At 41.4% G+C, this 144,179-nt stretch overlaps 8 protein-coding genes and 1 pseudogene across 9 annotated transcripts; 5 read left to right on the top strand and 4 right to left on the bottom strand.

Annotated features, from left to right (window-relative positions):
• Window positions 1-730: 730 nt before the first annotated feature.
• On the top strand, window positions 731-21,894 carry LOC308637340 (vomeronasal type-1 receptor 4-like; the record flags this gene model as incomplete). Its single annotated transcript, XM_081273654.1, has 3 exons — window positions 731-944; window positions 20,050-20,588; window positions 21,715-21,894. 3 exons carry the CDS (start codon window positions 731-733, stop codon window positions 21,892-21,894), a joined length of 933 nt encoding a protein of 310 aa, XP_081129780.1.
• Window positions 9,854-10,806, top strand: LOC308637265 (vomeronasal type-1 receptor 4-like; annotated as a pseudogene). The gene is made up of 2 exons: window positions 9,854-9,970; window positions 10,062-10,806. The product of its transcript is annotated as a vomeronasal type-1 receptor 4-like (transcript).
• Window positions 21,895-37,353: 15,459 nt separating the features above from the next.
• LOC308637339 (vomeronasal type-1 receptor 4-like) lies at window positions 37,354-38,298 on the top strand (the record flags this gene model as incomplete). The annotated part of the gene is made up of 1 exon (XM_081273653.1): window positions 37,354-38,298. One exon carries the CDS (start codon window positions 37,354-37,356, stop codon window positions 38,296-38,298), a length of 945 nt encoding a protein of 314 aa, XP_081129779.1.
• A 17,816-nt stretch (window positions 38,299-56,114) lies between these two features.
• LOC308637338 (vomeronasal type-1 receptor 2-like) lies at window positions 56,115-93,488 on the bottom strand (the record flags this gene model as incomplete). The annotated part of the gene is made up of 3 exons (XM_081273652.1): window positions 56,115-56,265; window positions 61,896-62,059; window positions 92,958-93,488. The coding sequence occupies 3 exons, from the start codon at window positions 93,486-93,488 to the stop codon at window positions 56,115-56,117; spliced, it is 846 nt and encodes a 281-aa protein (XP_081129778.1).
• Window positions 62,066-62,638, bottom strand: LOC308637264 (vomeronasal type-1 receptor 4-like; the record flags this gene model as incomplete). Its single annotated transcript, XM_081273589.1, has 1 exon — window positions 62,066-62,638. A coding segment is annotated over one exon (573 nt), but the record flags the coding sequence as incomplete, so codon positions are not given.
• Window positions 84,049-85,093, top strand: LOC308637263 (vomeronasal type-1 receptor 4-like; the record flags this gene model as incomplete). The annotated part of the gene is made up of 1 exon (XM_081273588.1): window positions 84,049-85,093. Exon 1 carries the CDS (start codon window positions 84,080-84,082, stop codon window positions 85,091-85,093), a length of 1,014 nt encoding a protein of 337 aa, XP_081129714.1. The 5' UTR covers window positions 84,049-84,079.
• A 24,970-nt stretch (window positions 93,489-118,458) lies between the features above and the next one.
• On the bottom strand, window positions 118,459-119,340 carry LOC308637337 (vomeronasal type-1 receptor 4-like; the record flags this gene model as incomplete). Its single annotated transcript, XM_081273651.1, has 1 exon — window positions 118,459-119,340. The coding sequence occupies one exon, from the start codon at window positions 119,338-119,340 to the stop codon at window positions 118,459-118,461; it is 882 nt and encodes a 293-aa protein (XP_081129777.1).
• An 8,305-nt stretch (window positions 119,341-127,645) lies between these two features.
• LOC308638118 (vomeronasal type-1 receptor 4-like) lies at window positions 127,646-131,398 on the bottom strand. Its single transcript, XM_081275198.1, has 2 exons — window positions 131,188-131,398; window positions 127,646-128,859 (listed from the first exon to the last, which is right to left on the bottom strand). Exons 1-2 carry the CDS (start codon window positions 131,226-131,228, stop codon window positions 127,917-127,919), a joined length of 984 nt encoding a protein of 327 aa, XP_081131324.1. The 5' UTR covers window positions 131,229-131,398; the 3' UTR covers window positions 127,646-127,916.
• Window positions 131,399-140,093: 8,695 nt separating this feature from the next.
• On the top strand, window positions 140,094-141,222 carry LOC308638122 (vomeronasal type-1 receptor 4-like; the record flags this gene model as incomplete). The annotated part of the gene is made up of 1 exon (XM_081275202.1): window positions 140,094-141,222. One exon carries the CDS (start codon window positions 140,094-140,096, stop codon window positions 141,018-141,020), a length of 927 nt encoding a protein of 308 aa, XP_081131328.1. The 3' UTR covers window positions 141,021-141,222.
• Window positions 141,223-144,179: the final 2,957 nt, after the last annotated feature.

Below are 144,179 nucleotides of genomic sequence, written 5' to 3'. Positions count from 1 at the left end.
AGTCTGGTGGCCCATTTTCAGAATGCAGTGTTAAGCTTTAAAAGTACAGTGACTTGAGATGTGAGAAAGGAGCCTGGCAGGAAAGCAGAGTGAAAAGTCACAAACAGAAAACACAGGAGTTAAAACTCCATGTAAAAATTGACATTTGTCTGTTTATTGTGCATTTTGTTTTATAATACTACAGAAATGTTTTTTTGTATTCTAAAAATGCCATTGCTTATCTTTAAAATTTGGGTCAGAAATCCACTGAGATCTGATTTGTGGTATGGTATGGATGGTGATTGAAGTTCTTTTTCCTATGTGATCAGCATATATCAGTTCATTCTGAAACATTAAATGCTAAATTCTTTCTATGCATTTGCTCTCACTTTTCATTGCTCCTCCCAACTTGGCATAATGTGATCATCTAGGCTCGTTTTCCTACAAAGCATATTTCTCCCCATCAACGTGTGCATCTTGAGGTCTTTACAATCCCACGGGTGCATGCAATCAATGAAAGTTTCTGTTGGTGTCAAAAATTACTTTAAGATGGGGAGCTCACTACGTTGCTCAGACTGGATTCCAGGTTCCAGTGAATCTCCTGCCTCAGCCCCACAGGTAACAAGTGGATACAGATTCTCACCACTGTGCTTGGATACAGCTACTGTTAATGAGTAATTTTGCTCATGTGCGGAACTGTTGCTATCATTCAAAGGAAAATATGATGAATGAAAGAATAGACTCCAGAGATATGGTTATGGGACTGATGTTCTTATCAGAGACTGCAGTGGGAATCCTGGGAAATTTCTCTCTGCTTTATTATAATTTAGTTCTTTTCTGCAATGAGTACACCCTGAGGTCCAGAGATTTGATTCTCAGGCACCTGATCATAGCCAACTCCTTGGTGCTTCTCAGTAGAGGAATTCCCCAGACAATGACAGCTTTTGGGTTGAAATATTTCCTCAGTGATTTTGGACGCAAACTAATTTTGTATATATATCGAGTGGGCAGAATTATGTCCATTTTCATCACCTGCCTCTTGAGCGTCTTCCAGAACATCACCATCAGGCCCATGAACTCCTGTTGGAAGGATCTCAACGGAAGAGCTCCCAGGTACATTGGCTTCTCCATTTCCCTCTGCTGGGTCCTGTACATGGTGGTGAATTCCATTTTTCCTCTCTATATGCTCAGCAAATGGAACAGTGTAAACACAACAGACAAGAGAGATTATGGTTACTACTCTTACACAGATCGTGACAGAATCACAGTTTTATTATATGCAGCCTTATTTGTATTTCCTGAGGTTGTCTTTTCCTTGCTCATGATCTGGTCCAGTGGCTCCATGGTTCTCCTTCTGTACAGGCACAAGCAGAGGGTTCAGCACATTCACAGCATCAAAGTTCCACCCAGATCCTGCCCTGAGTCCAGAGCCACCCAGAGAATCCTTGTCCTGGTGGGCACCTTTGTGACTTTCCACACCCTCTCCTCCCTGTTACATTTATACAATGCTATTTTTTCCAACCTCATTTGGTGGGTGGTGGACACCAGTGACCTGATTTCACTGTGTTTTCCCACTGTCAGCCCCTTTCTTCTCATGAGCCATAAATCCATTGTATCCAAACTATCCAGGCTCTGCTTTGTCTGCATAAAAAATTTAAAATCTATGTTTTTGCTGTGGAAAACGCCTATAATCACAACAAATTGGGAGACCAAGAGTGGAGGATCACAAGTGGAAAGAGCCTCAACAATGTAGACCCTGCCTCAAAAATAAGAAATTAAAAAGGCTGCAGATGACGCTCAGGGACAAGGCTGGGCTCAATCACCAGTTTCAAAACATAATTTAAAGTATCGTAACTACATAATTGTATCATGACTACATAAGTTACCCATTTTTTCAGAAATGTTTAAGTGTTTCATTGTTCTTCACACTCAAAACATCAACAGAGAAATGGATGGAAGAGTCATTGTCTTTCTGTTGCAAACCCTAAAGAGCACTGGGGTCCTCAGCTGGCTGACTGTGAGATCCACATGGCCGTGGAGGGGAACAGAGCTGGTGGTCCTCACCCTACGCACAGCATCCTGAAGTCGGCCATCCTAGTTCCTATTGCTGGAGGCACATGGAAAGAATTAGTTCCCAGGCTTCCAGGTCAGTTGAATTACAACTTTTGACCAAGTGCTGCACTCCTGGAGAGACTGCCTGAAACAAATGCAATGTAGAAATGAGAGGTGGGTTTTTTGGAGGATAATTCTCCTTAGCATTTCAGTAAGTTTATAATTACCCGAAAAATTTTGTTCCAGAATGTTATTTGTTAGATAGTTTTGAAAAGAGACCTTGGGAGGACAGATTTAGCATCAACTGCCAGAATTAAGGAGAGAATTGTTTTTCTGCACAGTTTCTTCAAGGAACAAGGTAGGTTTGTCAGCAGTTCTCCTTAAAAGGTTTGTGTTCCTGTGTGTGGGTATCCTCAGTTGTGATGCAAACTCCTTTCCTGTGCAATGTCCACTTGGGCCACTCCATGTCACCCAGATTGCAGTTTGCAGGAATAAGAGAAGCTGGTGGGCACAGAGTGCTCCTGCTGCCTGCTGTGCCACAAGGAAGGAAGGACCTGGTTTCTCATCTAAGAGTGGCACCTGTTCTTCTGGGAGCTGTACAACTGTAGCAGTGTAATCTCACACTCTGACATGTTGTTAAAATATCCACAGATGCGTTTCAGTGCACATAGATAAATGGTCACGTCCTCACCTACACTCTTTTTTTATCACTGTACTGGGCCTTGAACAGAGAGTCATTTAACCACTGAGCCACATGCCTAGCGCTTGTTTATATTTTTATTTATTTATTTGTTTTATTGAGGCATGGTCTCACTCAGTTGTATAAAGCCCTTCTAAGTTTCTTAGGCTGGCTTTGAATTTGTGATTCTCCTGCTTCAGCTTCCTAAACCACTGGGATTAGAGGTATGTCCCACCACTCCAGCCTCACCGGCAATCTTAAAAAGTAGCACTTACCACTCTCTATGTCAGAATACATTTATATATTGAGGCTAGATTGTATTCTCAGGAGAACCCATTTATCTATAAACAGTGAGGTTGCTGGTTCAGGCAGGGACATGGGAAATATCAGAGCAGGACCCACAGGTGGGGAACTGGGCTCAGAGTAAAACTGTTTGGATGAGAGTTCAGTGGGGACCATTTACTGTCATCTCTAGGTAAACTGCCACATTCTCCCAGGGCCAAATATTCCCAAGGACCAGTATGAGGACCAGGCTGCCCACTCAGCACAGGTCATGCAGTGCCAAGTGATTAAAGATGAGCTGCACAGTGGACACCACCTTTCCTGGGTGACCTTCAGGCTGTCCCTAGAGAGCAGAACCACTGGTGTGAACTTGCTGTCCACCTGTCCAGTCATCTCAGTTAGGGTCGCTGGTGGACATTGGCCACTGCAGTACACAGGTGCAGTGCAGCTGGGAGGTGACATCGTCCTGGACAGCCATCACTTCTGTGACCAAAGTTCTGCAGGATTCTGGCCTGGGGGCCCTGGAGCACATTTATGGGTGTGGGGCTATGTTTACTTTCTGGGTGGGGCCACAGAGGGAGAAGGTACCAGTTCTATGAGGAAAGTACCCATTTATAGCGGTTTGTGAGCACTGTTATCACAAATACAGGTAGGGTGCTGTCCAGTTGTCTTATTCATCTATTCCAGTGATAATGAGGTCTCTCGCCTTTGCTTTGTTAGCGTTCTGAATGATACCGCCTATCAAATAGTGAATGCACCCTACACTTCCAAGGTAATAGCTCTTTGGTTTTGATGGATCATTTATCTTTACAATAATATTTCAGTTTTTATAAGCAAGCTGTATTTATGAATGTTCAAGCATATAGTACAGAATTCTAATACAACCCTGCTCCCAGTACAGTCTCCATAACTGTAACATCTGGAATCTGTGTGATCTGTGCGACAGCATCAAACTGGATGTAGATCATTCTTAGCCAAAGTCCACTGTTTACTTTGTAGTTCACTCTTTGTTGTACCTGCGTATGGAACAGGAAAAATGCATAGTGTAAGAACCCATTTTGCTGTATTCTACTGTAGTGATCGCACCCTAATGATCCCCTGTGCTTTACCTAAACATTCCTTCCTTTATCTCATGGTTTTGGAAGATCACAATATGGCACCAACAGTAGCTCAGTTCCTGTGAGTCTCCTGGGCTATGTCACAAGATGCTGGATGATATTAGGGGAAGAATGTGTGTGAGAGGAAGGGGTGACATGGTGAGGTGTATTCTAAATGTCTATTAGGCCCATTGGGTTTATAGTACTATTTATGTTGGTAATATCTTTGTTGATTTTATCTTTGGATGACCTATCTATTGGTGATAAAAGTGTGTTAACATCACTAGGTAATATTTTATTGCAGTCTATCTGGAATTTAATATCAAGAATTTTGTCTTTTAATGTGTCCAGACATTTGGGGCCAGTATATTTATTACTATTATTTCTTCTGGTTGAATTGTTCCCTTTATCAGAATGTACTGTCCTTCTGTGGTTAATTTTTGCTTGAAATCTCCTTTGGTTTCATCTGAGAATAGCTAGCTCCTCCAGATTGTTTTCAGATTCCATTTGTGTGATATGTAAATGTCCTTTTACACACTTCAGCCTGTGGGCATCTTTGCTATGTGATCAGTCTCTTGCAAACAGCATCCAGTTGGATCTTGTATTTTGATTTATTCTGCTAATCTTTGCATTTTAATTGGGTAGTAGAGGCCATTTATTTGCAGAGTTAGTGTGAATATAAGTTTGCACTTTCCTGACATTTTTGTTTATTTGCCATATCTTATTTGGTTTTGATTTTCATTTAGTTGTTTACTCTTATAGTGGGCCTCACCACTTGAAACCTTTTTTGTTTGTTCTAGGATTTCTCTGTGTGCAGCATATCTTTGAATAGTCTTCATAGTTCTTGCTTTGTGGTCATGACTTCTTTTATTATAGCTCCATCATGCAATGTTTTAATTTCCCCCACTGATTTTGAAACACATTTTTTTATGTAGCAATTTAGCTGGAAATTCCTTTTTGAGCTTGGAATATGTCATTCTAGTCTTTCCTTGATATTGGTGTCTGAGTTGAGAAGTCAAAGGTGAATCTTATTGATTTGCCACTAAATGTGACCTGATGTGTTTTTTTTTTTGCAGATTTTAATATTGTGTCTTAATTTTCAGTGTAGATTATGATGTGTCTTGCAGTGTCTCTTTTGGCATTGTGTATTTGTGGTCATTTATGATTTCCTGCATGTTGATTCCTATCTAATTTCTTTTGAGAACTGTTTTATGTCTCTATGTCATTGTGTGAAGATTGTTGTTAATATTTTGGTAGGTATACATTAAGTTTTTAAAATAGTTTTTATTTTATGTTCATTTCTATTCCTATCCAAATCATGGGTGGTCTTTCCATCTTCTACATTCTACTTCAATTTTTTCTGCATTGTTTCTAGTTTTAATTTTAGAGGTCCTACGCATCCTGGGTTAGATTTATCCATAGGTATTCTAATTTTTATTTTATTGTGAATGGATTCACTTTCCTAATCTCATTTTCAGTAGATTCATTGTTTTTTAATCTTTTATTGATTTTATTTGTTTTAAATAAATGACAGCAGTGGAATGCATTACAATTCTTATTACACATATAGAGCACAATTTTTCATATCTCTGTATGTAAAGTATGTTCACACCAATTCATGCTTTTATACATGTACTTTGCTTTTCTGTTTTTTGCATTACAATTCTTAATACACATATATTCCACATTTTATATCTGTTTGTATATAAAGTATATTGACACCTAATTGATGTCCTCACACATGTTCTTTATATAATGATGTCCATCACATCCCACCATCCTCACTAATCCCCTGCCCCTGCCTTTCCCTCCCACCCCTCTTCCTTATCTAGAATTCATCTAATCCTCTCATGCTCTCCCTCCCTACCCCACTATGAGTCAGTCTCTTTATATCAGAGAAAACCTTCAGCATTTGTTTTTCTTTGTGATTGGCTAACTTCACTTAGAAATATCTTCTCCAATTGAATCCATTTACCTGCAAATGCCATGATTTGATTCCTTTTAATGCTGAATAAAATTCCATTTTTTAAATTCATTCATTCACTGAAGAACATTTAGGTTGGCTCCACAGTTTACCTACTGTGAATTGTGCTGCTATACACATTGATGTGGCTGTGTCCCTATAGTGTACTGTTTTTAGGTGCTTTGGGGATAGTCCAAGGAGAGGAATAGCTGGGTAAAATGCTGGTTCCATTCCCAGATTTCCACGGAATCTCCTATTTCTTTCCATATTGGCTGCACCAATTTGCAGTCCCACCACCAATGTATGAGTGTACCTTTTTTTTTTTGCCACATCCTTATCAACACTTATTGTCTTCATAATAGGTACCTGGAGTGAGATGAAGTCTTAAAGTAGTTTTGATTTGCATTTCTCAGATTGCTAGAGATGATGAGCATTTTTCCATATATTTGTTGATTGATTGTATATCATCTTCTGAGAAGAGGTCTGTTCTGTTAAGGTCCTTGGCCCACTTGTTGATTGGGTTATTTGGTTTTTTGGTGCTTAGCTTTTTGAGTTCTTTGTATACCCTATAGATTGGTGCTCTATCTGATGTGTAAGGGGTAAAGATTTGCTCCTAGGATATTGGCTCTCTGTTCACCTCACAGATTGTTTCTTTTGCTGAGGAGAAACTTTTTAGTTTGATTCCATCTCATTTATTGATTCTTGGTTTTAATTGTGCTATAGAAGTCTTATTAAGGAAGTTGGGGCCTAATTCCACATGATGAAGTTTAGGGCCTACTTTATCTTCTATTAGAACAGAGTCTCTGATTTAATTCCTAGGTGCTTGATCCATTTTGCGCTAAGTTTTGTGCATGAGATAGGGGTTTAATTTCATTTTGATGCATATGGATTTCCAGTTTTCCCAGCACCATTTGTTTAAGATGCTATCATTTCTCCAGTGCATGTTCTTGGCACCTTTGTCTAATAAAAGATAATTGTAATTTTGTGGGTTAGTCTCTGTGTCCTCTATTCTGTACCATTGGTCTATCAGTTTGTTTCAGTGCCAATACCATGTTACTTTTGTTACTATTGCTCTGTAGTATAGTTTAAAGTCTGGTATAGCAATACCATCTGCTTCATTCTTCCTGCTAAGGATTGCTTTACCTATTCTGGGTCTCTTATTTTTCCAGATGAATTTCATAATTGTTTTTTCTATTTGTATGAGGAATGCCATTGGGATTTTGGTCAGAAATGCATTAAATCTGTACAGTGCTTTTGGTAGTATGGTCATTTTGATAATATTAATTCTGCCTATCCAAAAGCAAAGTGGATCTTTTCATCTTCTATGGTCTTCTTTGATTTTTCTCTTTATTATTCTGTAGTTTTCATTGTATAGATCTTTCACCTTTTTCTTTACATTGATTCCCAAGTATCTTATACATTTCTGGGAAATTTCTCTGTATTTTATAATCATTTAGTGCTTTCCTGCAGTGGGTGCATATTAAGGTCCACAGATTTGTTTCTTGGGCAACTTATGGTGGCCAACTCTTTGGTCATTCTTACTAGAGGAATTCTCCACACAGTGACATGCATGAAGATCTTATCCATTATTTTTCATGAAATCTTGAAGGGGCCAGTGCTGCCTGGAGACATTCAAAGATGAGCTGCTTAACCACAACTGCATGGCTCTCTGGCATAGCAGCAGTTGACGTAAATGGTAGAGCTCTAGAAGACATCAGCTGATCATAAACAGCAGCTAGCAGGGCAGAAGCAAGATATCCAGCAAATGTGTGTAATCCGTAGGGTCAATGCCAAGTTTCAAACCTGCAGGAGAGAATAGAACACTTGGAATTCCTGGAGTGGGTGGAATCCCTGCAGCCAGCCACAGTGACCTGCTGGGCAGGATGATCTGGAACTCTGGGCTGCATTCCAGGATTTGGATCATCAGCCCATATCTCAGGAGCTGGCCGCCTCCCTACAGCACACATGTTGGTCAGAGAGGCCTCTGCACTGAGGTCACCAGCCTGGCAGAGAGGAAGAGCCTGGTGAGTGACTCAAGGTGAGTCTGAGAGTAGCATCTATGAGATGAGAAGAGACCCATCAAGAGTCTGGGTAAGTGATCACAGCTGAAAAGGGAACACTCGATTGAACCCTGCAGAAGCCAAAGCCCCACAAGTGTTAAAATTGTTGATGAAGAATGGCTCTAGGTAGCAAAGATAAATGGGTCCTAGCCTAAATGCCAAACCATCAGGAATCCTAATTTAACTATATGTGATTCTTACTGACAGAGATTGCTGTGGTTTAGTGAAAATGAAAATTAAATGTGATTTTCAAGGTGTACAAGGAGGTTGTTTTAAAGTCACTCAACTGCTCATTTTACCTTACTGGAATTCTACACTAAATCTTCATGATTTCTAGGTCCAGACTCATAGTATCTCCATGCCTGTTGTGTGGAGTAGGAGGAGCTCACAGGAATCTTCTTAGTCCTGTACAGAGAGAGAGCTGATGGTGACTGCTCGGGCATAACATTTTCTCTGACTCTCAGCATGGTGCAGACAAGGGGGATAGTAATTGTACCAATCTTGAAAGCATCACAATTGAAGGATAATGGGGCCTTTTATCTATACTGTGGAAAGGAACATGTATGGAAAAGTGGACAAGGGTATTACAGAATTCTATTACCACCTGTAAGAGCTTTATATTTTTTATGTCATATATCTTCTGATTATAGTGAATGCCCCATGTGGCATAGGAATCTGATAGTGGAGCAGGGTGTGAACGTGCAGGGGACATAGGAAAGATCTTCTCCATCTATTCAGTAACATGTGAACCTAATTTTTTAAAAAAATATATTCATTCAAATCAATGCAGAAATTCTAGTATTTTGACTTTTAAATGACCACATATACCAATTTTCATCAATCGCTCCTATTGTAATATCATTTACTAATCTTACCTCTTTGAAATATTTTTTAGATATTAAATAACTCACATTTGTGTCTTCTGAAGAAGTGGATATTTTGTTCCTATACTGATCTCTTTAATCACGTGTTACTTCTTGATATTCCAAGAAACAGTACATGGCCTGGGAATGTTGCAAAATTTCTGTGACGGTGGCCACTGAGCTGTGTTCCTAACATACAATCGTAGGAGTCATGGGCAGCTGTCCTGATGTGCAGCCATTCCTGCCTCCTGCAGGTCGATGACCGTGGGACAGGTGCTTGTAGGGCTAGAGTTCCCTCAGTGCATCTGCAGTTATTAAAATATCTAAATGTTCCTTCATAATTGACCTTGTACATAGAATAACTATTTACATCTAAATCAAAATATTTTATAATGAAAAGTTAAAAAATACCATTGGTTTTGAAGACAATAGGAATATAGACAAATGAAAGTAAATATGAGCTGGATTGATAGAAGAACCTACTCACGAACTTTAGGGAAGCTTGCTGTTTATGCTATGCTCTTAATTAATGCTCAGCCAGGTTCAAGACCCCTCTGTGCACCTGATCAGAGTATGAATCTGGACAGAGACATAACGTGTGTGTGCACAAGTTCTCCTGGTCATCTCAGCCCCTGTGTTGTATCATGAAGATTCAGGAATCACCATGGTCTGCCTTCACAACAGGGATTTATACACACTTCCTGCCTTAAGTAGTCATGAATTAAAACCTACTAGTGAAAATAAAATCTTAAGTAAGTTTTCACAGTGTTAACTCTGGAGTGTGGGCAATACTGGGTTTTGGTTGACAGGACACGTGTAGCCCAGGCCTCCTGTTTCCCTCCAGGACCCTCTGGCTGGGACAGCAGGGAACTGGCAGGATGGCAGCCAGTGATGTGGCTGTAGGTATCATCTTCTTGTCACATACTGTGGTTGGAGCTCTGGGTAATTCTTGTGTTCTCCTCCATTACCTGGTCCATCACCTCACGAGGTTCAAGGTAAGACACACAGACTTGATTCTTCAACACTTGATTGTGGCCAACTTGTTAGCCCTCCTGTGTAGAGGGCTAACAAGTTGGCCACAATCAGACAGTGGCAGCATTTGGAGTGAAAGATTTCCTCAGTGATTTTGGATGCAACCTGCTTTTCTATCTTCACAGGGTGGGCAGGGGTGTGTCCATTGGAAGCACCTGCCTCCTGAGTGTCTTCCAGGCCATGAAGATTAGTGCTGAGAACTCCAGCTGTTCAGATCTTAAAGTGAAAGCTCCCAAATACATTGGTTTCTCCATATTTCTGAGCTGGATTCTGTACCTGCTTGTAAATATTATGATTATTTCACATATGACTGGAAAAAGGAGCAACAATAATATCACAATCATGAAAGATTATGGATACGGGTTCTGCTGTTCATCCTGACAAATCCTCACAATCATTGCATTCAGCATTGCTAACATTCCCTGATGTCCTGTGTGTGGGGCTCATGCTCTGTGCCAGCAGCTCCATGGTGCTCATCCTGCACAGGCACAAGCAGAGAATGCAGCACATTCAAAAGACCAGCTCCCCCAGGTCCTCCCCTGAGTCTAGAGCCACCAAAAACATCCTCCTCCTGGTGAGCACCCTTGTATCTTTTTACACACTTTCCTGCATCTTCCAAATTTGTGTGATTGTTATTTATAATCCCCACTGGCTGCTGGTAAAGATGGCTGCAATAGTTGCTGGCAGTTTACCAGCTGTCAGCCCCTTTCTGCTCATGAGCAGGAACTCCAGTGCATCCAGGCTCAGTCTGTCTGGAATAAGGAATGGGAAAATCCCTGATGTCAGGAGGAACATCTAAATTGTAGGCTTTGCACAATTCTTACATGTTTCTTCATTTGTACTCCCAAATTAAAAGAATAGTGATACAGTTATATATCTAAGAATGACAATCAACACACATGTGCTTTTTTATTACAGTGTGTGCATGTGTGTGTGTGTGTGTGTGTGTACCTGAGTATGTGCACATGTATACCACTTAGATTTGCTTTATTATCCACCCAATAATATTCTTGGAAAAGTGGATGTAACAAATATAAATTTCAGACTCAAAATACTAGTTACAACAACAACCAAATTCTTCAGCATAAAATCTGCTTTCTTTATTTTACTTTCTTTATTTACAAGTGACACGTATTTCTCATTTACCTACATATTATGTTTATGACTCAGCTGTGTCTTTTGAAGGAAATATCAAAGTGAACACTATCAAGAGTTTGTCTTTTGCAATGAAATGAGACATGTTTCATGTAATCTTGGACATGATGGGAAGCAAAGGTCTACTGATGTCCTCTTTATTAAACAGCTTATATTGGATTTATTCATTTCTGTGCTGGATTTTCACGATGCAGTATTTCTTCTTTCATAAGCTAATTAGGTTTTAATCTTTATTTAATGTCTACCTTGTTTGTTTACAACACTGGGTACTAATAATTTTAGTTCACTAGTTAATATTGAATTTGTGATATGTATCTTTGAAATATTGTATGTATGTGTTGGCATGTGTTTCTAATCAAATTTCACAAATTGAAACCACCTGTGCAAGCAGCTGCTACATGGTAAAACAATATCCTAGTTGGTATGAATCCTCTTTCCAGTATGTGACTTCTAACAGTAGAGATCACTTTTAACATTTTACACTTTATATAAATAAAATCATTCAACATCAGCTGGTTTTGTATTTGACTTTGAAAATTCCATATGCTTCTGGCATTTGCAGGTAAACAGATGGAATTGGAGAAGATAATGGTAAGTGGAGTTAGCTAATCCCAAACAAACAAATGCTGAATATTTTCTCTGATATAAGGAGACTGACTCATAGTGGGGTAGGGAGGGGGAGCATGGGAGGAATAGATGAATTCTAGATAGGGAAGAGGGGTGGGAGGGAAAGGGAGAGGGCAGGGGATTAGTGAGGATGGTGGAATGTGATGGACATCATTATCCAAAGTACATGTGTGAAGACTCGAATTGGGTGTCAACATACTTTATATACAAACAGAGATATGAAATATTGTGGTATGTATGTCTAATAAGAATTGAAATGCAAAAAAAACACAAGGTACACGTATAAAGGCATGGATTGGTGTGAACATACTTTATATACAAAGATATAAAAATTATGCTCTATATGTGTAACAAGAATTGTAATGCATTCTGCTGTCATGTATTTAAAAAGATAAAATCAATTAAAAAAAAGAAACTTCCATATGCCTCAAATTTGTATTTTCCCATGTTGTTAATGATAGAATCAAACTGCAGGAATTTCAAACAATTCTAGCATTTCTCCTTTGATGCACACATGCTCTGGTATGGATGTGATTTATGTTTCCAACCTAAATACCACATGTTCTAAATTTTTACCCCAGTGTTATGTGTTGGGTGGTGAAACCTTTGAGAAGTGGATGCCATACAAGGTGGTTGGTCATGGGGAGGTCACCTTGGAGGGGATTAATGATGGGTTATATTAGTTTCCATGAGAACATGAGTTGTCCTACAGCAAGTGCAGCTGTCTCCACTGTCTCTTGCTCCTGTTCTTCTCTGTGGTCTCTTCTGTACGGGATTCTACCTTTGTGATTCCATCTGCTGTGAGGCCCTCACCAGGACTGAGCAGATGCTGGCACCAGGCTCCTAAGTCTCCAGAAATGTAGTTCAATAAATTTCCTTTCTTTATAAGGTGTTTGTGTAGGCATTTCGATAGGCAGCAGAAACTGATCAGTACAACACATTGGAGCATCATGATCAGCACTGACATGTGGGATGTGTGACATGTTTTCATGATACTTTCATGTGTGTCTTCACACACATGTATATATGGAACATACGTTTATGTATAAATATCTACAAACTTCACACAATTTTCTGATCATAGGTTTATATAGGCTTGCCTTTAGCATGTAAGATCAGAGTTTATCAAATATTTCTAGGAATTTCAACCCATCAGGTACTCCTACTTTTATTTTTATATTCTTGAAGAAGAAAATGCTTTTATTACCCTAACATGAAGAATAGCAAAATCTTATTAGAATTAAAATTGGACAAATAATGCTGTTATGAAATTTACATTTCTCACATTCAATTGAGAGGAAAATGTTACATGTGAGGACTCTTCTTGGTGTAATGAACTAATTTCTACAGAATTTTCAAAATAGTAAATAGCAATTGGTATATGCTCTTACATTGTGCTACAACAGAGTTAGAATCTCTGCTGATCAGAGGCAGCAGGATATGGTCTGATTTGTTAAACATCAAGAACTACATTTCTAATGAGACTGCTTCCTCAGTGCGCCATTTTCATAGATGTGGCCAGTGTTGGCTGTGGGTGCCACATAAATCAGCACATTTCTCCTGAAGTAACAGATAGTCATTGATCAAGTGAGTTTTCTTCCAAAGTTTTCATGCTTTCCAAGAACAAATATACTGGTCTTCTCTCCCCAGGAAGGAAAATGTAAAATGCAGCTGTTAAATCTAACTCACAATTAAATGTAGGCAATAGATTATTATTAGGAACATCTCTAAAGTCATTCTGGAATTTTAAAAAAATAGGCTTCTACATAACTGTCAAAAGTAGCTTTCCATTTTCATATACAGCCTGATAAATAAAGCTTTTGATATGTGTTTTAGCAATTCTCTTTATAAGGCACTTATCCTCAATAAGTGTTAGATCTCTGTTCTTAAAAAATTTCTGCATATCAAGCATCTTTGAAGAAGTTTTATTTTTACACAACTGAAGATTAATTTGACATATACATACATACATGGCATACATACATATGTATGAGTGAGGTAGTTACTCCTAGAATAAAATCATACCTGCGGGGACAAATGTGAGTGCAGATAGGTCTTCCGAGAACCATCCTCTGTGTGGAGGAGGCAGGTAGAGTGTGCTAGAGAAGCCACAAGGCTGTGGAAGGTCCCCATCTGTTAACTCCCTTCACTGGTCTCCCCAACACATCTGCACCCACATCTGCTTCCCCTGCAGCACTGGCCTCTAGTATCTGTCAGAAATGAGATGTGCTTGTTGGCACATCCAAGGCTTTTTGCAATGCTCTGGATAACTCCTCCTCTGCACTGATGTTCAGTCTTTTCTGTTCAATCAAGTACCATCCAGAATATTAAAAATACCTCCTTTTTCATCTTCTGTGCCTTGCATACTCCTTGAAAAACACATGTACACATTTACTCCAGCTTCTCTCCACTTCCTGAGTGCTGTGACTTCATCTTCATGCACAGCTGTAAAAGGAACCCTCTACATGTGGTCCTATGGTTGTTTTAGCATTGCAATCTTTTGCTCCAGTGATATGTGCGGGCACAGATTCTCTATCAGGTCAGTGGATCATATATTATTGGTTACCTACCCCATTTTCACATGGTGTAGAGATTGTAATAGCCTCATCCAATGGGAAATTTTTCAGCCTGCTTCCTGAAAATAATAACATCCTGCTGTTAACCTTTCTTAATTTGTCTGCACACATCTTTAACTTTTTCATTGTTTAAGAAAATAAAATGTCTGGAAGGCCCTGGGAATCCCTGCTGTGTGGAGGGTGGAGCATGGTGCTGGCTGTGCCCCAGAACCACCTTGGGCTTCATGAGCTCTGCAACAAGCCCTTTTAGATCTCATTTCCTGCTTTGTATAATCCAAAGTGTGGTTGGTGAAGATTTCTCTGCTATTTTCTGTGGTATTTTGGATGATCACATCATGTCTTTACATTACGTAGATTCCTTTCTATCCAGGCTCTAGAGCTTAACCCTCCCAAATCTTATCACAAGTGTGTTGATTGTATGTATGAACAATTGTCAACTATTTAATTGCTCACTTCACACAGCTTTATAGGGTGACACAAGGGTATTTCAGCTGGTTGCATGTGGAATTGTCTTGGGAATGGTGCAGGAAAGTAGAATGGATTGACTTCGTTCTTGTGCACAGAATCCTTTAGTGTCACTTTGATTTTGGCTTTTTTATTTCTTTATTTGTTTTTGCTGTGCTGGAGATTGAGCTGAGGCATTCTGCATGTGAAGCAAGTTTTATACCACTTAGTTACATCCCAGCCTCCTTTATAAAACACTATGTTTGTAGCATGGTCTCACTAAGTTTCTCTGGCTGGCTTCAAACTTGCAATCTTCTTGCCTCAGCTCCTGAGTAGCTGGGCTTACAGGTATTAACTTCCTTGTCTGAATGCCTAGTCACATCAATCTTTATTAAATGTTGCTTGAAGCAAGTAAAACCAACTTGGTCCTAATGACTACATTTGTTGAATCACTGTTTTACTAAAGTATTCACTCATGGAAACAGTTTCTAGCATGAACACAGTGAAGAAATGGGTCTTGACATTGTTTCACGTTGATTTAGTTTCCTGTGTGTGCTCATGTCTCAAGGGTGGGTGTATGTGCTATTTTTGCTACATCCTGTTTTTTAGGGATGTTGAAGCTAATTGAGAGCCTTCAGTGATAGAGATTGTTTAAAGTTTTGGGGCAGAATCTAGGTTTGGTTACTGTAGAGAGAAACAAGACTGAAACCAAAGAACAGGAAGAATTTTTGAGATCCATAGAAAATAATATGTCCTAGTGTCCAGATCCCCAAGCTACATCAACAGCCTATCCAAGAGCAAGGTGGATCTTTTCATCTTCTATGGTCTTCTTTGATTTTTCTCTTTATTATTCTGTAGTTTTCATTGTATAGATCTTTCACCTTTTTCTTTACATTGATTCCCAAATATCTTATACATTTCTGGGAAATTTCTCTGTACTTTATTATCATTTGGTGCTTTCCTGCAGTGGGTGCACATTAAGGTCCACAGATTTGATTCTTGGGCAACTTATGGTGGCCAACTCTTTGGTCATTCTTGCTAGAGGAATTCCCCACACAGTGACATACATGAAGATCTCATCCATTATTTTTCATGAAGTCTTGAGTGGGCCAGTGCCTCCTGGAGACATTCAAAAACGAGCTGCTTAACCACAACTGCATGAAGCACTTGGCTCTGTGGTATAGCAGCAGTTGACATAAATGACAGAGCTCTAGAAGACATCAACTGATCATAAACAGCAGTTCGCAGAGCAGAAGCAAGATATCCAGCAAACGTGTAATCCATGAGGTCAACTCCTAACTTTCAATCCTGCAGAAGAGAATAGAACACTTGGAGTTCCTGGAGTGGGTGGAATCCCTGCAGCCAGCCACAGAGACCTGCTGGGCAGGATGATCTGGACCTCTGGGCTGCATGCCAGGATTTGGATCAATCAGCCCTTGGTGGAGTGTGTCTGTCTGGCCTCCATTGTCAATGGGCTAAAAATATCCAGGAACATGCTGGTCCCAGGGTCTGGCCAAACTAGAGACGAGCCAGATGAACTGGCCCTACTGTGAGGACTACATGGCCACATGCATCCCTGGTAATCAGGCTGTGTTCCTGATGGCCTAAGAGAACGAGCCTGTGGGTGATTACATTTTCTAGGATCCAGGGCTTGTGATGACATTTTGCATGGTGTAGAGGAGATACAGAAGAGTGGGACCAGCTACCAGGAAGGGAGGAACATTGGAAAAGCCTCATCCCTCAGACAGCTGGGCCTTAAGTTCCCCCATTATCCTTAATGTCTTGGCTGAGCCTGGGCCACACTTTTCCCTGCTGTTCTAGCCCTGAAGGACCCCGAAACACTTCACTCAGCTTTTCAAGGAAGAAACCCAGATTCTTGCTTTTTGCAATATTTCTTCCCCTAGAATGTCTGTAATTCTCATCTGTGTGGGACAGTTACCACTTTTATGGTTTCCTGCAAAGGGTCCCTGATTCCAGGTGTTTTCATAGGACACAAATAGATTATTTTCCCCTAGAGGATCAGCATAAAATGAGGACTCTCTTATCTTCCCTCTCCTCCTAAATCATGGAACCAGAGCAGGAGCTCTACCATCTTGTTTCCCAGTCCTCCCTTTCCTCATGTCCTTATTATTTTAACCACTTCAGTCTCACTCCCATTGAGTGTCGCTGCACAAAACCCACCTGTGTTCATGCCACAGGTTTTCACCTGGATGGTCAATCTCACAGCATTTGTTAAGGTGTCTAAGTATATGTATTGTCCTTACAGGTTTGGAGGGATTATAATAATTGAAAGAACTCCTGTGCTGTGGTCATCCCTTGGGGCTACTGAATTAATATTAGTAATTATTTATGCCAATATAAGTAATTAATAATTATTTAGCAATTAATGTTACTAATATTAATTAGTAATAATAATATTAGATTTGATATTTACAGAAATCTTGACTCAGACTGATGTCATTGTTGAAGGAGAGTTTTATTTCATTCTGTTTGATGTATATTGCTCTGTTCCTCCCCACTTTCAGTAGTGGAGGTCAATATTGGCAGGGCATGTTTATTCACAAAGCAGAATATAAATTAACATTCGATACATAAATGTATCCAATGAATTCATCCATCTTCTTGCAGGTGAATTCAGTGACTTCCAATGTGATACTAGCATCCATTCTTTCTTTTCCTTGTACCTGTGTTAATATCCTTCCTATGTGGTTTTCCTCTTTTCATTTCTCTGCTCATACCTTCAATCTGGTGCTGTTCATTGAAATGAAGAACAAGAAGCAACTAGATTTGGGGTAGAAATCTTCCCAGGGAAGGAAGAAATACTATGAGACATGCAAAGCTCACTGCCAGCCCTTCATATGACAGACCACAGTATTTCCCAACCTTTCCAAGTGACACCCTGTTGGTCTCCCAGGATCATGGATAAGTAAGTCTCTCCAAACACTAGAATATCCTCTGAAGACATGTTATGAGGAAAGTTTAAAATTGTTTTTCACAAGTGACACCTGGGGAGAGAGTTTCCAGCAGTGCCCTCAGCTCCCCCAGCCTGCACAGCCATTGCTGCTGCTGGCACAGGGGTAATTGCAGGTCCCAGGGGGGGTGAGGTCACAGAGCCACAGACCCATATCTCAGGAGCTGGCCGCCTCCCTGCAGCACACATGCTGGTCAGAGAGGCCTCTGTACTGAGGTCACCAGCCTGGCAGAGAGGAAGAACCTGGTGAGTGACTCAGGGTGAGTGTGAGAGCAGCATCTATGAGATGAGAAGAGACTCATCAAGAGTCTGGGTAAGTGATCACAGCTGAAAAGGGGACACTCTGTTGAACCCTCCAGAAGCCAGATCCACACAAATATTATAATGGTTGGCCCAGGCAGCAACGATAAATGGGTCTTAGCCTAAATGCCAAACCACCATAGATCCTAGTTTAACTAAATGTGATTCTTACTGATAGGGATTGCTGTGGTTTAGTGCAAATAAAAATTAAATGTGATTTTCAAGGTGCACAAGGAGGTTGTTTTAAAGTCACCCAGCTGTTCAGTTTCCCTAATAGGAAGTCTACACTAAATCTTCATGATTTCTAGGTCCAGACTCATAGTATCTCTCTGCCTGTGTGTGAAGTAGGAGGAGCTGACAGGAATCTTTTTAGTCCTGTGCAGAGAGAGAGAGAGAGCTGATGGTGACTGCTCAGGCAGAACATTTTCTCTGACTCTCAGGATGGTGCAGCCAACAGAGAGAGTAATTGTAGCAATCCTGAAAGCCTAAGAATTCAAAGATAATGAGGCCATTTGTCTATATTGTGAGAAGGAACATGTATAAAAATAGTGGACAAGGTTATTACAGAATTCTGTTACCATCTGTGAGAGCTTCGTGTTTCTTTTTATGTGGGATATCTTCTGATTGTAGTGAATGCACCATGTGGCATGGGGATAGTGGAGCAGGGTATGAGTGTGCAGGGGGCATAGGAAAGCTCTTCACTATCTGTTCAGTAACATGTGAACCTAAATTTTTATACCTAAAAATTTTGTTAAATATATTCATTCAAACCAATGCAGAAATTCTAGTATTTCAAGGGTTAAATACTCACACCAAGTTTCATAGATAGCTCCTGTTGTAATATCATTCAGTAATTTTAATTTATTTGAAATATTTTTTCTTAGGTATTAATTAACTCAATTCTGTACCTTCTGAAAAAGTGAATACTTTGTTTCTACACTATACTCTTTAATCACGTGTTATTTCTTGGTATTCCAAGACTTAGGAGAAGACCTGGGATTGTGGCAAAATTCCTGAGATAGGGCCCTTGAGCTTGTGTTCCTAACAATCAACCATATGAATCATGGGGTAGCTGTCCTGATGTGGAGTCAGTCCTGCCTCCCTGCATGGGACTAACCATGGCACAGGTGCCTGAAGGGCTGTGGTTCCCTCAGTGCATCTGGAGTCATTAAAGTCAATATCTAAATGTTCCTTCATAAGTGACCTTGCACATAGAATTAATATTTCAGAGTAAATGGGAACATTTTACAATGAATAGTTTAAGAATGCCACTAGTTTTGAAGACAATAGGAATACAGACAAATGGAAGAAAATATGAGCTGGATCGATAGAAAAACCAGCTCACAACCTTTAGGGAAGCTTGATGGTTCTTCCTATGTTCTCTGTAAACAGTCAGCCAGGTTCAAGACCCCTGTGTACACCTGATCATAGTGTGAATCTGCACAGAGTCTTAACATCTGTGCACAAGTTCTCCTGGTCATCAGCAAAGTCATCTCAGCACCTGGTTCACGTCATGAAGATGAATCACTATGTGCTGGCTGCACAACAGGGATTTATACACACTTCCTGCCTTGACTAGTCATAGGCACCTCATTAAGACCTGATAGTGGAATAAGACCTTTTGTAAGGTTTCAGAGTGGTAACTATGGAGTGAGGTCAATATTGGATTTTGGATGATAGGACATGTGCAGCCCAGGCCTCCTGTTTCCCTGCAGAATCCTCTGGCTTGGATACCAGGGAACTCGCAGGATGGCAGCCAGTGATATGGCTGTTGGAATAATCTTCTTGTCACAGACTGTGGTTGGAGCTCTGGGTAATTCTTGTGTTCTCCTCCATTACCTGGCCCATCACCTCACGAGGTTCAAGGTAAGACACACAGACTTGATTCTTCAGCACTTGGTTGTGGCCAACCTGTTAGCTCTCCTTTGTAGAGGAGTTCCCCAGACAGTGGCAGCTTTTGGAGTGAAAGATTTCCTCAATGATTTTGGATGCAAGCTGCTTTTCTATCTTCACAGGGTGGGCAGGGGTGTGTCCATTGGCAGCACCTGCCTCCTGAGTGTCTTCCAGGCCATGAAGATTAGTCCTGAGAATTCCAGCTGTTCAGAGCTTAAAGTGAAAGCTCCCAAATACATTGGTTTCTCCATATTTCTGAGCTGGATTTTGTACCTGCTTGTAAATATCATGATTATTTCACAAATGACTGGAAAAAGGAGCAACAATAATATCACAATCATGAAAGATTTTGAATACTGTTCTGCTGTTCAACCTGACAAAAGCTTACAGTCACTGTATGTAGCATTGGTAACATTTCCTGATGTCCTGTGTGTGGGGCTCATGCTCTGGGCCAGCAGCTCCATGGTGCTCATCCTGCACAGGCACAAACAGAGAATGCAGCATGTTCACAAGACCAGCTCCCCCAGGTCTTCCCCTGAGTCCAGAGCCACCAAAACCATCCTCCTCCTGGTGAGCACCTTTGTATCTTTTTACACACTTTCCTGCATCTTTCAGGTTTGTGTGACTATTATTTATAATCCCCACTGGCTCTTGGTAAAGGTTGGAGCAATAGTCGCTGGCTGTTTCCCAGCTCTCTGCCCCTTTCTGCTCATGAGCAGAGACTCCAGTGCATCCAGCCACTATCTCTATTGGGTAAGGAATAGAAAAACCCCTGACATCAGGAGGAACGTGTAAATTGTAGGCATTTGCACAATTCTTACATGTTTCTTTATTGTAACCCACAAGTTGAAAGAAGAGTGATACAGTCAAATCTCAGGAGAATGAGAATCAACACACATATATAGGCTTATTCTCCATACAACAATATTTCTGAAATATCAGATGTAACATACAAATTTCACATTTAATATAGTTCAGCAAGAGCAAATTTTTCAGCATAAAATCTGCTTTCATTATTTTCCTGCTATCATGGAATGTAGTTTTTCTTTGTCTACTCCTATGGTTTGTCCCAGTTGTGTTTTTTGAAGGAATTATCAAAGTGAACACTCTCAAACGTTTTTCTTTTTCGATGAAATGAGACATGTTTCATGTAACCTTGGAAACGAAGGAAAACAAAGTCTACTGATGCTCTTTTTATTAAACAGTGTATATCCTATTTATTGGTTTCTGCATTGTTAGTTTCATAATGCAATATGTCTTTTTCATAAGCTAATTAGAACTTAATCTTTATTTACCGTCTATCTTGATGATTTACAACACTGGGTACTAATAAATTTATTTTATAACTGATTATTGAATTTTCAATATGTATCTTTGAGATGTTTTCATGGATGTGTTCACATTCATTTCTAATGACTTTTCCTGAACTGAACACACCTGTGCAAGAAGCTGCTGCATGGTAAAACAATAACTCTTTTTTTTCTCTAAGTTTCCACAAGAGTGAGCAGTATGTGATTTCTAACAGCAGAGATTACTTTCCCCTATCTGCAATTTAAACAAATGAAATCATTCAACATCACCTGTTTTATATTGGACTTTGAAAATTCCATATGCTTTAAATTTGTATTTCCCATGTTGATGATGACAGAATTTCACTGAAGGTATTTCAAACAATTCTAGCATTTCTCTCTTGATGCACCTGTTCTCTGGTTTGGTTGTGAATTATGCTTCCACTTTCAAGTTCTATGAGTTAGAATTTTTGCCCCAGTGTGATGTGTTGGGTGGTGCAACCTTTGAGAAGTGGATGCAGCACAAGGTTGTGGGACATGGGGAGGTCACCTTGAAAAAGGTTAATGATGGATTATATTATTTCTTGTCACAAGCCATCTGTGGGATGTGTGTGGACTACGTTGCTCATTGAAGTCTCCTGAGGGGATAAGTCAGGCACTGGTAACTCCTTGGAGTACCCCTCACAGGGATAGACTGCCTGATGCAGGTGAAATTCCCCCTCAAGCTGTCCCTAAGATCCCCACAGCACCTGAGATGCATGTGACCTATCAATGTCAATCAACCTGCTGAGTGCAAGACATCAGAAAGCAAGAGTCGGCCCTTGAAACCTTACCCCTGCCTTTGATGGTCCCCCCTTAAATAAACCATCAGGGCCATTTTCTCTTTGTTCAGTTCAAGAACCACGTGGACTTGATCTATCAGGGGCTTTGATTTTGTAAATAAATTTTCTGAGCACTTATGTTTTATTATTTGCTAATCATTTGAGTTATTAAGATTCAGGGTGGCTATTTAGGGTGGCTTGCTTTCCTCTGGGCAGAAGATCCCCCAGTGAGAATTTTGCTGTCTTCCCCCTGAAAAGTTGAGAACATTGGTTGTCCTACATTGAGTGCTGGTGTCACCAGTGTCTCCTGCTCCCCTTCCTGCCCTGTGGTCTCTTCTGCACATGCTCCCCCCTTTGTGATTCCAACTGCTGTGGGGTCCTCACCAGAGATGAACAGATGCTGGCACCATGCTCCTGAATGTCCAGAACTGAAGTTCAATAAATTTCTTTTTTTAATAAAGTATCTGTGTAAGCCTTTGGATATGATCAATAAAATATAGTAGTGTCTTTCAGTTTGGAGCATCATGATCAGAACTGGCATGTGGAATGTGCAACATGTTTTCATGGTACTTTCATGTGTTTCTTCACAACATATATGTATGTGAACACATATTTATATATAAGTATCAATAAATCACACACATTTTTCTGATCATAGGTTCACATCCACTTGCATCTAGCATATGTTACCAGAGTTTACCAAATATTTCTAAGAATTTCAACCCTTTAGGTGCTCCTAGTTTTATTTTCATATTTTTGAAGAAAAATGCTTTTATTAGTCTCAATATGAAAAAAACCCAAAGTCTTTTTTTAATATGTATTTTTTAGCTTTAGGTGGACACAATATCTTCACCTTTATTTCTGTGTGGTGCTGAGAATTGAACCCAGTGCCTCATGCATGCTAGGTAAACACTATACCTCTGAGCTACAACCCCATGCCAAACCCAAAATCTTGTTATAATTAAACCTGGATAAATAATGCTGCTATGAAGTTTACATTTCTCACATTCAATTGAGAGGAAAATGTTACATGTGAGGACTCTTCCTGGTGCAATGAACTAATTTCTTCAGAACTTAAAAACTGTAAGTAGCAATTGGCATATTTCTTAAACTGTGCCACAACATAGTTAGAAACTATGCTGGTTTTAGGCAGTAGGATAAAGTCTTTGTTGTTAAACATCAAGAACTACATCTCTAATGGGACTGCTTCCTCAGTGCAACATTTTCATTGAGGAGGCCAGTGTTGGCTGTGGGCACCACATAATCAGCACATTTCTCCTGAAGTAACACATGCTCCTTGATCAAGCGAGTTTTCTTCCAAGTTCTTAACTCTTTCTGAGAAGAAACAAATATACTGGTCTTCTCTCCTCAGGAAGACAAATGTGAATTATGGTTGTTATAAACTTTTTAACTCACAATAAAATGTAGGCAATGAATTATTATGAACATCTCTGCAGCCATTCCAAGACTAAAATCAATAAGCTTCTACATAACTCTCAAAAGTAGCTTTCCATTTTCTTCTACAACACAATAACACCCAAATTAAAACAGTTGATATATATTTTAGAAATTCTTCTCTCTATATACCACACTTAGCACTCCATAAGGATTAGAGCTCTGTTCTGAAAAAATTCTGCATATCAGGCAACTTTGAAGAAGTTTATTTTAGTAGAACTGAAGATTTTCTTTTCTTATGTGTCCATGAAGATTAATTTGAGCATGTACATACATACATAGCATATATACATATGTATAAGTGAGCTAGTTGCCCCTAGAATAAGACTAGACTTGAGGGGACAAGTGTGAGGTGCAGTTAGGTCTTCCTAGAACCCTCCTCTGTGTCAAGGAGGCAGGTAGAGTGTGCTGCAGATGCCACAAGGCTGTGGAAGGGTCCTCATCTGTTAACTCCCATCACTGGTCTCCCCAACACAGCTGCACCCACATCTGCTTCCCCTGCAGCACTGGCCTCTACCATCTGACAGAAATGAGATGTGCTTGTGGCACATCCCAGGCTTTTTGCCATGCTCCAGAAAACTCCTCTTCTGCACTTGGTTGTTATATCCATTTGTTCAATCATGAGTCCATCTAGAATTCAAAAGTACTTCCTTTTGCAGCTTGTGTTCCTTGCATACTCCTTGAAGGACACATGAACACCTTCATTCCAGCTTCTCTCCACTTCCTGACTGCTGGGATTCCATCTTCATGGCCAGCCATAAAGGGCACCCTCCACGTGTGGCCCTGTGTTTTTTTTACCATTACAACCTTTGGGTCCAGTGATATGTGCAGGCATACATTATGTACCAGGCCACTGGATTAGGTATTTTTCATTACCTACCCCACTCTCTGGTGCTTAGAGATTGTAGTAGCCCCATCCAAGTGGGAAAATTTTCAGTCTGTCTCCTGAAAATATTAATATCCTGCTGGTAACCTCTCCTAATGTGTCTGCAGACACAATAACACCAAAATTAACACAATAACACCCAAATTAATATACATAGAAAAAAAAGTCCCACCACTTCTTTTTTTTTTTACTTCAAAATTTTTTTTTTACTTCAAAAAAATTTTTTTTAATTATTTTATTGTTGGTTGTTCAAAACATTACATAGTTCTTAATATACCATATTTCACAGATTGATTCAAGTGGGTTATGAACTCCCATTTTTACCCCGTATACAGATTGCTGTGTCACATCAGTTACATTTCCATTGATTTACAAATTGCCTTTCTAGTGACTGATGTATTCTGCTGTCTATCCCATTCTCCACTGTCCCCCCTCCCCTCCCCTCCCCTCCCCTTCTCTCTCTCCATCCCCTCTACTATAAATCGTTTCTTCCACTTATATAATTTTTCTCCTACTCCTCCTTTCCTCTTATATGTAATTGTGTATAACCCTGAGGCTCACCTTCCAATTCCATGCAATTTCCCTTAACTCTCACTTTCCCTCCCGCCTATCATCCCTGTTTAATGTTAATCTTCTTCTCAAGGTCTTCGTCTCTACCCTGTCCTTGGTTACTCCCCTTATATCAAAGAAGACATTTGACATTTGTTTTTTAAGGATTGGCTAGCTTCACTTAGCATAATCTGCTCTAATGCCATCCATTTCCCTCCAAATTCTATGATTTTGTCATTTCTTATTGCAGAGTAATACTCCATTGTGTATAAATGCCACATTTTTTAATCCATTCATCTATTGAAGGGCTTCTAGGTTGGTTCCACAATCTTGCTATTGTGAATTGTGCTGCTATGAACATCGATATAGCAGTGTCCCTGTAGCATGCTCTTGTTAGGTCTTTAGGGAATAGACCGAGAAGGGGAATAGCTGGGTCAAATGGTGGTTCCATTCCCAGCTTTCCAAGAAATCTCCATACTGCTTTCCAAATTGGCTGCACCATTTTGCAGTCCCACCAACAATGAACAAGTGTACCCATTTCCCCGCATCCTCGCCAGCACTTGTTATTGTTGGACTTCTTAATGGCTGCCAATCTTACTGGAGTGAGATGGTATCTTAGGGTGGTTTTGATTTGCATTTCTCTGACTGCTAGCGATGTTGAGCATTTTTTCATGTACTTGTTGATTGATTGTATGTCCTCCTCTGAGAAGTGTCTGTTCAGGTCCTTGGCCCATTTGTTGATTGGGTTATTTGTTATCTTATTATCTAATTTTTTGAGTTCTTTGTATACTCTGGATATTAGGGCTCTATCTGAAGTGTGTGGGGTAAAGATTTTTTCCCAGGATGTAGGCTCCCTGTTTATCTCTCTTATTGTTTCTTTTGTTGAGAGAAAACTTTTTAGTTTGAGTAAGTCCCATTTGTTGATTCTGGTTGTTAACTCTTGCGCTAAGGGTGTCCTATTGAGGAATTTGGAGCCTGACCCCACAGTATGTAGATCATAGCCGACTTTTTCTTCTATCAGATGCCGTGTCTCTGATTTAATATCGAGCTCCTTGATCCATTTTGAGTTAACTTTTGTGCATGGCGAGAGAAAGGGATTCAGTTTCATTTTGATGCAAATGGATTTCCAGTTTTCCCAGCACCATTTGTTGAAGATGCTATCCTTCCTCCATTGCATGCTTTTAGCCCCTTTATCAAATATAAGATAGTTGTAGTTTTGCGGATTGGTTACTGTGTCTTCTATTCTGTACCATTGGTCCAATCGCCTGTTTTGGTACCAGTACCATGCTGTTTTTGTTACTATTGCTCTGTAGTATAGTTTGAAGTCTGGTATCGCTATACCGCCTGATTCACACTTCCTGCTTAGCATTGTTTTTGCTATTCTGGGTCTTTTATTATTCCATATGAATTTCCTGATTGTTTTATCTATTTCTACAAGAAATGCTGTTGGGATTTTGATTGGGATAGCATTGAACTTATAGAGAACTTTTGGTAATATCGCCATTTTGATGATGTTAGTTCTGCCTATCCATGAACAGGGTATATTTTTCCATCTTCTGAGGTCTTCTTCTATGTCTCTTTTTAGGGTTCTGTAGTTTTCATTGTATAGGTCTTTCACCTCTTTTGTTAGGTTGATTCCCAGGTATTTTATTTTTTGGGGGGATATTGTGAATGGAGTAGTTGTCCTCATTTCCGTTTCAGAGGATTTGTCGCTGATATACAGGAATGCATTTGATTTATGCGTGTTGATTTTATATCCTGCCACTTTGCTGAATTCATTTATTAACTCTAATAGTTTCTTTGTAGACCCTTTTGGGTCTGTTAGGTATAGAATCATATCGTCTGCAAATAGTGATAATTTAAGTTCTTCTTTTCCTATTTTTATGCCTTTAATTTCTTTCGTCTGTCTAATTGCTCTGGCCAGTGTTTCGAGGACTATGTTGAACAGAAGTGGTGAGAGAGGGCATCCCTGTCTTGTACCAGATTTTAGAAGGAATGCCTTCAATTTTTCTCCATTCAGAATGATGCTGGCCTGTGGCTTATCATAGATTGCTTTAACAATGTTGAGGTATGATCCTGTTATCCCTAATTTTTCTAGAGTTTTGAACATAAAGGGATGCTGTACTTTGTCGAATGCCTTTTCTGCATCTATCGAGATGATCATATGGTTCTTATTTTTAAGTCTATTGATGTGGTGAATAACATTTATTGATTTCCGTATATTGAACCAGCCTTGCATCCCAGGGATGAATCCTACTTGATCATGGTGTATAATTTTTTTGATACGATTTTGAATCCGATTCGCCAGGATTTTATTGAGGATTTTTGCATCTAGGTTCATTAGAGATATTGGTCTGTAGTTTTCTTTCTTTGAAGTGTCTCTGTCTGGTTTAGGTATCAGGGTGATGTTGGCCTCGTAGAATGTCTTTGGAAGTTCTCCCTCTTTTTCTATTTCCTGAAATAGCTTGAAAAGTATTGGTGTTAGTTCCTCTTTAAAGGTTTTGTAAAACTCTGCTGTATACCCGTCCGGTCCTGGGCTTTTCTTAGTTGGTAGTCTTTTGATGGTTTCTTCTATTTCCTCTATTGTTATTGGTCTGTTTAGGTCGTCTCCTAATTCATTGCTCCAAGCAATGAATTTTCCTCTTAAAACTGCTTTCAATGTGTCCCATAGATTCCGATATGTTGTGTCAGTGTTTTCATTTATCTCTAAGAATTTTTTAATTTCCTCCTTGATGTCTTCTATGACCCATTGGTCATTCAGTAACCTATTGTTCATTCTCCACGTGATGCATGATTTTTCCTTCCTTCTTTTATCGTTGATTTTCAGTTTCATTCCATTATGATCAGATAAGATGCATGGTATTATTTCTACTCCTTTATATAGTCTAAGAGTTGTCCTGTGACATAATATATGATCTATTTTTGTGAAGGATCCATGTGCTGCTGAGAAAAAAGTGTAACTACTTGATGTTGGGTGGTATATTCTATATATGTCAATTAAGTCTAGGTTGTTAATTGTGTTGTTGAGTTCTATAGTTTCCTTATTTAACTTTTGTTTGGAAGATCTGTCCAGTGGTGAGAGAGGTGTGTTGAAGTCTCCCATGATTATTGTATGGTGGTCTATTAGACTCTTGTACTTGAGAAGAGTTTGCTTGATGAACGTAGCTGCACCATTGTTTGGGGCATATATATTTATGATTGTTATGTCTTGTTGGTGTATGGTTCCCTTGAGCAGTATGTAGTGTCCCTCTTTATCCTTTTTGATTAACTTTGGCTTGAAATCTATTTTGTTTGATATGAGTATGGACACTCCTGCTTGTTTCCGCAGTCCATATGAGTGGAATGATTTTTCCCAGCCTTTCACCTTCAGTCTATGTATATCTTTTCCTATCAAATGCGTCTCCTGTAGGCAACATATTGTTGGATCTTGTTTTGTGATCCATTCGACTAGCCTGTGTCTCTTAATTGGTGAGTTTAAGCCATTAACATTTAGGGTTATTATTGAGATTTGGTTTGTTCCTCCAGTCATATTTGTTTATTTATGTTACTAAACCTGATTAGTTTTCCTCTTTGATTACTTTCCCCCCTTTACTGTCCTACCTCCCACTGATGGTTTTCAATGTTATTTTCAGTTTCCTCTTCCTGTAATGTTTTGCCAAGGATTTTTTGAAGAGATGGTTTTCTAGCTGCGAATTCTTTTAACTTTTGTTTATCGTGAAAGGTTTTAATTTCATCTTCCATCCTGAAGCTTAATTTCGCCGGATACACGATTCTTGGTTGGAGCCCATTTTCTTTCAGTGTTTGAAATATGTTATTCCAGGATCTTCTAGCTTTCAGAGTCTGTGTTGAGAGATCAGCTGTTATCCTAATTGGTTTGCCCCTAAATGTAATCTGCTTTCTTTCTCTTGTAGCTTTTAAAATTCTCTCCTTATTCTGTATGTTGGGCATCTTCATTATAATGTGTCTAGGTGTGGATCTCTTATGATTTTGCACTTTTGGCGTCCTGTAGGCTTCTAGGATATGGGATTCTGTTTCATTCTTCAAGTCTGGGAAGTTTTCTTGTATTATTTCATTGAATAGATTGTTCATTCCTCTGGTTTGGAGCTCTGTGCCTTCCTGTATCCCAATGACTCTTAAGTTTGGTCTTTTAATGTTGTCCCATATTTCTTGGATGTTCTGCTCATGGTTTCTTAGCAGTCTTGCTGAGCTGTCTATGTTCTTTTCAAGTTGAAATACTTTGTCTTCATTGTCTGATGTTCTATCTTCTAAGTGTTCTACTCTGCTGGTAGTATTCTCAATTGAGTTTTTAAGTTGGTTTATTGCTTCCTGCATTTCTAGGATTTCTATTTGTTTGTTTTTTATTACCTCTATCTCCCTGTGAAATTGATCTTTTACTTCCTGGATTTGTTTCTGTAGTTCCTTGTCAATGTGATCTTTCATTGTCTGATTTTGCTGTCTCATGTCTTCCTTGAGAGTCCAGATCATCTGAAGCATGTATATCCTGAACTCTTTATCAGACATTCCATCTGTTGCAGCTATTACCTCTTCTAGAGTTGAGTTGACCTGCATTGCTTGTGGTCCTTTCTTTCCTTGTCTTTTCATGTTGCTTGTGTTTCTTTCTGCTTGGTGAAACTCTTGTGTTTTTGAAATTTTTCCCCCTGTTTATTTATGTTGCTCTTGTATATTTGGGATATCTCTCTTGTAGGGCGGGTAGTGGCTGTGATCCTCCTCTAATCAGGATGATCTATCCACTACGCTGGTTGGTCGTAGGTCTGCCCGCCCTGCGGGCACGGGTGGCTGCTCTACTCTGCCCCCACTCCAATTGCGGTGACGTTCCTACCACATCCTCGGATCGTTGGTCCTGATCCGGATGTGGGCAACAGCTCTTCTCCACCCCTACTCCAATTGATGTGACGTGTCTACCACGCTGGTCGGCCTCCAAGCCTGTTCCGCCGGTGGGTCTCAGATCTGCCCACCCTGCGGGCCTGGGCGGCAGTTCTGCTCAACCCCCACTCCCAGTGGGGGTACCTAACTGCCTCTCCAATGGGTCTCTGGGCTCCTTCCGGACGCTGGCGGCGGCTCTGTTCAACCCCCACTCCAACCAGTGTGACGTGACTGCCTCGATGCTACTCGTCCACCACACTGGCAGGCTGCCGAGCCTGTCCTGCCCGTGGGACGCAGGACTGCTTACCTTGCAGGGTCAGACGGCAGCTCTTCACGGCCTCCACTCCAAGTGGGTTGACTTGGCTACCCTGCCGTCGGGTCGCTGGTCCTGTTCCAGGCGTGGGCGGCTACTCTCCTCGGCCCCAGCTGCAGTTGGGGTGTTGCGATACCACACCGGCGGGACCCTTAGCCTGCTCTGGGCACAGGAGGCAGCTCCACTCTGCCCCCCAGGCCCCCGCAGCACCCAGCAGGACCCGGACCAAGAAGCAGTCCCTGTAGGATCCCCAACCCTGAGCCAGAGCCGCTTCGGGAGCCAGGAGCCGGTCTCTCCGATCCCCGCCACGTTCTGCTAGGGGCAGGCTCCTCAGGGCAACCGCCGCGGGTTCCCCAATCCCAGGCCAAAGCCGCCCCGGGAGCCCAAGCCTGGCCGCACCAGACTCTCCCTGCTCGGTGTACGCTCCGCTGGGAGCAGAGTCTAAGACGCACTTCCCGTGGGCTCCCCAGCTCTGGGCCAAAACTGTTCCAGGAGACAGAGTCCCGCTGCCCCTCGTCGCAAGTTTCACTTGTGGCTGGCCTCAGCTCGCGGTCCCCGCAGGCTCCGCGGCCCTGGGCTCAAGCAGCCACGAGAGCCAGAACCCAGCCTCTCCGATCCCTGCCACACTCTGCTGGGAGCAGGCTCCACAGAGGTACCCCAGCCTCAGGCCCAGGCGGCCCCGGGAGCCCGGGCCTGGCAGCTCCAACCTCTCCCAGCTCAGTGTACGCTCAGACAGGGGCAGGGTCAAAGACGCAGTCGCCGCGGGTTCCGTAGCCCCGGGCCAAGAAGGATCTCCCGCCCTGGGCCAAAGCAACCCGGGGAACTAGAATCTGGCCGCTCAAAGCCCGGCGCCCGCCTTGCCAGGGGTGAGGCCTGAAGAGTATTCTCCTCAGAGTTTCCAGTCCCGAGCCTGAGCGATCTATCTGCGCGACGCAGGCAAATACCAGCCTGGAATCACCTGATCTGTAGTTGAATGAGCTGAGATCAGTAGAAAACAGGGATGATTGCATCAGCTCTCCATGATGGCGGCTGCTGTCCTCCTCCGTGTTCCGACCGGTGTCGGGAATCGAACTGGACCGATTCTCTCCTCTATTTCAAAGCTGGAACTCAGCACTCAGCGCGGCCAGTGTGCCACTGGCAGGAGCCTGCAGAATCCGCTTCGCTGTAATCCCGCTCTGGTACCTCGCCCCCACCACTTCTTAACATTGCCACATTGGACAAATCCTTGTGAGCACACCACATCAAGTGGAAAAGTCATTCATTTTTACAAGGAAGGGAAAGCACTTCCAAAACTCCATGAAAGAGCAGAGTGAGGCATAGGCAGCAGTGAACTCCACCCAGGAAAGAAAGAATGAGAAATTCCTTTGCAGAAAAGCAAATTCAACACCAATCTTGGCAAAGACTAAATCCACTTTATACACATGGATTTGTTAAACATAGCACATTGTTCTTCATCTCAGAAGCACAAGGCAGTTCCTGGAAAAATCTAAGGGGGAGAAAACAGGTTGTAGGTATGGATGGCAAACACAGACATCATGATGAGGCAGATCCAGGAGGAACATTCTTGTGACCACCTGCAAAAATAGAGATCTGAGCTCTACTGCAAAAATTTTTTCTGTGAGAGAGGCTTTTGTCCCTGTTGCTTCTTTTTCCCTGTCCTCAGGTCACCTAGGAAGCCCTAGGCATCTAGAGCTGCAAGAAGAGTGTTCAGATCAAGATGTGGGAAAGAGGAACAGATGAAGTACCACAAGTGTTTTTCAAACTCTTCTGTGTGGTCTTGAGTTCAATTTTTGTCTTTATTTGTCTATATGACACCTTTTAATCACTGGACTCATTATATTTGTTAGATGTGCTTGTTATTTGCAGGTTGGGGATAGTCAAGGTGGCCCCTAACCTTGGGAAGACTAGCTCTGCCAGGGCTGGGAATCTCTTAAAGGAAGAAAGTGACTCCACAGAACATGGGATTCATATAAAAATCATGTACCCATGGCTGTGGGTAAAAACCTACCAGAGAGGAAACAGGGTGAGCAGTTAAGGAAATCTCAGATATAATATACTGACATGTTAGATGTTCTGTATTCTGAATAGGAGTTTTACCACATAATTCCATGACTAATGTTCTTCACGTGGGAGAATGCATGTGTATTTAAGAGAGACAATGGGTAAGTGAGTCGTTCTATTTTAGTCACCATTTTTCTATATGTTTTGGGGTTATGTTATCTACATTAATATGTACAGTAAAAATTATAATTTTCAAAACTTGGGCCATATATAGAGTACATATAGTTATTAAAGAGAAAGAGTGGCCAGAATGTATGTTAATTATGCTTTTAGTGACTAATCAGTAAAAATACATAAAATACAAAGAGATATTACCTCACAAGTGTTTGGATGGGTAATACAAAAAAAGACCAGAGAAAACAAGTATTGACAGGAATATGGGGCAAGTCAACCTTGGGCAGATTATGTGGGAGATCAGGAAACCTGACACCCCCATCATGGAAAAGTGCAGGAGGATGCCTCTGAAAATGGAGAGTAAAACTCACCTGTGGGGCAGCAATCCCATCTAAAGGAAAGTATTCATAGTCAACAAAACGTCTGCACCTCCAGGTTCACTGCAGCACTGTTCACGACAGGCAACACAGCAGAAAGGTGAGACGTGGTGTCCACCAGAGTGTGCAGGTGTGCAGGTGAGGTGGTGTGTCCATCAACACTCAGGGGAGTTGTACTGAGCCTTCTACCAGGAAAATCCTGCCACTGTGCTGACCAATCATCCTGGAGGGCAGCATGGAAATGACAAATAAGAATACTGTTGGAAGGGCTAGGGTATAGCTCAGTTGGTAAAGTGCTTGTCTCAGATGCACAATATCCAACACTGCCAAAACAAACAAACAAACAACAAAAAATGAATACCGTTTGATCTCACCAATGTGGCCTCTAAAAGAGTAAACTTCACAGAAACAGAGTGGAATGAATATTGTAAAGAGGTGGGTAGTGAGAGACATGGGGAGATGGTTGGAAGTGCAGAGTTCTATTGCCACATGAATGAACTCTGAGATCTACTGTACAACATAGAAATTGCAGTTAGCAAGACAAGGTTGTGTGCTTTTATTTGCTGAGATATCTTCAATGTCCCCCACACAAGTTAAGTATATCTCATGGTAGGTAGGTAAATTAACTGGCTTGTGGTAATCACTCCACAGTGTCTACCCATGTCAGCTCCTCATGTTGTACACCACAAATGTACACAAATTCAGTTGTCAGTCCCACCTCCATAAGCAGGGCTGAGTCTGAACGCATGTTCCCCTACTGTTCAGGGAGGCTTGGCTCCTCACCCTGAGCTGTAGTCACACACTGAAGCTCCCCCATCCCTGAAGCCATGAATCCATTCCATGCCCAATCCCCACACAGCTGTGTTGTGACATATTTAATGTTCATTTCTCAGTGATATCTCTCCTAGTGGCCTGAGGACTTCCCTTCTGCCTTCCATTAACCCAACAAGACTCATCATCCGAGCTCTGTCTTCTCTTGTATCCACCCTCAACTCCATTACCTCAGTCTTTCCCCAGGGCCCCTGGGCCCCACACAACCAAATGTCCAAGGTCAACTCTCAGCCTTCTCAACACCCAATTCAGGCTCCAAAGTGACTGCAGCCAGGGCCATCATCCTCTACCTTCCTCCTCGGGCACAGCTCTTCATATTATTCCTTCCATGTGTGCCTGGTCCTCAATCAAGACACTTTCCCTGTTTCACGGGTGTCACTCAGGAACACGACATGGTTGTGGGGATTCATATTAGTCCTGAAATCTAGAAGTGAACATTTTTACATTTGTGTTTCCTTCCACTTTTAGCCTCATGGCCCCCTTAGCTCTTTCCCCACCTCCTTCTCCTGCTTCTTCATTGTTCTCTGTCTAATTTGTCTCCTCCAGGGCTCATTCTCTCTGCATAGACTCACTTTTTTGTCACACTCTGGGCCTGTTTTGGACAACTAATTAATGCAGTCCCTGTTCCCCCATCCGTGTTCACAACTTCCCACCACGTGGAGCTATGAACACCTCAGAGGCTTTACATCCAGCAACCTGCAACATTATTTTGTATTCTGTCCCCATCTCCAGAAGCATCTTCATTCCTGTGTGACCTTGCACCCCATGTCTCTCTTACCTGGTTAACCCTATGTCCTTGTGTCCCTTGGCTCCCCACCCATGTGTGCCCACACCTAGGCATGTCCATGAGCTTTTTCTGGATAGGTAATGAGTTTTGCCTTTTTTGCATTTACCTTCTCTCTTTTGCACTCTCTCTCCTTCATATCACAGGAGCTCTACCATCTTGTTTGCCTGTCCACCCTTTCCTCATGTCCTTACTCTTTTAACCACTTCAGTCTCACTCCCATTGAGTGTCACTGCCCAAAACCCACCTGTTCACACCACAGGTTTTCACCTGGATGGTCAGTCTCACAGCATTAGTTAAGGTGCCTCAGTGTATACACTGTCCTTGCAGGGCTGGGGGGAGTGCAGTAATGAAAGGGCTCCTGTGCTGTGGTCACCCCACGGGGCTACTGAATTAATGTTTGTATCCCTGGAATACCTGGTATTTACAGAAATCTTGGCTCAGAAAAGGCAAACTGATTCTGCTGATGTCATTGTTGAAGGAGAATTTTATTACATTCTGTTTGTTTGAGGGATATTGCTCTGTTCCTCCCTCCAGTCAGCACTGGAGGTCAATAATGGCAGGGCGTATTTATTCACAAAATAATGATATGAATTAACATTCAATGTGTAAATGAGTCCATTGGATTTTCCCATGTTATTGCAGATAAATCTGGTGGCTTCCAAGGTGATAATAGCATCACATTCTCTGTTTTTCTTGTATCTGTGTTAATATCCTTTCTATGTGTTTTCCCTCTTTTCATTTCTCTGCTCATACCTTCAATCTGGTGCCATTCATTGAAATGAAGAACAGGAAGCAACTAGATTTGGGGTAGAAATCTTTCCAGGTAAAGAAGAAATACAATGAGACATGCAAAGCTCACTGCCAGCCCTTCATATGACAGACCACAGTATTTCCCAACCTTTCCAAGCGACACCCTGTTGGTCTCCCAGGGTCATGGATAAGTAAGTCTCTCCAAACACTAGAATATCCTCTGAAGACATGTTATGAGGAAAGTTTAAAATTGTTCTTCATAAGTGACACCTGGGGAGAGAGTTTCCAGCAGTGCCCTCAGCTCCCCCAGCCTGCACAGCCATTGCTGCTGCTGGCACAGGGGTAATTGCAGGTCCCAGGGGGGGTGAGGTCACAGAGCCCCAGACTCATATCTCAGGAGCTGGCCGCCTCCCTGCAGCACACATGTTGGTCAGAGAGGCCTCTGCACTGAGGTCACCAGCCTGGCAGAGAGGAAGAGCCTGGAGAGTGACTCAGGGTGACTCTGAGAGCAGCATCTGTGAGAAGAGACCCATCAAGTCTGGGTAAGTGATCACAGCCAAAAAGGGATGCTCAGTTGAGCCCTCCAGAAGCCAGAGCCACACAAGTATTATAACAGTTGATGAAGAATGGCTCTAGGTAGCAAAGATAAATGTGTCTTAGCCTAAATGCCAAACCATCAGTAATCCTAATTTATCTATATGTGATTCTTACCGACAGGGATTGCTGTGGTTTAGTGCAAATAAAAATTAACTGTGATTTTCAATGTATACAAGGAGGTTGTTTTAAAGTCACCCAGCTGCTCAGTTTCCCTCACAGGAAGTCTACACTAAATCTTCATGATTTCTAGGTCCAGACTCATAGTATCTCTCTCCTGTGTGTGGAGTAGGAGGAGCTCACAGGAATCTTCTTAGTTCTGTGCAGAGAGAGAGCTGATGGTGACTGCTCAGGTAGAACATTTTCACTGACTCTCAGCATGGTACAGTCAAGGGGGACAGTAATTGTAGCAATCCTGAAAGCCTAAGAATTCAATGATAGTGAGGCCATTTCTCTATATTATGGAAAGTAACATGTATGGAAATAGTGGACACAATTATTACAGGTTTCTAGTATTACTTGCAAGAGCTTTATATTTTTTTTTCATGTCAGATATGTAGTAATTGTAGTGAATGCACCATGTGGCATAGGAATCTGATTGTGTAGCAGGGTATGAATGTGCAGGAAAGCTCTTCACCATCTGTTCAGTAAAATGTGTACCTAAATTTTTCTACCTAATAAATTAAGTTAAATATATGCATTTATATGAATGCAGAAATTCTAGTATTTGACTTTTAAATGGCCACAAATACCAGTTTTCATAGATGGCTTCCATTGTAACATCATTCACTAATCTTACTTATTTGAAATGTTTTTTCTTAGGTATTACTTAGCTCATGTTTGTATCTTCTGAAAAAGTGAATATTTTGTTTCTACACATACTCTTTAATCACGTGTTACTTCTTGGTATTCCAAGAGTTAGGACATGGCCTGGGATTGAGGCAAAATTTCTATGACAGGGGCCACTGAGCTGTGTTCCTAACATACAACTACATGAGTCATGGGGTAGCTGTCCTTATGTGCAGCCAGTCCTGCCTCCTGCAGGTCGATGACCATGGGACAGGTGCCTGCAGGGCTAGAGTTCCCTCAGTGCACCTGCAGGTATTTAAATATCTAAATGTTCCTTCATAATTGACCTTGTACATAGAATAACTATTTACAAAAAATGAAAACATTTTACAATTAAAAGTTGAAAAATAGCACTAGTTTGAAGACAATAGGAATATAGACAAATGGAAGTAAATGTGAGCTGGATTGATAGAAGAACCTTCTCATTACCATTACAGAAGCTTGATGGTTCATGCTATGCTCTTTGTAAACACTCATCCAGGTTCAAGACCCCTCTGTGCACCTGATCAGAGTATGAATCTGGACAGAGACTTAACATGTGTGTGCACAAGTTCTCCTGGTCATCTCAGCCCCTTTGTCGTGTCATGAAGATTCAAGAATCACCATGTGCTGCCTTCACCAGAAGGATTTATACACATCCTGCCTGAACTAGTCATGAACCTCATTAACACCTGCTAGTGAAAATAAAACCTTAGGTAAGTTTTCACAGTGTTAACTCTGGAGTGTCTGCAGTATTGGATCTCGGTTGAAGGACACGTGCAGCCCAGGCCTCCTGTTTCTCTCCAGGACCCTCTGGCTGGGACAGCAGGGAACTGGCAGTATGGAAACCAGTGATGTGGCTGTAGGTATCATCTTCCTGGCACAGACTGTGGTTGGAACTCTGGGCAATTCCTCTCTTCTCCTCCATTACCTGGTCCTTTACTTCACTGGGTGCACAGTAAGACACACAGACTTGATTCTTCAGCACTTGATTGTGGCCAACTTGTTAACTCTCCTGTCAAGAGGAATTCCCCACACAATGGCAGCTTTTGGAGTGAAAGATTTCCTGAATGATTTTGGTTGCCAGCTGCTTTTCTATATTCACAGGGTGGGCAGGGGTGTGTCCATTGGCAGCACTTGCCTCCTGAGTGTCTTCCAGGCCATGAAGATTAGTCCTGAGAATTCCAGCTGTTCAGAGCTTAAAGTGAAAGCTCCCAAATACATTGGTTTCTCCATATTTCTGAGCTGGATTTTGTACCTGCTTGTAGGTACTATGACTTTTTCACAAATGACTGGAAAAAGGAGCAACAATAATATCACAAGCATGAAAGATTTTGAATACTGTTCTGGTGTTCATCCTAGCAAAACCTTACAATCACTGTATGCAGCATTGGTAACATTCCCTGATGTACTGTGTGTGGGGCTCATGCTCTGGGCCAGTAGCTCCATGGTGCTCATTCTGCACAGGCACAAGCAGAGAATGCAGCATGTTCACAAGACCAGCTCCCCCAGGTCTTCCCCTGAGTCCAGAGCCACCAAAACCATCCTCCTCCTGGTGAGTACTTTTGCATCTTTTTACACACTTTCCTGCATCTTTCAGATTTGTGTAATTTTTATTTATAATCCCCACTGGCTGCTGGTAAAGATGGCTGCAATAGTTGCTGGGAGTTTCCCAACTCTCAGCCCCTTTCTGCTGATGAGCAGGAACTGCAGTGCATGCAGGCTTGGTCTCCCTTGGATAAGGAATAGGAAAACCCACGATGTCAGGGGAATGTGTAAATTGTAGGCTTCACACAATTCTTATATTTCTTTATTTGTACTCCCCAATAGTGACAATAATAGTGACACAGTCATATCTCAAAGAGTGACAATCAAGACACATGTGCTTTTTTATTATAGTGTGTGCATATGTGTACCTGAGTATATGCACATGTATAGCACTTATATTTGGCTTTTCTGTACATCCAACAATATTTTGGGGGAAAGTAGATGTTACCAATAGAAATTTCAGACTCCATATACCAGTTGCAACAAGAGCAAAATTCTTTAGCATAAATCTGCTTTCTTTGTTTTCTTGCTATCCTGGTTTATTAACTTGAGAAAACAAGTGACATTCCTTTTTTATTTATCTACATATTATGTTTATGTCTCAGCTGTGTTTTTTGAAGGAAATATCAGTGAACAGTATCAAATATTTGTCTTTTGCAATGAAATGAGACATATGTTTCATGTAATCTTGGACATGATAGGAAGCAGAAATCTACTTATTAAACAACTTATATTGAATTTTTTGATTTCTGTGCTGTCATTATCACAATGCAATATTTTTTGTCATTAGATAATTAGAATTTACACTTTATTTACTGTTCGCCTTGGTCATTTAAAACATTGGGTACTAATAAATTTTATTTCACTACTTATTATTGAATTAGTTTTATGTACCTTTGGAATGTTTATATGTATGGGTTGGCATGCATTTCTAATAAAATCTCACAAACTGAATGCACCTGTGCAAGCTGCTGCTACATGGTAAAGAAAGCCATAGTCTGTATGACTCCTCTTTCCTGTATGTGTTCCCAAGAGTGATCAGTATGTGACTTTTAACTGGAGAGATCAGTTTCAACGATTTCCACTTAACAAAAATGAAATCATTCAACATCATCTGTTTCATATTTGACTTCAAAAATGCCATATACGTCAAATCTGTATTTTCCCATGTTGTTGATGATAGAATCAAAATAGAGGATTTCAAACAATTCTAGCATTTCTCCCTTGTGGATGTGATTTATGTTTCCAATCCTAGTTCCATGTGTTCGAATTTTTGCCTCAGTGTGATGTGCTGGGTGGTGAAACCTTTGAGAAGTGGGTGCAATACAAGGTGGGTGGTCATGGGGGGGTCACTAGGAGGGGATTAATGATGGATTATATTAGTTCCCATGAGAACAATGCAGCTGTCTCCACTGTCTCCTGCTCCCTCTTCTGCCCTGTGGTCTCTTCTGTACGGGATTCTACCTTTGTGATTCCATCTGCTGTGAGGCCCTCACCAGGACTGAGCAGATGCTGGCACCAGGCTCCTGAATCTCCAGAAATTTAGTTCAGTAAATTTCCTTTCTTTATAAGGTGTTTGTGTAGGCCTTTCGATAGGCAGCAGAAACTGATCAGTACAACACATTGGAGCATCATGATCAGCACTGACATGTGGGATGTGCGACATGTTTTCATGATACTTTCATGTGTGTCTTCACACACATGTATATATGGAACATATGTTTAAGTATCTATAAATCACTCACATTTGTCTGATCATAGAATTACATGTACTTGTCTTTAGCATGTATTGCCAGATTTCACCAAATATTTCTATGAATCTCAACCCATCAGATGCTCCTACATTTATGTTTATATTTTTGAAGAAGAAAATGCTTTTATTAACTTGAACATGAAAAAACCCAAAATCTTTTTAGTACTAAAGCTGAATAAATAATTCTGTTATAAAATTTACATTTCTCACATTTAATTGAGAGAAAAATTTTATATATGAGGATTCTTCTTTTCGTAATGGACTAATTTCTATGGAACTTTAAAAATAGTAAATAGCAATTGGCATATGTTCTTAAACTGTGCTACGACAGAGTTAGAATCTCTGCTGATCAGAAGCAGCAGGATGAGGTCTGATTTGTTAAACATCAAGAACTACATTTCTAAAGAGACTGCTACCTCAGCGCACCATTTTCATTGATGTGGCCAGTGTTGGCTGTGGGTGCCACATAATTAGTACATTTCTCCTGAAGTAACAGATACTCATGGATCAAGTGAGTTTTCTTCCAAATTCTTCACACTTTCCAAAAATGAAACAAATACACTGCTCTTCTCTCCCCAGGGAGGCAAATGTGAAATATAGTTGTTGTAATCCTTCTAACTCACAATTAAATCTAGGCAATAAATTATTATTAGAAATATCTCTAAAGTCATTTTGGCATGGAAAACAATAGACTTCTACGTAACTCTCCAAAGTAGCTTTCCATTTTTTAATACAACCTTATAAATGAAATATTTGGCATGTATTTTATCAATTCTTCTCTGTATGCTGCACTTATCCTCAGTAAGTGTTAGAGCTCTGATCACAAAGAATTTCTACATATCAAGCATTTTTGAAGAAGTTTTGTTTTCACAGAATTGAAGATTTGCTTTGCTTATGTGTCCTTGAAGATTAACTTGAGCTGGTACAGACGTACATGGCATACATACATATGTGTGGGTGAGCTAGTTACCCCTAGAATAAAACTAGACCTGAGGGGACAAGTGTGAGGTGCAGCTTGGTCTTCCTAGAACCCTCCTCTGTGTGGAGGAGGCAGGTAAAGTGTGCTGCAGATGCCACGAGTCTTGGAAGGTCCTCATCTGTTAACTCCCATCACTGGTCTCCCCAACACAGCTGCACCCACACCTGCTTCCCCTGAAGCACTGGCCTCTATCATCTGTCAGAAATGAGATGTGCTTATTGGCACATCCAAGGCTTTTTGCAATGCTCTGGATAATGCCTCCTCTGCACTGGTGTTCAATCCTTTGTGTTCAGTCAAGTGACCATCCAGAATTATAAAAATATCTCCTTTTGCAGCTTGTGTGCCTTACATATTCCTTGAAGGGCACATGCACACCTTCATCCCAGCTTCTCTCCACTTCCTGACTGCTAGGACTCCATCTTCATGGTGAATCGCAAAGGGCACCCTCCCCATGTGGCCCTGTGGTTCTTTTAGCATTACAACAATTTGGTCCAGTGATATGTGCGGGCACACATTACCTACCAGATAAGTGGGCATGTTTTATTGGTTACCTACCCCATTCCCAGACACTATAGGGATCGTAATAGCCTCATCCAAGTGGGAACATTTTCATCCTGTTTCCTGAAAATATTAACATCCTGCTGGTAACTTCTAATGTGTCTGTAGATATCTTTTAACTTCTTCATTGTTTAAGAAAATAAAATGTCTGGAAGGCACTGGGAATCCCTGCTGTGTGGAGGGTTGAGCATGGTGCTGGCTGTGCCCCCAAACCACCTTGGGCTTCATGAGCTCTGCAACAAGCCCTTTGCATCTCATTTCCTGCTTTGTATAATCCTGTGTGTGGTTGGTGACTATTCCTCTGCTAATTTCCATTGGATTTTTTTTTTGGGGGGGGAGTATGAGACCTTTCTTTATATTACCTGGATTTCTTTCTATCCAGGTTCTGGAATACAACCTGCCCAAAGCTCATTAGAAGTGTGTTGATTGTATGTTTATGCACAATTGCTAACTGTTTAATTGCTTGCTTCACACAGCTTTCTAGGGTGACACAAGGGTTTTTCAGCTGGTTGTATGTGGGATTGGCCTGGGAATAGTGGAGCTGAGTAGGGTGGATTGACCTCATCCTTGTGCACAGAATCCTTTAATGTCACTTTTGTGTTGGCTTTCTTATTTGTTTCTGTTTGTTTTTGCTGTGCTGGAAGTTTAGCATGAGGCATTGTGCATGGGAAGCAAGTTTTCTATCACTTAGTTTCATCCCACCTCCTTTATAAAACATTGTGTTTGCAGCATGGTCTCACTAAGTTGCTCTGGCTGGCTTCAAACTTGCAATCCTCCTGTTCCAGACTCCTGAGTAGCTGGGATTATAGCTATTAACTTCCTTGTCTGAATGCCTAGTCACATCAGTCTTTATTAAATGTTGCTTGAAGCAAATAAAATGAACTTGTTCCCAATGACTGCATTTGTTGAATCACTGTTCTACTAAACTGTTCGCTCATGGAAACAGTTTCCAGCATGAACACAGTGAAGAAATAGGCCTAGCCATTGTTTATCTTTGATTAGTTTCCTGTGTGTGCTCATGGCTTCAGGGTGGGGGCATGTGCTGTTTTTGCTACATCCTGTTCTCTCTTGGGTGTTTCCCATAATCAAGAGCCTTTAATGACACAGGCTGTATCAAATTTGGGGGGGAAATCCAGGTTTGGTTACTGGAGTTAGAAACAAGACTGCAATCAAAGAATAGTAAGACGTTTGAGATTCATGCTCCAAAGAAGATATGCCCCAAAGTATCCAGATCCTCAATCTACATCCAGAGACATCTAGAGGAGATATAAAGCCATCCCAAGTAAATAACTCCCATGGGAACAGGGCCATGCAGCCTCCACCATGAATGCTGGTTGCCCCCATTCTGGGTTAAACATGTGTTTAAGTGCACTTTGCCCATGAGCCCATGTTAGAGGGAACTGTAGACTTGTCCCACTACAACAAACAGGTCACAGACACAAGGCCTTGGAGAGCTCCCTGCCTCATCCTCAGGTTGTGCTTGTGGACCTGTGAACCCTCCTGGGTGCTGTGTGTCCATCTATAAGCCTCAAGGAGAGAAGGGGTTTGGGTGCCTGTGCCATAAAGCATCAGGCTTCAAAGATACAGAAGAATGTAGCCCACACCAGATGGAGAGATGACCCCAGGAGACTGAAGTCAGGAGAGCCTGAAGGCCGGATGTGGAACTGGGAATCTTCCAGAGGGAAGAGTCTCTGCCTCTCACACAGGGATAGGAGACAACATGCATAAGCCTGTTTCCCACGTCTATGACAAATCCCTAGAAGCTCAGTTCCCTGAAGAGAGAAGAGTTTGTCTCATGGTTTTGGAAGATCATGAGTATGGCACCAACAGCAGCTCAGTTCCTGTGAGTCTCCTGGGTTATGTCAAAAGATGCTGGATGATATTAGGGGAAGAATGTGTGTGAGAGGAAGAGGTGACATGGTGAGGTGTATTCTGAATGTATATTAGGTCCGTTGGGTTTGTAGTATTATTTACGTTGGTAATATCTTTGTTGATTTTATCTTTGGATGACCTATCTATTGGTGACAAAAGCGTGTTAACATCACTAGGTATTATTTTATTGCTGTCTATCTGGAATTTAATGTCAAGAATTATTTTATTTAATCTGTCCTGACTTTTGGAGCATGTGTATTTACTACTGTTATTTCTTCTGTTTGAATTGTTCCTTTTACTAGAATATACTGTCCTTCTCTGGTTAATGTTTGCTTTAAATCTCCTTTGGTTTCATCTGAGAATAGCTAGCTCCTCCTGATTGTTTTCAGATCCCATTTGTGTGATATGTAAATGTCCTTTTACAAACTTCAACCTGTGGGCATCTTTGCTATGTGATCAGTCTCTTGCAAACAGCATCCAGTTGGGTCTTGCCTTTTGATATTTTCTGCTAATCTATGTCTTTTAATTGTGGAGTAGAGACAATTTACCTTATTTTCAGAGTTAGTGTGAATGTAAGTTTGTAGTTTCTTGATATTTTTATTTATTTGCCATATTTAACTTGGTTTTGATTTTCATTTAGTTGGTTACTCTTATAGTGGGCCTCATCCACTTGGGACCTCTGGGTTTGTTCTGGATATCTCTGTGGGCTGGATAGCTCTGTGGGCAGTATATCTTGCATATTCTTCATAGTTCTACCTTGGTGGTCATAATTTCTTTCAGTTTAGCTTTGTCATGAAAAGTTTTTATTTCCACACTGACTTTGAACACATTTTTTGAGGAGGGGGGGATATAACAAGTTTGCTGTAAAAAATTTTTTGAGCTTGAAATATATTATTTTAGTGTTTCTTGATACTGGTGTTTAATTTAATATTTTAATGTTAATGTTTAATTTTAATATTGTTTTAATTTTCATTGTTGATTATGATGTGTCTTGGAATATATGTTTTGGCCTTGTCTATTGTGGTCATTTGTGGTTTTCTGTATGTGGATTTCTATTTCATTCCTTATGAGAAATGTTTTATGTCACTATGTCATTTGTTAAGATTGTCATTGATATTTTGATGGATATCCATTAAATTTTTAAAATGGTTTTGATTATATGTTTCATTCTATAATATTACTTCTTTTTATCCAAAACATGCACGGTCTTTCCATCTTCTACATTCTACTTCACCTTTTTCTCAATTGTTTTCTAGTTTTAATTTTAGAGGTATTACACATCCTTGGTTAGATTTATCCCTAGGTATTCTAATTTTGGTGTTATTGTGAATGGGATCACTTTCCTAATTTCATTTTCAGTAGATTCATTGTTTGCATAGAGAAAAGTGACTGATTTATGTGTGGATTTTATATCCTGCTACTTTACTGAATTTATAAGCTCTATAAATCTTTTGGCGTTATTTTCTGTGTACCTTCTCAACATAGGATTACATAATGTGCAAACAAGTAATTTCATTATTTTCCTATTTTTATCTGTTTAATTTTTTTCATAAGTACCATATTGAATAGCTGTCCTAAAAGTGGACATCCTGGACTCATTTCTCTTTTTATAAGAAATGACCTCAGCTTTCCTCCACTCAGTGTAATGTTTCCCTTTGTTCATCATATATAGCCTTTAAAATGTCCACATTAGTTCCTTTTCCCTCTCCCTACTTACTGTGTTTTAGTAATGAGTGGTTGCTGGCTATAGTCAAATGACTTTTCCAGATCTATTGAGATGATCATGTGGTTCTTATGTTCAAGTCTATTTATGTGATGGGTCACATTTATTGATTTTGTAGTTTGAACCAAACTTGCCTTCTTGCAGTGAAACCCAATTGAGCATGGCATGCTGTCTTAATGGGTCTTTGAATGTGTTTGCCAATATTGTATTTGAAATGTTTGCATCTACACTCTTCAACAGTATTGGTCTGAAGTTCTCTGTCTTTGATATGTTTTTGTCTGGTTGTGGCACAGCTTGATGCTGGCTTTATAGAATGAACTGAGCAGGTTTTTCTCACTTTCTGTTTAGTAGAATGGTTTCAGGAGGATTGGAATGAGTTCTTCTTTAAAGGTTGTAGATCTCAGGTAAGAATCCAAAGGGGTCTGGGGTTTTTGTTGTGGAAGTCTTTTAATGCTGCTTCAGTGTGATTGGTTGACATTAGTACATTTGTTTTCTATATACCCGTGGATCAATTTGGGTAGGTCATATCTTTAGAAATTTGTCAGTGTCTGAAAAAATACTAGCTTATTGGAGTATACATTTTTCAAATAATTTTAATGATCCCCAGGATTTCAGTCATGTGTATGGTGATATACCTTTTTAAGCTCTAATTTTGTGAACTCACATTTTTTTCTCTCTTTCTTTTTATTACTTTGGCTAAAAATTTTATTGCATTATTTACCTACCCAAAGAAACACTATCACAGTAATTCATTATGCTCCTTTTTTTTATTCTGAACTTCGTTAATTTTGGCTCTGGTTTTGACTATTTCTTGTCTTCTACTGATTTGGGTATTTGTTATTATTTTGTAGGGCCTTAAGGTTCAACATTCGATTGATTATTTGATTATATTTTATTTTTTTATTGTAGAAACTCACTGCTATAAGCATTTCTCTTAGAAATGCCTTCATACTGACTTACCAAGAGATTTTGATATATTGTATCTCTATTCTCATTTGTTTCAAGAATGTTTTCACTTTGTACCAAGTTTCTTTTTTTATTTCCTCATTTAAAAGCACATTATATAATCTCCTGGTCTCCTATTGATTTCTGTTTTTGGTCTCGATATTGCTTTCTGAAATCATTCCATTATAATTTGACAGGATGCCAGGAACTTTTGTATTTTTTTTGCAGTCATTAAGACTTGCTGTGTGTTCTAAAATATGATCTATTTTAGAGTATGTTCCATTCAACACTAAAAAGACTGTACATTTATTTTTGAAGGAAAGAAGTATTATCTAGATCTCTGATAGGTTCTTTTGATTAAGAGTGTTTTACAGTTGTGAAAAATCTTTACTTAGTTTACACTTTGATGATATATCTAGTCGTGAGATTGTGCGTTGAAATCATCACATATAGTTGTATTGTGGTTTATTTGGTTCCTAATTCCTAATTCCCTTTTTTATCTGTAGAGGTACCATTGTTTGGGTGTAAGTACTTACAATCATTATAACTTGTGGTTGGATTATTCCCGTAAGCAGAAGCAAGTCACATTTTATCTCTTCCTATTAATTTTGGCTTGGAATATATTTTGTTTGACATAATCAGAGCTTTCCCTGATTGCTTGGTGTAACTTTCTCATCCATTCAACATCACTCTGTGGATGATGTGATTCTAAGATTAGTCTTTTGGAAACAACATAGGGTTTGGAGTTTTTAAAATCCAAACCGACAATCTATGCCTTTTTTGTTATTTTTGTAATTGTAGATGGACAGAATGCCTTTATTTTATTTGCTTATTTTTTTATGTAGTGTTATGGATTGAACCTAGTGTCCCACACATATGAGGCAAGTGCTCTGCCACTGAGCTACAGACCCAGGCCCAATCTATGTCTTTGAATTAAAGATTTATGTCCTTTGCATTCCATTTTGATTTCTGATTTATTCTGTTACTCATTAAACATTCATGCATGCATTATTTAAGTGATTTGGTTTTTGCCCTTTTTTTATTTCTAATTTCAACGTTTGTGTGAAGTATTTTATTGCAGAAATATTGAGTGCACAGTTCAGTGGAATTCCTAAATGCAACACACTTCAGTGTACAGCACACAGATAAAAGAACAGAATGTTGTCAGCTTCCCAGAAGACCCTTGGGCCTCTCCTAAGTCATCAGCCCCCAAGCAGACGTCTCCTGTAAATTTACGTCTCCTGTAAATTTATCTGTGAATAACTTTTTTTCCTTTTTAAAATTGCTTTTATTTTTAAAATATATGACAGCAGAATACATCACAATTCTTATTACACATATAGAAAACAATTTTTCATATATCTGTTTATATATAAAGTATGTTCAGACCAATTCATGTCTTCATACATGTACTTTGGATAATGATGTCCGTCATAGTCCATCATGATTGATAACCCCCTTTGCCCTCCACTTCTCTTATACCCCTCTGTCCTATCTAAAGTTCGTCTATTCCTCCCATGCTCCCTCTCCCTAGCCCACTATGAGTCAGTCACCTTATATCAGAGAAAACATTCAGCATTTGTTTTTTGGGGGGATTGGCTAACTTTACTTAGCATTGTCTTCTCCAACTCCATCCATTTACATGCAAATGCCATGATTTTATTCTATTTTATTGCTGAGTAATATTCCATTGTATATATATGCCACATTGTTTTAATCCATTCATCTACTAAAGGGCACCTAGGTTGGTTCTACACTTTAGCTATTGTGAATTGTGCTGCTATAAACATTGATGTGGCTGTGGAGCACAATCCAAAAAAAAAAAAATTAACCCTATGAGAATAGACATTATTCAATGGGTGATAAGGGTAATACTCTAGTGTCTTGGTTAAGACCATTCCTGGTATCATCACACCAACAGAAGCAAAGTAGAAAAGGCAGGAACTACAGAGTTCTGAGGAGGATGCAGATAAACTAGGAATCTCGTGCAATGGCAGTGCATTCTGTAATTGGTACAGACATTTTGAAAAGTCATAGATTCTATTAAGAAGGTTCATACTACATACCAACAATCCCACTCTATAAATAGAACCCCCAAACAATTTTTATTTTTATCAAAAAACACGAATTCCAGAATTTTCATGGCACTCTTAATAACAAGAGGAAAGGCCACTCAGATATGTCCAGGACTAGCAAAATGACTCAATTGATTGAGGGTTACACTATGGAAGCCCATACTGCAATTCCAATGAGTGCCAACAATATACAAAAATCAGATGTAATAAAAAATATGAAATAATTTACTGTCTGAATCCATGTGTTATAGTATAAAACAGGTAAAAGTCACTTCAACTCACATATGTTAGAACAGACCAAAAGCTGTAGCTCAACAATGTCACTCCTACAAATAAACCAGGAGACGTCTGCGTGGGGGCTGTTGACTTAGCAGAGGCACAAGGGTCTTCTGGGAAGCCGACAACATTCTGCTTTTTGATCCGTGTGTTGTACACTGAAGTGTGTTGCATTTGAGGAATTCCACTGAACTGTGCACTCAAGATTTCTGCATGTTCCTTTAATTAAAGAGAACAAGTACAAATTACCAGAAAAGTGAGCTAGGGAAAGGTTGTGGGAAAACTGTCTGCACAGGTTGAAATATACAGAGTCAGATGCCCAGATGAAAACACAAACACAAGTCACTAAAGAATAACAAACATATAATACGTATACATTTTGCATATACTCTATGATACATATCGTGATGTTTGATCTCATCACACTGTTCTATCAGGGGTTGATGGCCAGTGTGTCATTGGTGGATCTTCTTCCTGCCCAGAGGATTCTAAAATTCTTAAAATATAAAGTCTCAAATAATTAATGAGTGGCAAAATAAAAATACTCAGAAATATATTCCCAATAGGCAAAGCCCCTGATGGATATAGTCCATGGGTTCTGGAACTAGATAAGGAAAAGAAGGCTCTGTTGGTTTATCTAAGGGGATACATCAAAGGCAGGGATAAGGATTCAAGGGCAGAGTCTTGTTTTGTGATGTCTTGCAGTCGGCATGTTGATTGACATCTTTTTAGCCCGCGACCCACATCAGCTTCATGAATGAGGTTCAAGACGTGAGAAAACACTAGGGAGTTTTTTTTTTTAATTTTTTATTGGTTGTTCACAACATTACAAAGCTCTTGACATATCATATTTCATACATTAGATTGAAGTGGGTTATGAACCCCCAATTTTACCCCAAATGCAGATTGCAGAATCACATCCGTTACACATCCACAATTTTACATAATGCCCTATTAGTAATTGTTGTATTCTGCTACCTTTCCTATCCCCTACTATCCCCCCTCCCCTCCCCTCCCAACTTCTCTCTCTACCCCATCTACTGTAGTTCATTTCTCTCCTTGTTTATTTTCCCATTCCCCTCACAACCTCTTATATGTAATTTTGTATAGCAATGAGGGTCTCCCTTCATTTCCATGCAATTTCCCTTTTCTCTCCCTTTCCCTCCCATCTCATGTCTCTGTTTAAAGTTAATCTTTTCTTCCTGCTCTCCCTCCCTACTCTGTTCATAGTTGCTCTCATTATATCAAAGAAGACATTTGGTATTTGTTTTTTAGGGATTGGCTAGCTTCACTAAGCATAATCTGCTCTAGTGCCATCCATTTCCCTGAAAATTCTATGATTTTGTCATTTTTTATTGCTGCATAGTACTCCATTGTGTATAGATGCCACATTTTTTTTATCCATTCATCTATTGAAGGGCATCTGGGTTGGTTCCACAGTCTAGCTATTGTGAATTGTGCTGCTATGAACATCGATGTGGCAGTATCCCTGTAGCATGCTTTTTTAAGGTCTTCAGGGAATAGTCCGAGAAGGGCAATAGCTGGGTCAAATGGTGGTTCCATTCCCAGCTTTCCCAGGAATCTGCAAACTGCTTTCCAAATTGGCCGCACCAATTTGCAGTCCCACCAGCAATGTACAAGTGAACCCTTTTCTCCACATCCTCGCCAGCACTTGTTGTTGTTTGACTTCATAGTGGCTGCCAATCTTACTGGGGTGAGATGGTATCTTAGTGTGGTTTTGATTTGCATTTCTCTGACTGCTAGAGATGGAGAGCATTTTTTCATGTACTTGTTGATTGATTGTATATCCTCCTCTGAGAAGTGTCTGTTCAGGTCCTTGGCCCATTTGTTGATTGGGTTATTTGTTATCTTATTGTCTAATTTTTTGAGTTCTTTGTATACTCTGGATATTAGGGCTCTATCTGAGGTGTGAGGAGTAAAAATTTGTTCCCAGGATGTAGGCTCCCTATTTACCTCTCTTATTGTTTCTTTTGCTGAGAAAAAACTTTTAAGTTTAATTAAGTCCCATTTGTTGATTCTAGTTGTTAACTCTTGTGCTATGGGTGTCATATTAAGGAATTTGGAGCCCGACCCCACAATCTGTAGGTCGGAGCCAACTTTTTCTTCTATCAGACGCAGAGTTTCTGATTTGATATCAAGCTCCTTGATCCATTTTGAGTTAACTTTTGTGCATGGCGAGAGAAAGGGATTCAGTTTCATTTTGTTGCATATGGATTTCCAGTTTTCCCAACACCATTTGTTAAAGATGCTATCCTTCCTCCATTGCATGCTTATAGCCCCTTTATCAAATATAAGATAGTTGTAGCTTGGTGGATTAGTCTCTGTGTCCTCTATTTTATACCATTGGTCCACCCGCCTGTTTTGGTACCAGTACCATGCTGTTTTTGTCACTATTGCTCTGTAATATAGTTTGAAATCTGGTATCGCTATACCGCCTGATTCACACTTTCTGCTTAGAATTGCTTTTGCTATTCTGGGTCTTTTATTTTTCCATATGAATTTCATGATTGCTTTATCTATTTCTACAAGAAATGCCTTTGGGATTTTGATTGGCATTGCATTAAATCTATAGAGAACTTTTGGTAATATCGCCATTTTGATGATGTTAGTTCTGCCTATCCATGAACAGGGTATATTTTTCCATCTTCTAAGATCTTCTTCTACTTCTCTCTTTAGGGTTCTGTAGTTTTCGTTGTATAAATCTTTCACCTCTTTTGTTAGGTTGATTCCCAAGTATTTTATTTTTTTTTGAGGATATTGTGAATGGAGTGTTTTTCCTCATTTCCATTTCAGAAGTTTTGTCGCTGATATACAGAAATGCCTTTGATTTATGCGTGTTGATTTTATATCCTGCCACTTTGCTGAATTCATTTATTAGTTCTAGTAGTTTCTTTGTAGACCCTTTTGGGTCTTCTAGGTATAGAATCATGTCATCTGCAAATAGTGATAATTTAAGTTCTTCTTTTCCAATTTTTATGCCTTTAATTTCTTTCGTCTGTCTAATTGCTCTGGCCTGTGTTTCGAGAACTATATTGAATAGAAGTGGAGATAAAGGGCATCCCTGTCTTGTTCCGGATTTTAGAGGGAATGCCTTCAACTTTTGTCCATTCAGAATAATGCTAGCCTGAGGCTTAGCATAGATAGCTTTTACAATGTCAAGGTAAGTTCCTGTTATCCCTAGTTTTTCTAATGTTTTGAACATAAAGGGATGCTGTACTTTGTTGAATGCTTTCTCTGTGTCTATCGAGATGATCATATGGTTCTTATCTTTAAATCTATTGATGTGGTGAATAACATTTATTGATTTCCGTATGTTGAACCATCCTTGCATCCCAGGGATGAATCCTACTTGATCATGGTGCACTATTTTTTTGATGTGTTTTTGTATTCGATTCGCCAGAATTTTATTGAGGATTTTTGCATCTAGGTTCATTAGAGATATTGGTCTGTAGTTTTCTTTCTTTGAGGTGTCTTTGTCTGGTTTCGGAATCAGGGTGATGTTGGCCTCATAGAATGAATTTGGAAAAGCTCCCTCTTTTTCTATTTCCTGAAATAACTTGAAAAGTATTGGTATTAATTCTTCTTTAAAGGTTTTGTAAAACTCCGCTGTATACCCATCCGGTCCTGGACTTTTCTTGGTTGGTAGTCTTTTGATGGTTTCTTCAATTTCATCCATTGATATTGGTCTGTTCAGATTGTGTGTATCCTCCTGACTCAGTCTGGGCAAATCATATGACTTAAGAAATTTATTGATGTCTTCACTATCCTCTATTTTATTGGAATATAGGTTTTCAAAATAATTTCTAATTGTCTTCTGTATTTCTGTAGCATCTGTTGTGATATTGCCTTTTTCATCCCGTATGTTAGTAATTTGAGTTCTCTCTCTTCTTCTCTTCGTTAGCATGGCTAAAGGTCTGTCGATCTTATTTATTTTTTCGAAGAACCAACTTTTAGTTTTGTTAATTTTTTCAATAGTTTCTTTTGTTTCAATTTCATTGATTTCTGCTCTGATTTTAATTATTTCTTGCCTTCTGCTACATTTGCTGTTGTTTTGCTCTTCCTTTTCTAGGGCTTTGAGTTGGAGTGTGAGCTCATTTATTTGTTGGTTTCTTCTTTTTTTGAGGAATGACCACCAGGCGATGAATTTTCCTCTTAAAACTGCTTTCATTGTGTCCCATAGATTCCGATATGTTGTGTCTGTATTTTCGTTTATCTCTAAGAATTTTTTGATTTTCTCCTTTATGTCTTCTGTAACCCATTGATCATTCAGTAATATATTGTTCATTTTCCATGTGATGTAGGATTTTTCCTTCCTTCTTTTATCATTGATTTCCAGTTTCATTCCATTATGATCAGATAAAATGCATGGTATTATCTCCACCCCTTTATATTTACTGAGGGTTGCCCTATGGCATAATATATGGTCTATTTTTGAGAAGGATCCATGTGCTGCTGAGAAAAAAGTATAGCCATTTGATGATGGTTGATATATTCTATATAAGTCAGTTAAGTCTAGGTTATTGATTGTGGTATTGAGATCTATAGTTTCTTTATTCAACTTTTGTTTGGAGGATCTGTCCAATGGTGAGAGTGGTGTGTTGAAGTCTCCCATAATTATTGTGTTGTGGTCTATTTGATTCTTGAATTTGAGAAGAATTTTTTTTATGAATGTCGCAGCACCATTATTTGGTGCGTAAATATTGATAATTGTTATGTCTTGTTGGTGAATGGTTCCTTTTAACAGTATATAATGACCTTCTTTATCCCTTTTGATTAACTTAGTCTTGAAGTCGATTTTATTCGATATGAGGATGGCCACCCCTGCTTGCTTGCGAGGACCGTGTGCGTGGTATATTTTTTCCCATCCTTTCACCTTTAGCCTGTGTATGTCTTTTCCAATCAGATGTGTCTCCTGGAGGCAGCATATTGTTGGATTTGTTTTTTTAATCCATGATACCAGCCTATGTCGCTTTATTGGAGAGTTTAAGCCATTAACATTCAGAGTTACTATTGATATATGGTTTGAACTTCCATCCATGATTGATTGTTTATCCTTTTTTTTTAAAAAAAAAATTTAGTTTGTTTCACCATGGTTGTCTTTCCCCTCGCCCTCTGTCTTTACCGAGGCACTTCCCACTGATGGTTTTGGTTATTGTTTTTCATTTCTTCTTCATGTAGTGTTTTGCTCAAAATGCTTTGCAATGCTGGTTTTCTGGCTGCAAATTCTTTTAACTTTTGTTTATCATGAAAGATTTTTATTTCGTTGTCATACCTGAAGCTTAATTTTGCTGGATACAGGATTCTTGGTTGGCATCCATTGTCTTTCAGTGTTTGAAATACATTGTTCCATGACCTTCTTGCTTTCAGTGTCTGTGATGAAAAATCCATTGTTAACCGTATTGGTTTACCCCTAAATGTAATCTGTCTCCTTTCTCTTGTAGCTTTTAATATTTTCTCTTTGTTCTGTATATTGGATATCTTCATAACAATGTGTCTTGGCGTTGGTCTACTGTGATTTTGTGTGCTCGGTGTCCTGTATGCATCTTCAATTTGTATATCTGTTTCCTTTTTTATTTCTGGGAAGTTTTCTGTAATTATTTCATCCAGCAGGTTACTCATTCCCTTGGTTTGAATCTCTGTACGTTCTTCTATCCCGATGACTCGTAAGTTTGGTTTCTTCATGTTATCCCATAACTCTTGGATGTTTGTCTCGTGATTTTTTACCAGCCTTTCTGAGTTGGCTAGACTCTTTTCAAGATGGTATATTTTGTCTTCATTATCTGACGTTCTGGTTTCTACTTGCTCCACTCTGTTAGTGATACTCTCAATTGAGTTTTTAATTTGGTTTATCGTTTCCTTCATTTCTAGAATTATTGTTTGATTATTTTTTATAATCTCTATCTCCTGATAGAGATGCTTAACTTCTTCTTTTATCTGTTTATGAAATTCATTCTGAATGTGTTCTTTCGCTGCTTGAATTTGCTGTCTTGTATCCTCCTTAAGGTTCCATTCCATCTGTCTAAGGTGTTCCTTGAGTTCTTTATATGACCATTTTTCTGATGACTCCACGTCCTCCTGAATATTTAGGCTGTCCTGCATTGTTTGTAGTCCTTTTCTTCCTTTTTTTTTGAAGCTGCTCATGATACTTCTTGTTCTGTTTGACTGCTGGGTTACTGTTTACTCCTATAAATTAATTTGATGTTTGGGAGGAAAGGTATTTGAAGGGAAGGGGTGAAGTCACTAAAGAGAATGAGAGTAGGCAGGTAGAATTCAAGGAAAGGGGGGATAAGAGAAATGAAAAGACTAAAGAAGAAAAAAATAGGAACTAAAAAAGAAAAAAAAATTTAAAAAAAATAATAATAATAATTAAAAAAATAATTAAAAAAATTTAAATTAAAATTAGTAGCAAAAAAAATTTTAAAAAAATATTTTGTAAAAAAAAATTAATTAAACAACAAGAAAGAAAAAAATGAAACTGAAAGAAAAACCCAAATCAAAAAAAAAAAAAAAGAAAAAGAAAAAAAAAAGGAGAAAAGGAAAGAAAAAAAAAGAAGAAAAAAACCTAATAAATGCCGTCTTCGAGTTTGATTAACTTCTCTTCCAGTAGGTGGCACTTTGTCCACCAGGCCAAGTTTCTCCTGTCAATACGCGGGAACCAATCACTGTGCAGCAGCTCCTCCCAGACTGGGCGAGTCTCCAATCCTGAGTGTCTAGGGCCTCCTCTTGTGTCTAGTCACTTCCCACTTTTTCTCTAGCCAGGCCCGTCTCACCACAATACTGGCTACAAGCCAGGTCTGCTGCTCCCGGGAGCCCTGTTTTCATGAACGACTGGGCACACTCTTCCAGTTTGCCATTCCCTCAGACCCTAAGTTTGTAGAGCTTGGGGCTGAGAATCCTCAGCGGATTTTACTTGCCCTCTGGTATCCACTTCCCCGTAGGTGGTGCAAGAGACCTCAGCAGTCAGCCCTGGTGGGAGCGGTAGATCCGCGCCGCGGGGACCCGCACCACCTCTGATTCCCTCGGGCTGGCTGTAGCACTCGTGGGAGAGCTGGGAGGGGCCCTTACGGGAGAGCTGGGAGTGGCCCTTAAGGTTTTCCCGATGTGTGGAGAGGGAAGGCTGTGGGATCACACACCTGTAGCTGTCGGTTTCAACGAAGTTATCTCCTCCACAGCAGTCTGATGACGTTGTTTCCCTTTGCTGGGCTACCAATGCAACGGGTGGGTCCTTACTGTCTCTCCCAAGCCCCGTTTCAAACCTGTGGCCACTACTTATGAAGGCTCGGTAGGCATTTACCTTCGTAGGATGAGAAGGGCTGACCAGTTGTTTCAGCCGGATGGATTAATGCCGAGTCATAGCTGTTTGTCTGCGGGAAGCAGGTGACCGGGAGTTTGAATTCAGCGGGTCAGAGCTCAGTGCGTGTTCTCGGATCACTTGGATTTTAAATTGTCTCTCATCTTATCAGCTGTTTCATTTAATTCGGCAGCTCATTCGCGCGGTGAAGAGTCTGCTCTATGATGCTCTGTGGGAGGCGGTGGCAGCAGCGGCGGCGGCAGCGGCCTTTGGGACCCCCGGAGAGGGGGTGCGGGTTGGGGGAGGGGAGGCGGCGCCTCGGGCCGCAGGGGCCGGGTACCGGACACGCGGGAGAGCGGGCGGGGTGGGGGAAAGAAATTGAAATCTAGATTTAGAGACTGAGCTTGGGAGGAGAGACAGCTGGGGAGAAGCAAGGCGGAGAGGCGGAGAGGAGAAGGAGATGGGGCCAATAGAGCCGTGCACCTGGGGCTGCAGCCTTACTGCTCGCGCTGAAGTCGTGATGGATTCCCTCCACCTTGGCTCATGACTTGATGTTTTCAATCACAGGCCTGGGCTCCGTCCCAAGTCACACTTTTCTACAGATGAAACTACTGCCAGTTTTGGTATCAGGCTGGTGGCTGGAGTGGCCTGGGACTGAGCCTGATTGAGATGACTCTCAGCTTCCCTGTTCGCCAGGACAAGGTAGAATCCACTAGGGAGTTTTAAATTAAAGAGATAAAACTCTAATTACCTTTAAACCAGCTCCAGGATGGCTCTTCCTAGCTCCAGCCTCCAGCCACCTATTGTGGTAGTGAGGTTTACTGAAGAGGCTAGTGAGCGAGAGAGAACACAACAGGGAGTGGACTTTTATTGGAGAACAAAAAATTCTGGGGATAATCCCATCCAATGAAGGTTAAGAGGGGCATCATCCCAAGGTCAGGGGTGACGATTGGGTCTTCAGGGCAGTGGCCAGACATGCCTCTGCTTGGACAAGCCCTTGGACCTGAGAAGGGTGGGGAAGGCTCTGACACTGCTGTACCTACGCACCTCTCACCAGCCAGGGAGGTAACTCTAATCACGTGCGAGGATGGCCTCCCACACATCTTGGAAGGTCACACCATCTCAGGTGCTGTGTGGGCCACAGCAGAGTGGAATAGAGAGTCACATTATCCCCTGAGTAGTTGACCAGAGGAAGTGTGTCAAGTGTTCATTGCCAGACACCAGATGTCTCTACCCACTAGGCTTCTATGCACGTGACGCATATGCAACTCATGAACAGCTACAGACACTGTTCTGCAGAAAAATATCATGATTATTTCCATATTATAAAAATTTGAGATTTTTCCTAGGAGCAGTCAGTGAACATATACTGTCAACTCTGTAAGGATATAAATAAAATTTCTTCCATAAATGTTTGAGTAATGCTTCAATGTAAAAGCTCAAATGGTCTCGAAGCTACTTTCAAGAGAACAACTATGAAGTGACTATAGTCAGGTGTTTCAGAATCAGTCCAGTGGGCCATAGGCCATAGGATTTTAGTCACCTTTGCATCACTGTAATAAAAAGACCCGAGGAGAACAACTTAGAGAAGGAAAGTTTATTTTGGCTCACAATTTTGGAGGGATAGACCATTGTCACCAGCTCCACAGTTCTGGGCCTCAGGTCAGCAGAGCATCATGGCAGGAGCAAAACAGATGATAGCAGCTCAAAATTTCACGAGGAGGTGGAGAGAGGTGGGGGGAGAGCATTCTGCTCACCAGGGAAAATACAAACCTCAAAGGCGTATGTTTAGGGACACACTTCATCCAGCCTCACTCTACCTGCCTAAAGTTACCACCCCAATAATACATTAAAGTGTATAAATCCACTGGCTTGGTTATAACTCATCATCTGATCCTTTCCCGTATGGACCTTCTGCATCGTCTCACACATGAGCCTTTGGAGGCATCACATATTCAAGCATAATATGCTTCACCCTGTGTTCAGTGCTGTCTAGGAGGAGAAGGAGCATGCCCAGGATTTAATTATAGTGGGAGCTGTGTGGACCATGCCTATTCCCACTCCCTGGAGCTCACTCTGACACTTTCTAGTAGCTGCACTTTGGATTTAGAGCAGGAGGATGTAGCATAGAACATGCAGTGACACCACACTTAACCTGATCAGCTGGAATCCGAATTCCCCGTGATAAATGCATACTTACGGTTGTGTTCTGAGGATTCTAGGAGGGAAGTGTAGAAATTACTTGAGAGGTTGAAGGGATGTGCATTGGATATGCAATACAGAACTGTAAAATGTAATGGTCAATAATCAATTCTTTGGCGCTTGCAAAATTGACCTATGTCCACTCTCCATTCTTTTCTGAGGTTTTAGGACATTAGAGAAGGGAGAAGTCAGGTCACCTGAGTATGCTTAGCATTTGGAGGATTCAATTCGGGGCAGAAATGCATGTAAGAACGAAGAACTCCATTCTATTAATTTGTCACATTCATTGCAAAATGTTTTAATTATCTAATGACTCATTTTCCTTTTTGATCTATCAACATCCTTTTGGGGTTGTCCAATTCTTTGCTGTGTAATCTATTTGCAAGTGAAGGACTAGAGCCATATTGTGACATCACACTCCTCCCACACAGACACATCCCCTGTATTCAAGCACTCATATATATATTTCACCACAGAGTATATCTGTGGGCTTTCTCTCACCCAGCGAGGAGGTCCACGGAACAGGGTAGGGAGAGTGTGGCTGTGGAGTCACTAATCAAGACCTCTGGAGACCAAGCTGGAAGCAGGTCTGATTTTATTGCACAGTTACTATGTATGTATACTCAGATTACAAGCTAAGCAGATTAAAAGCAGCCACCAATACAATTTCTGGCCCAGTGTCTCTGCAGTGACCAATCGAGGAGTGGTCCATGGAGCAAGCCCAGGGACTGCAACACATGGCCTCACGCCCAGGGCTGTGCCTACAGGGTAAGTAGTTTGCCACTTACACGCCTAGCACGGGGGGAGTGGTTTGCCACTCAGATGCCCTGAATGTATGCTACATATACAGTACTCCATGCACCTGTCCCCACAAATATACACGATCCTACTCAACCATACTACACATGTAGCTGCATACACTCTTTTCCACACTCTCGCCTTCACACAATCTCACAATGCAGTCACCAACACAACTGTCATGTTCCCCTCAGTCGCACAATCACTCACTCATTTCCTCTGAGTGTATCAGGAACTTGTATATATTTTAAAAAAAACTGTTCTTATTGTTATCAAAATTTGGTGCTTGTCACTGTAGTCATGTAAAAATTAGGACATCATTTTGAGAAAAAGGTAAAATATTATTGCTTTACTATCCAAGGAGAAGCCCTCCAGGACAGCATTTCACACATGTGGCATCTGAGTGTGCTCTGGTGTTTGCTGATGATGGGGGGTGGTGAGAGAGCTGACCTGAGTCAGGTTCAGCTGAGTTCCTCTGTGAGAGTGAATGGAGGTCCTGTGGGTTAGATGAGTTGTGGGGGCTCGTGGCTGGGCACTGTGGAGAGTACAGTAATAGGGACATGGCTGTGGAAGAAAGGGCACATGGGCTACAGAGGGTGGTGCATCTTGAGTGCAGGAGGGTTTAAGGAACCAAAGAGCAAAGTGTGCACAGAAATTAAGGGGATGAGACAGTTGGGGTCTCAGATCCTATGGGTGCAGCAGTCCTGGGGACAAAGGATACGGTGGGGAGGCGGAGACCATGAGCTCAAGTGTCTGAAGGACAGAGGTGGAAAACTTCCAGGGAAGTTAATGTCACCAGGGATAAAAGACCCAGGGGGAAAAGTTTTCCTTGATTTAAAGACTATTTGGATGGAAAGACAAACACACTGAACATGGACAGAAGAACTGAAGAAATCTTCTCCATGTACAGCTGCAAAGGAGAACAGAGGTCAGGTGGGCCCCACACGAGATGCTCTTGGAGACCAGGTAGCAGCCAGTGGGATGGCTTGAGTGAGGAGGTGGGATTGCCAGGGCTCCCAGGCACTGTTTACAGTGACTGGTTGGAATAATTTCATGGGATCAGGAATTGAGGGACCCTACCTAGTTGTCTGTACCTGACTCTTGGGAAATTTGGTCAGTTGACTAAAAGCCATGAGCGTGAGAGCCCAGTTAGAGATATTGCTTAAATGTGGACTTAATCAGTTGCTCAAGGAAAGGAAATGTTTATCGTCTAACCAGGGTCTCAAAAGGGTGTCAAGGGCTGGGATTGTGGCCCAGTGGTAGAACACTTGCCTGGCATGCATACAGCACTGGGATTGATCCCTGGCACCACATTGATAAATAAATAAATAAATAAATAAATAAATAAATAAATAAATAAATAAATAAAAAATATCGTGTCCACCTACAACTAAAATAATAATAATAATAATAATAATAATAATAATAATAATAATAATAATAAAATTGTGTCAATCTGGGAAGCGCTCCCAACTGCATTCAGGATGAAAGTAATTAGCAGGTGCTGTAAATGGGCACTTCCCTGATAACACTGTTAACCACTACCCTATGTGGCCCCACCCACAAAAAAAAAAAACATCATCACACATCCCTACATCCCTTAGCAGCTCCAGGACTGCCAGGATCGGCATCCTGCAGAGCTTTGGCCACAGAGCGGATGCCAGTCCAAGACGATGCCACCTCCCAGCCGCAGTGGACCTGTGCAGTACAGCAGTAGTCACCGACCAGCACAACCCTAACTTAGATGTCAGGACAGGTGGACAGTGAGTCCACACAACTGTATCTGCCCTCCAGGGACAGCCTGAGGTGACACAGGAAAGGTATTTTCCACTGTGTGGCTCATCTTTAATCAGTGCCACTAGTTGACCTGTGGGAATGGGTGGCCTGATCCTCATGCTGGTACTCAGGAATATTTGGCCCTGGGAAGATGTGGCAGTTTACCCTGAGATGACCGTAAATGGTCCCCACTGGACTGTCATTCAAACAGTACTGCTCTGAGCTCAGTTCTCCACCTAGGGGACCAGCTCTGACCTTTCCTGTGTCCCTACCTGCACCAGCAACTCCATTATTTGCAAATGAATTAGTTCTCATATGAACACAAACCCGCCCCAATACATAAAGGTATTGTGATTTAGAGAGGGGTTAGTGCTGCATTTTAAGATTGAAGGTGAGGCCAGGAGTGGTGGTGTATGCCTGCAAACCCAGTGGCAGCTGAGGCAGGAGAATCACAAGTTCAAAGCCAGCCTCAGCAACTTATCAAGGCCTTCAGCAACTCAGTGAGACACTGTGTAAAAAATTTTAAAAGTAACTAAGTGCTAAGGACGTGGCTCTGTGTTTAAGTGCCACTGAGTCCAATTCTTAGATTCTAAGGGGTGGGAAGAAGTGTAGGTGACGATGTGACCATCTGTATTTCAATGTACCTGTGTATATTTTTAGCAAAATGTGAAGGTGTGAGATTATACTGCTACTGTTGTATAAAGCCCATCAGAAGAAGTGTTATTCCTTGATGAGAAACCAGGCCCTTTCTTCCTTGAGGCACCTCATAGCAGTAGTATTTTGCTCCAGGCAGCTCAGGAGCCACTGGGCCAACTGCAGTCTGGGCAGTGTGGAATGGCCCAGGTGGATGCTGCAGAGGAAAGGAGTTTTCATCCCACCCAAGGATCCCTGCACACAGGAAAACAAACCCTTTCAGGAGAATTCTGAATAAGCCTGCCTGTTCCTTGCCCCTGAGAAATATTTTCTTCATTTCATTTGTCCACTGCATTTACTACTGACAATGTTTCCAGGAGTGCAGCACTTGGTCAACCATGTGATTCAACTGATCTGGAAGGGCTGGGGAACTCATCCATTCCATGTGCCTCCAGGAACAGGAACTAGGATGGCTGTCTACAGCATGCTGTGCATAAGGTGAGGACCACCAGCTCTGTTCCCCTCCACCACAACCATGTGGGTCCCACAGTCAGCGAGCTAAGGACCCCAGTGCTCTTTAGGGTTTGCAATAGAAAGGCAAGTGACACTTCCATCCACTTCTATATAGATGTTTTTAGTGTAAAGAACAATAAAACATTTAAACATTTGTGCAAAAACATGCAACTGATGTAATTTTGATACAATTAGGCAATTTTAATTGTATTTGGAACTGGCGATGGAGACCAGGAGTGCTTTGCCCCTGAGATTCATCTGCAGCCTTTATTATTTTTCATTTTTGAGACAGAGATTATGTTGTTGAGGCTAGCCTTTCATTTGTGATCCCCCTCTCTGGGTCTCCAAAGTTTGGGGGATAAAAGGTGTTTTCCACAGCACCCGGCAGGATTTTTAATTTTTATGTAGACCAAACAGAGCCTGAATAGTTTGGATACAGTGAATTTTCGGCTCATGAGAAGAAAGGGGCTGACAGTGGGAAAACACATGGAGATCAGGTCATTGGTGTTCAGCACCCACCAAACAGGTTTGGAAAACAGAGCGATATAAAGATGTAATAGGGAGGAGAGGGTGTGGAAAGTCACAAAGGTGCCCACCAGGACAAGGATTCTCTGGGTGGCTCTGGACTCAGGGCAGGATCTGAGGGAATCTTTGATGCTGCGAATGTGCTGAACCCTCTGCTTGTGCCTGTACAGAAGGAGAACCATGGAGCCACTGGACCAGATCATGAGCATGGAAAAGACAACCTCAGGAAATACAAACAATGCTGCATATAATAAATCTGTGATTCTGTCACGAACTACATAAGAACAGTACCCATAATCTCTTTTCTCTGTTGTGTTTACACTGTTCCATTTGCTATGTATATAGAGAGGAAAAATGGAATTCACTGTCATGTACAGGATCCAGCAGAGGAAAATGGAGAAGCCAATGTACTTTGAAACTTTTTCTTTGAGATCCTTCCAACAGGAGTTCACGGGGCTGATGGTGATGTTCTGGAAGATGCTCAAGAGGCAGGTGATGGCAATGGACAGACTCCTGCCCACTCGCTGCATGTACAAAATAACTTTGCATCCAAAATCACTGAAGAAATATTTCAACCCAAAAGCAGTCATTGTCTGGGGAATTCCTCTAGCCACAATGTCCAAGGTGTTGGCTATCATTAGGTGCCTGAGAATGACATCTGTGGACCTCAATGTGCACCCATTGCAGGAAAGCACCAAATGATAATAAAGCACAGAGAAATTTCCTAAAATTCCAACAACATTCTGTGATAAAAGCATCAGTCCTATTGCCACATTCATGGGGACCATTCTTTCATTCAGCCCAATGTTCTTTACATTATGGCATCAGTCATTTCTCTGAGAAAAATGACTCATTAATAATAGCTGTACTCAAAACACAGTGGTGAGCATCTGTATCCACTTGCTACCTGTAGGCCTGATGTAAGATAACCACTGGAACTCACAAATTTGAATCCAGCCTGAGTAACATAGTGAGATGCCCATGTTAAAATAATTTTGGGAAATGAAAATGAAAGTTTCATTTCCAAAAATCATTCATTGCATGCACCTGTGGGATTGAAAAGACCTCAATGTGCACATGTTGATGGGGAGAATTAACCGTACGCTTTGTGGGAAAATGAGCCTTGATGATCAGGACACGATAAACTGAGAGAAGCAAGAAAAAGTGGAGCAAATGCACAAAAAGAATTTAGCATTTAGTATTTCAGAATGAACTGATATATGGTAGTCATGTTGACTAAAGAACTTCAGTTACCATCCACATCATATACAACAAACCTGATCTCATTTGATTTCTGACTTAAACTTTGAAGATAAGCAATGGCCTTTGTGTAATAGTTTTTTATTATACAATATTTTTGCATAATAACAAAAAATGTTTCTTTGGTCTTAGAAAACAAATGCCTATTAAATAGCACAAACACACCAATTTTTGCACTCTTGTGTCTTTTGTTTGTGACTTTTCACTGTGTTCTCCTGCCAGCTTACTTTCTTATAAACCAAGTCACTTTACTTTTAAAGCCTAACAATGTATTCTGAAAATGGGCCACTGGACTTTTTATTTGTCATTCCAGGAATAAAGAACAGTGGAATCTATTAGAGAATTGTTCAAAAAATATTACTTTGTTCCTAAACAATGGCACATGATATACTAATAAAGACAAATAAGACAAAAATGAAGTTCACAATGATTTCAGGCTAAAAGTTCTGTGCATTGATAGTGACATTGGTGAAACTCTTATTAATAAAGGAGGATTTGTGGAGGACATCCATACAAGAGATATGTCAGTAGAAACTGGAGCATGGGAATTCTGCTGCACTGAAAGAATTGAAATAAAAAAGAAAGTGTCCTGAGATTGTAATTAATGTTGAAATATTATTGAACCAGAGAATTTACCAGTAGTTGTTTTGTTCTGACTAGCACTGTCCAGTTCTCATCGTTATAATGTTACCTTCCCTGTGGTGACCAGCAGGGGAGGTATTACCCCAGCCATCGCTGTGCAGGGATTCAGAGGAGATATTTCAGTTACTGGTAGATGGATTGCAATGTACGGTTGGGAAAAAAATCTTTTATTCTAGAAACACTCCCTGGTCTGGATTTCTGCACAGGATTAGGTGATCCTCACAGTTCATCTTTTCTCTCCTACTCTCCATATGCAGACTTTATACACACGGATATCATAGCAGTTCAAATTACATTCTATGATTTTCTAAAGTGAAGAGCATATTAGTTGCTAACTACTGTCCTCAAGCCCCTTCAACAACAGAATTCACTGTTGATGATATTACCCACCCATAAACCTCCTCTGTGATTATTTTATTAAATAATTTCAGAAACCCTGTGGAGTTGGCATCAGTTCAGGGACACTAGTGAAATCATAGTGGAGAAATCGTTCATCTCTCTTGTCTACCTTTCCACCAAATCTGTTGTTACCCCAGAAGGATGTTTCTGCAGACATCAGCACATCCTCAGATTAATTCTTTACTGTCTCCTCTGAAACAAAAGACTGAAATTGAATATACTCACTGTGTTTCTTGTGTGCAAGGTGCTGGGCTCATTGTGAGATCTTGACTGCCAGGATGGAGGGAGGAAAGCAGCTGGACCCTGAGATAAAGGTCTGTGTGACCCCTCTTCCCCTCAGGGCACAATCACCACTTCACCTGGAGAGGCATTGACAGTGCAGGCCTGGGGAGACCGGGAAATTGCTGAAAAACTCTTCACGCTTGCTAATTAATAAGGCAATTATGAGTTCCTTGTTAGTAACTTCAAAATAACTGTTGAAGAGTTTGGGTTGGGCTATTATTATTTTTTTCATGATCCCTGGACACTGGCAAGGTCTCCTAAGAAAGGATCAGAAAATAGTGAGATCTGATCCATGTGGGACTTACAGAGGGTTTTTGTGTCTCACTGGACTCCAGGTTTCCCTGATCTCTTAATCTTATTAATTCTGCCTTCCTTCTCCCCTCCTTCTCCATCACAGTCCTCTTTGGGGAGAGGGTCAGACCTGGATCCAGGTCTATTTGGTGCCCCTGTAGCCTCATCTCCGGGTAGGCTGGTGAGTGGGGATGCAGACCACAACCAGGGTGAGTGCTCCTGATTGTGACATCTGATGCTGTCATCACACCATTCCTTGGTGATGGGTGTTTTCACTAGGAAGGCTGGGTCTGAGAGTGGCCAACAGGATGGGTTACATGGAGCATCTGCTGAGGGGCATTAAGTGGGGGCAGAAGAGGGTGGAGACTTAGAAACAGGGAACCTGCCTCCAGCTCTGGGAAGGACCTGGATTTCAGTTCTGAGGCCTGGGGTATGCTGCAGCCTGCTCCCAGGGCATTGTGCACTAGTGTTCATGGAGTCTTGAAGGAGATGGTGCACCTGGAGAGGCTCAAAGATGAGATGCTTAACCAGAGCTGCCTGAAGCACCTGCCCTCCACAGTGCAGCAGCAGCAACATGTGTGGCCCACCTGGAGAAGACCCCTGTCCTCATAAACAGCAGCTGGCGGAGCAGAAGCCAGACGACCCACATACGTGTGTGCAATCCTCAGGGTCAACTCCAGCCTTCATACAGACCAGAGTGAACTACATACGTGGAGTTCCAGAAGTGGGTGGACTCTCTGCAGCTGGCCACAGTGACCCACTTGAGAGGATGATCTGAACCCCTTGGGCTGTAATCAATCACTCCTTGCTGGAGAGTGTCCGTCCTGCCTCTTTTGTTAATGGGTTCAAAATTTCCAGAGACATACTGAACCCGTGGAATATATCTTGTTCTAATTCAGTCCCCAGTACCTCTTTATCCCTTAAATCAGGCCCTACTGTGGGAATGTCACCACATGCATTCCTGGCATGCAAGCAGTTGTTCTGATGTCATGTAAGAACCAGCCTGTGGGTGATGATGTAGTGCAGGAGTCAGGGTTTGCAATGATACCTTGCATGTTGAGGAGGAGATACAGCAAAACTGGACCAGCTATCACAAAGAGTCATCAGAAAAGCCCATTCCTCAGGCAGCTGGGCCTTGAGTCCTCACTGACCTTAATAATTATGCTGAGCTTGAGCCGCTCTATTCTCTGCTCTTCCAGCAATGAAGGGCCCCGAAGCCCTTTGCTCAGCCTTTTTAAAAATGTTTAATTATTTTTTTAGCTGTAGGTGGACACAATACCTTTATTTTATTTATTTATATAAGTGGTGCTGAGGGTCAAACCCAGGACCTCACATGTGCTAGGTGAGCACTCTACCACTGAGCCATAACCCCAGCCCTGCTCAGCCTTTCAAAGGTACTAAAATATTTTTGCAGTATTTCTTCCCCTAATATATATATTTTCTCAGTCTTGGTGGGAAAGGCGCCATCTTTGTATTTTTTGGCCTAGGCTTCCTGGTTCCAGGTGTTTTGGGAAATCAGGAAGAGAGGTACATTCCTTAGAGGATCAGGATGGAATAAGGAATCTCTAATAACCCCTATTCTCCAAAACCCAGGCACCAGACCAGGTTGCCTGATGATTCTAAGCCTCACTAACAGGCAGCTCTGGGGTCAGACCTCCAGAGGAAATGGTAAGGATGGAACCAAATCCGTTGGTGCAGGCTGATAGCCCTTAGGGGAAGACTGGCCTCTGTGCCAAGCACACCCTTTTCCAACCCACCTTGAATGTGCAGCCTCCTGCTGGGTCCACAGATGCATAGGTTGAAGTGCTGCGATTTCTAGATGATCACTTTTTCCTTTCTCATAATGAGTGACAGGATTGTGGCAAGGAGTTTTATTTGGGGGTTCAAGTGCTCAGCCAAAAGTGTCTCTCTGGCTTTTGCTTAAAGCAGGTACATACTGCCCCTTATGGCATGTCCATCATGGTTCCATAAACCCCTCTCCAGCCCTGTTTTATATGCTAATTATCTGTTTTCATAAATTTCCTTGGAATTCTTCTCAATTGGTTCTTTTTAGTTATACATGACAAGGAATCCATTTTGACCTAATTATCAAGCCATGGCACACATCTTGTTCTAATTCAGTCCCCAGTACCTCTTTGTCCCTTGTCCTCTTTCTACCCCTGCTCCCTCTAACCTATCTTTCTGCCATTTCTATAGTTATTTTAAAATTTGCTTTAGTTAGTTATACATGATGGGAGAATTCTTTATGCACTTCGATATATCATACATGTAGAGAATCAGATGTGATTGTGAGCTTGAAAACGTAATGCTTAAAGTCCTGGATGGAGTCTTCCTGCAAACAGCATGTCCTGTCAAGGTCTAGATAAGGTGACGGCAAGCAGACTTGCACATGAGATGTTTGTTGTCTTTGTTGGGGCTTGCTCGCAAAGGAGAGGCTCCTTCAAGGTTTAGATAAGGTAACAGCGGACATGCTTGAAAACGAGGTGTCCGCTGTCCTTGGGAGGACTTGCTCACAAATGGGATGTTCTGCCAAGTGGGCTAGGAGGGCGCTGAGAAAATTTTTATCTGTTCATAACAAAGAGCAGAGCTCAACATGCTCCGGGCCAAGAGTAGATTAGCCATGAGAAGCGGGTCACTTCTGATTAGAAAGTAAGACTTCTGTATGCTATGTTTAACTAGCTGAAAGACCTGATGTATTGCTGTTGGAAGGCTGCCTTCTTTGTTCACAATACTATGAAAAGACTGCTGTATACAATTAAAGGGGCTTTTTTTTTTCCTTCTGCTGCTTCAGTTTCTTCTTTCTTTCTCATGCTGACCTGCAAGTGAGTTATTTGCAACAATACATAAACGGTATAATGTCTCATTTTTCTGATTGGACACAGTGTAGAATCCCATCAGTCGTGCAGTCATATACGACTTGATTAATTACATTTATTGATTTCCATATGATGAATCAACCTTGCAACCCTGGGATAAACCCCACCTTGATCATGGTACACTATCTTTTAAATATCTTTTTGTATGTGCTTTTCTAGTACTTTATTAAGAATTTTGGCTAGCTGGGCATTCACTTATAATCTCAGTGGCTCAGGATGCTGACGAAGGAGAATCCTGAGTTCAACATTGTAGGATCCCGAGACCCTACATTCCCATAGTAGGGCTAGTTTACCTATCTCATGTCTAGTGGGGCAGACCCCGGGTTCAGCATGTTCCTGGAAATGTTGAGCCCATTAACAGAAAAAGCAGGACAGACAGTCTCCACCACGGGGTGACTGATCACAGCTTGGAACACAGCCCAGCTGTCTGGATGCTGAGGAAGTAGGGTTGTAAGTTGAAATCCAGCCTCAGCAGCAGTGAGGCACTGAGCAACTCAGTGAGACCCTGTCTCTAAATAAAATACAAAATAGGGCTGGGGATGTGGCTCAGTGAGAGCCCCTATGTTCCTCAGGGATATTGGTCTGACGTTTTCTCTCTTTGAGGTGTCTTTGTCTGGTCTTGGTATCAGGTGAGACTAGCTTCAGAGAGTGAGTTTGGAAGTGTTCCTTCCTTTTCTCTTTCATCAACCATTTGAGGAAGAGTTGTGTTCATTAGCTCTGAAGGTCCAGTAGAACTCATCTGAGAATCCGTCTCTTTATCTTCATTAGTTTGGTTAAGCATTTATTGACTTTATTTTCTCCAAGAGCCAACTTTTGTTTTGTTCATTTTTTGGATTTTTATTTGTTTGTTTGTTTGTTTCAATGTCATTGATTTCAGCTTTGATTTTAATAATTTTCTGTGTTCTTTGTTTTTGGTGTTGATTTGACCTTCTTTTTCTAGGTCTTTGAGATGAATTATTGGGTTATTTGTTAACTTTGTGTTCTTTTAATGAATGACCTCAATGCAATTTACTTTACTCTTAGTATTACTTTCATAGTGCCACAGAGATTTTGATATGTCGTGTCATTTATTTTCATTAATGTTGAAGTATTTTCTTATTTCATCCCTGATTTCTTCTGTTATCTGTTGGTCAATGGCATATTATTTAGTTTCTTTTTGTTCCTAGAGTAGACTTCAAGGTGACTTTTTCTGCTGTATTTTGGCAGACTTCAGCTCCCTGCTGTGTTTAATCATGCCCAAGTTGTTCAGGGAAAGCCAGGCCTGAAAAAGGAATTTTCTAGTGAAGAAATCTACCCAAGGAAAAAGGAAAGCCACACAGAAAAAAAGTGAATAGTGCAGATAGAAGTTAGGTGAAGCCAGACATGGTGGCACAGGTCTGTAGTCCCAGCTATTCAGGAGGCTGAGGAAGGAGCATCCCAAGTTGGAGGCCAGCCTGCACAACTTAGTGATACTCCATCTAAAAAAAAAAAAAACCGTCCAGAGCTGTAGCTCAGTAGAAGAACACCTTGTGTTCCCTCCTCAGGACCACAAAATAAAAGAAAAAGAAAAAGAGACTAGAGGGTAACTTAGATAAGTGGACTGAGAGAGCACAAGAGGTCAGGCTGGGAGTTCTCTGGTGTCTGCTGGCCGTGGGACTGTGGGGACATTTTCACAGCAGTGTAACATTGATTCCCAGGCTGACTGTGGCAGACTGTACACTTCTGATAATGGTGGAGTTGTAGAACTCAGGCTTCTTGTTCTACATTTTTTCTAGCTTCCCTTTTCCTCTAAGAATCCTTCTGTCCTGTTCCCAGGCAAGTTGATGTAAAGATGCCATGACCAGGATTCAGGAGGAGGAGGTCCATTCAGACACTGATCCAAGCCAGCTGACATCCGTGAAGAATTTTGGGATAATGCAGTTAGTGGCAGTTTTAGGGCTCAGGGAGCTGAAGTGGGAAGACTCTCCCTGTCCAGGAGCAGCATGAAGAGGGGCAGCAGATCCTGTTAGTGCAGCTTGGTCCACCACCCTGTCATGATGTTCTCTGAGGGCCACCACTGCCATAGGAATAGATCAGGGTGATGCAGCTGGGCCAGTGGGCAGGGTGTCACCCAGAGGAAGTTTCCTGTGACTGTGAGGCAGCACTTTGAGAAAGCTGGTTGAAGGTGGTGTCAAGAGAGAGTTGAGTTTTAGGAACAGGGTCAGCACCCAGGAGCTGTCCAGGGATAGGGCGATTATAGAAGGGTCTGACATGTCCCTAGGCTGCTTCTTCCAGTCACCAGTGTCTCCTGTCTCCTGTTAGGATGAGCAATGTGGTTTCCTCCAGGGAACTTTTTCTAGTTTCCAAACTCTAAATGTAGAATGTCTACCTCCTGGCCCCGTGTCTTCAACTTCTTTGAGTCCATGTGTCGTTTATTTACTACAGTTTTCCAAATCTCTCTCTCCACTCAAGGCTTTTCCCAAGGTATGGATTCCTCAGATAACTCTACACTGTCCTCTATGTATTTCTTCAGGGAGAAATGTCCCTGGCCTCAGCGCTGCCTGCAGTCCTGCATCCCAGGGGCTGGAACCCTGGGGGCTGCAGGCCAGCACAGCGAGCATGGCATCAATACAGAACAATACGAACTGACGTGGCTCTGTGGCCCAAACATGAAACCTGCCCACTGCTCCCTGCTAAGACGTGGCAGCAGAGTGTTGGTGGTTGGAGGTGTTCAGGCGGGCTCGAGCACAGGTGGAAAGCTACCCCTGCCCTTGCCACCATTGCAAGCCATAGGGACCTGAACCATTGGACCACGACCTGGGAACCCAGGCCGCTGACCTTTTACAGGGCTCTGAGGCCTAGCACTAACACCTGCTCCAGACCTCGACCCTCATCAAGCATGCTCAATTGGTTGGCCTCAACCTCTAGCTTTCTGAGAGGCCCAGAGAAAATGGAAGAAGGCAAACCCTAGTGCCACTCAGCGCTTATACCATGAGCACTTTTCCAGACCCTAATTAGCATAAGCGTGGACCAATACCATTAGTCCATTTTCAAACTCTGATTAGCATAAATATGAACCAATAGCATTGACCCAAGTGCTATATGAAATCTTAGACTCCCACAGTGAAGTGGCAACGGTTGCAAGTTTCTCCTTTTTTGGAAGTTCTACTTGGTACAAGCACTGGAACGAGCCCTGCGTTTCTACTTATATCTGCGGGTCCTTGGTGAATTTGTGAGAGAAGAATCCAGGAAGAAGAAGTTGATGATCTTCTGGGGTCTGCTGAATACTGAGGGCCTACCCCACCATTAAAAGATGTAACACATCATATGGTTGCAGAGACCAGTACCATACCCTAGGACCCAGGGAAACAGAAACTCCTGTTTTACCTGCTAGTGAAAGCAGACAACTGAGTTTCATCTCAAAACTCCCATTTCAAAACATGCATTTTGGGTAAGTGAAATGGTCCAACAGTATTTTTTTTGCAGGATTTCTGTGATCCTTTTTTAAAAAGAAACCTTCTGATCAAAAATACCAGGATAGATTCCAACATGGCGGCGGACGCGGAGAGATCAAGTCTCTGACCTCTTCAGCTGTGCGGGCATAGGGAGTCTTAAACAACCTAAATCTGTGTGCTCAGGATCACTAGGCAATGCTGAGCTGACGTGGATCTGGGACGAACAGTCTGGGCCTCTCAGAACACACACTGAGCCCGGATCGGCTGAATTCAAGCTCCCGTTCACCTGCTTCCCGCAGACAAACAGCTGTGACTCAGCATTAATCCATCCGGCTGAAACAACTGGTCAGCCCTTCTCATCCTACGGAGGTAAATGCCTACCAAGCCTTCATAAGTAGTGGCCACAGGTTTGAAACGGGGCTTGGGAGAGACAGTAAGGACCCACCCGTTGCATTGGTCGCCCGGCAAAGGGAAACAAACTGTCGCCATTTGCAAGAGACACCACTATGGCAGAGAACTGACGTCATCAGACTGCAGTGGAGGAGATAACTTCATTGAAACCTGCGGCTACAGTGACTTCTTCCCTTCCCTTCTAATACCTTTCCTCCCAAGCATCAAATAAATTTATAGGAGTAAACAGTAACTCAGCAGTCAAACAGAACAAGAAGTAACATGAGCAGCTTCAAAAAGCAAGGAAGAAAAGGAGCACAAACAATGCAGGACAGCCTAAATATTCAGGAAGACCTAGAGTCAACAGAAAAATGGTCATATAAAGAACTCAAGGAACACCTTAGACAGATGGAATGGAACCTTAAAGAGGATACAAGACAGCAAATTCAAGCAGTGAAAGAACACATTGAGAATGAATTACATAAACAGATAAAAGAAGAAGTTAAGCATCTTTATCAGGAGATAGAGATTATAAAAAATAATCAAATAATAATTCTAGAAATGAAGGAAACGATAAACCAAATTAAAAACTCAATTGAGAGTATCACTAACAGAGTGGAGCAAGTAGAAGCCAGAACGTCAGATAATGAAGACAAAATATATCATCTTGAAAAGAGTCTAGCCAACTCAGAAAGGCTGGTAAAAAATCACAAGAAAAACATCCAAGAGTTATGGGATAACATAAAAAAAACAAACTTACGAGTCATCGGGATAGAAGAACGTACAGAGATTCAAACCAAGGGAATGAGTAACCTGCTGAATGAAATAATTACAGAAAACTTTCCAGAAATAAAAAAGGAAACAGATATACAAATTGAAGATGCATACAGGACACCGAGCACACAAAATCACAGTAGACCAACGCCAAGACACATTGTTATGAAGATATCCAATGTACAGAACAAAGAGAAAATATTAAAAGCTACAAGAGAAAGGAGACAGATTACATTCAGGGGTAAACCAATAAGGTTAACAACGGATTTTTCATCACAGACACTGAAAGCAAGAAGGTCATGGAACAATGTATTTCAAACACTGAAAGACAATGGATGCCAACCAAGAATTCTGTATCCAGCAAAATTAAGCTTCAGGTATGACAACGAAATAAAAATCTTTCATGATAAACAAAAGTTAAAAGAATTTGCAGCCAGAAAACCAGCATTGCAAAGCATTTTGAGCAAAACACTACACGAGGAAGAAATGAAAAACAATAACCAAAACCATCAGTGGGAAGTGCCTCAGTAAAGACAGAGGGCGAGGGGAAAGATAATCATGGAGAAACAAACTAAATTTTTTAAAAAAAGGATAAACAATCAAACATGGATGGAAGTACAAACCATATATCAATAGTAACTCTGAATGTTAATGGCTTAAACTCTCCAATAAAGCGACATAGGCTGGTATCATGGATTAAAAAAACGAATCCAACAATATGCTGCCTCCAGGAGACACATCTGATTGGAAAAGACATACACAGGCTGAAGGTGAAAGGATGGGAAAAAATATAACACGCACACGGTCCTCGTAAGCAAGCAGGGGTGGCCATCCTCATATCTAATAAAATCGACTTCAAGACTAAGTTAATCAAAAGGGATAAGGAAGGACATTATATACTGATAAAAGGAACCATTCACCAACAAGACATAACAATTATCAATATTTATGCACCAAATAATGGTGCTGCGACATTCATAAAACAAATTCTCCTCAAGTTCAAGAATCAAATAGACCACAACACAATAATTATGAGTGACTTCAACACACCTCTCTCACCATTGGACAGATCCTCCAAACAAAAGTTGAATAAAGAAACTATAGAACTCAATATCACAATGAATAACCTAGACTTAACTGACATATATAGAATATATCAACCATCATCAAATGGATATACTTTTTTCTCAGCAGCACATGGATCCTTCTCAAAAATAGACCATATATTATGCCATAGGGGAACCCTCAGTAAATATAAAGGGGTGGAGATAATACCTTGCATTTTATCTGATCATAATGGAATGAAACTGGAAATCAATGATAAAAGAAGGAAGGAAAAATCCTACATCACATGGAAAATGAACAATATGTTACTGAATGATCAATGGGTTACAGAAGACATAAAGGAGGAAATCAAAAAATTCTTAGAGATAAATGAAAATACAGACACAACATATCGGAATCTATGGGACACAATGAAAGCAGTTTTAAGAGGAAAATTCATCGCCTGGTGGTCATTCCTCAAAAAAAGAAAAAACCAACAAATAAATGAGCTCACACTTCATCTCAAAGCCCTAGAAAAGGAAGAGCAAAACAACAGCAAATGTAGCAGAAGGCAAGAAATAATTAAAATCAGAGCGGAAATCAATGAAATGGAAACAAAAGAAACTATTGAAAAAATTAACAAAACTAAAAGTTGGTTCTTCGAAAAAATAAATAAGATCGACAGACCTTTAGCCATGCTAACGAAGAGAAGAAGAGAGAGAACTCAAATTACTAACATACGGGATGAAAAAGGCAATATCACAACAGATGCTACAGAAATACAGAAGACAATTAGAAATTATTTTGAAAACCTATATTCCAATAAAATAGAAGATAGTGAAGACATTGATAAATTTCTTAAGTCATATGATTTGCCCAGACTGAGTCAGGAGGATACACACAATTTGAACAGACCAATATCAATGGATGAAATTGAAGAAGCCATCAAAAGACTACCAACCAAGAAAAGCCCAGGACCGGATGGGTATACAGCGGAGTTTTATAAAACCTTTAAAGAAGAATTAATACCAATACTTTTCAAGTTATTTCAGGAAATAGAAAAAGAGGGAGCTCTTCCAAATTCATTCTATGAGGCCAACATCACCCTGATTCCGAAACCAAAGACACCTCAAAGAAAGAAAACTACAGACCAATATCTCTAATGAACCTAGATGCAAAAATCCTCAATAAAATTCTGGCGAATCGAATATAAAAACACATCAAAAAAATTGTGCACCATGATCAAGTAGGATTCATCCCTGGGATTCAAGGATGGTTCAACATACGGAAATCAATAAATGTTATTCACCACATCAATAGACTTAAAGATAAGAACCATATGATCATCTCGATAGATGCAGAGAAAGCATTTGACAAAGTACAGCATCCCTTTATGTTCAAAACATTAGAAAAACTAGGGATAACGGGAACTTACCTTGACATTGTAAAAGCTATCTATGCTAAGCCTCAGGCTAGCATCATTCTGAATGGACAAAAGTTGAAGGCATTCCCTCTAAAATCCAGAACAAGACAGGGATGCCCTCTATCACCACTTCTATTCAATATAGTTCTCGAAACACTGGCCAGAGCAATTGGACAGATGAATGAAATTAAAGGCATAAAAATTGGAAAAGAAGAACTTAAATTATCACTATTTGCAGATGACATGATTCTATACCTAGAAGACCCAAAAGGGTCTACAAAGAAACTACTAGAACTAATAAATGAATTCAGCAAAGTGGCAGGATATAAAATCAACACGCATAAATCAAAGGCATTTCTGTATATCAGCGACAAAACTTCTGAAACAGAAATGAGGAAAAACACTCCATTCACAATATCCTCAAAAAAAATAAAATACTTGGGAATCAACCTAACAAAAGAGGTGAAAGATTTATGCAATGAAAACTACAGAACCCTAAAGATAGAAGTAGAAGAAGATCTTAGAAGATGGAAAAATATACCCTGTTCATGGATAGGCAGAACTAACATCATCAAAATGGTGATATTACCAAAAGTTCTCTATAGGTTTAATGCAATGCCAATCAAAATCCCAATGGCATTTCTTGTAGAAATAGATAAAGCAATCATGAAATTCATATGGAAAAATAAAAGACCCAGAATAGCAAAAGCAATTCTAAGCAGGAAGTGTGAATCAGGCGGTATAGCGATACCAGATTTCAAACTATATTGCAGAGCAATAGTGACAAAAACAGCATGGTACTGGTACCAAAACAGGCGGGTGGACCAATGGTATAGAATAGAGGACACAGAGACTAATCCACAAAGTTACAACTATCTTATATTTGATAAAGGGGCTAAAAGCATGCAATGGAGGAAGGATAGCATCTTCAACAAATGGTGTTGGGAAAACTGGAAATCCATATGCAACAAAATGAAACTGAATCCCTTTCTCTCGCCATGCACAAAAGTTAACTCAAAATGGATCAAGGAGCTTGATATCAAATCAGAGACTCTGCATCTGATAGAAGAAAAAGTTGGCTCCGTTCTACATATTGTGGGGTCGGGCTCCAAATTCCTTAATAGGACACCCATAGCATAAGAGTTAATAACAAGAATCAACAAATGGGACTTTCTTAAACTGAAAAGTTTTTTCTCAGCAAGAGAAACAATAAGAGAGGTAAATAGGGAGCCTACATCCTGGGAACAAATTTTTACTCCTCACACTTCAGATAGAGCCCTAATATCCAGAGTATACAAAGAACTCAAAAAATTAGACAATAAGATAACAAATAACCCAATCAACAAATGGGCCAAGGACCTGAACAGACACTTCTCAGAGGAGGATATACAATCAATCAACAAGTACATGAAAAAATGCTCACCATCTCTAGCAGTCAGAGAAATGCAAATCAAAACCACCCTAAGATACCATCTCACTCCAGTAAGATTGGCAGCCACTATGAAGTCAAACAACAACAAGTGCTGGCGAGGATGTGGAGAAAAGGGTACACTTGTACATTGCTGGTGGGACTGCAAAATGGTGCGGCCAATTTGGAAAGCAGTTTGGAGATTCCTGGGAAAGCTGGGAATGGAACCACCATTTGACCCTGCTATTGCCCTTCTAGGACTATTCCCTGAAGACCTTAAAAGAGCATGCTACAGGGATACTGCCACATCGATGTTCATAGCAGCACAATTCACAGTAGCTAGACTGTGGAACCAACCCAGATGCCCTTCAATAGATGAATGGATAAAAAATGTGGCATCTATACACAATGGAGTACTATGCAGCACTATGAAATGACAAAATCATAGAATTTGCAGGGAAATGGATGGCACTAGAGCAGATTATGCTTAGTGAAGCTAGCCAATCCCTAAAAAACAAATACCAAATGTCTTCTTTGATATAATGAGAGCAACTATGAACAGAGCAGGGAGGAAGAGTAGGAAGAAAAGAGTAACATTAAACAGAGACATGAGATGGGAGGGAAAGGGAGAGAAAAGGGAAATTGCATGGAAATGAAGGGAGACCCTCATTGCTATACAAAATTACATATAAGAGGTTGTGAGGGGAATGGGAAAATAAACAAGGAGAGAAATAAATTACAGTAGATGGGGTAGAGAGAGAAGATGGGAGGGGAGGGGAGGGGGGATAGTAGGGGATAGGAAAGGTAGCAGAATACAACAATTACTAATAGGGCACTATGTAAAATTGTGGATGTGTAACCGACGTGATTCTGCAATCTGCATTTGGGGTAAAATTGGGGGTTCATAACCCACTTCAATCTAATGTATGAAATATGATATGTCAAGAGCTTTGTAATGTTGTGAACAACCAATTAAAAAAAAACTAAAAAAAAAAAGAACTAAACCTGGTGTTTTGTACTATACTAAAACATTGTGCTTTATTATGCATTACAATATTTCAATAGTAGTGCAATATTAACCATATAATATATTGCCATAATATATCATCAAAATAGTTCCATAAGAAAATTAATAAAAATTATGGAATTTATTAAACTTTTGTAAAAAAATAAAATAAAATAAAAAAGCTTTGTGGACTATTTGTTAAAGAAAGAAAGAGATAGGAAGAAAGAACAATGCACATAATTTATGCAAACTGTATAACATAATAAATTATAAGGGAAAAGAGGTTTCAGAAATAAAAGAGAAAAAAGTAAAATATTTTGCTCATAATTTTTTCATGTTAATAAACTTCACCATAAATTTACGATTAACAAGAGAAAAAAATATATATTTATGTTTGAGTTTTTATTTTGAGATTTTATAGAGTGCATATTGTACCTATCCATCAGATGCATTGTTTCCAAACTTAACTACAATAAATTATGTTTACAATAAATATAAAAAAATACCAGGCACCTGTTCACTTTTTTAGAAATAGAAAATCCTTCTATCTTTAAAAATAAATAAATAAATAAATATAAGAACAAAAACTGGATTTGTTTATGTAATTCATTGTTGAAGAGATCTTTCATTGTCTGATTTTGCTGTCTCATGTCTTCCTTGAGACTCCAGATCATCTGAAGCATGTATCTCCTGAATTCTTTATCTGACATTCCATCTGCTGCAGATATTACCTCTTCTAACGTTGAGTTGACCTGCATTGCTTGTGGTCCTTTCTTTCCTTGTCTCTTCATACTGTTCGCGTTTCTTTCTGCTTACTGAGACTCTTGTGTTATTGAATTTCCCCCCTATATATTTGTATTACTCTTGTATAGTTGCAAAGTCTCCCGCGCAGGCGCGGGCAGGGGCTCTGCTCCTCCTCCAATTGGGGCAATGTGCCTACCACATCGGCAGGCCGCTGGGCCTGTTCTGCTGGTTGGTAGCAGGTGCGCCTACCTTGCAGGCGCGGGCGGCAGCTCTGCCCCTCTGCGGGCCGTTGGGCCTGTCCTGTCGGTGGTCGCAGTTCCGCCTCCTTTGCAGTCGCGGGCAGCGGCTCTGCCCCTCTGAAGGCCACTGGGCCTGTTCTGCCGGTGGGTCGCAGGTCCACCTACCTTGCAGGTGCGGGCGGCGGCTCTGCCCCTCTGCGGGTCGCTGGGCCTGTTCTGTCAGTGGTCACAGTTCCGCCTACCTTGCAGGCGTGGGGGGCGCAGCTCTGCCCCTCCGCATGCCGCTGGGCCTGTTCTGCTGGTGGGTCACAGGTCCGCCTACCTTGTAGGCGCGGGAGGCAGCTCTGCCCTTCTGCAGGCCACTGGGACTGTTCTGTTGGTGGGTCGCAGGTCCGCCTACCTTGCAGGCAAGTGGGGTGGCTCTGCCCCTCTGCGGGTCCCTGGGCCTATTCTGCCGGTGGGTCGCAGGTCCGCCTACTTTACAGGCGTGGTTGGCAGCTCTGCCCCTCCGCAGGCCACTGAGTCTGTTCTGTTGGTGGTCACAGTTCCGCCTACCTTGCTGGCGCGGGGGGAGGGGGCAGCTCTGCCCCTCCGCAGGCCACTGGGCCTGGTCTGCTGGTGGGTCCCAGGTCCGCCTACCTTGCAGGCACGTGGGGCGGCTCTGCCACTCCCAGGTTGCTGGGCCTGACCTGCTGGTGGGTTGCAGGTCCGCCTACCTTGCAGGCGCGGGGGGAGGGCACACACCTATTTGTATTTAGACAGTTACGAGAAATGGAGGACGTAATGCTTGGGATGAAAGTTGGGGGGAAGGAGAAGGTAGGTGCTCTTGAAAAGAAAGAAGGAGAGGGAGATAGATAGCATAGAGGAGAATGGAAAGAGCAGTAAAACTTGGAAGGGGAGAGAGAGAGGGAAAAGGGAGAGAAAAAAATAAAATGAAATAGGAAATAAAATTAGGTCTTAGAGATCCATTTTCTTCTCTTCCCGTAGGCAAAGCTGTGCCCTCCGGGCTGAGTTTTGCCCTCAATGTGTCAACAGCAATCCCTGTAAGGCGGTTCCTGGGAGTCTCTCAATCCTGTTGGTCCAGAGCCGTTTCACTTCTACGGCCCCTCCTCCCCTTCCTCCTGCCAGCCAGCCAGGTCCTGCTCACCGGAGGCAGTTCCCCAAGGATTTGGCTACACTTTCAGCCCCACTGAGTGCTCTATTTCCCTAACTACTGAGCACTCTCTCTGTCATTCATCTAAGCCCCAGTGCTGTGGAGCTGTGGTCTGGGAGTCAATTGTTTAATTTTTCCGGACCCCTTTGGTGGGCACACCTTCGGAATCTGGCAGCTAAGACCATTGGTGTCGCTGCTGGTGGTAATGGGAGTTGGGGGTCGAGGATCCCCTCTACTTCCCTCAGCCCCTACAGTCACAACCACTCTGATGGCGGTAGGAGGAGTTGGGGGTCTGGAGTGTCCTCTGTTTCCCTCCGCCCCTACCGTCACACCCTCTCAGTTCGCGGTTGGGGGATTTGGGGGTGGGGAGTCTTCTCTGCTTCCCTCTGCCCCTACAGTCACGCCCTCGTCACTGGCAGTAGGGGGAGTTGGGGGTCGAGAGCCCTTTGGCCCTTACGGTCACGCCCACGGAGAGATTTTGAAGTTTCCCGGTTGTTTGTATCTGATGTGGGTGGGAGTCACACACCTGCTAAAGTAGATTCCGCTGGGAAGGAATCTCTTGGGCCGAACCTTGGTGACTTCCCCTCTCTGCTATGGCGGGCCCCTGGCTCCTTGCCGGAATGTCCGAAGGGAGGGGTGGAACTGGCTTGTCTCTGGTCTGACACAATCTCTGGTTTTAGTTCCCAGTTCGCTATTTCGTAAAGGGTTGGTTAGATTCCCTTCACGCTGTCTCGGGGGGGAGCTGTTTGCCGGGTGGGCGGGGCTGTTAGTAGAGCCGGGAGGGCACGGGCTGTCTGCTGGGCCAGGCGGGGACACTTCTCGCTGCGCCGGGCCGCCGGGGGCTGCCTATAGAGCTGGGCAGCTGCGGCCGCGTGGCTAAGATCCGGGCGGGCGGGGTGGCCGTTCGCTGAGCGAGAGCAGGGCCTCCCGGGAGGGCCGGGATGGCAGGTGCCGTCTGGCGGTTCGGGCGGGCCTCGCCGCTCCGGGCTGCCGGCCGCTTGCAGAAGCGGCTGGTGGCCGCGGGATTGGACCTCTGCACCCGCCGGGGGGCCGCCTGTAGAGCCGGGCAGCTGCGGCCGCGTGGCTAAGAGCCTGGCAGGCGGGGTGGCCATTCGCAGAGCGAGAGCAGGGCCTCCCCGGGACGGCGGGATGGCTTGTGCCGTCTGCGGGTTCGGGTGGGCCGCGCTGCTCTGGGCCGCTGGCCGCTTGCAGAAGTGGCTGGTGGCTGCGGGACTGGACCTCTGCGCCCGCGTGGCTGGCCAAGATCCACTTGTCTGGGACAAACTGACACTTCTAATAAACACCAATTCCCGGCAGGTCCCCTCTTAACGGAATTTTGCTAGAAGTTCCTCAGTAGATAGACTGCAGCTGTTCCAATGGGTCTTTCTGATCCCGTTAATGTGGAGACATGGGAATCGCTGCTTCCTCGCCGGCGGCCATGTTGGATCTCCTTAGTGTAGTTTTAATTTGCATTTCCCTTATTGCTAAAGATGTTGGATTTTTTATATATATATATATATTTTTTATTGGTCATATCTTTTTTGGGAAGTGTCTGCATAGTTCTTTTGCCCATTTTTTAATTGTGTTATCTGTTTTATTTGTGTTAAGTTTTTTGAGTGTTTATATATTCTGGATATTAATGTCCTAACTGAGGAGTAGCTGGCAAAGATCTCCCATTGTGTGGGCTCTCTTCTTGCTCTTAATTGTTTTCCTTTGCTGCAGATAAACTTATTACTTTGATTATGTTCCACTTATTGGTTCTTGGTCTTATTTGTAGCATTTTAGAAGTATTTTAAATGTTTTAATATTTTCGTTTATTTATATTGGTTCATTTCAGTTATAAATGACAGTAAAATCCATTTTGATATAATTACACAACCTGTAATGTATTTTATTCTAACGAGGAATCTCATTCTTGTGTTTGCACGTGATGGTGAGATTCACTGTTTTGTATTTATATATGTACATAGAAAAATTATGTCAGATTCATTTTTAGGAATCTTTAGGGATGTTAGTGTCTGTGCTCAATTGTTGGAGTGTTGAATCTACATTTTCTTATAGCAGTTGCAGAATTTCTGGTCTAATTTCTGGATGTTTTAATCCACTTTGTGTGGACTTTTGTGCAGGGTGAGAGACAGCCATCAGGATTCTATATTCTATACAGGAATATCCAGACATTTACAGAAATGCTAGATCTGGCCTGACAGACCATCTCTATCTGTGGCTGTTGTTGGGGAGGAACCCATTTAGAACATGCTCCAGTCCTTCTGTGGATGTTGGTCTGTTTCTCCTCCTGTCAGGACTGGGGGTCCGTATTGGGAGAATACATGTATCCACACTAGAGGATATCAGTTACAATTGGATTGAGCAAGTGAGTCCAATTAACTGACTCTCATTTGTGCAGATGAATCCAGTGACTTCCAAGGTGAACACCTAGCACCACATTCTTCCTTTTCCTGGTACCTGTGTTAATATCCTTCCTATAGGTTTCTCTCTCTCCATTTCTCTGATGATACCTTCAATGATGTTGCCACTTGTTGAAATGAGGAACAGGAACCAACTAGACTTGTGGTAGAAACTTCTCAGGGAAGCAAGGAATGCAATGGGACATGCAAAGCTCACTGCCAGTCCTTCACATGACAGGCCTCAGTACTTCCTGTTCCCTCCAAGTGAGAGACTCTGCCTCCAGGGATCAAACACTCCAGGGTCCTCTTAAGACATGTTATAAATAAACCTATAATTGTTTTGCTACGTGTCACCTGGGGAGAGAGTTTCCAGCCGTGTCCTCAGCTCCCCAGCCTGCATGCCCATTGCTGCTACAGGCACAGTGGTAATTGCAGGTCTCAGGGGAGGTGAGGTCACAGAGTCACAGACCCATATCTCAGGATGTGGCCACCTCCGTGCAGCACATCTCCTGGTCACAGAGGCCTCTGCACTGAGATCACCATCCTGGTAAAGAGAAAAAGCCTGGGGAGTAAGGCAAGGTCAGTGTGAGAGCAGCATCTGGGCAGGAAATGCATCTCAGGAGTCTGGGTAAGTGATCCCATCAGGACAGGAGAGGCTGGATTGAATCCCAGAGAAGCCAGAGCCACACAGGAAGCCAAAACATTAAAGAATGGGCTCTGGGTAGTAAATAAATGGGGTTCTAGCCTCAATGCCAAACTGTAATGGACCTAATTTAACTTTGTGTGATTCTTGATAACAGCAATTGCTATGGTCTAATCCATGTGAAAATGAAATGTATTTTTCAAGGTGTATGGGGAGGTTGTCTGAAATTCACTCAGTTGCTCAGTTTCTATTACAGGAAATCTACATTAAATTGTCAGGACTTCTATAGCCAGACCTATATTTTTCCCTGCCTGTTATGTAGAATAGGAAGAGCTCACAGGAATCCTCTAGTCCTGTGCAGAGAGAGAGCTGATGGTTATGCTTGAGCCGAAGGTTTTCTCTGACTCTGAGCATGGTGCAGCCAATGGGGACAGTAATTGTACCAATCCTGAAAGCCTCAGAGATCAAGGAGAATGAGGCCACTTCTCTCTAATGTGGAAAAGTACGTGTATGAAAAAAATGGACATGATTATTACAGGTTCCCAATACCACCTATTGGATATGTATCATTTTTTCATGTCAAACATATTCTGATTGTAGCCAATGCACCATCTGTTCTAAATCTGATAGTGGAGCAGGGGATAAGTTTACAAGGGGTATAGAAAATCTCTACACTGTCTATCAAGTTTCTGTGAATCTAACATGTATCCAAATTTTATATTCTGTTAAATTTATACAGTCAAAGGACCTCAGAAATTCTGGCATTTAAATTTTAAATGGGCATGTTTTCAGGTCCCTATGTGCCAGTTAGGATGGGTGGCTCCTATTTTGATATCATTTATTAATCTTGTTTCCTTGAGAGATTTTTAGATAACTTGGTATTAATTAACTAATATATACTTATAACTTCTGAAACCATTAAAAATATCTACTCAATATTATTTTAACTTATATTGATGCTTTATGTCCCAAAACTTAGGACATGGCCCAGGAATGTGGCACAATACCTGTGATAATTGTTATTTTTCTTGTGTTTGTCACACACAACCAAGTGAGTCATGGGGTAGCTGTTCTGATGTGGAGTCAGTCCTGCCTCATTGAATGGGACTCACCAGGGGGCACACCATGGGACAGGTGCCTGAAGTGTTATAGTTCCCTCAGTGTATCTTGCCACTACTAAACTATCTAAATGTTTATTTGTAATTAATATTGCATGTTGAATATGTCTTTTCAAGCAAATGAAAACATTTTCCAAATAAGAAGTTATAAAATTCCACTTGTTTAGAAGATAACAGGAATACAGAAAAGCAGAAGTAAATATGAGCTGGATAGAAAAATTCCAATCATTAACTTTAGGAATGGTTGTGACTCATCCACCCTCTCTGTAACCAGTCAGGCAGTTTCAAGACACCTGTCAGCACTTGATCAGAGTACAAATTTGGACAGAGAATTAACCTTTATGCCCCAGTTCTCCTGGTCATCAGCAAAATCATCTTAGCACCTGCCTCATGTTGTGAAGATTCCAGAATCACCATGTTCTGCCTTCACAGCCGGGATTTATACACACTTCATGCCTTAGCTAGTCACACCAGGCTCATTAAACCTGATAGTGAAAATAAAACATTAAGTAAACTTTCACAGTGGAAACTCTGGGGAGTGGGCAAAGCTGGGTTTTGGTTGACAGGACATGTGCAGCCCAGGCCTCCTGTTCCCCTGCAGGACCCTCTGGCAGGGATACCAGGAAACTGGCAGGATGGCAGCCAATGATGTGGCTGTAGGCATCATCTTCCTGGCACAGACTGTGGTTGGAGCTCTGGGCAATTCCTGTCTTCTCCTCCATTACCTGGGCCTTTACTTCACTGGGTGCAGGGTAAGACACACAGACTGGATTCTTCAGCACTTGGTTGTGGCCAACTTGTTAACTCTCCTGTGTAGAGGAGTTCCCCAGACAGTAGCAGCTTTTGGAGTGAAAATTTTCCTCAGTGATGTTGGATGCAAGCTGCTTTTCTATCTTCACAGGGTGGGCAGGGGTGTGTCCATTGGCAGCACCTGCCTCCTGAGTGTCTTTCAGGCCATTAAGATTAGTCCTGCGGACTCCAGCTGTTCAGAGCTTAAAGTAAATATTTCCAAGTACATTGGCTTCTCCAGAAACCTGAACTGGATCCTGTACCTCCTTTTAAATGTCATTTTTCTTATGTACATAACTGGACAAAAGAGCAACAAAAACATCACAAGCCTGAAAGATTTTGGATACTGTTCTGCTGTTCGACATGATAGAACCTTAAATTCACTGCAGGCAGCATTTCTCACATTCCCTGATGCCCTGTGTGTGGGGCTCATGCTCTGGGCCAGCAGCTCCTTGGTGCTCATCCTGCACAGGCACAAGCAGAGAATGCAGCACCTTCATATGTCCAGCTCCCTCAGGTCGTCCCCTGAGTCCAGAGCCACCAAAACCATCCTCCTCCTGGTGAGCACCTTTGTCTCTTTGTACACACTTTCCTGCATGTTCCAAGTTAGTTTAGGTGTTATTTATAATCCCAGCTGGTTCCTGTTGAACATGGCTGCAATATTGACTGGGTGTTTCCCAGCTGTCAGCCCTTTTCTGTTCATGAGCAGAGACTCTACTGCATCCAGGATCCACTCTGCCTGGGAGCAGAATAGGAAGAATGCCAATCATGTGAGAAAAATATACATCATTTAGTTTTGTACAATCTCATCTCCACAGACTCTTAGTGATAAAGCAGTCACACTGTAAGAGTGCAACACATGCACACACGTTTGTGTAGTGTGTTATAATGTGTGTCTCTGCACCTGCCTGAGTGTGACTGATCATCATTATGTATTATGCATAAAGCAATATTAGAAAAATTTATGTAAGTTGTGCAAATTTGAGATTTTAAAATAATTCTCATTTACTAATAACAATATGCTTTTATATAATATTTATTTATTGCATGTTTGTTTGCCATTCTAGTTGATTAAGTGGTTAAAATGCCATGAATATATCTTTACTTACCTACTTAATTTCTTAGGTCTTAGCTATTTCTGGAGTCAGATGTGCTACTGCTGTGCATGGGGCATTTATATCTCAGTCTTTTCTCTTGGAAAAAAAATGTCCAAATGAATATATTCAATAGAAATTGACTGTAAAATTACAGTTAGTTTTCATGTGAATGCAATCATGGACATACTTGGTTTAGGGTTTACCAATAAACCATGTGTACTTCATGACACTTGTTCTGTGTTTTGAATGTCTGTATTGATTCCTTTTCTGCAATTTATTCTCATAATTCCATACTTTACCTTTTTTCTTTCATGATGTGTATTGAGTATATCTTAGATCAGCCTATAAATGAGAGTCCACATGTGGATAGTCACACAGTAAAGATATTTAGAATGTTTGGCCTCTTCCTTGACAATATAAGACTGTTGTATATTAATCTGTTTACCTTTTTCAATGTACTTTTAATTGCTCCTGTGTCTTTAAAATAATTATATGCACGGGTCATGATTGGTCTGCTCAGTGAGATTTCACTAGCTGACCACAGCTCCGCTGGCAGCTCCAGTGTCAAAAAGAAGCAAGGTTCCCCTCATTGGTGCCTCCCCATTCCTCTCCAGTCACTGTCCCTGGGTGACTGCATCGTGACAGCTAACTACATGGTCACTTTCTTCCCTTTGTAATCTGTATAAATGGATCCACACAGCACGACTTCTTTAGTGTTTGACTTTTAAAGTTCCATATACCTGTTACCTTCTCTTCATTTTCACAGTTAGTGACAGGATTCCACTGTGGGGGTCTCCAGCAATGAATCATCCCTCCCTTAATGCCCAGGTGGGGCTTCAGTTTGGGGTCTCGTGGATAGTCTTGCCATGAAAGTTCTACCTCATGTTGGAGACCCAGCAGGGCTTTTTGTTGGGTGTAAGTGTGGGAAGAGTTGGGTCTCTAACTTGCAGGTATACACAGGTTGATTTCTCCTCATTTCCGCCAAATGCTTCCAATCAGTTTTATAAAATCCATGTACATATTTCATAAGAAAAATCTCTTAATTTCAAACTATATCACTTGATATATTTACCTTGATTCTTTTGTCTTTGTTGTTGTTTTGTTTAACCATTATTTTTCCAGGGCAGGGACACAGGTGAGTAGTGGAGCACCTATTATTAACCACCTCTGTGATTCTAGTCCCTTCTTTTGTTTCCTTGGTGACTCCTGCCCACTGTCCCCCTAGAGTCTTCTCTAACCTCTGCCCTGTTGTCCCCTTGCCCAGGTCTCTTATCTCCCTGTCTCAATCTCCCCCTCCCACAGTTTTAACCTCCTTGGATCACTGTCTACTTCCACGATCTTCCTGCCCCAAACATGCTACTCACCCCTACAACACCTCATTCCCTAAACCCCTCATGGAACTTATGCTGTGACTTCTACAAACCACTGACTTTCACCATTTTGCCCAATGTCTCCCCATTCCCCACCTCCTCCTTCACTCTCACAAAGTCCTGCCCTCCCCTCCTTAGCATCTGATGTGCTCCATGCCCTTAAGTCCCCTCCCTGCACTTTGCCCCATGTCCTCAACCCCTGTAATGCACATTGACCCCTCAGCTTCATGTAACACCATCTCTTTTCCTTTCAGATCCTCTCCTGCTCTCTATGGTGCCATGCCACAGACTGTCAGACTCACCCTCTTACCCACCAACACCCCGTCCCTTTACCCTTCTGGATCCCTCTGTCCTCCACCCAAGCATATCTCTCCTGCAAACACTGCAGCCTTCTCACCAGATTTCTTGGTGTTAGGTGCTCACACTCATACCATTTTTTAACCTATGCCTGATGCTTGGATGTTGAATGTCCCCACAGATCAGTGTGTTAGAGGCCTGGTTCCCAGGGTAGAATCTTTAAGAGGTGGGGCCCAGCGAGAGGTCCTCAATCCCTGGCTGCTGCCCATGAGGAAGACTGTGGGATTCTGGAACTTCCTCTTCCTGTCTGCTTCCTGCCTACCGAGGTGAATGGTTTTGCTCTGCCACAAACTCTCATCATCATGTGCCACCTTGCCAGTGCCAAAGTAATGGCACCAATGGGACATGGAATGGACCCTCCAGAGCTATTGAAAATGACCATTTTCCCTTTATGAGTTGATTATCTCTGGTACTTCATCACAGTGAGGGAAAGTTGACAGAGCTGTATGCCACACTGGCTTGGTGGGCAATTATATGGGTAGGATTAAAAATGATGGAAGGTGGCCCTTTTTTCTGGCACCCAGAGGTGTAGATATATAACTGTTGTGTATGTGGACATGTTATCAAGATGCATGCATGGTGACTACCTAAGTTATAAAAGTGTGGCCGTGTGTATCATTAGGGGTGTTATGAATATGAGTCATATTATGAATGTAAATATGAATATACCAGGGATATAAAATATAAATACCAATTTTTCTATTCAAAAAGTGAGGAATTAGGGAGTATAAAAAGAAAAATGGGACCAAAACACAGCTGGCAAATAATTCCTGTGTATCTGGGGCATGTGAGAGAGAGAGATGATATCTCCAAAGGGCTTGGGTATCTCTGTATTTAGGGACTTTCCATTTGCAAACCATGGGCCTCTCGCTCTGCCTGGCTCTGTCCACAGCCAGCAGCTTTTCTCAGCAGACATTGCACATTACTGCTCTCTCTCTTAACCAGGGATCTTCATCCAGCTTCAGATTTACATTTACTGCTTCATTCATTGCCCTCTCAGGGGCTACCTCAAGGGATTTAAACCCTGATACATGTTGCCTATCCTCCCATGTTTTCCCTTTAAATCTCAATGGAAGCCTCTGTGTGGCCTTAATTCCATCATCCTGCATTCCTGCCATGCAATTTTCACAGGGATGACACCAAACTTTCCCAACAGGTTAAGCAGTATATCTGGGCCCCATTGGACAGTGGCTGCAACAGCCTCTGAATGCCTGGGCAGGTGACCATGGTGAGTACTTCCTGTGAAAACAGATTCCTGGTGATCCCTGTGTGGGAACCTTGTCCTGATGGTCTTTTCTCAAAAGAGTTTTCTTTTGAACAACCTTAAGGGATGGGTTGGTCCTGCTAATCCTTGTATTGCCCTCAAGGAATTTTCTCATTATCCCTCAGCAAAGAACTTACTTCTCTTGATTGGCAGTAATCTCTCAACAGCATTGCCTTCCTTGGTCCCAGTTTTACATGTTTTTTTTTCTTTACCAAACTGCAAGTTTTAAAAATTCTTCTACTCTGCTTTTTTCTGCTGCTTCTTGCAGTCATCCATACCCTTGCCAATGGCAATGTTGTGGTGCCTGGAAACTTCCTCCCTCAAATTAAATAAAACACCACCATAAAATTCCCCCCACACACCCAAAGTCTCAGGACATAAGCAAAATGTAAATTCTTCTTTGTCAAAACGTAACACTCATAACCTCTAGCCCAATTCCCGATTCATTACCTTTCCCCTCTGAGTCTTCATAAGCACAGTCTGTACTGTCTGCATTCCTAGCAGCAACTGGTCTTCTGAGTTTGCACCAGAATCTTCCATTAAACTCCACTTAAAACCATCTCAGTCAATCTCCATCCTGCATCTCCAAACTTTTCCAAGCTCTTCACACAAACCAGTTTCAATAGCTCAGAATTACATAGTTTTACTAGTCCAGCAAGGATCTGATTTCTCAGTACCAATTTCTCTCTTCACTTTTAATTTCTCTGACCAAAATCCTGAAGAAAAATAATCAGGATGAAGGAAATTTTATGTTGGCTCATGGTTTCAGAGATTCAGATTGTGGTTGGCCAACTCCATTGCTTTGTGTCTGAAATGAGGCAGAGGATCACTGTGGAAGGGCATGGAAAAGGGATACTTCTCACTTCACAGAAATGAGGAAGCAACAAGAGAGCAATCAAAGTTTCAGGAATAAATATAAACTCCTAGTGACTTTGTTCCTGAAGCCCATGCCCCAAGTGCCTAAAATTACCATCCACTCAGTTTGCTCAAATGTGTATAGACCTATTAGGTTACAGCACTCGTAATCCAATCATTTCACCTGTGCATACTCCTGCAGCAAAACACTGCGAACAGAATTGTAGGATGCCTCATATTCAAACCATAAAACCCTGACATGAATATTTGATGTTATTGGAACAAATAGTGAGGTGACCTGGAATGGATAGTGAATTTGTCTGTTAAGAATAACCAAAGAATTAATTTCATCTCCTAAATTACCTTATTCTTATCTCAGTGAGGTTCGAGGAGGAAACTCTTAGTGATATAAACTCCCTGCATTGAACATGAGGGGAAAATCAGTACTTTGCTTGAGGATCTGTACCTTCTAATTCCATTATTCTCACCATATAGATATGCTCTGTTGACAACTGAGAAGCTTCACTGATGTTTTAAGCAGTGATAAAAACTTGGATTAATGGCTTCATGCTGGACCCTACACTTGAGGCAAACACCATTCATTCAGAGATGTCATTAAAGATTTTGGCTTATGACCAGACAGATATAAAGAGGTACCTGTAACACAAGAAGTGAAAAACCTCTATAATGAAAACTACAGAACACTAAGAAAGAAGTTGAAGAAAACCTCAGAAGATGGAAAGATCTCCATTGCTCCTGGATATGCAGAATTAATATATTTTATCTTTAGGGAAAGGAAAATTTTCTCTTTTTGATCTCATATTGGTGATGCTTTAAATAAAAATTTTAACTTTGATTTATTGGATCTTTCGTTTGGTTCTTTTTCAGAATCTCTGTTTATTGAAATGATCTTTCATTTTTGGTGTTTTATTTCTTAATTCATTTCTTATTTTTTAAAGTATAAACTTTCTAAATTCTTTTTCTGATATTTACTCCAATATGATGTAAACAGAATCAGGTTTTTCAGTGTTGTGGGCTAATAAGGAAGCTTGTACCCTTGCTTTTTCATATTGTTTATATTTCTACACATGTGAAGGGATGATTACATCCTCTAAGTTTTGCAAGGCACTATTTAGTGAGCTTCTTTCTCTCATTTGCTTCCCGCTGGGCAATATCTAAGTATTGACACTCCCGTGAATAATCTACTAAGCCTGGTATCAACATCATGTGTACATTTCAGCTCATGTGTATATTACAACACACAGTGTGCACCCCCGTACTCAGGCATACTGAAACATATACATACATAGTCATTCCCAGACTCTCACTTTCACCTTAAACACACTCACGATGCAGACACCAACACAACTGGCATGTTCCACTCTCTGTCACATAATCACACATTCATCTTCATGTGTGCCTCAGTACGATGTGTGTGTGTGTGTGTGTGTGTGTGTGTGTGTGTAAATTTGTGCTCATCACATGCATGTGAAAGCCATGAAGAGGTGGCCTTACCTTCAGTTCCTCTTTACATTCCTTCCAACCTCCCACACACAACCAGGACAGCATGTCCATATGCAGCATTTAAGCAGGCTCTGCTGTTTGCTGGGAATGCACAGGTGTGATGTGAAAAGCCACAGAGATCAAATTTCAGGCATCCTCAGCTCCTCCATGAACTGCAGGCATGAGCTTGACCCACTGCTCATAAACTGAGACCCCTGCCCTTTGCTCCTGGGTGCTATTGCCCACTTATGCCAAGATCCCCTCCTCTGTCAGGCTCCCTACCTTTCCTGTGCAGGTCTGTTCTCCCTCCCCTTGTCTATCATGTCCCCCAAGCTCCACTTCCCTTATTTACACTCTGTATGGGCCTTAGTCCACTGCTCACCAAGACCTGCATCCTCCTCTCATGATCTTTACACACAGCAGTTTTTATCACTTTTCCCTGGAACCTTGATCCCCTTTTGCCTTTGAACCATGCATTGTCATTTTACCCTCTGTTAATGGGACACCTGTCATCCTCCTCCCCTCCAGAACCCAATATCCTTAACTTCCTCACACACAGGCTGTCTTTGTAACTTAGGCCCAGCACTGTCTTGAGCCCCTGAGCAACATGTGGTATCCTTCTGTCTTCTCACTCTCCACCTTCTGTTCTTCCCCAGCACTTTGTAAGCCCACCCTCCAGGTTCTCTGCTCCATTTTCTTAAGTCTGTCATCCCATTTCCCTGTGTCCTCTGTCACTCTCATCTGTCACACAGCCAGACAGTCTCCCTCTTCTAAATGCTTCACTATTAAACAATTGCTGCTGGTTATTGTTGACATGTGCCCCAAGAGTTGGAGTGTGTGTACAGTGATCAAATTCTGAGGCAGGTCAAATGGAGAAAAATTATGCGAAATTAGTTTATCAGGAAGGTATCAAACAAATTAATGAGTGAAAATTTGTGGAATTTTTTGTTGTTGTTTTTCAGAGTCATATCTGTTTTCACCAGCCTCTACAAAAGTGATGATTTTCAGCATACTGTAGTTTCACAGTGGTTGCTTTCAGGGCAGTGTTGGAGCTGAAGTGTTGGAAATAGGATTAAGCCTGGTTAAAAGGACAGGAGTCTCTCCTGTGCCTTCCCATATGGACTTATTTGGCTGTTCTAGGTAACTTTACTTTTGATTGGGGCCTCCAAATTATGGCAGGCCTCAGTAGTATGCATGGATTCAAAAAAGCATCAGAGATGTTGGACTGCATTACCATGCGTAAGGCAGGATGACCACATTATAATGCTCTACCTTCCGGTGAACCAAATTTCAATCTCAGGGCCATTAACATCTACCTACTTTTGTCTGGGTCTCTGTTTATTTCATCTTCATTCTCTAATCAAACTAATGGTACATTTTTGAAAAACTATGTATTAATCCCACTTACATCCCATGTACCCTTCAACAAAAGCTCTACAGATGATAAGGATATGTGAGATAAATATGGAGAGAATTGTTAGCTTACAATATCCACAACTCATTTCTCTACTGTATTTTCTTCTGGCAAATGTTTTCAGGAGTATAACACTTGTTCAGTTATTGTGATTTAAAGGACTTCCAAGGACATAGAACTCATTAATTTGATTTGTCTTCAGCTATAAAATTCCAATGACTATCAGGACACCACGCATCATCATGAGGACAATCAGCTGTATTCCCAGCACCATGGCCATGTTGACACCACATTCAGAGAGCTGAGAATCCCAATGTCCTTTGGGGTTTACAATACAAAGACAAGTCACTCTTCATAAGTTTTTATTTATTTATTTTTTATTATTAGTTGTTGAAAACATTACAAAGCTCTTGACGTATCATATTTCATACATTTGATTCAAGCAGATTATGAACTCCCATTTTTACCCCCTATACATATTGCAGATTCACATCAGTTCCACATCCACTTTTTTACATATTGCCATACTAGTGTCTGTTGTATTCTGCTGCCCTAAGACTAAACAACTGCATATTGCGCAAAAACAGACAATTCATATGCTTGAGATCAAATTTAAAATTGGTTTATGCCTCAGAAGCAGAGCCTGGATAGAATGGAGTCAGGGCTCATGAGAAGAAAGGGGCTGATGGTGGGAAAACACATGGAGATGAGTGAATTGGTGTTCACCAACAACAAACTGGGATTAAAATCAAGGGAAACACAAACATTTAATAGGGAGGAGAGGGTGTAGAAACTCACAAAGGTGCCCACCAGGACAAGTATTCTCTGGGTGGCTCTGGACTCAGGGCAGGATCTGGGGGAAACTTTGATGCTGTGAATGTGCTGAACCCTCTGCTTGTGCCTGTACAGAAGGAGAACCATGGAGCCACTGGACCAGATCATGAGCATAGAAAAGACAACTTCAGGAAATACAAATAAGGCTGCATATACTGATTCTGTGATTTTGTCACCAGCTTCAGAAAAACAGTACCCATAATTTGTTTTCCTTGTCAGATTTTCGCTACTCCATTTGCTAAACATATAGAGAGGGAAAATGGAATTCACCACCATGTATAGGATCCAGCAGAGGGAAATGGAGAAGCCAATGAACTTTGGAGCTTTTCCTTTGAGATCCTTCCAACAGGAGTTCATGGGGCTGATGGTGATGTTCTGAAACACGCTCAAGAGGCAGGTGATGGCAATGGACAAACTCCTGCCCACTCGCTCCATGTACAAAAGAAATTTGCACACATAGTCATTGAAGTAATGTTTCAGCCCAAGAGTTGTCATTGTCTGGGAAATTCCTTTAGAGAGAATGATCAAGGTGTTGGCTATAATCAGGTGCCTGAGAATCAAGTCAGTGGACCTTAATGTGCACTCACTGCAGAAAAGAACTAAATAATAATAAAGCAGAGAGAAATTTCCCAGAACTCCTACTGCAGTCTGCGATAAGAACATCAGTCCCATGGCCACGTCTCTGGAGTCCATTTTCTCATTCTCATATTTTCCTTTGAATTACAGCAATAGTCCTTCCTATGAGCAAAAAGACACATTAAAAATTTTGAAGGGAAGTCCATTCATGTACACCTGTAGTTCCCAGGTCCTCTGGAGGCTGAGACAAAAGTTAGGTTTTAGCCCAAGTATTAAAACTGAGCCTGGGAAGCATTGCAACACCTTCTCAAAATTTAATAATTTTCTACACCAAGTATAAGTTTTACTGTATGCACATATTGGATTAAAATATATCAAGGTGCACATGTGAATGAGGGGAGTTCCCAGATTTTTTTCATAGAAAAGCCAACTTGAAAAATCAGTTGATGATAACCTGGAGGAAGCATCAAAATGGAGTGGAGGGAAAAGAAAACAGAATTTGCCACTTTCAGATTAAATTGATATTTTATAGTCATTTTGAAGAAGAGGAGAATTCTGTCACCACTCACAACACACAAAATATCAGTTTTGAATAAATATCTGGCTTAAATTTTAAAGAAAATGAATGTAACTTTTATAGTACTCTGTTTCTTGATCTGTATGTGCACAGAGAAGTGTGTTTTATTTGTAAAATTCCACTGAGCTGTGCACTTATGACTTCTGCATGCTTCGTTAATTAAAAAATGTACATGTCATCAAAAAAGTGAGCTGGGGAAAGGTCATCTCTTGGATGTTTTGACCTGCTTCAGGTGTCTGCACAGGATGAAATATAACAGCGAGTGTCCTCACAAGGATCCTGAACATGCATCATTGAAGAACAACCATAGTAATATATATTCTGTTCATAACGTTCAAAAGGACAGTGTCTAAATATTTTCATTTAAAAATTTTGTTTTAGCCACTCAATTTGATGCCCATATATGGAAAGAAATGATATTTACTGGTATATGCAGGCATATATGGAGGAACAAAAATCCCAATATATTTTTGACCTTTATTATCTGTTCTATCCACATGGAGTCCTTGGGCTTATTAAGCTGGATAGACACTGAAGAGGAAGAGAGTAGAGATCCTGCTGCTGAGCTACACTCACAACTCAGTCAAATAACAGAACCACTGTTCACACATGCACTAGCCCCACTTGAGCACCAACAATACTTCAACACAAAGGATAGAGGAACCAAAAAACCGTAGACCAAGAACCAGGCATCAGGAAGGAACAACTAGAGGGGACCTCAGGTCATATTTCCTGGGCATCTCATATAGCAAAAACAGAAGTCCCAAGAACAAAAATGATTACTACTCACCAAGTAACACATGTAGGAATGAGGGAGAGTAATTCTTCACAACAGACGTGTGAGTTTGAGACCTCCAAAAACATGAGAAAATATGCAAACAAGATTCCCCGCGAATTCACAATCCCACAAGAAAGGAACCCTCAGGTAGGGACATGGATAAAATTCCAAAGAAAAACCATAAAAACCTGATTATTAAAATGTACTAAGTAAGTAAGATCTAAGGAATGAATTAAGAGAACAAATACAGGAGATGAAAGCCCACTTCAATTCAAAACACTAAAGATAGTGAGAAGAAACAAATCAGAGCTCCTGGAAATAAATTGCCTAATGAATCAAATTAAACACTCACTTCAAAGTATGGCCAAAGATTAGATTGCATAGCGAATGAACTTCAGTCCTTGAAGGCATAACTTTAGAATTGATCACAGGTATCATAGAACCTGAATATTCAGTATGCAATAAGGCAAAAATCAAACCAATAAAACAGGATGAGAATGCACAAGAATTCACAACGACATCAAAAGACAAAGCCAGAGAGTCACTGGGAGAGGAGAGAACATGCAGATATAGACTAAGCCATCAAGAACCTCTTCAGCAAAATAGCAGAGAAATTTTCCAACCTATGAAAGGAGATGGACATCCAAAGTGAGCAGCATATAGAGCCTCAGGTGGACAACACCTAAGAGGTCCAGTTTGGAAGGCTTTAGCAACCCTCAGCCCTCGTTCTCTTGCTCAGTACGTAGCTCAAGAAGAAAGACAATCCCAGGCATTGCCTGTCTAATCTCACTGACTATTCTGAACATCTCTGTGGAAATGATTCTTTAATTTCTCATTAAGAATGTTTTTTTCCTCACCTTGCTTTTTTTTTTTTTACTCTTCTGATGATTTCAAGGAAACATATACATGCACATAAGTGTTTTTTTTTCTCATTTTTAGCATTTTTGAAAATGTTTAGCATTTTAAAAAGTTTTTTCTTCTCCTTGTCTTCTGAGGTTTAGGGATTTTTATTAGTATATTTGGTTTTGTATTTTATTGTTTCTTTGTCTGTTTCTCTTCTTTTTCTTTCTTCTGAAAGCCAAATTCTATTGTTCTCTTCCACCCACCAGTTACTGTTTGACTTCTGTTTTATTCTGCTCCTTTATAACCATCACATGCTACATCTCTTCTGCATTCTCTCTGTTCAATTTTTTAAATTATGAACTCTTTTCTATCTTCCAATCACACATTTTTTCTTAATTAACTCTATTCTTATAATTTTTAGCACTAATTGGTTTATCTGATTCCCAACCCCACATTAATGCTGTTGCAGTTGTCACTGCTGTGGGTGTGATAGTTGACACCTGTTGTTTGCTTTTCTCCCAGATATAGTTCATGGTTACTTATGGGTTTTGCTGGTACCAATCAGTGACTCTACCATTTCTGGGTTTTTTTTGTTTGTTTCAAATTCACATTGTAGAAGACATAGTAGAAACCATTTCACTGAAAGTTGTGTATTGTTTGCAGAGTTGTTGCTAATTATTTGTGTTCCCTATTCTGGGAGGTGCTGGAACCTGTAGGAACACTACAATTCACAGGGTAAAAACTCTGCTGCTGAACTAAACTTAGCCAAAAGACAGCACACCTTGTTTCACACACTAAGTACTGAAACTCTTCAGCTATGCCTCACCATAAACACTTGTTTCATACACTAAGTACTGAAACTCTTTAGCTATACCTCAACATAAACATCAGAAGAGAAAAAAGGCCTGACTAATGACGAGGCCCCAAGTAGAAATGACTAAAGGTGGGCCCCAGGCCCCACCTACACACATCCATAGCTATAGCAAAAACAAAGAGAAGTAACCCAAAGTCTCTGGATACCAAACCTATGAGAGGGTCTCAACACAGATCACTCTAGGATGCTTTTCACTAAAATATATTCCAAGGTACAATTTAAGTCTTATAAAATACAAAAAAAAATTTGATGTTATCATGTAAATCCTATAAGATCAGAATGTAATGAAACTAGAAATCAACAGCATGGTGCATAGAAACCATACAAGTACGTGGATATTGAAAAAATATATTTTAAGTGAGAGATGGATCATAGAATATATTAGAGAAGAAATCAAGAAGTTTTTTAGAAATAAATGAGAGCAAAGATATAATGTGTTAAAATTCTTGGAACAGTATGAAGGGATTTCTAAAAGAAAATTCCAAAACATTGAATGCCTACTTTAAAAAATACCAGAAAGACCACAAATAAATATTGTAATGCTAAATATCAAGGACCTGCAAAAGGAAGAACTAATATAAGATCAGTAGAACACATGAAATGACTGAGATCAGAGCCAAGGTTAATGAAACTGAGAATTTTTTTAAAAGCAATACAAAGGATCAATAGAACAAACATGATTATTTGAAAAGATAAAATTTATAAACCTATGGCCATCTAAAAAAAAGATAGAGAAACCCCCAATCAACAAAATATCAAAGGAAATATCACCTCACCACAGACACTTCTGGACTCCAGAGGTTAGAAAATATTTGAACAATTTTGAACATTTACTCCCTCTCCTCCCTCCTGTCTCTCTCCCTCCCCTTCTCTCTCCCTCCCTCTATTCTTTTCTCCCACAGTCGGGATTTAACACAGAAGCACTTTACCACTTAAATACATCCCCAGCAATCCCCAGCCCTTTTCATTTTTCTATTTAGAGACAGAGTTTCACTAAGTGGCCTAGGGACTTGATAAATTCTGGGGCTGACCCTGAACTTGCCATTCTTATGACTCAATCTCTGAGTCACTGGGGTTACAGGCATGCACCACTGCACCCAGCTGTTAAATTCTATTAAACTGGAAAATCAACAACCTTGACAAATTTCTATACATATATGACTAGCTCAAATCGAGCCAGGAAGACAGAGAAAACATAAATATAGCAATATCAAGTAAGGAAATTAAATCAGCTATTAATGTCTTTTTTAATAATAAGAAGCCCTGCCGCAGTCTGGCTGGGCACAATTCAGGAGCCACTTGTCAAAAGAAACTAACTTTATTTTTAGAACTATGCACACCAAACAAAACAGCTCCTCAGGAAAAACCCTCAGAGCCCAACTGCCACCACCTGCTTCCCACAAGCCTCTCTCCCAACCACAAGCCTCTCCACCTCCCACAATCCTCCTGCTCTTGAGGCCGATTGGCTGGATCGTGTAGGCGGAGCCAAAAAAGTCCCCCAGTGAGCAGCTCTGAGGTCTGAAAGGGCAGGGAAACAGCCCGATGAGCATCACCACAGAGGAGCCAATCAGCTAGAAGTTGCTGGAGCCACTGTGAGCCAATCATCAGCCGGCAGCTGGAAGTTTGCTGGCAGCTGGAAGTTTGCTGGGGCCCCTTTGGCTGTGGCTCTCAACATCTCTCCCTCTCTGTTTAAACAACAAGCATGTGGCTTAGGGACCGTGCTTGCCTTAGGTTGTCCAATACTACATATGGTCCTTACCCGTCTTCGGATGAGCTCACCTCAGGGCGTCAGCCTCCTGTCTTAGGTTGGTACCATTGCAATTGGATCTTACCCGTCATTGACTACCAGTTCAGCATACAGCCACACCTGTAGATAGGTCTTTGTACCAGCGGCGGGGGGGGGGGTGAGGTTCTTTGCCTCACCTCTGTTGGCCCTCAAATTTTAGCTGAACGACCATGACAAGCAGAAGGGAGGAAGATACACCAAGCCAATTGACGGCTCCTTTTGGAAAAATTCTACCACCAACGACACCATCAGAAAAATACTCCAACACTACCACAAGTCGCTGAACCAACAGATAGTTCACAATGCATACAAGTGAGTTCACAATGCATACAAGTGATACATAGTCCAGGCAAGTTCTGCAAGCAGTTCAGTGATGGCTTTTGCAGAAGCTGTAGATTGGTTTTATCTTTGTCTTCACCGGCACTGGGATGAAGATACGAATTCTGGCAATAATGGCTAAAGAAAAAAATATATAACATTCCAGAAGGCACTAAAAGAAAACAATTTTTTTTCTTCTTTTTTTTTTTTTAGAAAACAATTTTCTTAACAATGTACCTTATCTTCAACAGAATTATTAAATATAATGAAAAGGAAAGGTGAAAGTAAACAAACAGATCTGTTAACCTCCTTTTTTGTTCATATATTAAAACAATCCTCAACAGCTGTTTACCCAAATTAAATTAAACCATTTAAATCACGTGAATAAAAAAATATTTGGATCCATTTTTTCATGAGCACTCATCATATATGATATATGGACATACATACATTCAAACATATAACACAAAACACAAGTGTGCATACATAATATAATACATACAACACATAACATAACAGTAAAGACCTTATAACTTTTTACAGGTGAAATCTCCATTGCAATGTTTAAAAACTCTAGTCGAGAGATGTGAGGGAAGGGGAAGGGGGATAGTAGGGGATAGGAAAGGTAGCAGAATACAACAGTTACTAATAGGGCATTATGTAAAATTGTGGATGTGTAACCGACGTGATTCTCCAATCTGCATTTGGGGTAAAATTGGGAGTTCATACCCCACTTCAATCTAATGTATGAAATATGATATGTCAAGAGCTTTGTAATGTTGTGAACAACCAATAAAAAAAAATAGACATTGAAAAAAAAAACCTCTATAGTCAAAAAATAGAACTGATCAGCAAAACATTAACCTAGGTCTGTATGAGCTCAAAAAACAAAATAGAACTTCATGATGCGGGAAAGGGCAATAATAAAATAGATATTGAAAAAAGAATTCTGGTTCTGTCGCAGATGTAAGGGAAGCCAAACTGGAGTTCTGTATATCAGCTGTTATGGATTTGAGCCAAATCATCTTCTTTTTGGTCTGTAGAAATCGCTTTAGTTAAACTCTCAGGAATCCAAATCGGCTGCTGTTCTCCCTGTGGAAACACACAAACAGACCCCGACTCCAGACAATCACTGGGTCAGGACCTTTCCATTGTCCTGTTAGAATATCCTTCAAAAGTACCTTGGGCTTATGCACATTTTTTGGACACATATGCCTTTCCGCAGCACTAAGTCCTGATGAATCCAAATTTAAAAAGTTTAGAGTAAAAAGGGTTATTTTAAGTCTATCTTTGGGGAATATATACCCCTTCCCAATTCCTTCTTTTTGCTTTAATAAGTACATTTTAATACTTTGATGAGCTCTTACAACTATGCCTTGTCCCTGTGGATTGTATGGGATTCCTGTTATATGAGTAATGCCAAATGATGAGCAAAATTGTTTAAAAGAGATAGAAGGATAGCCAGGACTATTATCTGTTTTTAATTGTTTTGGAATGCCTACAGTGGCAAAATTTTGTAAGCAATGAGCTATAATATCTTTAATTTTTTCTCTGATATGAAGGGAGCCTATCAAAAATGTGGAAGAAGTATCAACTGTAACATGCAAATATTTTAATTTTCCAAATTCTGGCAAGTGTGTGACATCCATCTGCCAAATAGGGTTAGGTATCAGTCCTCTAGGATTGACTCCAAGATTAACTTGTGGTAAAAAGGTCACACAATTTTGACATTGTTTTATTATTTGTCTAGCTTGCTCCTTAGTTATTTTAAAATGCTTTTGTAAAGCATTAGCATTGACATGGAGCTTTTTATGAAAATTTGTAGCTTCTTCTAGTTTAGAGAAAATATGTATGTCATGTGTTGTTTTATCTGCTAAATCATTGCCCAAACTAAGGGCTCCAGGCAATCCTGTATGTGCCCTGATATGTCCTATAAAGAATGGATATTTTCTGTCCCAGATTAGACTTTGTATAGTGGAAAGCAAAGAGAAAACATTAGAGGAAGGGGAAATCCTACCAGCATCTTCAAGGGATATTGTAGCATTAACTATATACTGACTATCGGAAAATAAATTAAATACAGAATCTTTAAACATCACAAAAGCTTGTAATACTGCATTAAGCTCTACCTTTTGAGCTGATTGTTTGGGTACTAAAAATGTAAAAGTTTGATCAGGTGTAACTATTGCTGCTGTACCATTATTTGACCCATCAGTGAATATATCTGGAGCATTCATGATAGGTGTTTTTCTTGTCATTTTTGGGAAAATTACAGGATGCGATGACCAAAAAGACAATAAAGGATTAGATGGTACGTGGTTATCAAATGAAACATTAGATTTGCACATGATTATTGCCCAAGTATTTAACTCATTAGCTAACTCATCAATTTGATTCATAGTATATGGAGTCATAATTTTATTGGGTGAAATTCCAAACACTCCCTTTGCTGCTTTTATTCATTTGAGTATTAATTGTCCTCCAGCCTCAGGATACCTAGTAAGAATAGTGTTAGGAGAATAAGATAAATGTATCCATAATAATGGACCTTCTTGCCAAAATACTCCTGTAGGAATATTTGTTGTTGGTAGTACAATAAATAATAAAGGCAAACTTATATCAATTCTATCTAAATGCATATTTTCTATATATGTTTCAATGATTTTTAATGCCTTTCTTGCTTCAGGTGTTAACATTCAGGGTGAATTTGGATCTGATGGACCTTTTAGGATATCAAATAAACGTCCTAACTCTCCTGTTGGTATACCTAGATAAGGCCTTATCCAATTTATGTCTCCTAATAACTTTTGAAAGTCATTAAGTGATTTGAGTTGATCTACTTGTATTTGAATTTTTGGTGGATGGACCATGGTTGAGGATAATAGAACTCCTAAATAATTAATTGGAAAATTTAATTGTACTTTATCTATTGCTATCTCTAGATTATAATTTTTTAATAAGTTTGTAAGTGTGGCATAACATTCTAGCAATGTGTTTTTAGCTTTGTGTGCTAATAATACATCATCCATATAGTGAAATATTTGTAGTTCAGGATTTTGATTTCTAAGTGGCTGGATTACTTTGTTAACATAAATTTGACACATAGTTGGGCTATTAGCCATCCCTTGAGGTAGTACTTTCCATTCATATCTCTGATCAGGACCTTCATGATTCAGTGCAGGGATAGTAAATGCAAAACGTGGACTATCCTCAGGATGAATTGGAATTGAAAAAAAACCAATCTTTAATATATATAACTAAAACATACCAGGTTTTTGGCAAAGCAGACAATTGAGGAATCCCCAATTGAGCAGGTCCCATAATAACCATTTCATTATTAATGGCTCTTAAATCTTGCACTAATCTTCATTTACCAGATTTCTTTTTGATGACAAAAAATGGGAGTATTATGGGGAGATACAGAAGGTTGTATATGTCCTTCCACTAATTGTTGTTTGACCAGGTCATGTGCTGCTTGTATCTTTTCTTTAGTCAGGGGCCACTGAAGAACCCATACTGGTCTTTCTGATTTCCAAGTAATTTTTATTGTCTCAGTGGCCCTTTTTGAAAATCCAACCCATGTCTGTCTGTTCCTTGATCTATTTGTATTGGTGCTGCTATACCTTGTTCTTGTTTTTCTAATCTTTTTCCTTTCCTAAAACCTTGTCTGGCCATAATAGTGGTTGCATTTTAGTTGATGTTATTTGTTAATGTCAAACCTAATTGATCTAAGACATCTCGTCCCCATAAATTTATGGGAAGATGATCCAATACATATGGCTGTATAGTTCCTTCACATCCTTCAGGATCCTTCCACCAATCTAATACCATTGCACTTCTATGGGGATTAGTCGCCACTCCTAGGCCTCTAAGCGTTTGAGTGGCTTGTTGTAATGGCCAATGTTTTGGCCATTCTTGATGAGAGATGATGCTAAGGTCTGCACCTGTATCCAGTAGGCCATTAAATTCATGTCCTTGAATTAGTTTTAGCATGGGGCGAGAATCTAAATTTAAAGAAAGCATAGCCCAATCTACACCTGTGGAGCCTAATCCCTTGGAACCTCTTTCTACAGCACGACTGGAAAATTTATCATGTAGGCTGGGTATTATTAGTAACTGTGCTATTCTATCTCCTGGTGAAATTACTGATATACCCTTTGGAGAACTGGCTATAATTTTTATAATTTTTTTCACCTTCATAATCGGGATCAATTACCCCAGGACTTATCATAAGTCCTTTTAGAGTAGAAGAGCTGTGTCCCAATAATAAGCCTACTGTTCCATTGGGAAGAGGTCCTTTTACCCCTGTGGGAATGATTTGAACTCCCATCTCTGGAGTTATTACTGCTCTGGCAGAGGCGCAGATGTCCAATCCTGTGCACCCTCTGGTTTGTCTGATGAGGGATCTAATGGACAATGTGTCCTGGGCACTACCCTGATGGGGTTGCTGGGTTCCTCCAGTGCTCCATATATTTGTGGTTTTGGGCCCCGGAGCATTGAGCCCCCGTTTATTTTTTGGCAACGGAGCCCAATGCCTTTCTCCACGATATCGTGGATAAACACCTGGTCCTTGTTCGTTTTTCGATAATGGAGTACCCTCTATGGTGGTTTGAGAATGGCATTCATTAGCCCAATGTCTCCCTCTATGGCATCGTGGGCAAATACCCAGTATTCTACTCCTTTGATACCTAGTTTTGTTAAACCCTCCTCCTATGGGGCATTTCCTTTTAAAATGTCCTGTTTGTTCACAATTGTAGCATGTTCTTGGCCTGGCATCTAAAGCCTATTTTACTGCAGCTGCCACGACTTGCTCTTGTTCATTACTGTCTCTACATAATTTAATATATGTGTTTAAATCTTAATGTTTCCATGGTCTAATGATTTCTCTGCACCAAAGATTCGCTTGGTCATAAGCCAGTTGTTTTATTAATGGCATTGCTTGTTCTGTATTCCCAAAAAACTCTGGTAGCTGTTTGAATAAGCCTATGTACAAATTCAGTGTAAGATTCATTAGCTCCTTGTATTACCTTAGATAATTGACCTTGTAAACCTCCATGTCCTTGTAAAGTCTTCCATGCCCTAACCGCCTCTGCAGCAATTTGTGCATATACGCCAGGATCATATGCAATTTGTTGCTGCTGATCCTCATAAGGTCCCTTTCCTAACAACATATCTAGATTTCTCTGAGGATAACCAACTGCTGCATTTCGCCTAGCCGTCTCCTTGCAAAATTCCTCATTGGCAACCTTTAATAACAGGTATTGACCTCCATTTATCACAGCTTTACAAATATTAGCCCAATCTGCTGGAGTCATGTTCAAGTTGGTAATGGATTCAACCATGCTTACAGTGAAGGGTGCTTGAGGACCATAGGTTGTTACAGCCTCTTTTAGCTTCTTCACTATTTTGAAATTTAAAGCATGGTGAATTCGCTGCCCTCCTGCCTCAAATACAGGGCATGTTAATACTTGAGATCCTGTCTCAGGATCCCAACTATCAACTGTGGGGGTTGGGGGCCTCCCAGCATATGGAGGTGGCCTTGTTAGTTGGACATTTACTCCCTCTGGTGATAGAAAATTGTTAATAGCAGTCTCCTTTTGTAACTTTCCCCCTGATGGCTTTTTCTGCTCTAAGCTTTCTTCCTCTATCTTTGTCTGAACTGAAGGCTTTGGACTAAGCAAACCAGATACCAATGCCCGCAATGTCAATGTGCCAATTGGCAGAGTCCCTGGGTTGTTCTTTTCTATTCTTTTTAAATCTTCACCATGATGGTCCCACTGTGATATATTTAACAACTCCTCCTTAAAAAGCCATGGGCTACATTTTTGTATTGTATCAATGTATGCCCTGACTGCTCTTGATTTTACTGGGAAGCCTCCTTCCTCTAACAATTTACTTAACGTTCTTTCGGTTTGTTTTTTACTAATTTCTGATCCCATATTTCTACTATAATAAAACCCAACAAGATAACACCAAACAAAACTGAGACAGAATGAAATAAAAATGGAACAACAAAAAATCATTATAGCCTTTCTATCCTCCTGAAATGTCCATCCGTCCTTTCTCCCTATCTGTTCCTCAGATGCACATAGTTTTTCCTCAGATGTGAGTGGTTTTTCTTCCGTCTCACTCATCTCCAGGGACAGGCAAGTTAAAACAAAAGTGAAGCAAAACAAAAGAAGAATCTTAAAATGGCTACCCATCCTCTCGCCCTGCCCTCAGGGGCGAGCAGTTTACTTACCCTCAGTCGCTCCCCGTACGGGCCACCAAATGCCGCAGTCTGGCTGGGCACAATTCAGGAGCCACTTGTCAAAGAAACTAACTTTATTTTTAGAACTACAAACACCAAACAAAACAGCTCCTCAGGAAAAAACCCTCAGAGCCCAACTGCCACCACCGGCTTCCCACAAGCCTCTCTCCCAACCACAAGCCTCTCCTCCTCCCACAATCCTCCTGCTCTTGAGGCTGATTGGCTGGGTCGCATGGGCGGAGACAAAAAAGTCCCCCAATGAGCAGCTCCGTGGTCTGAAAGGGCAGGAAAACAGCCCAATGAGCATCACCGCAGAGGAGCCAATCAGCTAGAAGTTGCTGGGGCCGCTGTGAGCCAATCATCAGACGGCAGCTGGAAGTTTGCTGGCAGCTGGAAGTTTGCTGGGGCCCCTTCGGCTGTGGCTCTCAACAAGCCCAAGGCCAGATAGATTCTCAGCTACATCCTACTGTACCTTTAAAAGGAACTAACACCAAACTTCCTCAAATTATTCCATGAAGTAGAAAGAAAGGGAACTTTACATTCTGTGGAGGATTTATAATGCTGATAGCAAAACCATACAAAGAAACAACATGGAAAAAAATCTATAAACCAAAAATCTTGATAAACATAGATGCAAAAAAATACTTAGTAAGATATTAGCAAATTCCTTTCAAAAATATTTCAAGAAGGTAATACCCCACGAACAAGTGGGTTTTATTCCAGGGAATGAAGGCTGGTTTACCATATGCAATTCAATAAATGTAATAATTCCCCACACGAAAGTAAATTAAGAACAACAATCACATGATCATCTCAGTAGGAGCAGAAACAGCCTTTAATAAAATCCTAAACCACTCAAGTTAAAAAGACTGGAGAAACTAGGGATAGAAGGAAGTTGACTCAACTTCATAAAGTCTGTGTATGACAAAGTGAAACCCAGCACCATCTTGAATGGAGGAAAAATGAAAGCATGTCCTCTAAAACCTGGAACAAGAAAAGGATGTCCCTATGACCATTCCCATTCAATATAATTCTATAAACTCTGTCTACAGCAATCAGGCAAAAAAAAAAAATTAATGGCCTCCAAATAGGAACAGAAAAACTCAAATTATCTGTTTGGCAATGACATGATCCTGTAATTGTTTTTAGAAAATCCCCCCAAATTTCAGCAAAGTAGCAGATACAATAGAAATGTTCAGAAATCAATAGCTTTTCTATATTCCAACAATGAATCTGCTGGGAAAGAAATCAGGAAAACAATCCCATTCACAATAACCTCAGGAAAAAATATTTGGGGATCAATCTAACCAAGGAGGTGAATGATCTTCATAATTAAAACTAGAGAACCCTGAAGAAAATAAATGAAAAAAAGATCTTAGAAGATGGAAATACTTCCCATATCCTTGGTAGGAAGAGATAATTTTGTCAAAATGGCTGTATTTCTAAAAGCATTACATGGATTCCTTTAAATCTCCATCAAAATACCAAATGGCTTTCTTCACGGAACTAGAAAAAGAGTTCTAAAAATGTGTGGAACAGTAAAAGTCCAAGAATTGCCAAAGCGATCCTGAGCAAGAAGAGTTATGGAGAGGGATCACAATTCTGTGCCTCAAATCAGACTACAGAGCTATAGTAACAAAAAGAGCAGGGCATTTTAATCAAAGAACATGAAGACCAATGAAGTAGAAGACACAGAGACAAACTCACACAGTTACAGCCATCTGATATGTGACAAAAGTGCCAACAATATAAGTTGGAGAAGATGGCCTTTGTAACATATGGCCATGGGAACACTGGATAACCATGCACAGAAGAATTAAATGAGATCCTTATCTCTCAACCTGAACAAAAGTCAATCAAATTGGACCAAAAATAGACTGAAAACTTTGCAACTGCTAGAAGAAGACACAGACTCAACACTGCAGCATATTGGTGCAGGCACCAACTTTCTTAAAATCCCTAACAATCAAGAAATAAAACCAAGAATGAGAAAGAGAGATGGCATCAAATTAAAAAGCTTTTTAACATCAGTGGATATCACTAAGATCTTAAAGAGAGATCATACAGAATGGGAGAGAATCTTAGCTAGCTACTCTTCTGACAGAGTTAATATTCAGAATATATAAAGAATTCAAGATGTGTACCATCAAAAAAGCAAAAACAACACACACATACACACATCACACACACACACACACACACACACACACACACACACACACACACCAAATAGCCCCTGGGTGCAGTGAAAGAAGTGTGTTACTCTAGCAGCTTAGGGAAATTCTCTAAGCAACTTAGAGAGACCCTGTTTCAAAATAATAAATAAATAAATAAATAAAAAGGCTGAGAGTGTGGCTAAGTTTAAGTGCCCCTGATTTTAATTCCTACTAAAACACCAAAAACAACAGCAACAACAAAGAAAGTCCCACCTAAGTAATCCAATCAATAAATGGGTCAATGAACCAAACAGGCATTTCCTAAAAGAAGAAATAAATGGCGCACAAGTATATGAAAAAATGTCCAACAACCTGGAAAAAATAGTTTCTCTCCCTTGTCTACAGTGGAAGTGAATCTGTTTCTACCCCAAATCCTTTTCCAGAAATGAGCACTTCCTCAAACTTCCCTCCTTACACACTCTGCCTCTGAGACAGAAGTAGAAAACACTCACCGTGTGCTTCCTGTGTGCAAGGTGCTGGGCTCAGTGTGAGGTCCTGACAGCCAGCATGGAGGGAGGGAGGCAGCTGGGCCCTGAGATAAAGGTCTGTGCTCCTGTGACCTCACTTCCCCTCAGGGCTGCAATTATCACTTCACCTGGAGAGGCAAGGACAGTGCAGGCCTGGGGAGCCCAGGACAAGGCTGAAAAACTTTCTCCACACTTGCTAATTAATAAGGCAATTATGAGTTCCTTGTTAGTAACTTCAGAATGAGTGTCAAGAACGTTGAGAGAAACTGTTGTTTTTGCATGAATCCTGGGGACTGACAGGGTCTCATATGGAAGGTTCTGGAATTACTGAGCTGTGACCTATGAGGGACTTACAGAGGGCTTGTGTGTCTCATTGGACTCCTGGCTTCCCTGAGTGCTTCACACCAAATCTTGCTAATTCTTAATATTTAGATACTGAAGCTTCATGATTCTAAGGTATTAAAAAGAACAGAAAGAAAGCATCTGAGAAAGAAGTCTAATGAGGTAAAAGTGAAAAAAAAAACTGTCACAATTTACATTAGAAACCCCTGGACTCATTTGTATAATTGTGAACTTTTTTGGAAATGATAGTAAATGTTTGTAGGAAAAATTACTCATGAATTTTGCCCCAGTAGTAGGAGGAAGTCTCAACAGAACACTGTCACTAGAAGAGAGATGTTTACAACAGTCTCTCACAAATAAAATCACCAGCATTAGAAGATCAGCCAGCAAATTCTCTATTTTTCATTAGTATTCAATAAGCAAATACACTCCTCTCAATCCAACAGAATTATTACAATTATTTTTGCACAGAAAATTAAAGAGTATGCATTGATAGTTTAATTAAGGAGGAAATATAAAATAAAATTGTCTCAAAATTTAGCTGTTTCAATGTGGACCTATATCTACTATTCATTCTTCTGTGAGGGTTTTAGGATAATTGGGAATTTTAAAGGACACAGATCACAAAAGACAACAATTACTTCTGACCCAGCTGTCAGTCTGGAGGTCCCCAAATCACATGTAGCTTCCCTACAGGAACTCGTGATATTCACAAAATACTTTTATGGACATGGTTACAGTTAAATTCAGGGAAGGGATATGGGTTACAGTCAGCCCAGGGCAGATGCTGACAGGCAGAGCCCAGGAGAGATACCCAGTGTGGAGCCTCCTGTCATCCTCCCTGTGGGTCACAGATGCTCTGCTTCCCCACCACACGAGACAACACTCCTGGATACTGTTCTCCAGGCAGCTCACCTGGGCCTTGGGGCCCAGAGGTTCTCCTGGAGACCCTCACACACTGTCCACATGGCTGAGTGTAGTCTCAGGTCTTCCTGAAGCTGAGAATTTACCATATGGTCCTCAATTCCCAGCACAAGTCACGTCATTAGGCTGTCTGGTGACCAAAGCACCCAGGCAAGCAAAGCACTGTTCAGGCATGGCATTTCAAGGACCTGAAGACCACCACTCAGCAACAACAGGGAGAGTTCTGACCTCACTTGTCTAAGGCTAAACTTTAGCCCCCTCCTGCTCTCGGCTGAAGCCTGCCCTATGTGAGCATGCTGCCTGGAAATCTGTGTCCTTCTGCAGCCCTGAAGGACCCAGGCAGAAGTGGGTTCATGTATGTTCAGTATCTGGAGAATTCAGGAATGGAGGACGTAGATTTAATGAGACAGTGCCTCCAATCTCTTTTTAAAATTTATTGTTTATTTTTAGGTGGACACAATATATATTTTTTATTCTTAAGTGGTGCTGAGGATAGAACCCAGAGCCTCATGCATGCTAGGAGAGCACTCTACCTCTGAGCCACAGCCCCAGCCCCACAGTGGCTCCACTCTATGCATCCATATGTACATTTGCAAATTTCCGTGATATCTTGATTATCCACTTATCTCCTTGATCTACTAAAATCACTTTGGGTTTCCTAGTTCTTCACCGCATATACTGTTAGAAAGTGATGGAAAAGAGCTATCTGTTAACAATTCACACTCTAACACACACACAGTGCATTAGACACTCATATGCACAATTCAACACACACTGTGCACACTCATACCATGTGGACTGAAATATGGATGTGATAGTCATTCCCATACTCCCATCTTCATACACTCACAATACAGACACCAAACTAAATGTCCTGTTCCATTCTCTGTCACATGGTCACTCACACAATTCTTCTCAATGTGTGGGAGTACTATATATATATATATATATATATATATATATATATATATATATATATATATATATATCTGTGCTTATATCCAGGCCAAAGAACCCTAGGAAGAGGGGGGTCAGGTCTGCCCTTTGCATTCCTTCCCAGCCTCCCACAGCCCACCAGGACAGAATTGCACACATGTGGCATTTAAGCAGGCTATTGTGTTTGCTGTTGGTGTGAGGGTGTGGTGTGACAGTTGACATGTGGGGGTAGACTGAGAGTGTGCAATAGATAATGAGTGAGCACAAGAAGGTACTGGGGGTTAGATGGGGTGCAGGGGTCTTGTGGCTGAGCACTGTAGAGTAGTAGAGAAATGGCAGTGGGGAAAGTGCACATGGGGTACAGGGTGTGGTACATCTCAAGTGCACTGGTGACTTTAAGGGCACAAAGGGGCAAACTGTGCACAGAAATTAAGGGGATGAGATAGTTTGAGTCTCAGATCCTGTGGGTACAGCAGCCCTTGGGATAAAGGACATAGTGGGGGGTGGAGAACATAAGCTCAAGTGCCTGAAAGACAGAGGTAGGAAAAATTCTAAGGCAGTTAATGTCCACAGGGATGACAGGACCTGGGGGTGGGGGATGCATAGGTTTTCCTTGATTTAGCTATTTGGATGGAAAGACAAACACTCTGACACATGGACAGAAGAACTGTAGAAATCTTCCCACATACAGCTGCAAAGAAGAGCAGAGGTCAGGTGGGCCACACAGGAGTTGCTGTTTGACACCAGGGAACAGCAAGTGGGGATGGCTTGAGCAGGGTAAGGAGGTGGGATTGCCGGGGCTCCCATGCACTGTGTGCAATGTCTGGTTGGAATAATTTCATGGGCTCTGGCATTGAGGGACCCTCCATAATTTTCTGGACCTTGCCTGTGTGCTCACGCACACAAAGAGTTAAGTTTTGCTGAGCTTAACAAAATAAAGGGGTTCTGTGAGAAACTATGAACTCTTTGAACTGTGTCCTTGTTGCTGTCTTAAGAAGATAAGAGAAAAGACTGTTTTGCCAAGTTTAAAATCTATCTATCTATCTATCTATCTATCTATCTATCTATATCTATCTATATCTATATATCTATGTCTATATATCTATATATAGATATATAGACATAGATATATGTGATTGCCAGGAAATTAACTAACTTCAACTCAAATAATAAGAATTATGGAGCACTGTGACCATGAACAAAGTTCTTCTGAGAATGTTTATCCATGCCTGATAAGATTAAGCTGCCAAGAAGATGTGTTTCTTCTTTGCTGTATAAAAGAAGTAGGGAAAAAATAAAGCTGCTGCTCATTCTCTACTGGATGTGTGTGTGTGCGTGCGTCTTTCTTTATGTATCCCTGCTGTGCCAGAAATTACAGATTGTCAGGGGGTTCTGACACTTGCCCTTGGGAAATTTGGTCAGGTGCCTAGTAGCCCTGGGAGGACATGCTAAGCCCTGGACAGTGGACATCAGTCGCAGTGTCCGCATGCAGCAGAGGCAGCATAGTGGACCTGGGGCAAGACTGGGTGGGTGCACTTAGCTGAGTGCCAGAGGGATAGGGTCAGAGGACCTTGGGAAGCAGTGGAATCATGTGCAGGCCAATGTCCGCCAGCACCTGTTGTTCTATTTTCTGTGAACCTCAGGGAAGCTGTTCTGTAGACAGGAGGGACAGCAATTGGGTTGTGGGGTCACTGCTCAGGAATCCATTGAAGGAATCAGTTCTGTGGGGCTTCCTTGAGCAGTGTGCTGACTGGTTTGCTGTATCCACTGGCTCCAGGACATTTGCTTCCCCTGTGAGCCTGAGTGCATGCATCTGAGGATGTGCAGATCTAGCCTGAGAAGACAGCAGATGGCTTACATCGGTCATCCAGACAGCCCTACACTGAGCCCAGGAAGGGAGCGGACACCCAGGTAGGGCACCATTTTTAAAACAGCCTTTGCAGCCAGGAGTCAGGCCTGGATTTTCATGAAATCATCTTCTGGTATCTGTCCAGATGCCTGAGCTATTGGAAGCTTCTCCTCTGCCCTGGATGTCTGCTGGGCCACAATGTATGCAACAGGTGCCAAGCTAAAGTGAACAGTGTGTGCTGCAGAGTCAGGCTCTGGGAGGAAAGGAGACCCTTGACGTTCACTCCCTTACACGTCTGGCTACATCCTCCATCCTTCCATTGCTGTGACCTTTAGAAATCCATAAGCCTTCATTGTCCTTCACTTCCTCCCACCCTTTCTAATATACATTCCTGGACCCACATTCTGTAACCTTTCTGAAAAACAAACACACAAAGAAACAACCCCATCAACAAAAACCAGGACAAAACACAAACCTTTTTTCCCTGTTCCAGGGACCAGTCTGACCACGATCCTCCTTGTCTTCAGTGGCTCCTGCAAACTCTGTCACCTGTCTTCCTTCCCCTTCTCTGTATCCACTCCCAAATCTAGTGTCAGCCTGTTCCTTGTGCCCTCTGCCTAATACCCTCAAATCCACAGTGCTCAACCTCCAGGCACCTCCCCTCTGTGAAGTGCATGCTGCCCCTGACCACCACCCACCACCCTGCAGCCCTGCCCCTTGCTCCTGGGTGCTTCAGTGCACTCACAACCAGGGTCCCCTCCCTCAGGCTCCCTCCCTTCCTGTGCACATCCTTCCTGCCTCCCCATGTCTGTCTTGTCCTCAGGCTCCACGTCCTTTGCTTACACTCTGGATCCACCTCAGTCACTGTCCGCCAAGGTGGGCTCCTCCTCTCCTGATCTTTGCCCACAGCAGGTCTCCACATGCTTCCCACTGACCATTGGCCCCCATTGCCAATGACTTGTGTTGCCATCACACCCTTGTTCCTGTCACCTTGCCATCCACCCACCTGGAACCCAATGGGTTTATGCCTGTGCCTTCCTGGCCCACTCTTCCCTTTGTAGTCATAGCCTGGCATTGGCCTTAACCTTGGAGCAACAGGTGATATGCTTCTGCCTTTCCCCCTCTCTCCCTTCCATCATCTTTAGACCTGGCCCTCCAGGCTCACTGCTCCATTAACTATTGGAATAAATGAGAGACTGTTTATTGCATGGTGAAATAACTGCTCCACCATCTCACATCTGTCGTCCATTTCCCTGTGCCCTGTGCTCACTCTTGTCCATCATACATCCATGCTCTATCCCTCCCTCAACACTTCACTGTTAACAGTGGCCCTGGGTGTTTTTAGTAAATGCCCTTGAGTGCCAGGGCTCACATGGTGAGGGAGTGCTGAGGCAGCCACTGGAGGAAGGTGAGGCCTGAGCCTCTCAACAAACCTCCAGGCAGGTTCCAGAGCGAGCATTCCCCAAGATGTGCAGGGCCAGCTCCACCTCTCTCCTCATCCTGGGGCCTCCCTTTATTTCATCTCTGTTCTCATGACATGAAAGTTCCTTGTTGGGAAGAGTCTGTTCATTCCACAGGCAAATCCACTGCTGTTGGGGCAAACATTTACCACCCCACTTCCCCACCCTCTATATATTGGCATTTCCCTAGGAACTTACCACAATACTGAGGGGTTTGCCATATCAGAATCCCCTCTGTACCCAACTCACCTTTTCCATAAAATTAGACTTTGCCTTAAATAAGTGCAGCCTTAAAACTCAAGCTCTTTCAAACATTCCCCAAAGAGTCCACTTTCAACAGAAAAACCTCAGTGACTCATGTGGCCTTCTCAGAAGATATCACATGGGTGACAGGCAGGGACAGAGTTACTAGGTCATGGAGTGCAAATCAATAAATGTTCCTATAATAATTGCTTTTTACCAAAGTACCTCCAGGATGCTGTCACCCAGGAAGACTCATGTATCTTCCCCTCCCCTTTGCAGGTCTCCACCTGTGGGACCTGCTGTGACACATCTCACAACCCTGCCTACACCAGCAACTGCACTGTTTATAGAGGAATCGGATCTCCTAAGACTACAACCTAGCACAAATAGATGAATGTATTCTGATTTACAGAGCTGTAAGTGCTATTTTTAAAAGCATAGGTAAGACATTCCCATCTATCCTCCTGTTTTGAAAGACAGCTGTGGGTGTTTTTACAAAATGTGAAAGTGTGAGATTACACTGCAACCCTTGAACAGATCCCAGCAGAAGACAGCAGAAGATGTGCGTTTCCTAGATAGAACCCAGGGCTTCCTTCCTTGTGGCACCACAGGCAGCAGGAGCACTGTGCTCCCACCAGCCTTCCTCTCTCCTGCCAAGTGCAGTCTGGGTGTGTGGAGTGGCCCAGGTGGACGCTGCCCAGGAAAGGAGTTTGCATCCCACCTGATGATCCCTGCATGTAGGGAGACAAATATTTTAAGGACAACTACTAACAAACCTGCCTTGCACCAGAGATATTATCTTTATTTCACCATGCAGTAAAGAGTTCTCTCCTTTATTCCAATAGCTAATGCTAAATCTGTCTTCTGAAGCTCTGTTTTCACAGGAATCCAACAAAAGACAATTTGGAAAATAACTTTTCTGGGAGTTATGCTAAGGAGAATTATCCTCCCACAAAGTCCACCCTCATTTCTCCACTGCATTTGCTCCAGGCCAAATTTCCAGGAGAACAGCACTTGATTCAAATGACCTGGAAGGACTGGGGACTCATCCATTCCATTTGCCCAACAGGAACTAGGATGGCTAGTGAACATGATGTGAAAACATGCAATCATGTACTTATGATACAATGGGGCAACGTTTGAGTTGTATTCTGATGCTGGGGACTGAACCCTGGGTGCTTTACCACTGAGTACCACTGAGCTTCATCTCCAGCCCTTTTTCTTTTTCATTTCTGAGACAACATCTTACTAACTTGCTGAGGCTGGCCTTTAAATTGGGTTGCTCCTGCCTCAGCTCCCTGAGTTGCTGGGGTTTCATGCACATGCCACAGCACCCAGCAGGACTTTGTATTCTTTATGCGGGTGAAACAGAGCCTGGATAAAGTGGATACAGTGGACTCATGGCTCATGAGAATAAAGGGGCTGACAACATCTTCCTGCTTCTTTCACCTTCCTATGCACATCCTTCCTCCCTGCCCATGTCTGTCTTCTCCCCAGGCCCCACCTCCTTCTCTTACATTGTGTATCTGCCTTGACCCATTGACATCCAAGGTCTCCTTCTCCCTCTGTGTCCTCCATTCTCCACAACATGCTTTTATCCCATGTTTTCCCAGAAGCTTCACCCACATTTGCCCTTTAACTGTGCACTGCCATGTTTCCCTTGGTTTCTCTGAACCCTGACATACTCCTCCTCCTAGAGTCCAGTATGTCCATACCCTTGGCTTCCTTCACGCCATCTCTCTTGGCAGCCTTAAGCCTGGCATTGACTTCACCCCCGACAACATGTGCCCTTGTTGACCTTCTGTGCCTCTCATGCTCTTCTCTTTTCATGTCCCTCCTTCAGGCACTGTTCCACCATTTTGTGCCTGTGGTCCCTCTTTCCCGGTGCCCTCTGAGTCATGTGGCATGCAGTCATACACTGTCACTCCGTACATGTTACACAGTAAAACAGCTGCTGCTGGTGGCTGTTGACAAGGGCTCTATGCATTACACTTGTCACATGGTGATCCAGTTCTGAGTCGGGAAAATAGAGGAAAACTATGAGAAATGAGTTTATCAGTGAGCTACCAGACAAGTTAGAGAATCCAAATTCTCCATGAATGTGTTTTTAGGGCTAAGCAGGATGGATTCTGATCCCCCCTGCCTCTGCTGGAGCGCTGATTTTCACTGCGCTCTAAGTTAACAGAGGTTGCCTTCACAGCAGTCTTGGAAATTAAGAGATGGGGTGGATTAGCTAAGTTAAAAGGACAGAAGCTTCTCTTGTGCCTGCTGGTGAGGGCATATGGGCTGTTCTAGATGGGGAAGCACGGTGCTTTTAGCTGGAGCCTGCAAACTAGGCTACGACAGCACAAAAAAGTATGCCTCATCCCAGGTTCAGGTACTGTGGTAGAGCTCAGATGAAATGGAGAATCCCAGAGACATGAGCACATTACCCTCACTTTCACTAGTACCTGCCATTGTCATTGTTCTACTTTATCTGTTAAGTTCCTGTCCATACTTCAGAGCCTGAACATTATCATAGGCATATGGACATGTATAGGAAGGCAGTGTGTAGGGTTTAGAGCGTATGTGGATTCAGCAATGCAGGGGGATCATGAACTGCTTCCCCTGAATACACAAGGACTAGGGCACGGCAGTCTCCACTGTCAGAGTCTGTAAACAAGTCAAGATGGCGCCTGGCATTTTGCCAGGGGGAGTGGTTTGTGAAGTCACGCCAGCGAGCCATTAAGTGCGGAGATTCCTTATAGGTTGACTGCTGTGTCTAGTTTATGTTAATTAAGAAAAGTTGTGTGTAATGTAGATATACCCCTCCTGTCCTACAATAAATGGCTTCCACTCCTGCTGTATCAATGTACACAAGTTGTTCATCACCCCCCAGTTATTTTGCTGCAGCCGGACTGCGGCAGATGGTGGCCCGTACCGGGAGCCCCGGGACACTCGGGGGAAGTGACGAAGAAAAGCTACCTGTCCCTAGATAGGACGGGAGCAAATCTGCTCGTCCCTGGGCAGATAGGGCGAGAGGAAAAATGGCCATTTTGAGAAAATGGAGAAGATTGATGCAGTATGTTTGTGTCTTGTTTTGTCTTGAAATGTTGTATTGTCTTTGTGACGAAAATATGGAAGGGGTGTTAAGTAAATTGTTAAAAAAAAGAGGCACCCCAGTGGGACCAAGAATAGTTAGGGCATGTGTTGATGGAAGCCCAGGAACTCTAGTCAGAAAGAAAAAGAAAGTTCAGAGGAGGAAGGATTATCAGGAAAAAAATTGCAGCAAAAGGCTATTACTGAATACTTTTCGTTACCGGAGGGTGCGTGAATCAGCGCCGCAGCTGCCACGTGCTTGAGCCGGTCATGGTGCAGCAAGGACTTTCCAAGCAGTGGCAGCCGGCTCTTCCCACCCCACTGCGAGAGCCCAAATCCAAACCTGACCTGGAGGCACAGTCTCACAGGCTCTTGCTCCCTGTGCCTGGAAGCAGTTTGAGTCTGGTACACTCCCCAGGGCCATCTGGGGCTGCCCAGGACGCTACAGATGCTACAGATGCTACCGGTGTCCCTGATGTTTGGTCATTTTCAATGCCAATAACTAAGCTACAATGGTTCTCCCACACCTGGAGGCTGATGAATAATGAGCACCATTAAGGCCTATTTCAAATGTAAAAAAAACCTTGAGATGATGTACTAAATTGTTCAGAAGGTTGTTTTCTTAGCACCTGCTGCAATACTACAGGATTTTCTTTAGCAGCATTGCTGGAGTTCCTGCCTTCGTCCCAGTGCCGGTGAGGATGAGGGTGGAAGAATTTCCAGTGTTGCTGAGAACTAGACAAGACTTTGTATCAAGCTAGCTGCCTGCAGAACTTACCTGGACTGCGATTTAAGCTAGCTGCCTGCAGAACTTACCTGGACTGTGATTTACCTGGACTATGAGTTAATCTATTGAGACACTGCTTTACCTGGACTGAGACAACAAACTGTAATCTACAACAAATTGTAACTTGGTATCTTTGCTAACGGTGTCATTGCTGGTATAATTTTTCCAAGGGTTTCTTGCATGGAGCCATCAATTGGCTTGGTATTGTGGCATTTTGTATCCTCCCCTTCTGCTTGTAGCAGATAATTTATGGTGTTTGTGTAAAAACCACTATGGTCGTTAATTAAATTAAACAAAAGGGGGAAATGTTAAGAGTCTGTAAACAAGTCAAGATGGCGCCTGGCATTTTGCCAGGGGCAGTGGTTTGTGAAGTAACGCCAGTGAGCCATTAAGTGTGGAGATTCCTTATTGGTTAACTGCTGTATCTAGTTTATGTTAACTAAGGTAAGCTGTGTGGAATGTATATATACCCCTCCTGCCCTACAATAAACGGCTCCCACTCCTGCTGTATCAATGTACACAAGTTGTTCGTCACCCCCCGGTTATTTTGCTGCAGCTGGACTGCGGCACTCCACTGCCCATGGCAGCAGACCCCAACCTGCATGGCAGCTCCTCAACCTACTCTTCTCTGGGCCTCCCTCTTATTCACCTCCACTCTCTAAACACACAAACAGTACATTTTTGAAAAATATCTATTAACTCCATGTGTATTTCAGCAAGTTTCTGGGCCTGGCTTCACACCTAAACAAAATATTTCTATAAGATAAAATCTTAGGAGGTAAACATGGGAATTGTTGGCCCACAATATCTACCACTCATTTCTATACTGCATTAGGTTCTGGCAAATGTTTTCAGGAATTATTGTAGTTAAATGACTTTGAAGGACTAGTAAATGATCCATTTGGTTGGCCTCCAGCAACATGGAGGATGCTCTGCACAGGATGAGGTTAACCGGCTTCATTCCTCTCCATCCCATGCAGGTCTCCTATTCAGCTGGCTGAGGACCCCAGTTCCCTTGAGGATTGACAACATAAATACAAGTAAATCTTCCATAAGTTTCTCTGTTACTGTTTTGATAGGGAATAATGAATAAACAATTGCACGTTGTGCAAAAATTCATAATTTATATGTTTATGGTCAGACTGGGTGATTTTGTATTCCTTAGGAGCACAGTCTGGATAGAATGGAGTTATGGTTCATGAGGAGAAAGGGGCTGAGAGTGGGGAAACACATGGAGATCAGGGAATTAGTGTTCACCAGCCACCAACTGGGATTAAAATAAAGGGTTACACAAACATTTAATAAGGAAGAGAGGGTATAGAATATCACAAAGGTACACACCAGGACAAGGATTCTCTGGGTGGCTCTGGACTCAGGGCAGGATCTGGGGGAAAGTTTGATGCTGCGAATGTGCTCAACCCTCTGTTTGTGCCTGTACAGAAGGAGAACCATGGAGCCACTGGTCCAGATCATGAGCAAGGAAAAGACAACCTCAGGAAATACAAAGAATGCTGCATATAATGAGTCTGTGGTTTTGTCATGACCTACAGAAGAACAGTACCCAAAATCTCTTTTCTCTGTCAGATTTTCACTACTCCATTGGCTAAGCACATAGAGAGGAAAAATGGAATTCAACACCATGTACAGGATCCAGCATAGGAAAATGGAGAAGCCAATATACTTGGGAGCTCTTCCTTTGAGAGCCTTCCAACAGGAGTTCATGGGGCTGATGGTGATGTTTTGGAAGATGCTCAAGAGGCAGGTGATGAAAATGGACACACTCCTGCCCACTCGCTGCATGTACAAAATAAGTTTGCATCCAAAATTACTGAAGAAGTATTTCAACCCAAAAGCTGTGATTGTACTGGGAACTCCATTAGAGAGAATGATGAGGCAGTTGGCTACACTCAGGTGCTTAAGGAGCAGATCAGTGGACCTTAATGTACACTCATTGCAGGAAAGGACCAGATAGTAATAAAGCTGAGAGAAATTTCCCAGAATTCCAACAATGATCTGTGATAAGAACAAGAGTCCCATGGCCATATTCCCTGAAGCCATTCTGTCATTCAGCACATTGTTCTTTACATTATGGTAACAGTCATTCCTCTGAGCAAAAGAGCCCAGTAAAAGTTTTTTCTAGCCAGAACCGTGGTGTGTACCTGTAGCCTCCTGCTCCTTGGGTGGCTGAGGCAGGACCATCTTTTCAGGCTGAGTTTGAGACTTGCCTAGAAAAAACAGTGACACCCATCACAGAATATTATGTATAATTTACACCAAGAGTAACTTTCCCTGTGTGCACCTGTGGGATTGCAAAGCTATCAAGATGTACATACGGATGGGGGGATTTCCCAGATTTTTCATGGAAAATTCAGCATGAGAAATAATGAGGTGATAACCTGGGAGAAGCAATGAGAAGTGACAGCAGTGGACAGAAAGCATGATTCAACATTTCCAGAATAAACCAATGTTTGCTAGTCACATTGAAGAACAGGCAAATTCAATCCCCATCCACATCATAGGAAGAATAAGTTCTCAAAATATTTTTGATATAAATTTTAAAGAAAATAGTACTTCATGATGCAAAACAATATTTCTGTGGTCTTAGGTATAATGATATTTATTGAAGAGAAAACAACAAATTAGGTCACATTAATTACAAGCTTATTCTCATCACTGCCATACTACACACCCCGTGAGAAGAGTCCAGTGGCAGTGACTTTACAGAATATACAATACAATAAAATAGGCAACATATTCCAGCAAAACCTACAAGAGAAAAGACACTATTCAATGGATAAAAATCCAGGAAGAGACTACTTTTATAGTACAGAATTATAAAATTGTTCTCAGGAATTGATGAGATGATTAGACACTGGACAGAAAGATGCGACCCATGAACATATTGTGCAGAACTGTTAGGACACAAACAAAATGTGTTCTCACAATTTTGGGGTCCGTGCTTCCACATAAAACCCCCATGTTCTTAGAGACAACTTTGGATAGAATGACTGAGAAGTGCCCATCCTCACGTGTTTCAGAATCACATGGGCTCAGCCACATTAAGCACAGCTCTAAAAGGTTCACGGTGACAAAGATGGAAAATGCCCAGGATTCTAATTGCAGCCTGAGATGTGTGGGACATTCTTATTTTTATTTCCCTGGAGGGGACTCTGCCATTTTCTCCTAATAACTGCTATTTTCATTCTGAGCAGCAGAGTCTTGCACAGGAACAAGCCACACCAGCACATTTAACTATCAGTTGAAATCCAAAGTCCCACTGAGAAATGAATACTTAAGGTTTTGTTTTGAGGCTTCTCAGAGGCAAATGTCTAAATAGTGCCTATAATTTGTTACCACCGTCACAATTCTGTACATATCATCCCATCCTGAACTTTTATAAGTCCATAATAGGGACTCTGACATTATTTTTATTGTCAAGACAAGGAGATCTCAAACAGGTTATGAGAGTGCCTAAAGTCACAGGTGCTTAGTGAATAAGTGGAGATGTGAGAAACTTGAACGTGGCTAGGCCAGGTGCAGAGTCACCTAAGCTCTGTGCTACACTAGCACAATGTCACAATTAGCTGTGTTCTCAGCTAATCTAGACGAGGGCTCAGTTTGTTTTCATAACTTACCATTTATCGTAAATTGCTAGTTTCTCTTGGTATATTTGATGTAACAACTTTATTGATCTAAAGTCTTAATTTGTAGGCCAATATGAATTACAAATGAAGCTTTACAGATCCTAATAAAATGTTTTGCATTAATGAAAGTTAAGCCTCAGGAAACTGCTCTGTTGGATTCAAAATGCAAGACCCACTCAATATTTAGGTTTGTAGTAGAAATATTAACTGGTTGTCATTCCAAGAGCAAAAGTATCGTGGAATGTATAAATAAATAATTGAATAACTTTACTTTGTCCTTAAACCGTGGCAATGAATTACTAGTATAATGTAGGATAGAGACTTATTTGCCTACTTAACAACACCTATGAAACCATTGATAATATACAAGGTTTTTGAAATACAATATAAGAAACTTTGAAATAGAATCTAGAGACTAGTGATACCTGTGTTTGGTATGAATTGAAACACAAATAAATACATGTCATGTGTTTGGGATTGAGGCAAGAATATTAAAAAACCAGAAGAAACAACACAAGACAGCTTTGGTCCTGACCCCTATTGTCCAATACTCATAAAGTTACTTACCCCACCTGCTGTGTTCTTGAGTTCATTAGGGGAAGAATTCTCGCCACAATCATCATACCAGAGGTGACTAAGTGGAGACCCACATTCTGTCTCCACTGAGTGAATCAGAAATAGATGCTGAACTAGGTTTCTGTTCAGGATGAGGATTTTCATTGTTTTATCCTCATCTTTATTGTAGCTACAATAATACTGATAATTATGTGTGTTATGTGTGTTTGTTATTCTAGGGGTTGAAGCCAGGGGCATGGAACCACCAGCATATATATATATATATATATATATATATATATATATATAAAATTGGTGACTGAGTCTCATGGAGTTGCTTAGGGATATACTAAGTTGCAGAGGTTGCCTTTGAACTCGAGATTCTCCTGTCTCAGACTCCCAAGCTTCTGGGAGTAGAGGCATGTGCCACTGCGCCCAGCCAATACTGATGGTTTACTCTATGAATCGTGTAAGGTAATGTGGACAGCAGGGAGCTTTAATTGTGATGATGCTTCAGCACCTACACAACCAAGTTTCAGTATCAACATCTGGAATTATTGACAATCGTTGCCCTCAGTGAGGATTTTATTACATACCACTTAAAGCCACCCTCGATTGACATCAAGTCAGGGACATGACTTCTTTACTATGGTCACACCAAAATAATTTTTCCTCTCCCTTGTCTAAAGAGGCACTGGATATGTTTCTATCCCAAATTCGTTTCCAGAAATGAGCACTTCCTCAAACCTCCCTCCTTACACTCTGAGACAGAAACAGAAACCACTCACTGTGCTTCTTGTGTGCAGGGTGCTGGGCTCAGTGTGAGGTCCTGACAGCCAGCAGGGAGGCAGGGAGGCAGCTGGGCCCTGAGATAAAGGTCTGTGCTCCTGTGACCTCACTTCCCCTCAGGGCTGCAATTATCACTTCACCTGGAGAGGCAAGGACAGTGCAGGCCTGGGGAGCCCAGGACAAGGCTGAAAAACTTTCTCCACACTTGCTAATTAATAAGGCAATTATGAGTTCCTTGTTAGTAACTTCAGAATGAGTCTTGAGGAGTTTGTTGCTTTTCCCTGATCCTTGCAGGCCGACAGGGTCTTACATGGAAGATTCAGAAATATTAAGGTGTGACCATGGGGCCAAGTGTTTGTACATCTTACTGGACTTCAGAATTCCCTGAGTTCTTCTACGTCCAATCTTGTTAATAAATATTCAGATATTTGAGAACTCTCTGTTTTTTAAGTGTGGGTACTCAATGCTATAAATTTTCCTCCTAGAATCCCTTTCATACTGGCCCAGAGATTGATATATGGTATCTCTGTTCTCACTTGTTTCTAAGAATTTCTTGATTTTATCCTATCATGTATTCTATGATCCATTCTTTATTTAAAGCAGTATGGTTCAATCTCATGTATCTTTTTTTCATTTTTTCTTGTGGTTGATTCCTAGGTTCCCTCTATTAGATCTGATAAGATGCATGAGATTGTATCTTTTTTTATTTGCTAAGACATCCATTGTGACCTAGAATGTTTTTTCTTATGGTGTTTAATATTCTTTCATTATTTTCTATCTTAATTATGATATGTCTTGGAGAGTTTCTCTTCGATCTTGTCTATTGGGCTCCTATGTGATTTCCCATATGGTAGAGAAATTTTTCTGTCACTCTCGTTGTGGAAGAATGTCATTGATATTTTGGTGGGTATTGCACTGGATCTGTAAAGTGGTTTTGGTTGTATGGGCAGTTTTATAATATTAATCCTGTCAACACAAGAACATGGGAACTCTTTCCATCTTCTAAGGATCCCAGAAATTATGTCTATTTTTAGTAATTGTTATGATTTGCTTTGTGCCCTAAAAATGTGATCTATTTTAGAGTATGTTCCCTGGAACACTGAGAAGAAAGGGAATTCAGTTGTTATTGGATGAAATATTTTCTAAATGATTGTTTGATTAATAGTGGTTTTTAGTTGTGAAGAATCTTCATTTAGTTTGTGTCTGGATGATCTATCTAGTGGTGAGGCTGGGTGTTGATATCACTCAATATTGTTGTCTTGGTTCTACTAGATTATTAATATTGAGAAGGGTTTATTTTATGTCCATAAAGGCACCATTGTTGAGGCATATTTACAATCATTATATGTTGTTTTTGGATTATTCCCCAGTATATCACTTTCTTTAACTCTTCTGATTAATTGTGGCTTGACATTTATTTTGTCTGATATGAGAATACCTACCCCTGCTTGTTTCCAGTTTCCATTTTCATGATCTATCCTTTCTCATGCATTCACCTTCATTCTGTGGGTGTTTTATTTAGAGTCTATGTACACATCATATGGTTGGGGGATTTTTGAATCCAAACTGCCAGTCTACATTATTGACTGAGTCATTTATACCACTTGCATTTCATGTTCTTATAGGAAAATGAATGATTTTTATTTCCTGCCATTTTGATTTCTGTTACCTTCTGTGACTCGTTACACATTCATATATGTATTATTTAATCTCCAGCTTAGATGGGCTCTTTTTTTGTCTTGTTAGTTATTTCTAATTTCATTTTTTCTGTGTATAATATTTCATTAAGTGTATCTTGTACTGCTTGCTTAGTGGCTATGAATTCTTTTAGTTTCTGTTCATCACCAATTCTGAACTATAGTTTTCTATTGACATAGAAATTATAACACCTATTATCTTTCAGGGATCCATATGTATTTTTCAGATCCTTTGGCTTTTACGTTTTGGGCTACTAAATCAGTAGAAATTTTAATTGTTTTACTTCTAAATGAGATGTGCCATTTTTATCTTCATGTTTTCAAAATTCCAACAAGTATGTTACGAATTTAAATTGATGTGTTATAAAGAGGACCTTATTTTGGATATTACCTATTTGGATTTTAAAATGCCTCTTGCATGTGGATTTTCATCTCATTCCTAAGATTTGAAAACTTCCCTCATACTATTTCTTTGAAGATGTTATGCAAACTTTGTAGTATTTTTCATTTTTTTCTTTTTAGATATACATAACAGTAGAGTGCATTTTTACATATTATACATACATGGAGTATAATTTGTTGTAGTTAGGATACTATTCTTGTGATTGTAGTGAAGTGGAGTTTCATTGGTAGTGTATTCATATATGGACATAGGAAAGTTGTCGGATCCATGCTACTGTCTTTTCTATTCCTATCCCCGCTCCCTTCCCTTCATTTTCCTGTGTCTAATCCACTGAAGCTCTACTCATCACCTCTCCACCATTGTTAGGTAATAGCATATGCATCTTGGGCTTCATCTATGCCAATGACTTTCAGATGGGTCTCTTAATGTTATGTTTCTTGAATATTCTAGTCATGATTTCTATGCATCTTTTCTTTATTGTCAAATTTATTTTCTAGATTATATAGTTTATATTTGGGAACAGAACATCTTTCTCCTTTTTGATCTCATATATTGGTGATGTTTTCTATGAAAATTTTATTTTGATTTTTTGAGTCTTTCATAGGTTTCTTTTCCCCAGAATACAACTCTTTATTGAAATGATCTTCCATTTTTGATATTTTATCTCTTAGTTCCTTCATTTTTTAAAATATAAACTTTCTAAATTCTTTATCTAATATTTTCTGCACTGTGTTGTAAATGGGGTCAGGTTTTGCAGTGTTGTGGACTAAGAGGGAGCGGGGGTTGTTCCCTGGGTTTTTTATATTGTTTGTATTTCACCTATGAAGGGATGATTACGTCTTCTACTTTTATGCAAGTACTATTGAGTGAGCTTGTTTCTGATAATTGCTCCAGGCTGGGAAAATTACTAAGTATTGACACTCCCCTGCATCTTCTGCTATGCCCACTATCAACACCACGTGTATATTTCAGCTTGTGTGTATATTTCAACAGAGTGTACACACCCATACTCAGGCATACTGGAACATGTACATACATACCATCATTCCCAGACTCTCGCTTTCACCCACACACACTCACAATGCAGACACCAACACAAAGGTCGTGTCCCACTCTGTCACATAATCACTCACACATTCATCTTCATTGTGTGTCTCAGTACCTTGTACAGATACGTAAGTTTGTGCTTATCTACACGCCTGTGAATTCCATAAAGAAGGTGGCCTTGTGTGTTCTTTACATTCCTTTCATCCTGCCACACACAGAAAGGACAGCATTGTCCACATGCAGCATTTAAACAGGCTCTGGTGTTTGCTGTGAATGCACAGGGGGTGATGTGAAAAGCCACAGTGATCTCTTGCCACCTGCCCATGTTGGTGAGATGAGCTGGTTTCAAAAGAGCAACATTGGGAAGAAATAATACCGCACATGGGCATGAGGTTTTCAGGTCGAGGGTAGGACGGGTCTGCAATGGGTCAGCTTCCATGCTGGACAGTGCTGGAAAGAGAGCATGCACCGGAATCTACTTTATAGAGGGGACATACAAAAGAGCTTTGCTGGAATGTTCTTAACCATATAAGGCAGAGGATAGGGTCTCAAAAGAAGGTTGCCCAAACCCATTGGGTAATGCCCAAGTCCAGGGTTAGAACAAACTTCTTTGCCAGGTGAAGGTGGAGGCCACTTGCTTCACACAGTGCATGTGAGGTGATGCCAGACCAAACACCCCCTTTACTCAAGGTTGAGAGAGGAAGCTCAGCCCATGGGCAGGCAGCCTCCCATGGTGGTCAAATTTCAGGCATCCTCAGCTCCTCCATATCCTGCATGCATGACCTTGACCCACGACCCATAACTCCATAGGACCTGCCCTTCGCTCCTGGGTGCTTTTGCCCACTCATGCCCCAGGTCCCATCCTCTGTCAGGCTCCCTACCTTTCCTGTGCAGGTCTTTTCTCCCTCCCCTTGTCTATCATGTCCCCCGGCTCCACTTTCTTTATTTACACCTGTATGTGCATTTGTCCATTGCCCACCAAGATCAACCTCCCCCTCTCCTGCTCCTTCGCCACAGCACACTTCATCACATTCCAATGAACCATAACCGCCTTTTGCCTTTGAACCATGCATTGTCATTTTACCCTCTGTTAATGGGACACCTTGTCATCCTCCTCCCCTCCAGAACCCAATATCCTTAACTTCCTTGTACACACAGGCTGTCTTTGTAACTTAGGCCCAGCACTGACTTGAGCCCCTGAGCAACATGTGGTATCCTTCTGCCTTCTCACTCTCCACCTTCTGCTCTTCCCCAGGACTTTGTAAACACACCCTACAGGCTCTCTGCTCCACCATCTTAACTCTGTCATCCCATTTCCCTGTGTCCTCTGTCACTCTCATCTGTCACACAGCCAGGCACTCTCCCTCTTCTAAATGCTTCACTATTAAACAATTGCTGCTGGTTATTTTTGACATGTGCCCCAAGAGTTGGAGTGTGTGTACAGTGATCAAATTCTGAGGCAGGTCAAATGGAGAAAAATTATGAGAAATGAGTTTCAGACAAATTAGTGAAAATTCTCTCTGGATATGTTTTTTGGTATTCTGCACCATATCTGACCCTTCAGCCTCTGCTAGGGTATTGATTTTCGGTTATGCTATAGTTGAACAGTGGTTGCTTTCAGGGCAGCCTGGGAGCTGAGGAGATGGAGATAGGATCAAGGTAAATAAAATGACGGGAGCCACTTGTTCCTTCTGGTGTGGACTTGATTGGCTGCTCTAGATTCCAAACCACATTGTTTTTAACTGGGGACTCCAAACTATTATAGGATTCACTAGTTTGCATGGGTTCCAAAATGCATTGGGGATCTTGGACTGCATTACCCTGCACAAGGCAGGATGCCTGCATGACACTGCTCCTCTGTGTGGTGCACTTGGTTCCAACCTGCAGGGCTACCAGCATCTACCTCCTTTTGTCTGAGCCTCTCTTTCATCTTCATCCTCTGATCACACTAATGACACAATTTTGGAAAACATATCTTTTAATTCCACATCTATCCCAGATAACTTCTGGATCTGGTTTCACTCTTCAACAAAAGCTCTCCACATGATAGGAAGATTTGAGATAAATACATGGATAATTGTTATACTCCTTTATGCATCTCTCATGTCTCCACTGTATTTTCTTCTGGCAAATATTTTCAGGAGTACACTGCTTGTTCAGTCATTGTGATTAAACCAACTTTCAAGGACTGGGACTCATTTATTTGATCTGCCTCCAGCTATATGAATTCCAATGACAATCTACAGGTTGCTGTGCAACAGCATGAACACAATCAGCTTTACTTCCTTCCACAATGAATATGTAGCCCCCACATTCAGGCAGCTGAGTACACCAATGTCTTTTGGAGTTTACAATAGAAAGGCAAGTGACTACTTCAGAGTTTTTGGATTGGTGTTTTGAGCATGAAGAATGACTAAACAATTGCACATTGTCTCCACACATACTATTCACATACTTATTTCAGAATTAAGAATTTTATATTCCTTAGGAGCAGAGCCTGGACAGAATGGAGTTATGGTTCATGAGAAGAAAGGGGCTGACAGTGGGAAAACACATGGAGATCAGGGCATTGGTGTTCACCAACCACCAACTGGGATTAAAATGAAGGGTAACACAAACATTTAATAAGGAAGAGAGCGTGTGGAAACTCACAAAGGAGCCAACCAAGACAAGGATTCTCTGGGTGGCTCTGGACTCAGGGCAGAATCTGGGGGAACCTTTGATGCTGCGAATGTGCTGAACCCTCTGCTTGTGCCTGTACAAAAGGAGAACCATGGAGCCACTGGACCAGATCATGAGCATGGAAAAGACAACCTCAGGAAATACAAGCAATGCTGTATATAATGAGTTTGTTATGTTGTCAGGACCAATGAAAAGACAGTACCTCAAATATCTTTTCTCTGTCAGGTTTTTGCTATTCCATTTGCCAAGCACATAGAGAGGAAAAATGGAATTCACCACCAAGTACAGGATCCAGCAGAGGGAAATGGAGAAGCCAATGTACTTGGGAGCTCTTTCTTTGAGAGCCTTCCAACAGGAGTTCATGGGGCTGATGGTGATGTTCTGGAAGATGCTCAAGAGACAGGTGATGAAAATGGACACACTCCTGCCCACTTGCTGCATGTACAAAATAAGTTTGCATCTAAAATCACTGAAGAAGTACTTCAACCCAAAAGCTGCAATTGTCTGGGGAATTCCTCTGCCAAGAATGACCAAAGAGTTGGCTATGACCAGGTGCCTGAGAATCAAATCAGTGGCCCTTAATGTACAGTCATTGCAGAAAAGGACTAAATGATAGTAAAGCAGAGAGAAATTTCCCAGGATTCCAACTGCAGACTGTGATAAGAACATCAGTCCCATAGCCACATCTCTGGAGTCCCTTCCCTCTCTCAGCACATATTCCTTTAAGTGATTGCAACCGTTCTTCCTGTGAACAAAATGACTCATTAAAAATTTTGTTGTGAGGCACAGAGGTTTAGACCTGTAGTCACCAGCTCCTCAGGAGGCTGGGGCAGAAGTGTGGTTTGAACTAGGCATTAAAACTCAGCCTGGAAAATATTGCAGTACCTGCCTCTGGGTGTGTATTTTCACCAAGTACAACTTTCATTGTTAAAATATCAAGATGTATGAATAGGGGGGTTCCCAGATTATCTTCTTAGAGGATTCAACTTCAAAAATCAGTGATGATAACCTGGAGGAAGCAATGGAAATTGAGAGCAGTGGAGAGAAAGCATAACTCAACATGTGCAGCATGAACTGCTATTTGATAGTCATTTTGAAAAAAGAGAACTATTTTGATCCCCTCAGTCTGGAAAAACTTTGCTACTGTTAGAACAAGAAATAGATTCAATATGGCAACATATTGGTGCAGACACCAACTTTCTTAACAAGACCCCATAACTCAAGAAATAAAACCAAGACAGATGACATCAAATGAAAAAGCTTCTTAATATCAGTGGAAATCATGAAGAGAGATTCTGCAGAATAGCAGAGAACTTTTGCTATATTCCCTTCTGACAGAGGGTTAACATTCAGAATACATAAAGAATTCAAAATGTATAACATCAAAAGTAAAAACGCCACAATACAAGAAAAACAAGTATCCCCTGGGTGCAGGGATGCAAGTCCATAATCCCAGCAGTTTGGAAGGTTAATCAATAGAATTGGGAGTTCAATTCCAGACTTTGCAATTTGGCAAGGTCCCAAGTCACTTAGAGAGACCCTGTTTCAAAATAAACAATAAAAATGTGCTGAGGGTGTAGCTTGAAAACTAAGTGCCCCTGGGTTCAATTCCTACTAAAACAACAAAAACTTACCCAAGTAGTCAAATCAATAAATGGGTTAATGAAGAGGCATTCCCCCCCCCCAAAAAAGAAATATAAATGGCACACAAATATATGAAAAAAAAGTGTTCAACTACCTGGAAATCAGGGAAATACAAATCAAAAGTACACTAACATTCCATCTCACTCCTGTTAGAATGACAATCATAAGAATACCATAATAAATGCTGGCAGGTAAGTGAGGATGAGGGTTCACTCACTTTTAGTGTGACTGTAAATCAGTACAACCACTTTGGAAACCAGTATGGAGATTTCTCAAGAGATCAGAGATGAAACCACCATATAACCCAGCTATCCCACTCCTTGGTATTTATCCAAAAGAACAAAACTGACCTACTCTAGTGCTGCAGGCACATCAATATTCAGTGTACAGCTATTCATCATAGCCAGGTAATGGACCAGACCAGGTGCCCATCAGGAGATGAAGGAATTAAGAAAATGGGGTGTATATTCACAATGGAGATTTATGCAGCCATTGAATAGAATGAAATTATGGCATTTCCAGTTGGTGGGTGGAACTGGAGAGCATCATGCTAAGTGAAATAAGAGATTCAGAAAATCAAGGGGTGAATGGTTTCTCTCATAGGTGGAAGCTGGTGTGAAGTAAGGGGATCAGGGGAAAGGGTCCTATGAGGGAAGACAGGTGGGCAGGAGAATCGGATTAAGGGGGAGGGAGAAGGGACAGAGAAGGGAGGAAATGGGGAATGAATTTGACAATATCACACTATGTCCATGAATACATAGGCCACAATGAATTCCACCTGTATGCATATCTATAAAGGGCCAATTTAAATTGATAAGTAAAAGGAAAACCAGTACAGTTGTGAAAGATTAATGGAAAGGAGGAGGGGAGAGAAAGAGGAAGCACTGGGGACTGAGATGGAGCTGATTAAATCCCATGAATGTATGGTTAAGTCAAAATGATGCAACTATACTGTGAAACTATAATGCACCAATAAAAGCAAAAGTTACAGTAGAACAAAAGTACAGTAGAATACTATAGAATACTATAGAATAATATATAAAATAATATAGAATAATAATATGTAGAATAATATAGAATAAATAAATAATTATTGAAAAATACTTTTTCCCTAAACCATGACACATGAAATACTAATAGCTGATAAAATAGGATAAAATTAAGTCCCTAGAAATTTCATGCTAAAAGCTTATATTTATTAATACCTATTAAACTTCTGATAAAAAATGCAAGTTTTAAAAGACAAAAGAATGATTTACATGGAATATGAAGACCAGGAACTCCTGGGCACTGTGTGGATTGAAACACAAATCAATACATGCCAGGGACTTGGGTTAAGGTGAGAACATTAACAAACAAGAGGAAACAACACAGAGTACCTTTGGTCCTGACAACCACTGTCCAACACTCAAAAAGATATGTCCCTTACCTGGTGCATTCCAAGTTCATCAGGGGAGGAATTCTCACCATGGCCTCACACCATAGGTGATTCTATGGAGACACAATTTCTATCTCCACTGAGTGGATCAGAAATGGATGCTGGTCTGGATTTCTGTTCAGGATTAGGACATTCTCATGGTTTTATCTTCATCTTCACTGTAGGCATGAAGACAAGGTAAACACAGCTACAATGATACCAATGATTTGGTCCATGATGTACTGTGGTCAGCAGGGTGCTTTAACTACCACCTACACAACCAGATTTCAGTATCAACATCTGGGATTATTAACAATAGTCAACCTCAGTGAGGACTTTATTACATTCCATCTGGAGCCATCCTGGGTTGACTCCAGGTTAGAAGACACGACCCCTGTTACTAACTCAGCTCATAACCCAAAAATTCTTCCTCTCCCTGTGTACACAGGCTCGGAATTTATTTCTACCCCAAACTCTCTTCCTCAAACTTCCTTCCTTAAACACTCTGCCTCAGAGACAGAAACAGAAAACATTCCCTGTGCTTCTTGTGTGCAAGGTGCTGGGCTCTGTGTGAGGTCCTGACAGCCAGCATGGAGGGAGGGAGGGAGCTGGGCCCTGAGATAAAGGTCTGTGCTCCTGTGACCTCACTTCCCCTCAGGGCTGCAATTATCACTTCACCTGGAGAGGCAAGGACAGTGCAGGCCTGGGGACACTGTTGAAAAACATTGTTGTCACATGCTAATTACTAAGGCAATCATGAGTTCCTTGCTAGTAACTTCAAAATAAGTGTTGAGGAGTTTGAGAGAGGATGCTGCTTTTCCATGATCCCTGGAGGCTCATAGGGTCTCATATGGAAGGTTCAGAAAATGTTGAGTGGTGACCTATGAGGGACTTGCCAAGAATTTGTGTGTCTCACTGGACTCCAGGCTTTTCTGAGTTCTTCTACCCTAATTGTTGTTAATAATATTCAGATATTTGAGTTTCTGATTCTCAAAAAAAAAAAAGAAAGAAAAGAAGACAAAGTAAATAAATACATATATACATAAATAAAATGGGAGAAATCTCAGAAGGATATCTAATGAGATAAAAGGAAAAGCAAAAATATAATGTAATGATTTAGAATGCCCTGGACTTATTTGTATAATTGAATATGACTTAATTTGAATATTATGATATAAAATATTGTAGGAAAATTACTTTATGAATATTACCCCAGCGGCGGTAGGAAGTCCAATCAGAAGAGTATCACTAGAAGAGAGATGTTTATGACACTCTGTCACAAACTCACCAGCATTAGAGGATCATATTTATTGAGTCTCATACAAGCACATGCTACCACCTCAATCCAACAGCAGTAAAAGTTTTTCAGAATCGTTACACATACTTTTGCAGGCAAATTAAAGAAATTGGCATTGACAGGTAACTAAGGAAGTGAGGAAGAAATGTGAATTTTCATGGTCAAAAACAATCCTTTGGTTTATGAAAAGTTGAACCATGTCCACCGTCCATTTGTCCATGGGGGTTTTATGCCGAAGGAGAGGTTGAGGGACACAGGAAACAAAAGACAACAATCACCTCTGACCCATCTGTCAGTCTGGGGGTCCCCTCAATCACTCTTGAACTCCAAATCTCCCCAGAAGCACTCATGACATCCACAGAACACTCTTGTGCCCATGATCACCATTCATTGCAGGTTAGGGAGGCAGGTTTCAGCCAGCCCAGGGCAGAGGCTGACAGGCAGAGTCCAGGAGAGGCTCCTGTGTGGAGCTTGCCATCCTCCTCCCTGTGGGTCACAGATGCCTTGCTTCCCAACACCTCTGGATTCTGTCAACAGGGCAGCTCACCCAAGCCTTGGTGCCCAGAGCAGCTCCTGGAGCCTGTCACACGCTGTCCAAGTGGCTGTGTTTAGCCTCAGCCACTCCTGAGGCTGGCATTTACCACATGGCTACAAACTCAGCCCAGAACACATCCTGAGAGTGTCTGGTGGCCAAGCACCAAGCAAACACAGCCCCTCCACTCAGGAATGAGAATTCAAGGGCCTGGAGACCGCTGCCTGGTAGCTTAAAGGCAAAGGCCTGACCTCACTGGGGTAAGACTGATTCTCCACTTCAGTCCACCTCCTTGACTCTCCTAAAGGCTCTATTACAGCAAAGTGAGCATGTGTGCCTGGAAATCTGCATTTTGTACATAACTGACAGGACCCAGGCAGCAGAAGGAACGTGTGAGTATGAACAGCACTTGGAGGAGCCAGAAAGGGGCAGAGGAAGTTTGAATGAAGCAGTGACTCTATCCTTGAGTTCATTACACACATTTGCAAATTTCCATTTCATCTGGATTGCACATTTATCTCCTTGGCCTGCCAACATCACCATGTTAGACTAATTCTTCAGTGCGCACTCCATTTATGTATCATGAAATAGAGTCATATGGTTGACAACACAAAAGCGAATCCATTTCCACACTCAGATCAATATGTAAGACCATAGTATGTTCTGACATTCTCTGGGGACTCAATTATATGCCTACACACCCTCATTCCCCAATCTCACTTTCATGCGCATCAGATACTAAGAGCTTGGTCCTATCCTCAGTCCTTATCACTGATTCCAATTCAATAATGAGGACAAGGTTTTGACAAGAGCAAGAAAAAATGTATGCCTTGCAGGTAAAAGAGAAATGCAGAAGGCTTCTGCCCCAGAGGCTGTGAGTCTCACTGCCAGGAAAACCTTGAGCTTTTAAAGAGGAGATACAAGGCAACAATCCAATTGTGCCATCAGGAGTCATGGTAATTTGTGGCCTTAAGGACAGCCATTGCTTAATTCTCCACTGTATCCCCAGAGTCTGGATTCCCTCATTCGTGTCCCCATGAGCTGAGGAACATAACTGTTCTTAGGATGTGCAGCAGGTTCACCTTGCTTCCCCCATGGTTACAGAGAAGAACAGGGAGAAGAGGAAGGGGAGGTGTCAGTAATAAAATGAGCCACAGTGGCAGAGTAGCAGGGTTCTACTCAAAGCATGAAGTGGAGCACTGTTAACCCACAAGCAAACAGCAGACAAGTGTCACAGACCCACCCATTTTCACATGTTGGTCCTTCCCCTGGCAGCTGGTGTGTGTGCAGCTCAGTAACTCTGCATATGTATGAAGCTATGCATATCAGCAAGTGAGTGCCAGGGAAAGCGCGGTCAGGTCCTTCCTTTATATTCCACCCAATCCCACAGCACCACAGCAGGGAAATATTTTACATACACAGCATTTGCCAGACTGATGACTGCTATCCATGTGGGTGGTGTGGTGAGCAATTTGAAGTGTGGGGCATTTCTGAGAGTGGTGTGCTAGAGAGTGACAGATGGGAGAGTGCAGGAAGTGGAAGTCATGGGCTCACCTGAGGTGCAGAGCGTGGAGTCAGCTGCTGTAGACAGTGGGAGGGGGAGAGATGGCAGTGGGTGGTGTACACAGGGTTAAGAGGTGATGTGTCTCCTAAGGGTTCCAGGTGTTTGAGGGCACAATAAAAATGGATGTGCAAAGAAATGGAGTGAGAGAAATCTGGGTCTGTGGTCAGGAGGTTAATGGTCACAGGAACAGAGAACAAAAGGGAAAGGTGACCATGGGCTGACGTCACCAATGGGCAGGGGTAGGAAAAGGTGCTGGAAACCCAATGTTCACCAGGGACTAAAGAACAGGGGAGGAGGTGCCTATCAACTCTTTGACTCAAAGATGAAGGAAAGATGCAGGCCCCTGATCTGGCTGAAAGAATAACCTATTCCTCTCTATTTACTGCAGCCGTGGAGAGGAGGTGGGGGGGACCACAGAGGAGCTGTTTCTAGAGACCTGGTAACAGTCAGAAGGGGATGGCTGGAGTAGGGTAACCAGGTGGGCGTCCCAGGGCTCCCAGGGCCATGGGCAGTGACTGATTTGAACAACTCCATGGGCTCTGGCATTCAGGGACTCGCCCTGTCTGGACCTGGCCCTCGGGGAATTGGGTCAGGTGCCCTGGAGGCAGTGTGTGAGGTCCCAGTTAGAGATGTGGTTTGAAAAAGTACATAATCATCTGATCAAGAATGGGAACTGACCTTCCTCCAGCCAGTTCCTCCCAATTGTGTCAACATGAAAAATGTATAACTCCAATGTATTAAATGGATGGTTAGAAATATCCTGAGTCATTAATACACAAGATAGAAATAGAGGCAAAGGTAGAAATAGAGACAAAGATAGAAATAGAGGCAAAGGAGGAAGATGAAAGGGCAGACCCAGAACCCACCACAGACCAGAAAGAGGGCAGAGAAGGAACAGCTGACCGGAGAGGTGGTGACAGGGAAAATGCTCTGTCATCATTGAACACTGAGATGTTGAGAGGCTTGAAGTTTGTTCACTGGAGCAGAAAATAAGGGCAGAGTTCCTTAATCCTGAACTCACCTCAGGAACCTCAACTCCCAATTCAACCACAAACCCACGTCTGCCAACCCCATCGTCCTCCATTTTTCTCCGGGGACAGAGTTCTGTGTTTAACATATGTGTGGGGTCAGTTAGGACATGACCCTTGGTTTCTCTGGTGTCTCTGCTTGTCCTCCAGCTATGCCACATGGGTGGAGCAACTTCTCCTCACACTTAGCCTGGAACTCTAGAAGACTCTGCCTTTGAAGGAGGTCTTTGCTATTTGTGGTTCTCCTAGCCTCCCTAGTTCTCCCAACGCATGCCCTTCCAGCTCCCTCAATGCCCTGTGTCTAACTTGTCTCTCCTCAGTCTCTGCCCCCTTTACAGCCCCTCTGTTTATAGCCTCTACTTAAGTCCGGGACAGCAAGCCCACCCTCAATCCTGTTTACTAACAGCTGAGAGACCTTACATCTTCTAACCTTGCCAACCACCTACCGTTGCTATTTTTCTCACTCACACCCCATCCCCAGGATCCCCTTTATTACAAAGAAAACCGTTATAGTCAAGGATTTTACTGCTATTTTATTCAGCTTTTTTTTTGCTATTGTGACTAAAAGACTTGACAAGAACAATATTAAGAAAAAAAATGATTTCAGGTCTCATTGTTTCAGAGGTCTCTGCCCTGGACAGCCAGCTCCATACTTTGGGGCTCGAGGTGAGTCAGAACAACATGGTGCAAGACTGTGGAAGAAGGAAGCTGCTCGTATGATGATTGGGAAGTAAAGAGAGACTCCATTTGTAAGATAAAAAAGGAATCCTCAATTCCCAATTCAACCTCAAACTGTCTCTGCCAACCCCATCCTCCTCCATTTTATACCCCAAAGGAAAGCCCCCAATGACCCACACCCTTCCCACCTTGAGTTACCTCTCAATTAACCCATCAGGAAATTAAGTCACTGATTGGACTAAGTCTTTCATAATCAATCTCTCTTCTAAATTTGAATTGTCTCACATCCAAACCCCATAACTGCTGTGATGAAAAGACCTGGCAAAGATTATTTTAGAGGAGAAAAATTTATTGCGCTCATGGTTTCACCAGTCTCAGTCCATAGATGGCCAACTTAGTTGCTCTGGACCCAATAGGAGGTAGCGTTTCATGATGTTAGTCTGCAGAGGAGGAAAGAAGGTCAGAAAAATCAAAAAGCAGAGAGAAAGAGAGAGAGAGAGAGAGAGAGAGAGAGAGAGAGAGAGAGAGAGAGAGAGAGACTGAAACTGTTCCTCACCAGAGAAAAATAAAAGCCCCAAGACATGCCCCAGAAACCACCCCTGCCTTCCTCACCCTGCCTGCCCACAGTTACCACCCAGGTAGTCCCTGTTAGTGGATCAATACACTGATTAGGTTAAGGGTCTCAAAACCCAACCATTCCACCTCTGAATATTCTTGTAATATCTCACACATGAGTTTCCGTGGGGCAACGCATATCTAAACCAAAATAAAAACATGCACCCCATGTCTGCAGTGTCAAATGGGCTCTGTGTCCTCATCCAGTAGCACTTTGCTCCTGTGTGCTTAAGCCCAGCCATGTGCTGATTCCTTCTGTATTTCACCACTTTTCCCTCCCATCCACCTCCCCTTCTCTTCCTCACCTTCCCAGGAACCACTGGATCATCTTCTCCCCATGTCCTGCCCCTGTGTCCTCTTTCTCACGCCTCCTCCTCACACTTGTGCACTCACTGCCCGACCCACTGCACTCTACTACCACAGGTCTCGACCTGAATGGGAAAGCTCACAGCAATTTTCAAATCTATTTATTTAAATAAATTCTTGCAGATGTAGAGAAAATAGAAACAATAGAAAGGGTGAACACTTGGTTGCTCTGGAATTAATGTTTATAGCAGGGGTGAATCTAGTAGTTACAGAGGTGGTAGATCTGGCCTCTCAAACCACCTGGTGCCACACAGGGAAGGGACCTTGTACAGCAGTCTCCATTTCTTGTATGAATTTTTTTTCTCCTTCCTTGCTGAGGGCCATTGCCAAGTAGGAATGACGCATCGAAATTTCCTTGCCAGCGTACCCCATGTTGCTTAGAGGACATTCGCTGGGACATTGCATGTATGCTTTAGTAAGGTGACCTTGCTCAAGGACCAGGGCAGATCTGGGTTTAGAGCTGATCAGGTTTTAGGGAGTACCCCCTCCTTGGGTTTAGGGAAGTTCCAGGTTTAAGGTGTACTCTGCGGGGGAATAGGGCTTATCCTGCTGCCTCAGGCACGCCCGATCCTTGAGTTCCCCTTGAGTTCTCGTGAGATTCAAAAAGTAATTGGAAAAGAAAGCCTCGTGGAGTAGGTGAATTGGGCGGCAGCAGAACTTGGATTTCCCCAGAACGTGTGTAGAGGCCGGTGTGAGTTCGGGAATAAAGAATTGCTGTTTGAATCTACAAGGTGTGTGGTGGCTCGTGATTCAGTGCCCAGCCAAGACTGCGGCACTTCCTGTCACTAATAGGATCAATGTAGATACAGTATATTTCCCTATAATTTTTTTATATTAATTACAATTGAATTTTACAAGCAAGTATAGATTGGTGGACTCATGTTTATGCAGATGAGTCCACTGAATTTCCAGTTGAATGGTTGGTATCACATTTTCCTTTTACTTGTGTCTGTTTTGAAATTCTCCCTGGTTATTTCATCTTTCCATTTCTCCACTAATAGCTTAAAGGAGGATTCCACATGGGCAAATGATCAATAGAAGGAAATTGGATTTGGGAAGCAAGGAATGCCATAGGATGGCATAGCGCACTGCCAGTCCTTCACATGTCAGACCACAGAACTTACTGATTCCTCTGTAGGTGAGGATCTTCTTCCAAAGACCATAAATAATTAGGATCCTCTCCAAACACTCCAGAATCCCCTTAAGAGGTTCTAGCAAGAAACTTATAATTGTTTTTTGGTAAGTGTCACCTGGGGAGAAAATTTTCTGTCCTCTGCACACCCATTGCTGCTACAGGCACAGTGATAATTACTGGTCCAAGGGGAGGTGAGGTCACAGCGTCACAGACCTATATATCAGGAGCTGTCCACATCTCTGCAGCACATGTCCTGGTCACAGAAGCCACTGCACTGAGATCACATCCTGGTGAAGAAAAAGAACCTGCTTAGTGAGGCAAGGTCAGTCTGAGTGGCGCCTCTGTGAGGAGGGAAGACCCATTTCAAGAGTCTGGGTAAGGGTTCACATCAGAAAAAGGGGTTGTGGATGGAACCTGGTTGAGTGTGAAACTCACACAGAGGAAGCTGAGAAATTCCTGAGGAGTGGGCTCAGGCAGTGAAGAGCAATGGGCTGGTCCTGCATCAATCCCTTATGGCTCCTAGTTGAACAAAAGTAGTCCTCACTGATGGTGGCTGCTGAACTAGACTCTACTGATTTGTTAAAGTGCATGTGGAGGTTGTTTTAAAGCCAGTCAGGTGCTTCAGGAGTTCTACACTGAATCTTCATGATTTCTAGAGGTGTTCCTGTAGTCTCTACATGTTTATTATATAGAGAAAGACAAATTTACAGATATCCTCTTGTCCTTTGAAGAAAGTGAACTTATGGTAACTTCTTGAGCAGAAAGTTTTCTCTAATTCTGGGCATGAGGAAACAGATGAAGACGGCCTTTGTACCAATCTTAAGCCACGTGATTTGAGATTTTGATGAGGTTATTTTCCTCTTGAAGTGCTAAGGAATTCATGAGTATAGGTCAACAAATTGATTATGGGTTTCCAACATCCACCTGTTATTCATATATCATCTTGTTTTCACCTGTTGGAAATTATTCTTCTCCTTGTATCAAGTACACAATCTGGTCTAGAAATTTTATTGTGAAGTGTGCAGAGATGTATGGTAAACCTTTTCACATTTTATTAATGCGGATGCACCAAAGAAATGTAATAGAGCAGGCACCTTTCCCCTGGTGCATCTGCATTAATAAAGTGTCTCAGTGTTCCTGCATAACTGATACTTGATTTATAGAATAATTCTTTCCAAGAAAATGGAAACATGTTACAATGAAAACTTAAAATGCCAGCAGTTTAGAAAATAATAGGAATTTCAAAAGACAAAAAATAAATATATAGTGGAATTATTTAAAGAATCTCACTCACTAGCGTAGGAATCCTTGGTGGTTCACTGTAGAGTCTCTGTTACTGCTCAGCCAGGTTCAAGAGCACTTTGTTCCTATTCAGACTGTACAATTCATCAGACACTGGACCTCTGCAATTCCTCTGCTCCTGGTTGTTATGCAAAGCGCTCAGTGCCTCCCTCATGTTGTGAAGATTCAACAAGTCACAATGTATGACCTTCATACCAGGAATTTATGCACAATTGATGCTTTTAACTGTTTGAACAAAATTCATTAAAACCTGATAGAATAAAGAACTCAAAGTAAATTTTCACATTTACTTTGGGTTCTGGAGAGTGGGCAATGCTGGATTTTTTTGAGAGGACACATGCAGCCCAGGCCTCCTCTTCCCCTGTAGGACCCTCTGGATGGGACAGCAGGGAACTGTCAGGATGGCAGCCAGTGATGTGGCTGTAGGCATAATCTTCCTGGCACAGACTGTGGTTGGAGCTCTGGGCAATTCCTCCCTTCTCCTCCATTACCTGGTCCTTTACTTCACTGGGTGCAGGGTAAGACACACAGACTTGATTCTTCAGCACTTGATTGTGGCCAACTTGTTAACTCTCCTGTGTAAAGGAATTCCCCACACAATGGCATCTTTCATTTTCAAATTTTCCCTTGGCAATATTAAATGCAAACTGCTTTTCTATGTTTTAAGGGTGGGCAGAGGTGTGTCCATTGTAACCATGTGTCTCCTGAGTGTCTTCCAGGTCATCACCATCAGCCCGAAGGACTCTAGATGGGCAGGACTTAAAGTGAAAGCTCCCAGGTACATTGGATCCTCCATACACCTGAGCTGGATTCTGTATATGCTTATAAATATCATTGTTCTCATATACATGACTGGAAAATGGAGCAACACAACAATAACAGACCTAAAAGATTTTGGATACTGTTCTGCCATTCGTCCTGACATAACCATAGACTCACTCTTTGCAGCATTGGTGACATTCCCTGAAGTCCTGTGTGTGGGGCTCATGCTCTGGGCCAGCAGCTCCATGGTGCTCATCCTGCACAGGCACAAGCAGAGAATGCAGCATGTTCATAAGGCCAGCTCCCCCAGGTCCTCCCCCGAGTCCAAGGCCACCAAAACCATTCTCCTCCTGGTAAGCACCTTTGTCTCTTTGTACACACTTTCCTGCATCTTTCAGGTTTGTGTGACTCTTTTGTCTAATCCCAGCAGGTTCTTGGTGAACACAGCTGCAATAGTTTCTGGGTGTTTTCCAGCTGTCAGCCCCTTCCTGCTCATGAGCAGATACTCCAGTGCATCCCAGCTCTGTTTTGCCTGTATAAAATTTTTTAAAATCCCAAATTTATGAACATGTAAAGTTTTGCACAGTTTATTCTTTTTTACTCATTCTTTTTTAAAAATTTGTTTTTAGTTGTAGATGGACACGATACCTTTATTTAATTCATTTATTTACGTCGTGCTGGGGATCGAACCTAGGGATTCACACATGCGAGGCAAGCGCTCTACCACTGAGCCACAACCCCAGCCCTTGTTTACTCATTCTTATCCACAAAAATATAAGCACTGGATTAGTCATATCACCTGAGTGGTGGTTTACACACCTATATTTATATGTTATAAATGTGTGCATGTGAGTTTGTATGTGCCTTTGTGAATATGAGCATGTGTGCATGCATTTCACTTTGTTATTTTCCATCAAGTGATAATTCCGTAAAATTTTGTGTGTCAAATGTGAATTTTATATTTAATAACTATGGAACTATTTCAAAGTGATTTCACATAAAATCAACTTTCACATTTTCTTGCTATTCTGCTGGCTTATTCTGTTAGAAGATGTTGAATGAATTTTTCATTTGTTTACTATGAATCTATATGTATGACATGAGGTACTGTTTTTTATCGTTATAAATGGTTTTTAAATTACTGTTATGTACCTTCAAAACGGTCTTATGTACAATTCAGGCATAAATTGCTCAATTATATTTTATAAAGAACACACACTATGCCTTGCATTCAGCCACACATCAAAGTACAGTCCTATCAATTTTTTTGTCAAATTTCTTTGTCTTCATGCCTGTACCATAATTATGTTCAAGAGGGACAAGCATGTGACATCTAGATAGATAGATCACTTTCATTTTTTTTTTACTTTCTATAAAGGGAACTGTTCAGCGTGAATGCTTTTATATTTGACTTTGAAAATTTGATATGCATTAAAGTTTGTATTTTCACATGTGGTCAGTGACAGAATTCTACTGCAGGAATATCAAATAATTTGTCCTTTCTCTCTTGACACATGAGTGCGATGGTATGGATATGATTGGAATTTTTCCCCCAAGTTCCATGTGTGGGAATCCTTGCCCCCAGTGTGATAGTGTTGGAGAGAGTGCAGTCTTTGAGAAGGGAAGGCAAGTAGAAGAAGGTTGGGAGGTCACCCTGGAGGGGATAAATGATGATCTCATGGAAATATCAGCTCCCACGAGAATGAGTTTTCTTACAGCAAGTGCAGCTGTCTCCACTGTCTGGCTCCCTGTCCTTCCTTGTGGTCTCTTCTGCAAGCGCTCCCACCATTGTGATTCCATCTGCTGCGAGGCCCTCATCAGGCCGAGTGGAGGCTGGCACAGTGTTCTCACTCTCCAGAACTTCAGTGAAACAAATATCTCTGTCAAGTTACCCAGACTTAGGTTTTGGTTATTGCAACAGAAAAACATAAATATAATGTATCATGATGACAACTCTCATGCAGGTTCACAATGTGATTTGATGATAATTATATGAATTTCTGTTGGTGTGTGTGTCATGCTGCCTTCAGGGGTCAAGTTTTATACCTACTTGGCATTAGGATATATTAATAAAAGAGTCTACCAAACGTTTGTATGAATTTCCACCATGTAGGTTCTCCTATTTTAGTAAATATCATTTGATATGTCCTTTCTTAGAGTTAATAATTTATATTCTGTTAAACATAGTATGATAATATAAAACCTATGAGAAGTTCTTCTTCATTTTCTTCAAAGACATCAATTCATACCTTGAGAATTTACATCAGTGAACTATCAGAATCAGCTTTTTATATGTGTTGATAGTGATTTAAGTCTTTTTAAAGAAGCAAACAATGAATTTCAACGTGTTCTGAAAATGTTGCATTAAATATTTTTTTTTCTGATTAGTCATAAGATATTCTATATTTTAAAATGTCTGAGAAAATATTTTGAGAGTTTTTGCCATGAGTTATTCTAGCTGTTTGATGAAATAAATATGCTTTCTCTGATTTGAAGATTGACAAATGTGCACACTGTATTCTAATATCCTGTGGTACCTTATAAATATGTACATTTTTAAAAGAATCAGATAAAAATAAATAAATTTAGTTGGGCAGAATGGTGTACACTTGTAATCTAAGTGGCCCGGGAGGCTGAGGTAGGAGGATCACAATTTCAAGGTCAGCCTCAACATAAGTAACTTTGCAACATCCTTACTCAAAATAAAAATAAGTGATGGGAAAGTAGCTCAGTGGTAAAGCACCACTGGAATCAATACCTGACACTGTTGCTGCTACTACTAATAATAATAATAAATTAATAAATTAATTTAAAATATTCATTTCTTTCTCACAGATTCATTGAGTGCTCACATACTTACCATTTTCAGTGTCAGTAATAATATGAAAAATCCCTCTCATACTTCTTATCTCTGACTGTCTCTTCAGCTGCCACTCTGTGCCTTCTGCATTAAGGGCCCATGTAAATACACTAGGTCAACCAGATTATTTGAGCATCCCCTTTCTTGAGATCAGGCAATCTGTTGTCTTAGTACCATCTTTAAACCCCATGTAACCAATCATAACCTCAGGAGTGACTACAGACCATTCTCCAAGTCTCCTTGGAACAACCTTTTCACAGTGCACGTTTTTCATTTGTAGTTCTCAGGATAACTGTAGAGTGTGCTGAGAAGGTAACACGATAAGACAGGAAGGGACGAGATGGAACAGCACAGCCTCTGTTCTAATTTTCCCTGGAATCAGGACACCCTTTAAGGGTTTAGTGAGTCATGTGATTCTAGGCCATAAAACCCAGGGAGTACCACTTTCTGGGGTCCTCCAGCTGTGGTGTAAGTGGAGCACGTTCAGATGAAACTAAGACCTCTGTGAGGAGCCTTCATGAGTGCTGTGGACAGGCTTGGAATGCATCCTAAGCTTCTGCTGTCCCTTGCTTTATCTATCTGTAAGTAGTAAACCTGCTTCACTCTTCTTGCTAAGTATTGCTTTGGCTATTAGGGGTCTCTCATTTTTCCAGATGAATTTCATGATTGCTTTTTCTATTTCTTTGAAGAATGTCATTGGGATTTTGATTGGAATTGCATTAAATCTGTATAGTGCTTTTGTGAGTGTGATCATTTTGATAATATTAATTCTTCCTATCTAAGAACAGAGGAGATTTTTTCATCTTGTAAGGTATTCTTTAATTTCTTTTTTTTTTGCTTTTTAAATTTTTAATTTGTTATTTAT

This window comes from Spermophilus citellus (assembly GCF_964194105.1).
Source record: "Spermophilus citellus genome assembly, chromosome: 18".
NCBI classification, from domain to species: Eukaryota; Metazoa; Chordata; class Mammalia; order Rodentia; family Sciuridae; genus Spermophilus; species Spermophilus citellus.
The sequence above is the reverse complement of the archived record's forward strand: the minus strand, read 5'-3'. Positions and strand labels throughout refer to the sequence as shown.

Coding starts and splice junctions, on each gene's coding strand:
- LOC308638118 (XM_081275198.1), bottom strand. CDS start 131,228: ATGGTGAGAATTCCTCCCCTGATGAACTTGGAATGCACCAG. Junction 128,860..131,187: donor ATGAACTTGGAATGCACCAG/GTAAGGGACATA, acceptor TTTTGTTCACAG/GAAGAACGGTTGCAATCACT.